The sequence below is a fragment of the Plutella xylostella genome, chromosome 11, assembly GCF_932276165.1.
Source record: "Plutella xylostella chromosome 11, ilPluXylo3.1, whole genome shotgun sequence".
Taxonomy (NCBI): domain Eukaryota; kingdom Metazoa; phylum Arthropoda; class Insecta; order Lepidoptera; family Plutellidae; genus Plutella; species Plutella xylostella.
In genome coordinates this window covers 2608658-2751061 of record NC_063991.1, presented here as the reverse complement: position 1 = coordinate 2751061, position 142404 = coordinate 2608658, and the positions used below count along the sequence as shown (strand labels likewise).

The 142404-nt window shown below is 40.4% G+C and overlaps 13 protein-coding genes and 2 long non-coding RNA genes across 20 annotated transcripts in view; 9 read left to right on the top strand and 6 right to left on the bottom strand.

Moving 5' to 3' along the window:
- LOC119693317 overlaps positions 1 to 2316 on the top strand; it is a 2324-nt gene extending 8 nt beyond the window's left edge. The window contains exons 1-5 of the mRNA XM_048624218.1: positions 1 to 403; positions 686 to 922; positions 953 to 994; positions 1145 to 1195; positions 1643 to 2316. The exon at positions 1 to 403 is cut by the window's left edge and continues 8 nt beyond it. Coding sequence (XP_048480175.1) covers positions 5 to 403; positions 686 to 922; positions 953 to 994; positions 1145 to 1195; positions 1643 to 2110 — 1197 coding nt within the window. The 5' untranslated portion in view covers positions 1 to 4 and the 3' untranslated portion in view covers positions 2111 to 2316. The remainder of the gene's footprint in view (positions 404 to 685; positions 923 to 952; positions 995 to 1144; positions 1196 to 1642) is intronic.
- On the bottom strand, positions 2215 to 4470 carry LOC125489210 (myb-like protein A). The gene is made up of 4 exons (XM_048624300.1): positions 4348 to 4470; positions 2924 to 2951; positions 2273 to 2569; positions 2215 to 2231 (listed from the first exon to the last, which is right to left on the bottom strand). The coding sequence occupies exons 1-4, from the start codon at positions 4378 to 4380 to the stop codon at positions 2215 to 2217; spliced, it is 375 nt and encodes a 124-aa protein (XP_048480257.1). The 5' UTR covers positions 4381 to 4470.
- Positions 4471 to 6809: 2339 nt separating this feature from the next.
- LOC119693339 lies at positions 6810 to 13345 on the top strand. The gene is made up of 4 exons (XM_048624217.1): positions 6810 to 6841; positions 10371 to 10439; positions 10780 to 11688; positions 12828 to 13345. Exons 3-4 carry the CDS (start codon positions 10881 to 10883, stop codon positions 13343 to 13345), a joined length of 1326 nt encoding a protein of 441 aa, XP_048480174.1. The 5' UTR covers positions 6810 to 6841; positions 10371 to 10439; positions 10780 to 10880.
- A 552-nt stretch (positions 13346 to 13897) lies between these two features.
- On the top strand, positions 13898 to 24165 carry LOC119693338 (secreted protein C). The gene is made up of 5 exons (XM_048624299.1): positions 13898 to 14026; positions 14171 to 14198; positions 14617 to 15285; positions 17158 to 17217; positions 24146 to 24165. Exons 1-5 carry the CDS (start codon positions 13994 to 13996, stop codon positions 24163 to 24165), a joined length of 810 nt encoding a protein of 269 aa, XP_048480256.1. The 5' UTR covers positions 13898 to 13993.
- Positions 24166 to 25525: 1360 nt separating this feature from the next.
- LOC119693335 (protein rtoA-like) lies at positions 25526 to 36421 on the top strand. The gene is made up of 5 exons (XM_048624298.1): positions 25526 to 25647; positions 25792 to 25819; positions 26232 to 27038; positions 36241 to 36293; positions 36389 to 36421. Exons 1-5 carry the CDS (start codon positions 25615 to 25617, stop codon positions 36419 to 36421), a joined length of 954 nt encoding a protein of 317 aa, XP_048480255.1. The 5' UTR covers positions 25526 to 25614.
- Positions 36422 to 36655: 234 nt separating this feature from the next.
- On the bottom strand, positions 36656 to 37255 carry LOC119693337 (resuscitation-promoting factor RpfA-like; the record flags this gene model as incomplete). The annotated part of the gene is made up of 1 exon (XM_038116501.2): positions 36656 to 37255. A coding segment is annotated over one exon (600 nt), but the record flags the coding sequence as incomplete, so codon positions are not given.
- Positions 37256 to 61884: 24629 nt separating this feature from the next.
- On the top strand, positions 61885 to 65990 carry LOC119693336 (uncharacterized transmembrane protein DDB_G0289901-like). The gene is made up of 7 exons (XM_048624297.1): positions 61885 to 61959; positions 62105 to 62132; positions 62541 to 63106; positions 63540 to 63547; positions 63658 to 63803; positions 64224 to 64445; positions 65115 to 65990. The coding sequence occupies exons 1-7, from the start codon at positions 61927 to 61929 to the stop codon at positions 65699 to 65701; spliced, it is 1590 nt and encodes a 529-aa protein (XP_048480254.1). The 5' UTR covers positions 61885 to 61926; the 3' UTR covers positions 65702 to 65990.
- A 5631-nt stretch (positions 65991 to 71621) lies between these two features.
- On the bottom strand, positions 71622 to 89425 carry LOC105393633 (fibroin heavy chain). Of its 5 annotated transcripts, XM_048624199.1 has the most exons (26): positions 89323 to 89425; positions 88994 to 89021; positions 88171 to 88839; positions 87790 to 88023; positions 87034 to 87495; positions 86325 to 86558; positions 85618 to 85950; positions 85122 to 85325; positions 84480 to 84827; positions 83810 to 84151; positions 83397 to 83528; positions 82815 to 83099; positions 82244 to 82531; positions 81559 to 81900; positions 81033 to 81272; positions 80392 to 80739; positions 79784 to 80002; positions 79054 to 79401; positions 77865 to 78116; positions 77255 to 77461; positions 74205 to 74366; positions 73970 to 74080; positions 73739 to 73933; positions 73201 to 73614; positions 72196 to 73107; positions 71622 to 71713 (listed from the first exon to the last, which is right to left on the bottom strand). In XM_048624199.1, exons 1-26 carry the CDS (start codon positions 89353 to 89355, stop codon positions 71634 to 71636), a joined length of 7422 nt encoding a protein of 2473 aa, XP_048480156.1. In that variant the 5' UTR covers positions 89356 to 89425; the 3' UTR covers positions 71622 to 71633. The 5 variants fall into 5 exon arrangements, with proteins under 5 accessions (XP_048480156.1, XP_048480157.1, XP_048480159.1 ...); XM_048624200.1 differs by lacking the exon at positions 77255 to 77461 and having other exon boundaries at positions 73739 to 74080; positions 74205 to 74348; positions 78081 to 78116; XM_048624202.1 differs by lacking the exon at positions 77255 to 77461 and having other exon boundaries at positions 73739 to 74084; positions 74245 to 74348; positions 78081 to 78116.
- A 3348-nt stretch (positions 89426 to 92773) lies between these two features.
- LOC105393650 lies at positions 92774 to 103167 on the bottom strand. The gene is made up of 13 exons (XM_048624295.1): positions 102896 to 103167; positions 102027 to 102173; positions 101489 to 101662; positions 100899 to 101108; positions 100364 to 100456; positions 99754 to 99848; positions 98974 to 99120; positions 98300 to 98440; positions 97012 to 97145; positions 96776 to 96925; positions 95579 to 95665; positions 94712 to 94842; positions 92774 to 94195 (listed from the first exon to the last, which is right to left on the bottom strand). The coding sequence occupies exons 1-13, from the start codon at positions 103070 to 103072 to the stop codon at positions 92840 to 92842; spliced, it is 3042 nt and encodes a 1013-aa protein (XP_048480252.1). The 5' UTR covers positions 103073 to 103167; the 3' UTR covers positions 92774 to 92839.
- A 391-nt stretch (positions 103168 to 103558) lies between these two features.
- LOC105393636 lies at positions 103559 to 105491 on the top strand. The gene is made up of 2 exons (XM_011565430.3): positions 103559 to 103814; positions 105108 to 105491. The coding sequence occupies exons 1-2, from the start codon at positions 103654 to 103656 to the stop codon at positions 105448 to 105450; spliced, it is 504 nt and encodes a 167-aa protein (XP_011563732.3). The 5' UTR covers positions 103559 to 103653; the 3' UTR covers positions 105451 to 105491.
- A 1525-nt stretch (positions 105492 to 107016) lies between these two features.
- LOC105393637 (pancreatic lipase-related protein 2) lies at positions 107017 to 115979 on the top strand. The gene is made up of 8 exons (XM_048623837.1): positions 107017 to 107173; positions 109600 to 109771; positions 109877 to 110025; positions 111526 to 111624; positions 112549 to 112695; positions 114812 to 115004; positions 115368 to 115505; positions 115782 to 115979. The coding sequence occupies exons 1-8, from the start codon at positions 107122 to 107124 to the stop codon at positions 115840 to 115842; spliced, it is 1011 nt and encodes a 336-aa protein (XP_048479794.1). The 5' UTR covers positions 107017 to 107121; the 3' UTR covers positions 115843 to 115979.
- An 8750-nt stretch (positions 115980 to 124729) lies between these two features.
- LOC105393638 (zinc finger protein 658B) lies at positions 124730 to 127553 on the bottom strand. The gene is made up of 2 exons (XM_011565432.3): positions 125756 to 127553; positions 124730 to 125182 (listed from the first exon to the last, which is right to left on the bottom strand). Exons 1-2 carry the CDS (start codon positions 127235 to 127237, stop codon positions 124742 to 124744), a joined length of 1923 nt encoding a protein of 640 aa, XP_011563734.3. The 5' UTR covers positions 127238 to 127553; the 3' UTR covers positions 124730 to 124741.
- Positions 127554 to 127685: 132 nt separating this feature from the next.
- LOC105393639 (phosphatidylserine decarboxylase proenzyme, mitochondrial) lies at positions 127686 to 129930 on the top strand. Its single transcript, XM_011565434.3, has one exon. The coding sequence runs from the start codon at positions 127822 to 127824 to the stop codon at positions 128959 to 128961; it is 1140 nt and encodes a 379-aa protein (XP_011563736.3). The 5' UTR covers positions 127686 to 127821; the 3' UTR covers positions 128962 to 129930.
- Positions 129931 to 137242: 7312 nt separating this feature from the next.
- LOC125489180 lies at positions 137243 to 138057 on the top strand. The gene is made up of 2 exons (XR_007266790.1): positions 137243 to 137580; positions 137713 to 138057. It is a non-coding gene; the product is annotated as an uncharacterized LOC125489180 (long non-coding RNA).
- Positions 138058 to 138461: 404 nt separating this feature from the next.
- LOC125489181 lies at positions 138462 to 140682 on the bottom strand. Of its 2 annotated transcripts, XR_007266792.1 has the most exons (3): positions 140219 to 140682; positions 139528 to 139683; positions 138462 to 138759 (listed from the first exon to the last, which is right to left on the bottom strand). It is a non-coding gene; the product is annotated as an uncharacterized LOC125489181 (long non-coding RNA). The 2 variants fall into 2 exon arrangements; XR_007266791.1 differs by having other exon boundaries at positions 139528 to 140682.
- Positions 140683 to 142404: the final 1722 nt, after the last annotated feature.

Here is a 142404-nt window from a genome sequence, read left to right as displayed (position 1 = left end):
CCAGATGCTGCTGATCCTGATGCTGCTGATCCTGATGCTGCTGATCCTGATGCTGATGATCCTGAACCGTTTCCGCTTGATGCAGCTCCAGATGCTGATGATCCTGAACCGTTTCCGCTTGATGCAGCTCCTGATGCTGATGATCCTGAACCGTTTCCGCTTGATGCTGCTCCTGATGCTGATGATCCTGATGCTGCTGATCCTGATGCTGCTGATCCTGATGCTGATGATCCTGAACCGTTTCCGCTTGATGCAGCTCCAGATGCTGATGATCCTGAACCGTTTCCGCTTGATGCAGCTCCTGATGCTGATGATCCTGAACCGTTTCCGCTTGATGCTGCTCCTGATGCTGATGATCCAGATGCTGCTGATCCTGATGCTGCTGATCCTGATGCTGCTGATCCTGATGCTGATGATCCTGAACCGTTTCCGCTTGATGCTGCTCCTGATGCTGATGATCCTGATGCTGATGATCCTGATGCTGCTGATCCTGATGAGCCTGATCCTGATGCTGCTGCTCCTGATGCTGATGATCCTGATGCTGCTGATCCTGATGAGCCTGATCCTGATGCTGCTGATCCTGATGCTCCTGATCCTGATGCTGCTGATCCAGATGAGCCTGATCCTGATGCTGCTGCTCCTGATGCTGATGATCCTGATGCTGCTGATCCTGATGCTGCTGATCCTGATGAGCCTGATCCTGATGCTGCTGCTCCTGATGCTGATGATCCAGATGCTGCAGATCCTGATCCTGATGCCGCTGATCCTGAACCGTTTCCGCTTGATGCAGCTCCTGATGCTGATGATCCTGAACCATTTCCGCTTGATGCAGCTCCTGATGCTGATGATCCGTTTCTGCTTGATGCTGCTCCTGATGCTGATGATCCGCGTCCGCTTGATGCTGCTCCTGATGCTGATGATCCTGATGCTGCTGATCCAGATGCTGCTGATCCTGATGCTGCTGATCCTGATCCGTTTCCGCTTGATGCTGCTCCTGATGCTGATGATCCAGATGCTGCAGATCCGGATGCTGCTGATCCAGATGCTGCTGATCCTGATGCTGCTGATCCTGATGCTGATGATCCTGATGCTGCTGATCCTGATGCTGATGATCCTGATGCTGCTGATCCTGATGCTGATGATCCTGATGATGAGCTTCCACTGCCTGATGCTGCTGATCCAGATGCTGCTGATCCTGATGAGCTTGATCCTGATGCTGCTGATCCTGATGCTGCTGATCCTGCGGAGCCTGATCCTGATGCTGCTGATCCTGATGCACCTGATCCTGATGCTGCTGATCCAGATGCTGCTGATCCTGATGAGCTTGATCCTGATGCTGCTGATCCTGATGCTGCTGATCCTGAACCGTTTCCGCTAGATGCAGCTCCTGATGCTGATGATCCTGAACCATTTCCGCTTGATGCAGCTCCTGATGCTGATGATCCGTTTCTGCTTGATGCTGCTCCTGATGCTGATGATCCTGATGCTGCTGATCCTGATGCTGCTGATCCTGATCCGTTTCCGCTTGATGCTGCTCCTGATGCTGATGATCCAGATGCTGCAGATCCTGATGCTGCTGATCCAGATGCTGCTGATCCTGATGCTGCTGATCCTGATGCTGCTGATCCTGATGCTGATGATCCTGAACCGTTTCCGCTTGATGCAGCTCCTGATGCTGATGATCCTGATGCTGCTGATCCTGATGCGGCTCCTGATGCTGATGATCCTGAACCGTTTCCGCTTGATGCAGCTCCTGATGCTGATGATCCTGATGCAGCTCCTGATGCTGCTGATCCTGAACCGTTTCCGCTTGATGCAGCTCCTGATGCTGATGATCCAGATGCTGCAGATCCTGATGAAGCAGATCCAGCTGATGATGAGCCGCTTCCGCTTGATGCTGCTCCTGATGATGAGCTTCCACTGCCTGATGCTGCTGATCCGGCTGCTGAGCCGTTTCCGCCTGATGATGAGGCTCCTGCTGCACTGCTTCCACCAGATCCTGCTGCTGCGGAACCGTTGCTTCCACCTACACCTCCGGAGGCGGCTGATGCTCCAGAAGATCCTGAACCAGATGAACCACCAGAGCTGGAGGATCCCGAAGCAGCTGTAGACCCAGACGTGGCAGATCCAGACCCTCCAGTAGCACCGGCCGATCCACCGGCAGAAGTCGAACCGGCGGTCGCTGAGCCTGATGCAGAACCGTATCCAGCCGCCTCATTCTCGAAGGCTGCCTGGTCTGTGTCATCGTTGAGACTCTCGCTCATGGTATTGCTCTGGTTGGCTGAGGAACTGCTGTTGACAGTGCTAGATGAAGAAGAAGTTCCATCGGCATTGCTGACAGAGTTCGATGTGCTGTCGGTGTAGGTTTGAGCGTCGTTGACGGATGATGATGTGATGGAGTTGCCGTTATTGTCGGCATAGGCGAACGTGTTGGCGTTGGAGACAGCCTCGTTGTCGACCTCAGCGACGCTGGATGAGGTGGTTCCGTCGCTGTTGCTTGCGACGGTCTCGTCTCGTGACACGTCCTTGTTGCTGTGTGTCGACATGGACTTTGTGATGGTTCGTGGCTCTGTGGGGACGGATTTGTGCTTTTAGTACACAGTACCTATATGCAGATGGGAAAGCATACATTGGACTTACGAATCGCCCTTTGCAATAATTATATTTATAGGTACTTCTCTATAATAATATATATTTATTGCCACGTAGGTATATCAGTTTTACATTGGTCTTAAAATATGTAGGTACATTGTCCTTAACATAGTGCTTTGTATGGCATAGCAAGTTTTCAAGTTAATATCTAAGTCATAAAGAATATAATAATATTTATAACTATTATGAAGTTTAAAAAAACATTATGTTTTTGCGGAATTATAAGTCTAATAGGTTTCGCAGTGGAGTACTGCACATACTGCAAACTTACTTGGGTAAGCCTGTACCGCCGCGAAGGCCTGTAACAAAAGAAAATATATTATTTTAACGGTTTAAGTATATTACAGCGTCTTGTTGGGGACATAATATTATGGAGCTTCAATTAAAACTCGATCTGTCCACTTTGAACAGTTTACTTAATTCAATTTTGGATACAATTTTGAATTGATAGGCCGAATACGTGGATCTAAAACAGAATTATTATTATTTATGTGAGGTAGCTAACTAAATATAATTATTTTTAAAACGCTAACTAAGCGCCTGAATTTTATAGAATAGCAATGTTGCGCCCATGCGCCTACACTATATATTATAATTATGTAGCTTGCCTTATATTTGTTTCATCCCTGGAAATCAGTAAAATAATCTAGCGTAACAATGGTACCGGGACAGGTGATAAATTATTTTATTCTCTGGACTTAGGTGTTTTTTTTGCGTGATATCTCAAACCCGGCTCCCAAGTGTAGATGTCGCAGTAAGATAGTTATAGCCGTAATATAGTTATATCCCTAGGGATATGATTATATACCGGAACATAGTTATACCTACGAAAGCGATTCATTACTATCTCACTAGGAATATACTAGTTATAAAACGGACCAAGTTTAGTGGTATTAAGTTCAGTGATATATATACATAAGGATAAATACAATAGATAAGGATATCTCAAAACTGTTGATTAACTTCAAAAGACTTTTAAAATTTTATTTAGTTTTGTTTTTATTGTTAATGCTTAAATTCCAAAAAATATGATTGTTTTAATTATAATTTAAATTGCTTTAATACGTGTTAATGACACAAAGTAACTTACTGCAGAAACACACTGTTGATTTTTTAATAAAGATAAAACCAATATACTTACTCTAGTTTTATTTAATTCTATGTGGTAGATTTATATTTCAATAAGTTTAATCAAGTAATATATTTATAACACTGAACTTAATCTAGTAATATAACTATACCACTAAACTTGGTCTGTTTTATAACTATATTCCTAGTGAAATAGTAATGAATTGCTTTCGTATAACTATGTTCCAGTATATAATCATATCCCTAGGGATATAACTATATTACGGCTATAACTATCTTACTGCGACATAGACATTATGGCATAACCCTCCAACCATGGAAGAGACCCGTGTTCTACAAAGATTTTTTACAAGCTATAGATATTAGCATGGAAGTATTTGTTTAGCTTTAAAAGGTTTGACAAATAAGGTGACTTTTGTAATTGAAGAATAATAATAAAAATCAATTCAGTAGATCCAGACCTACGAGCCCCGTTTCCTTTCCCTAATAATCTCCTACCCTTATGCCGTCCCCTCCCTACTATCCCTTATCCCTATGCCTCCCTTTCTATACCCATGATCTCTGTTTTTTTTATTCATAAAAGCCAAATAAATTACTTTTCCTTACCACGAGCACGAGAAGGCAGATGGTCGACTTCATGTTGGTTGATGCTGAACTTGCTTTGGTTGTTGCCAAGCTCAGAGCAGCTTATATACTAAACCATATATTTGTGATCAATGATCATATACCTAGTGCACGCTGCATAGAAATTTGCATCACACTGTCAATAGGAGCTTGTGTAAATTTGTTATTTTTCTGCAAACATTTCACTTCGTTATTAATGGGGCAATCATTTGTACTTAATTTTATTTTTATAACATAAAATATTTTATTTTTAATAAATAAGCACAGGTATGCAATTAATATGTTTGTTTTTTCATTACGCGTTGCTTAGTTATTGCCTTAAGCACTTCAATAATAATTATGAAAGGCTTATGTTTCGTGATTTTCAGTTTCCTTAGTACGGCACTTAGAGATTAGTCTTCTTCTTCTTCCTTGCCTTATCCTTATTTAGGGTCGGCTTTGTTGGTCATGTCACGCCATTTTACCCTATCCTCTGTCATATCCTTATTCACTCCACACTCTCTCATATTTTCTTTCACGCAATCAAGCCACGTCTTTCTTGGTCTTCCTCTCTTGCGCCTTCCTTTGGGTCTCATTTCCAACACTTTCTTTGTAACATAATCATCTTCTCTTCTCATGACATGCCCAAACCAAGAAAGACGATGGCTTTTCATCACTTAGAGATTAGTATCTAACGTTAAAAACCCCCATCATTCCACACTAAAAGTCGCATAACTTTTGAATGGCTAAGCCGATTTTGATAAAACATGGCTAAGAACACTCAAGGCAATTACCAATTACGGCACTGACATGTACGGTCAGGTGCAGAGAAACCTGACCCCCCTCTCATAGTAACAATGCTTCTGAGGGGGGTCAGGTTTATCTGCACCTTACTGTACCAATGAGTTCTTTGGAATTTTAAGTATAGTAGGTAAGTATCAGTACCATCGCTCTTATGGTGAAGGAAAACATCGTGAGGAAACCTGCATCTAGATTTCGCACATCTAGATATGTGAACCGACCAACCCGCCGTGGTCCAGCGTGGTGGGAAATGGTCCAAGCTTAGAGAGGCAGTTTAGACCTTGGAAATATGCTCATATGTTCCATTCGAGAGACCCAGGTACCTACTAACACCCCCACAGAGAATAGAATAGAATATGTAGGAGCTAGAATCACAGTTGCCGTTTACACAAAAGTATAGTTTATGTTGACTCAGTCTATTCTGCAGTAGGTGCGTAATGAGTTCGACTATAAATAAAGGAGGACATAGGTTGAAGTTAGAATAGCAAGTTCATTATCAAGCAAGATGAAGTTATATTTCGGAATTATACTGCTGGTGGTAAGCAAATATTCCTATAATTAAGTAAATTTATACATACAGGGTATTATCCACGACAGGTGTGCTATTGCTACGTTGCTATGGCCTGCGTTTGATATCCTGCGATCATGTTAATTTGGTTGTGTCCTTTCACATCATCGAGCATTCATTTATAATTTGGATATTTTGAGTTCATTTCCGGGCTTAGATATAGGTAACATGCTGCACACGTAGGTTTCGGTTTAGTACTTACTTACTTACTTACCCTTTTTGCAACGCCCTGTATATATCTAATCGTTCCATAACTAATTCATTATGAGCATAAGTACGAGAGTTTGTTTTGTGAGCATATATTATAGTACAATACGTGTAATAATATAAATAAAGCGGCAGGGCAGCTTGTGACGAGCTGTTGGGCATTAGCGACCCCACCCACCCGATGCCCGGGAGAACCCCTGTTCCTCATCTCTGGCTTGCCTTTATTGGTTGTCCAGAGTGAACACTGACGAGGAACAGGATCTCCCACCTCTTGCTTGCCTTCATTGGCTGGCTTGAGTGGTGTACCGCTAGAGCAGAAATGCTTGGAGGAAGGAAGTATATCCAGTAAGTGCTTGTAGATGTAGGGGTCTTGACCGGCATCCGCGATTGCTCTGAGAGCCTTTGCAAAATTTACCCTACCCTACCTTAGGGTAGGGACCCTTTGTCATTATGATTGCACAATTTAAAAAAAGAGCTAGTTATTTTTATTTTACCTATTTACTGATCGGTACCTGGTAAGCGTCCATCTTTCGGCATCGTACAAAACGGACGCATCGCATTCAGTAGTCTTTGTATAGAAATTCACACAAAAGTGCCTCCACTTCATCGGCATTGCCGTTTCTCCATACATTTATCAAAATCACCTACCTACCTATTATGTATACCTAAGCAAATACCGATAGGTTGACGCTTACTTTTAAGCAACACTCAAACCTCCTTAATCATAGTAAATGTATTGGACGTTTTAGCTATTGAACTGTTTTATCCCTCTCTGTCAAAGAACAATTTGTTCTTAGTTAGAGAGGGGCACAACAGTTCAATAGCTAAAACATCCTATGACTTTTCTATGAATAAGGGCATAGTTAAGTACTTCCTTAATATAAATTTTTCAGATTGTTTCTGGGGGACAGGCGCATCCAAGTTTGTATAATTTTTGTTTTAATACCTATTTTAATAAGTACACTCTCTTAACGTCTTTTAGAATAAGATAATAATAATTGTGTGGGGACATCGCCTCAGCTAGGAAAAGCCTGTAATATAGGTATCGGACTGCTTACCAAACCCAAAAGATACATATGATGTACCTAAGTGTTGATATTTATGTACCTAAGGTACCTAAGGTACACCAACACCCAAGACCCGAGTACAAAATATCTGTCTTTAAACAAACATCTAACCCGGCCGGGAATCGAACCCGAGACCTTCGGCATAGCTGTCAGGGTCACTAACTACTACACCATTCGCTCGTCTCAAAAGGCGAAAATAATAAGTCAGTTGGAATTCACTATGTAAGCAGATATAGTAATAATAATAACAACAGCTGTTTATTTTGCTTTTAAAAACATTCACAAGCTTGCATGCTAAGTTCAACAATAATAATTGTTAAATTTTAATTAATTATTATCAACTTGCATCGAGTAAACATTGATGTTCATAACATAATAGTAATTAAAATACAATATGTAATTAATGTCATTCTGTAGAACATAAATAAGTGTATAAAATACACAGTGGGTCTGATTAACCCTAAAAAGATATCAATTTAAATAAATTTTATATAAGATTACATAGGTAATAAGTATATCTAATTATCTAAGTACCTAGGTACTTACCGAAAACATACCTCAGTGTCTGAAAACAAAAGTTTTCAATCAGTGCGTGTTGCCAGTGATGACTTACGGAGCCGAGACGTGGTGCTTCACCAAAGGGCTTATCCACAAGCTCAGAGTTGCTCAGCGTGCTATGGAAAGGGCTATGTTAGGCGTGTCCCTGCGAGATAGGATTCGCAATGAAGAAATCCGCAGGAGAACTAAAGTTACCGACATAGCCAAAAGGATTAGCACGCTGAAGTGGCAATGGGCTGGCCACGTAGCCCGCAGAGCCGACGACCGCTGGAGTAGAAAGGTTCTGGAGTGGAGACCCCGTGTCGGCAAACGGCGTGTCGGTCGCCCCCCAACCCGTTGGTCTGATGATCTGCGGAAGGTAGCGGGAAGCCGCTGGATGCAGATGGCGGGTGACCGTTTGGGGTGGCGATCGTTAGGAGAGGCCTATGTCCAACAGTGGACTACAGAAGGCTGAGAGAGAGAGAGAGAGGTACTTATCCCACTTTCTTTTACTCACTAGTTTTTATAATCATTGCTCTGATGTTGCACATGATCGTATCGTAAGGTGTCGTGTTCGTAATATTGTTTATCAAAGCCAGCATTTTTAATACAAACTAGATGGAGTGCCAGTGCAAAAGAAATGCCTCAACAAACAACACCCCACTTTTATCATTAAGCTCTAATTATTTTTAATTGTTTTGGTTCTTTAGAAGATTTTTGACCTTATTCATTAGTACAATGGTTGTTATTAGGTTGAACTTAAAACAGTATGACAATAATATATATATGTTTTTTTTTCACACGTCTTGTTTTTATTTTGTTAATTTAAGTTATAAAACGATAAGTGCCATATCCTCCATAGTCGGTTATTTAACCGACAGGGATTGATTTTTAAATTAAACGTCATCTCCATATAAAATTCATGACAGATGTGTCAAAAGTCAACCACTACTCCCTGGTTATGCTCTAACTGACTATTCAAAAATAGGCATTAAATCAATTTCCATATATAAAAAAATAAATTAGTGTGTTATAAAGCGTATATGGTTAAAAATTAAAATATTGAGGGTTAACTCGTCGGTATCACTGTATGAATTGTGCAGTTAATTTAACAATTCATTTGTACAAGTGTTTTCATTTTAATTCAATTGTAAGTAGGTATTACTTATAAGTATGAATACATTTATTTATAAATAGATTATGTGGATAATCTTTATAATTATTATTAAGTATAATACTTACAGAAAAACTCCAAATTAATTATTCTGTAGGTATACCTACGTGTCGTCAACTTCATCAATCAATTATTATGAATCTATGAAAAATGCCGAGTTGCACGAACTAACTTTAAACCACAGTCTACCCTAATTTTATGACTAAGGGTGCTTACATAGAGAGACTGGGTTCCCTATATCTACCCGTACCGGTAGCCTGCTGTTTATGTTTCTGCGAGAACGCATTTCCCGGTTTTAAATCTCTCAGTTCGCATACCTAATCGTTCGTTACCGGTACGGGTAGATACAGGGAACCCGATTCTTTATGTACCTATAAGCACCCAAACTCGGCAATATTTTAAGGTTGATCTTAGTTTAAAGTTCCTTCATGGGTGCACCAGCAATAGTGTTTACTTAGTATAGTGTTAGTACATTCTAAGACATCACAATCCTTTAAGAGCGCTTTAATAACCATCAACTCTGAAAGCGCGAATAAAATAGCAGCTGTTTGAGTAGATTAGTCAGTACCTAGTTATGTAGTACTAATGTGTACTATGTAAAAGTTCAATAATACTTAACTTATACGATAGCTGTTTTTTAATGTAATAATCTTTTAACGAACCGACGACCGAATGGCGTAGTGGTTAGTGACCCTGACTACTGAGCCGATGGTCCCGGGTTCGATTCCCGGCTGGGGCAGATATTTGTTTAAACACAGATATTTGTTCTCGGGTCTTGGATGTGCCCGTAAAATGGCAATAGGCTCGCCCCCTATTACATTGGGACTAACATAACACTCTGGCGAAAAGTGGGTGCAGCAATGCACCTCTGCCTACCCCGCAAGGGAGTACATTAGTACAAGGCGTGAGTGCGTGCGTGTATACAGTATCCCGAGTACCCGGCTTTGAAGTTAGACATTATATGCACTTTAAACAGCATCACTTTCTACACACTGACCTTCCTTGACCGGTTTTTTTATAAGTCAACTTTAAAAAAAATTAGGATGTATGGCTTATAAAATAAATGAGATTATAAAAAAAAAACTTTAAAAAAATAAAAATAAGATAGGTACCTAGGTAGTTTTATAATAGTACTAGCTGATCCCGCGAACTTTCGCTTCGCCTTAAAAAGTTTTCCCGTGGGAATTCTTCTTCTTCTTTCTTCTATGTTCTTAGGTACTCAGGGTCTAGATCATTATATGTATGTACTTATACCAAATTTCATTCAAATCCGTTCAGTAGTTTTGGCGTGAAAGAATAACAGACAGAGAGACAGACATAGTTACTTTCGCATTTTGAATATTAGTTAGGAGTTAGGATTATGTATATTTATAGGTGCTCATTTAGTTTAGGTTGTTAATTAGTTTTAGAGCTTAGTATTATTTCAATTTATGGTTTACTTTAACAATAAAATTAGTCAAATGATTTAGGACCGGTTTTTTTAATCGTAGTCAACTATAACCATTACTCAAGACATGTGTCAAGCATGGACAGCTACTAATAAATGTTGGTTTTTAACCAACGGTTGCGATTTTTGACCAATGGTTGAGTTCACTACGCATAAAAAAACCGGCCCTAAGTCCCTATATTAACATTACTTTATTTTTCATGCTCCAAACGGCGCGATGGGCAGAAAGTCATCTTAAACCGGGAATACTCAAGTTCCTAGTGGCCTTAATATCCAGAGCAAGAGAAATTATAGGTTGGTATACATTATGCTATTAAATATTCCTTATTTAAAAAAATACTCAATGTGTGTGTGTGCAAATCTAATTTTTCAGTGGAAAAATGTAGTTATGTAACCGATAGAGTTAGACAACAAAAATATTGTGCCTTCAGAATCGATATAAGTAAGATCCAAATCCAATAGTTAAGTTTAGAGAACCTTTACAAATTGCTTTGAAACACAGTAGTTTAGACTCTTTTCAATCAAAAAGTCAATATTCATTAACAAAAATTATTGTGAAGCTGTTTTAAAGCGACTAAAACCTCTATAAATTTTGGGGTACATTTATTGGAATTAAACCAAACATCGTCAACAGATCCACATGAAGTTTCCACGACAACAAACACCACAAGTCATAATGATAAAGACTTTGCTAAAAATGAAACAACTAACCCCAACAGTGAAGACGAAGTCAATATGGACAATTCAACTATCACAAACACAAACAAAACCTCGCACAGTGACAATAACAGAAGCATCAATCAAAATCACTCACCACCAGAGAACGATACTTTAATTAACCAAACCAGCGGTCCAGCCACTGACGTCAATACAAATGATACAGCCAAACATCAGAACATAGATCTCACATCAAAACAGACTAATGTATCTTTGAATTTGGACACTGATAAGGCTGCGTTAGCTAAAAAAACAGCTAATTTCAGTTCAGTATCAGTTTCCACGGCTTTTAACGGCTCTTCAGTACTTAACCAACTCAGCAATCCAGAAACTGGCGTCAATACAAATGATACAGCCAAACATCAGACCATAGATAGTCTCACATTAAAACAGACTAATGAATTTTTGAATTTGGACACTGATAAGGCTGCGATAGCTAACAAAACAGCTAATTTCAGCTCAGTATCAGGCTCTTCAGTACTTAACCAACCCAACAATCCAGAAACTGATGTCAATACAAATGATACAGCACATCAGACCATAGATAGTCTCACATCAAAACAGACTAATGTATCTTTGAATTTGGACGCTGATAAGGCTGCGTCAACTAACGAAACAGCTAATTTCAGTTCAATATCAGTGTCCACGTTTTCCAACGGATCTTCAGTCCTGAATTCAGGAGATGCAAAAGAAAACACCAAATTCGCAGCATCTGAGATAGCCTCCCAATCTGTGTCTTCTGAAGCAGCCGTTCCATCATCTGATGGTGTCAAAGTTATAGAGTCATCAGATGGACCTATTGATGCTGGGGAACAAGGGGCTACAGGTATGTTAACTGTTATAATTATATTATACTTACTGTAACTATAATAATGGCTACCTGTGGGATAAAATACACGATTTCATGTCTAAAACAGACTTAGGGTCACTTTTACCAAACGCTAAACGTATTTAAAATTGTATTTAAATCAAATTTTAAATTCATTTTGTAGTAACTGACAAAGGTATGACAGGCTGCTAAATACGTTTAGGGTTTGGTGAAATTCTACCTTAATTCCAGAGAGTGACAGCATGTCTTATCTAACAGGTATCCATTATCCAGACACTGTGAAACAGGCCCTAAGTCTCTCATTTTGCTAAGTGACTCTGAGGATCATTCCAAACAAGTTTTGATCTACGTCACTTTGAAAATGAGGGAAAAAAATAATGTTCCCTATAGTAACTTTGGGATAAGACTAGTGGTTTTTACCAATTGCCAAAAGTTTTCAGATTGAAGCTTTCACACCTACCCCTTTTACTGGTTTACTTAATAATGAATAATAATAATAATAATTTAAATTTAAATATTGTATTACCCAGTAAGGTGCTTGTAGGGATCTTGACCGATAACGCGATTGTCCTGAGAGCCGTGGAATACCTCTCCATCCTTAGCACCTCATGCCATGTTGCCCCATTGTTGCTACGTCACTGTTATGTGCTAGCGACTGTTTTGGGGGGCCCATTTACTGTGTGTGCGAGTCACCCCCTGCCTTTTTATCCGTGTGTGAAACATATAGGTCCAGGCAGGGGCCATAGTCCTTCCATAGTCCCAGTTACCCAGTCCATTTAGCACCCCCTTCCATAACCCTGTATTAGTTTTCTCCATATCCTACAATAGTCCTGCACTAACCGGGGATTTTCCTTGGGTTTACTCCATAGTTTACACAGGGAAAATCTTCGGTTGGTGTCACATTTCATATAGATTAATGTTGTCAAACGGGCCTCTACATGTTGGCTTCGGCCCCATGCACGCCTTCCAAATGCCCGGGACCCCATGGTCCCGTGATGGTAACGACACAACATAATAATAATAATAATAATATAGGTATTAAAGAACAAAACCGTCAAGTTTAGGTCTTTAATAGGCCTACCTCTATAACAGGTACCTACACTAATTCAACTTATATAATTTAATATATTTTTTAGATAAATCTTCAAAAGTACAGGCTGACCACAACGTAATCACAGGATCAATATCAACAACTGCTAAGGATGCAACAGTAGTAACATCTTACCAAAATAGTACTACTGAAGAAATATCTGGAAAACATGAAAGGAACGCATCCAATGTAACCAAAACCATCGAGACATCAACAGAACCAGATATTGAACACAATACTGAATCTATTCGGACTATAGCAAAAGAACGAGCAACAAATTTGGGATCAAATAGCTCCACTGTAAAACCTCCGTCTAGTAGATCTTCAAATGCGGATGACCTTGCAGCTAAAAATGAACGCAGTCATGTCAAATCTTCGGCTAGTAAAAGCTCATCGTCAAGCCGAAAGCGATCTGATAGGGCAGATGCTGGCGGAAACAAATCAGTGAAACAAGCACCAGTCGGAAACAGTCAAGCCAAACAAGCACCAGTTGGAAACAGTCCAGCTGAAAACAGTGCCCGTGCAGCAGAATTCAGTGGAAACATGTCTGAACATAGAAAATAAGCGTCACAATTAAATGAATACAACAAAACTCTCAGCAGCAACCGTCAGTGTTTACTTTTATTTAATAAGTAAATTGTTTTTTTTAGTTACCTACTAAAAAATAAACGTTTTAACCAACGACCAATTAGTCCAATTAGTCCCTGGAATATAATTAAGTATGTTACTGATTCGTAAACTTTATCCTAAAAACTCAAAATCTAGCTTTCAAATCACAGCATTATATTTTTTTAAATAGGCTAACAAGTTTCTAAGGTTTACAGACCAAGGGTTTCGTAAAGTTCCAGATAAAATAATTTGATGCCAGGAAACAAAACTTATTTTCTGAATGATGCAGTGCTATTATCTAAGTTAGTTCTCTGATCTCTTGATCACTTTAAAAATAAGTGCTAGAAAGACAAAAGTGAAGTTACATTACATTACACTTATTATAAAACTCAATACACGTTGATCTTGGCAATGATAAAAAGACATGACCTGATAGAAAATAATTACAGATACCTACTTATTTATTTACTAAACAATTATAAACAAAGCCTATATTGACAAAAGTATGCACTTGGTTAATAGACTATTTGATCACACATGTGGTTTAGTATATAAGCTGCTCTGAGCTCGGCAATAACCAAAGCAAGTTCAGCATCAACCAACATGAAGTCGACCATCTGCCTTCTCGTGCTCGTGGTAAGTTCCCAACCAAGTTTTTCTTCTGTTTTGCTAAGTTTTCTTAGTTTTTATTTGTGCAATTTTGTTTTTTAAATTGTATTTCCATAGATTTAAATCAGAGGCCATCAGAAAATAATGATTTCATGTTTGTTTTTCTTCCAGGCCTTTGCCGCAGTCCAGGCTTATCCCAGTAAGTACCTATCACATTACGCGAAATAAACATAATATCATAGTTATTTGATCAAAATTTGACAGCACCGTATCATAAAACGGCTAAACGTCCCGTCCCGGTTGCTGTTTTGGCAGCAGTCGTTAAGACTAGGCAGAGAGAGAGCATCTTCGGGCATCTTGAAAATATCTGACGGTCGGGTTGCCCATTTACCCGATAACTCTCTCAGCACAAGCTTGCTTTTGCTGGGATCCACCAATCCGCACTAGGCCAGCGTGGTGGATTAGGACTAAAACCCTTTTTTCATTGGAAGGAGACCCGTGCCCCAGCAGTGGGGACGTGATGGGTGGTGATGTTTGATGTAATCAGAAAACAAAATACTTAAATGTATTTGGATTGGAATGCTTTTAACCTACTACAAATATTTTTGAATCCACAGAGCCACGAACGATTTCATCAAGCAGCTCGACTCATGCGCAAAAAGATGTCTCCAGGGCCGAAACTGCCTCTACCGCCAGTGACGGATCAGCAGTCAGCAATGTCTCCGAGTTAGACAATGAGGCCGTCTCCAACGACAACTCTCGCTCATACGCCGACGGTAACGGAAACGCCATCACTTCATCATCACACAACGATGCTCAAACTTACGCACAAAGCACTGGCAACACCGTTAGCAATGCTGACGGTACATCCGCTACATCCAGCACCCTGGACAGCACCTCCACGTCTAACCAGAGCAGTGACATGAGTGAATCCCTGAACGACGACGCTGACCAGGCTGCATTCGAGAGTGCAGCTGGCTATGGCTCAGCATCAGGATCAGCATCATCCGGCGCAACTGCAGCCTCTGGTTCAGCCGATGGTAGTGGAGGATCAGGATCCGCGTCATCAGGGTCTACAGCCGCATCTGGCTCCTCAGGTGGTTCTGGATCATCCGGATCAGCGACGTCAGCAGGATCAGCCGCCTCCGGAGGTGTAGGCGGAAGCAACGGCTCATCTGCAGCAGCAGGATCTGGAAGTGGAAGCAGTGCAGCAGGAGCCTCATCATCAGGCGGAAACGGCTCAGCAGCCGGATCAGCAGCATCAGGCAGTGGAAGCTCATCATCAGGAGCAGCATCAAGCGGAAATGGATCATCATCATCATCTGGAGCTGCATCAAGCGGAAACGGTTCAGGATCAGCAGCATCAGGATCAGCAGCATCAGGATCATCAGCATCAGGAGCAGCAGCATCAGGATCAGGCTCATCAGGATCAGCAGCATCTGGATCAGCAGCATCAGGATCAGGAGCATCAGGATCAGCAGCATCAGGATCAGGCTCATCAGGATCAGCAGCATCAGGATCATCAGCATCAGGAGCAGCATCAAGCGGAAACGGTTCAGGATCATCAGCATCAGGGGCTGCATCTAGCGGAAACGGTTCAGGATCAGCAGCAACAGGATCAGCAGCATCAGGATCATCAGCATCAGGAGCAGCAGCATCAGGATCAGGCTCATCAGGATCAGCAGCATCTGGATCAGCAGCATCAGGATCAGGAGCATCAGGATCAGCAGCATCAGGATCAGGCTCATCAGGATCAGCAGCATCAGGATCAGCAGCATCAGGATCAGGCTCATCAGGATCAGCAGCATCAGGATCAGCAGCATCAGGATCATCAGCATCAGGAGCAGCATCAAGCGGAAACGGTTCAGGATCAGCAGCATCAGGATCAGCAGCATCAGGATCATCAGCATCAGGAGCAGCAGCATCTGGATCAGGCTCATCTGGATCAGCAGCATCAGGATCAGGAGCATCAGGATCAGCAGCATCAGGATCAGCAGCATCAGGATCAGGCTCATCAGGATCAGCAGCATCAGGATCAGCAGCATCAGGATCAGCAGCATCAGGATTATCAGCATCAGGAGCAGCATCAAGCGGAAACGGTTCAGGATCATCAGCATCAGGAGCTGCATCAAGCGGAAACGGTTCAGGATCATCAGCATCAGGAGCAGCATCAAGCAGAAACGGATCATCAGCATCAGGAGCTGCATCTAGCGGAAACGGTTCAGGATCAGCAGCAACAGGATCAGCAGCATCAGGATCAGGCTCATCAGGATCAGCAGCATCTGGATCAGCAGCATCTGGATCAGGCTCATCAGGATCAGCAGCATCTGGATCAGCAGCATCTGGATCAGCAGCATCAGGATCAGGCTCATCAGGATCAGCAGCATCTGGATCAGCAGCATCAGGATCAGGAGCATCAGGATCAGGCTCATCAGGATCAGCAGCATCTGGATCAGCAGCATCAGGATCAGGAGCATCAGGATCAGCAGCATCAGGATCAGCAGCATCTGGATCAGCAGCATCAGGATCAGGCTCATCAGGATCAGCAACATCTGGGTCAGCAGCATCTGGATCAGCAGCATCAGGATCAGGTGCATCAGGATCAGCAGCATCAGGATCAGGCTCATCAGGATCAGCAGCATCAGGATCAGCAGCATCAGGATCAGGCTCATCAGGATCATCAGCATCAGGATCAGCAGCATCAGGATCATCAGCATCAGGAGCAGCATCAAGCGGAAACGGTTCAGGATCATCAGCATCAGGAGCTGCATCAAGCGGAAACGGTTCAGGATCAGCAGCATCAGGAGCAGCATCAAGCAGAAACGGATCATCAGCATCAGGAGCTGCATCTAGCGGAAACGGTTCAGGATCAGCAGCAGCAGGATCAGCAGCATCAGGATCAGGCTCATCAGGATCAGCAGCATCTGGATCAGCAGCATCTGGATCAGCAGCATCAGGATCAGGCTCATCAGGATCAGCAGCATCTGGATCAGCAGCATCAGGATCAGGAGCATCAGGATCAGGCTCATCAGGATCAGCAGCATCTGGATCAGCAGCATCAGGATCAGGAGCATCAGGATCAGCAGCATCAGGATCAGGATCATCAGGATCAGCAGCATCTGGATCAGCAGCATCAAGCAGTGGAAGCTCATCATCAGGAGCAGCATCAAGCGGAAATGGATCATCATCATCATCTGGAGCTGCCTCAAGCGGAAACGGTTCAGGATCAGCAGCATCAGGATCAGCAGCATCAGGATCATCAGCATCAGGAGCAGCATCAAGCGGACGCGGATCATCAGCATCAGGAGCTGCATCAAGCAGAAACGGATCATCAGCATCAGGAGCTGCATCAAGCGGAAATGGTTCGGGATCATCAGCATCAGGAGCTGCATCTAGCGGAAGCGGTTCAGGATCAGCAGCATCAGGATCAGCAGCATCAGGATCAGGCTCATCAGGATCAGCAGCATCTGGATCAGCAGCATCTGGATCAGCAGCATCAGGATCAGGTGCATCAGGATCAGCAGCATCAGGATCAGGCTCATCAGGATCAGCAGCATCTGGATCAGCAGCATCAGGATCAGCAGCATCAGGATCAGCAGCATCAGGATCAGGTGCATCAGGATCAGCAGCATCAGGATCAGGCTCATCAGGATCAGCAGCATCAGGATCAGCAGCATCAGGATCATCAGCATCAGGAGCAGCATCAAGCGGAAATGGCTCAGCCGGATCAGCATCATCAGCTGGTGGATCAGGAGCTTCTTCTGCTGCAGGAAATTCATCATCTGCCTCATCAGGAGCATCTTCCACAGCAGCTAATGGAGCATCTGCCGCATCAGCAGGAAATGGTTCAGGAGCATCGGCTGCAGCAGGAAACAGTGCATCAGCAGCATCTAATGGAGCATCAGCCGCATCAAACGGATCAGGAGCATCAGCCGCATCAAACGGATCAGGAGCATCAGCAGCATCAAACGGAGCATCAGCAGCATCAAACGGAGCATCAGCCGCATCAAACGGATCAGGAGCATCAGCCGTATCAAACGGATCAGGAGCATCTTCCGCAACAGGAAATGGATCATCTGCCTCATCAGGTAGTGGGTCATCTGCCGCATCATCAGGAAACGGCGCATCAGCCGCTGCCGGAAACGCATCAGGAGCATCTTCCGCAGCAGGAAATGGAGGATCTGCTGCATCATCAGCAGCTGGAGGAAGCAATGCCGCTGGAGCCGCCGCATCAGGTTAAAGCTTCGAAAACAATACAATAGCATACAGTATATAAATAATATACGACGAACCCCGACCTATGTGCAACGAACGGACTTCGACAAGGCTCTGAAGAATAAGGATATTCTCGTTACATCATCGGTTATGATAATGAACTTGCTTTCCAACTTAACGAATACTGAATTCCATGTCTTTACGAATCAAAGCCTTTGTTTATCGATTTTTAGTTTTAAGAATGTTAAAATTCGGCTTTGTTTTGGCTTGTATTAAATTATTGATTTATTAAAAAATAAATTTATTCGGAATCCATTCCAGTTGTCTCAATGTTTCGTAGGGTTCTACCTTTTTTGGCATAAGATTTTTTTGCCTAATCTCGTATTGCATAGTAACGTTTGGTCAAAGTCTCGTTACGCCGAAAATCGTATGGCATAAATCTCGTTTAGTAAAAAGTTATTTCGCATAGCATTGTTTAGCCTAATAATGGTATGGCCAAATCTTGAATAGGGGTTCCGCTCATCTGGCATAATCTTTATTGATCAAAACTCATTTCGCATAACTCGTATGGTCTAAACTTTTTTGGCCGAACCATCACTTTGCCAAGACTTATGTGGCATAAGGCTCGTTTCGTCTAAAACTCTTTAGGTACAATCTTTAAACACCTAAGTTTCGTTTGCTCAAATTTATGTTCGTCTATACCTATGTATAATCTTGTTTCTCCTAATTTTATCTTAATGAATAATATATTAAGTATGTAGTAAAAGTACAAATTGTGGTTTTTTTCTCCTACATCCCGAAAATCACGATATTGTATGATCAAAAAATCGAAAGTTAACGACTAATATAATTATTACAAACCCTATGAGATCGAAACCAAAAATAGGTGCGACGACGAGCAAAGCGAGGAGGAGCGTGTTAGGTGCACATGTTCATCAAAACCAAAGCGGAGCGCAGTGAAGCGGAGCGGAGCGTTTTCCAAACAGCGGAAACAATACAAGGCACCAGTTTGCGCTATGTAGGGAGACGCTCCGTCAAAGTTAAAGCCAAACGAATATTATTACTTTGTATAAACCTATGCCATAGCATTATTAGGCTATTCGAGATTTGGCCATACCATTATTAGGCTAAACAATGTTATGCGAAATAACTTTTTACTAAACGAGATTTATGCCATACGATTTTCGGCGTAACGAGACTTTGACCAAACGTTACTATGCAATACGAGATTAGGCAAAAAAATCTTATGCCAAAAAAGGTAGAACCCCTGAATAGCCTAATAATGCTATGGCATTAGTGGAGGTTAATATAACATATAGCTAAAAAACATAGCAAGTGATTTGCTCGCAACGAATAGCATTCGCTTTATGAACGCGCAAATGCTGCTATAATTATAACGCGACACGCCCTCGCGATCTTAGCTCGCAAAATTGGACAGCGTCTGCCCGCGGCCGTTGCCACGATGCTACTGCTAGAAATAGCGGAGCCCCGCGGCTCCGCTATTTCTCGCAGCCGCGAGACGTGGCGCGCGATAACCGCGCAGGCGATATTCACTTGCTTTGTAGCGTCTCGCTCTCTCAACGGTGCAACGTCGCGCGACTCGCGTGTGAGAGAGCGAGACGCTGCGAAGCTGCAAGCTTCAATACGCAATAGCGCTCCGCTATCTGCTGAAATTAGCTCCGCAGTCGCGATTTGGCAACGGCCACGGGTGGCCGCTATGCTAATTGTGCCTCGCGCAACGTTACGAATTACGATCGCGTTGTTTGTTTTGTTGCATTTGCGTGCTGTAAATAAATATTTGTAAATATACATAATAATAAATAGTAACGTATTAAAATAGGTATAGTGTTTATTTAGGTTTAGTGTAAAATTGAAAATAAATAGTGTTTGTGTAAGTGTAAATAGGTACTTTCTAACGGACAATTTGGTTCTGAGGACAATTTCGTATTTTAAATGTTTTGTGATTGTGTGTGATTGAACTTTGACTGGACAATTTACCTATCTTTACTTTACGTGTGTTTTCGTAAGTGGATGAAACATGGAAAGGATATTACGTTGTGGTTTTAAAGTGTTTTGTGTAAATAGTTATTGCAATTAAAGAACGTTTGACAATAATTCATAAAAATGAAGAGAAACAGTGATGTGCCATTATGGAAACAGTGATGTGCCAGTCCTAAGCCTGTAAAGTATGAAGGAAAGTTCATTGGTTTTTTCATCAATTTTTTTTTTCAACAATTTTTTTTTTCATCAATTTTTTTTTTTTGCTCTTCAATATCTTTATAACGTAGCGGATTAAATAACCTGCTATAAATGTGTAACATAGCGTCTGTAGCGTGTTATCAAAATGTAGCCGTTTTTCCCACCACTATATGGCATAGGTTTATACAAAGCAATAATATTAGTTTGGCTTTAACTTTAACGGAGCGTCTCCCTACATAGCGCAAACTGGTGCCTTGTATTGTTTCCGCTGTTTGGAAAACGCTCCGCTCCGATTCGCTACGCTCCGCTTTGGTTTTGATGAACATGTGCACCTAACACGCTCCTCCTCGCTTTGCTCGTCGTCGCACCTATTTATAGGTTTCGATCTCATGGGGTTTGTAATAATTATATTGGTCGTTAACTTTCGATTTTTTGATCATACAATATCGTGATTTTCGGGATGTAGGAGAAAAATACCACAATTTGTACATTTACTACATACTTAATATATTATTTATTAAGATAACATTAGGAGAAACAAGATTATACATAGGTATAGACGAACATAAATTTGAGCAAACGAAACTTAGGTGTTTAAAGATTGTGCCTAAAGAGTTTTAGACGAAACGAGCCTTATGCCACATAAGTCTTGGCAAAGTGATGGTTCGGCCAAAAAAGTTTAGACCATACGAGTTATGCGAAATGAGTTTTGGTCAATAAAGATTATGCCAGATGAGCGGAACCCGTTTCGTAGAGATAAGTAAGTAGGTATTTTAAATGGATCCCAAAACTGCCTCTCTTTTTCTTTCTGATAGTGAACAAACAATATTTAAAATAGCCAAACAAAGACACAGATCAACTTTAGACATCAAATACAACAAATACATCAAAAATAGTAAAGGCGATCTACTGACTTCAAATGATAATATAAACAATCGCTGGGAAGAGTATTACAAGGAATTATTGAATGAAGAATATCCAAGTGAAGAACTACCACCCATTCCCCCTGTCCCCATAAACATTATACACCCTGCTGAAATTAAAACAGCCATTGCAAAAATGAAAAATCATAAAAGCATGGGTCCAGACAATGTTCCTGCAGATCTCTGGAAGAAATTGGGAGATAATGCAATGCCCTGGCTCACAGAATTATTCAATAAGTTTCTCATCGAAGGCAGTATCCCCGACTCTTGGCGCTCAAGTTTTCTCTGCCCGATTTATAAAAATAAAGGTGACATAGCCCAGTGTAATAACTACAGAGAAATAAAACTTACCTCACACACTCTCAAAATTTTGGAGCGAGTCATCGGCGCCCGAATCACCACACTTACTAGCTTAACGGACAACCAATTTGGATTTGTAACAGGTAAATCCACTACAGACGCCATACAAACCATCCGCATACTTATGGAAAAGCATCGCCACAATAAAGAAAATCTGTATTTTGTTTTCATCGATCTTGAGAAAGCGTTTGACAGGGTCCCTCGAAAACTGGTCTGGCAAGCTTTGCGCGCCCAATGTATCCCAGAATCATACATCACCATAATTCAGGACATGTATAATAACGTACTCACGCAGGTCAAAAACCCAGCTGGCCTTAGCAAACATTTCCATGTCAGGGTGGGTGTACACTAACCTCTGTCTCACTAACCACTACGTCATTCGGTCGTCTAACAATACCACTTTTTAGGGTTCCGTAGCCAAAATGGCAAAAACGGAACCCTTATAGTTTCGTCATGTCCGTCTGTCCGTCTGTCCGTCTGTCCGTCTGTCACAGCCGATTTACTCGGAAACTATAAGTACTACAGTGATGAAATTTGATGGGAATATGTGTTGTATAAACCGCTACAAAAATATGACACAAAATAGTAAAAAAAAGAATTGGGGGTGGGGCCCCCCATACATGTAACTGAGGGATGAAATTTTTTTTTTCGATGTACATACCCGTGTGGGGTATCAATGGAAAGGTCTTTTAAAATGATATAAAGTTTTCTAAAAAACATTTTTCTTAAAGTGAACGGTTTTTGAGATATCAGCTCTCAAAGTCGTAAAAAGTATGTCCCCCCCCCTCTATTTTTATAACTACGGGGTATAAAATTCTAAAAAAAATAGAGGTGATGCATGCTAATTAACTCTTTCAACGATTTTTGGTTTGATCAAAGTATCTCTTATAGTTTTTGAGATAGGTTGATTTAACTGTAATTTTGCTGCTACGGAACCCTTTGTGCGCGAGCCCGACTCGCACTTGGCCGGTTTTTTCAATAAATAAATAGTACAGTGGGTATGGAGAACGGTGAGCTGACTGACTGTGCTATTCAGCTACGCTTTCAATAGAGTGGATTTCGATATTCTACTGGGGGTATTGCTTTCTCTTAATGTGTTAATCTCTTAAGGCTGACACTGATGCTAGAATAAAATCAGAATCTTGTCAAATCAGTGAGGGGAGGATGAGGTATGCGGGGCGTTCGACAGGCAATGACATGAGATTTTACCATAATACTCGAAAACTTAAAAGTGAAGACATTGCATTTTGTTAAAATTATACTATGTAGGTAATATAGTTTTATACGTATTTTAAATTGAAAGTAGGTAAGTACTTTAAATATTTAATAATCAATTATTTTAAATCGTGCCCGTGCTGCTATTTATACAGGGTGTTGCAAAAAGGATATACTAAGCCGAAACCTACATGTGCAGTAGGTCTAAATCTTTATTATAATAATATATGTAAGCCCATATGAATTTCAAAATTCGCGAAAATAATATTTTTTAGCATAAATGCAGCGGTCATGCTTGACACGTGACTTGACTAGTGGTTTAATTAAGTTGACCACAGGTAAAAAAGGCGGCCCGTAGCAACCTTGCATAGATAAATCGTAGATTGGTACATTAATATTTTTACGGTAACATTTATAGGTAGCTAATATTTAACATTTTTAGATAAGTACATTTGCAATGTGGTTTGTTTTTAAATTTTCATAGTAGGTATCTAGTTACATATATAATTAAATATACATACATAATTATAATAAATACAAGTAAGCAGCTGAATTAATTTACCAATTCATTATGAATTAAGTAGGCACTGTGTGTAGTAAAGAATAAAGCGCGAACAAATATTGACATAAACGTACCTATCAGAATGCAAGAACAGCTGCAGGTCATAAGTTCATTAACGTTTTTCATGTCTCATCATCATCATCATACCCATCATCACGTCCCCACTGCCGAGAACAGGTCTCCTTCCAATGAAGGAAGAGTTTAGGCCTAGTCCACCACGCTGGCCTAGTTCTGGTTTGTCCAAACCAAGCAAGCTTGTGATGAGAGAGTTGTCGGGGAGGTGGTCAACTCGACTGTTCTGATGCTGCCCGAAGGCATCTGCGATGACTGCGGCTAATCAAATACGTATGTATAGAATTAAGTATGTGTTATCTTCAAGGACGTTCACGAAAACCTTCGTTCCACATCGGCAGAGGAGTCCTAGGCCGCCTAGAACCCCTGTTACGTTTTTTTTCTCCGTCAGCATTCTGACGAGGGCTTGCGTATACTTAGGAACAGTTTTTGATCCGTAGTTAACTCAACTATTAAAGTTAAAATAAACCAATTTTTAATGTACTTGTCATACTTGCCACGTGATTTGACTAATGGTTAAAGTTGACTACCCTTATAACAATACAATCATTTGTCAAAAACCTCAATCATTGGTTAATAACCAACAAAATTTATATGCAGCTGTCATGCTTGACAAGTGACTTAACTAATGGTTAAACTTATCTACGGATACGAAAACCGGCCCGTAGAAGCTTTCTTGATTTATGGATTCAACAAGAGAATACGTCACCGATAGCACGGCTGCCTCAAATTTTTGTTCAACGCCGAATGATTTGCCGAAAGCATGCTTCACGAATCTAAGCAGGACAATTGGAAATCGGGATGGTACCTACGTAAGTCTAATGTAATGACTCTGATTACCTACACTCATAACCCATTGAGAGAAATTTATAAAACCGACACGACTGGAGAGAGCTAGGCGCAGAATCAACTTCATCACATGCCCATCAGACAACATGGAAAATTTAACTTTTTGGCCATGAGGTGAGCGCAGTCTTCTATTTCAGACGAAACTTAGTACCTACTTATTCAATGATACCGGCGACCGAATGGCGTAGTGGCGACCGAATGGCGTAGTGGTTAGTGACCCTGACTACTGAGCCGATGGTCCCGGGTTCGATTCCCGGCTGGGGCAGATATTTGTTTAAACACAGATGTTTGTTCTCGGGTCTTGGATGTGCCCGTAAAATGGATAGGCCCGCCCCCTATTACATTGGGACTAACATACACTCTGGCGAAAAGTGGGTGCAGCAATGCACCTCTGCCTACCCCGCAAGGGAGTACATTAGTACAAGGCGTGAGTGCGTGTTTTTTTTTATTTTTTTTATTCAATGATAAAGGTGTTCTAAATGAGGAAAAAATATTTAAAAAATCTAAACCACGTTTAAAAAAAAAACTTAGTAGGTTCATAGGTAGGGAAACATCTAGTCAGTACAAAGACTTGATCTTACAGCACTTGGAGTACCAAGCGGTCGTAGGCCAGTTGGCCGTCCCAAATATCGCTGGAGCGATGAAGGCGGCAAGGACCTGCGCCAACTACAGGCAGGCGACTGGAGAGCGACTGCGCAGGAAAGAGACCAGTGGCGATTTCTTGTGTCTGAGGCCAAGATCCACTTTTGGTCACTGAGCCAGCGGAGTAAGTAAGTAAGTAAGTATACTGTAGTCATGGGCTACACATCAGTATATGATTCATCAATGGCTGCTCTTGCGAGTCATGGTGCCATAGAGAAATGGCCATTCTCCTTTACAATTACAAATTGATTGTGCCCTCCGGGGATCGAACCATGGACCTGCCTCGGTGGCCTAGTGGTAGAAGCTCAATCATACAGATACTTCTTCAGATACAGAGCTGTGTTTACAGTAAGCGCATTGTGTAATGAAAATGCAAACAATATTATTATTTAACAAAAACATGTGTTTGTGATTGCCCCATTAATCATGAAAGCTGTTTATTGTAAAATGCAAATACACATGCTTATATTGACAGAAACATGCACTTTAATAATGCACCATTTGATCACACATAGTGGTTTAGTATATAAGCTGCTCTGAGCTCGGCAATAACCAAAGCAAGTTCAGCATCAACCAACATGAAGTCGACCATCTGCCTTCTCGTGCTCGTGGTAAGTTCCCAACCAAGTTTTTCTTCTGTTTTGCTAAGTTTTTTTAGTTTTTATTTGTGCAATTTTGTTTTTTAAATTGTATTTCCATAGATTTAAATCAGAGGCCATCAGAAAATAATAATTTCATGTTTGTTTTTCTTCCAGGCCTTTGCCGCAGTCCAGGCTTATCCCAGTAAGTACCTATCACATTATGCGAAATAAACATAAATATCAGAGTTATTTGATCAAAATTATACAGTACCGTATCATAAAACGGCTAAACGTCCCGTCCCGGTTGCTGTTTCGGCAGCAGTCGTTAAGCCTAGTCAGAGCCCTTCGGGCATCTTGAAAATATCTGACGGTCGGGTTGCCCATTTACCCGATAACTCTCTCAGCACAAGCTTGCTTTTGCTGGGATCCACCAATCCGCACGAGGCCAGCGTGGTGGATTAGGACTAAAACCCTTTCTTCATTGGAAGGAGACCCGTGCCCCAGCAGTGGGGACGTGATGGGTGGTGATGTGTGATGTAATCAGAAAACAAACTACTTAAATGTATTTGGATTGGAATGCTTTTAACCTGCAACAAATATTTTTGAATCCACAGAGCCACGAACGATTTCATCAAGCAGCTCGACTCATGCGCAAAAAGATGTCTCCAGGGCCGAAACTGCCTCTACCGCCAGTGACGGATCAGCAGTCAGCAATGTCTCCGAGTTAGACAATGAGGCCGTCTCCAACGACAACTCTCGCTCATACGCCGACGGTAACGGAAACGCCATCACTTCATCATCACACAACGATGCTCAAACTTACGCACAAAGCACTGGCAACACCGTTAGCAATGCTGACGGTACATCCGCTACATCCAGCACCCTGGACAGCACCTCCACGTCTAACCAGAGCAGTGACATGAGTGAATCCCTGAACGACGACGCTGACCAGGCTGCATTCGAGAGTGCAGCTGGCTATGGCTCAGCATCAGGATCAGCATCATCCGGCGCAACTGCAGCCTCTGGTTCAGCCGATGGTAGTGGAGGATCAGGATCCGCGTCATCAGGGTCTACAGCCGCATCTGGCTCCTCAGGTGGTTCTGGATCATCCGGATCAGCGACGTCAGCAGGATCAGCCGCCTCCGGAGGTGTAGGCGGAAGCAACGGCTCATCTGCAGCAGCAGGATCTGGAAGTGGAAGCAGTGCAGCAGGAGCCTCATCATCAGGCGGAAACGGCTCAGCAGCCGGATCAGCAGCATCAGGCAGTGGAAGCTCATCATCAGGAGCAGCATCAAGCGGAAATGGATCATCATCATCATCTGGAGCTGCATCAAGCGGAAACGGTTCAGGATCAGCAGCATCAGGATCATCAGCATCAGGAGCAGCAGCATCAGGATCAGGGTCATCAGGATCAGCAGCATCTGGATCAGCAGCATCAGGATCAGGAGCATCAGGATCAGCAGCATCAGGATCAGCAGCATCAGGATCAGCAGCATCAGGATCAGCAGCATCAGGATCAGCAGCATCAGGATCAGGAACATCAGGATCAGCAGCATCAGGATCAGGCTCATCAGGATCAGCAGCATCAGGATCAGCAGCATCAGGATCAGGCTCATCAGGATCAGCAGCATCTGGATCAGCAGCATCTGGATCAGCAGCATCTGGATCAGCAGCATCTGGATCAGCAGCATCAGGATCAGGTGCATCAGGATCAGCAGCATCAGGATCAGGCTCATCAGGATCAGCAGCATCAGGATCAGCAGCATCAGGATCATCAGCATCAGGAGCAGCATCAAGCGGAAACGGTTCAGGATCATCAGCATCAGGAGCTGCATCAAGCGGAAACGGTTCAGGATCAGCAGCATCAGGATCAGCAGCATCAGGATCATCAGCATCAGGAGCAGCATCAAGCGGAAACGGTTCAGGATCATCAGCATCAGGAGCTGCATCAAGCGGAAATGGTTCAGGATCATCAGCATCAGGAGCAGCATCAAGCAGAAACGGATCATCAGCATCAGGAGCTGCATCTAGCGGAAACGGTTCAGGATCAGCAGCAACAGGATCAGCAGCATCAGGATCAGGCTCATCAGGATCAGCAGCATCTGGATCAGCAGCATCTGGATCAGCAGCATCAGGATCAGGTGCATCAGGATCAGCAGCATCAGGATCAGGCTCATCAGGATCAGCAGCATCAGGATCAGCAGCATCAGGATCATCAGCATCAGGAGCAGCATCAAGCAGAAACGGATCATCAGCATCAGGAGCTGCATCTAGCGGAAACGGTTCAGGATCAGCAGCATCAGGATCAGCAGCATCAGGATCATCAGCATCAGGAGCAGCAGCATCAGGATCAGGCTCATCAGGATCAGCAGCATCTGGATCAGCAGCATCAGGATCAGGAGCATCAGGATCAGCAGCATCAGGATCAGGCTCATCAGGATCAGCAGCATCAGGATCAGCAGCATCAGGAGCAGCATCAAGCAGAAACGGATCATCAGCATCAGGAGCTGCATCTAGCGGAAACGCTTCAGGATCAGCAGCAACAGGATCAGCAGCATCAGGATCATCAGCATCAGGAGCAGCATCAAGCGGACGCGGATCATCAGCATCAGGAGCTGCATCAAGCGGAAATGGTTCAGGATCATCAGCATCAGGAGCTGCATCTAGCGGAAGCGGTTCAGGATCAGCAGCATCAGGATCAGCAGCATCAGGATCAGGCTCATCAGGATCAGCAGCATCTGGATCAGCAGCATCAGGATCAGGTGCATCAGGATCAGCAGCATCAGGATCAGGCTCATCAGGATCAGCAGCATCTGGATCAGCAGCATCAGGATCAGCAGCATCAGGATCAGGTGCATCAGGATCAGCAGCATCAGGATCAGGCTCATCAGGATCAGCAGCATCAGGATCAGCAGCATCAGGATCAGCAGCATCAGGATCATCAGCATCAGGAGCAGCATCAAGCGGAAATGGCTCAGCCGGATCAGCATCATCAGCTGGTGGATCAGGAGCTTCTTCTGCTGCAGGAAATTCATCATCTGCCTCATCAGGAGCATCTTCCTCAGCAGCTAATGGAGCATCTGCCGCATCAGTAGGAAATGGTTCAGGAGCATCGGCTGCAGCAGGAAACAGTGCATCAGCAGCATCTAATGGAGCATCAGCCGCATCAAACGGATCAGGAGCATCAGCCGCATCAAACGGATCAGGAGCATCAGCAGCATCAAACGGAGCATCAGCAGCATCAAACGGAGCATCAGCCGCATCAAACGGATCAGGAGCATCAGCCGTATCAAACGGATCAGGAGCATCTTCCGCAACAGGAAATGGATCATCTGCCTCATCAGGTAGTGGATCATCTGCCGCATCATCAGGAAACGGCGCATCAGCCGCTGCCGGAAACGCATCAGGAGCATCTTCCGCAGCAGGAAATGGAGGATCTGCTGCATCATCAGCAGCTGGAGGAAGCAATGCCGCTGGAGCCGCCGCATCAGGTTAAAGCTTCGGAAACGATCCAATAGCAATCAGTAGATAAATAATATACGACGAACCCCGACCTCTGTGCAACGAACGGACTTCGACAAGGCTCTGAAGAATAAGGATATTCTCGCTACATCATCGGTTATGATAATGAACTTGCTTTCCAACTTAACGAATACTGAATTCCATGTCTTTATGAATGCCTCTGTTAATCGATTTTTAGTTTTAAGAATGTTAAATTTCGGCTTTGTTTTGGCTTGTATTAAATTATTGATTTATTAAATAATAAATTTATTCGGAATCCATTCCAGTTGTCTCAATGTTTCGTAGAGATAAGTAAGTAGGTATTTTAAATGGATCCCAAAACTGCCTCTCTTTTTCTTTCTGATAGTCCACAAAGGCTAGACATAAAAGCTGATCAACATTGTCATCTTTGGTCATGTAATAATTTATTGACATCAATAGATGCAAGTAATACACACACCACATGGCTAATTGTGCTCAAACTGTTTTGGAACCCGCCCAGCTCTCTGTGTGCATTTAATGAGGTTTTTTCGTAAAAGAACTCAAGAGACTAGCCAACTAAGCTGCTAGTTGAAGAAGCCCTCTAGGACTAGGCCATATACGTACGCCGAATTTCTGATAACCAGCGGATTAAAGGACTTCTGACCTTGAACACAGGTCAGAGAATCCTGGCTATGAATCGTGGGGTATTAACCCCTTTGTTCAGAGTGAAGAGTTACTTCACCCCATTTCGGCTAACAATACTTTTTAAAACAAATAGTACAGTGGGAATGGAGAACGGTGAGCTGAAGCTATCACCATGGAAGTACTTATTACTTACGTACAACGTTGGTACTTATTACTTCCATGGCTATCACTACTTGACTTCAGCAACTTTCAACACAGTGGATTTCGATATTCTATTTGGAGTATTGGGGTAGTGTGTTCTCTTAATGTAAGTATATCCTACGGTAATTGACTAGTTTCAGTTATTTGCATGGCCGCCGGCAACGAATCCGTATCGAAGAATCTAACTCTGTGGTAGAGCACCACATCTGGTGTCCCGTAAGGTGGCGTGTTGTCTCCTCTTCTATTTGCTATATTCATTAATATATCAAGTAGGGTCAGTGTACTAAATAAATCTAAATAAATAACACAAAATATAAAAAAAACATCATTATAAAAGAATATATCTACTTATATTATAATAAGAAATGAACATAATAACAATGAGTTCAAGTGAGAGCTAGAATTTATTGCTGTTTGAAGATGTAAGTTCAAGGATAGCAAATTTCAGAATAAAACTACTCTCAGGGACCTTCAACATTACGCAGGGCGTTAACAAAGGTAAATAGTAAGAGCTAGAGTTTAAGTAAGTTCTAGGTTTCGCATAGAAACTTTGTTGATCACGAGACTTTTTACTTCCTTGTGGGTAGGGTATCCAATTCGTCTGTCGTCCGTCGTCGTATCAAAGTCCCCATAATATAAAAGTCACGTGGCCAACAAATTTTGTATAAAAGCTAAATATTTTTCCCGTATTTTTAAAAGTGGTAAGTAAGTAACTCATTAATAGAACAACAACTTATTCAGAATGACCTCAAGAGACCTTTTGGCTTAGGGCCAGATTTTTAGATCCGTACTTGACTCAACAAACTAGTTAAAAACCAACAATGTTTATACTAATATTATTATGTACAGTGAAACCTGGATAAGTAGGACCTGGATAAGTGGGAAACCTCCATATCTGGGTCTCGAGCTGAGGTCCCGGCACTTTAGCCTCTATCTATCGAAAGCGTTTGATTGTGTGGATCATGCCACTCTACTTATGAAACTTAAATATTATGGGCTAACTGGCAAAGCTCTTACATTGTTGGAATCATACTTAACAAACAGAACTCAACAAGTCGACATAAATGGAGTGCGTTCGGCTGGCTGTCCTGTCAGTATGGGTGTTCCCCAAGGCTCGATTTTAGGACCATTTTTATTTCTTGTATATTTTAACGATTTACCGTTTTTGGTAGATAAATTATGTGAGATAGTACTGTTTGCTGATGATACTTCACTTACATTTAAGTTGAAGCGACAAGAAGTCAATTTTGACAATGCAAACAGTGTTCTTTCCATAGTTGCTAATTGGTTCACTGTAAATAATTATTATTTAGATCTTAACTCCAAGAAAACGAAATGTATTAAATTCACTTTGCCTAATGTAAGACAAGTAGAGACAAATTTGACATTAAATAACGATAAGCTACAGTTACTTGACTTAAAGTTGCAATGGGGACCCCACATTGAGAGGATAGCCGGCAGATTGAGTTCTGCAGCTTATGCTGTTAGATCCATTAGACAGTTAACAGATGTAGCTACAGCCAGGCTTGTGTATTTTAGTTATTTCCATAGTGTTATGTCTTACGGAATTCTATTGTGGGGACGGGCGGCTGATATTAATCAAATTTTTGTTCTGCAAAAACGAGCAATTCGAGCCATTTATGTATTAGGATCTAGAATTTCATTAAGAGACAGGTTTAAGGAAATAGGTATACTAACCGTTCCATGTCAATATATTTATGAAAATATTATGTATGTTCGTAAAAACTTAAATTCATTTAGTAAAGTAGGAGCCATTCACGGTATTGAGACCAGAAACAAAAATAAGTTGCTCTTCCCCACTCTCAGACTTTCGAAAACAAACACATCATTCATGGGGAACTGTATACGCTTTTATAATAAGTTATCAAATGAAACACTCAGCCTAACTGAGACTAAATTTAAGAATTTTGTAAAAACAACATTATCTATAAAGCTTATTATAGTATACTTAAATGATTATCTAAACGACAAAAACGCGTGGTCTTGTCCAACTCAGCTAAGGCATTTGGAAAAATGAAATGGATATGCTTGAGTAAAATGTATTAACTAGATATAAGTAAAATTGTATTAGTTATAAGAAAAAGTTGAAAAGATGCTCGAGGAGTTTCTTTCGCCATTTCTTTCCTCCTTAATGACGGGGCCTTTGTGAAATGGTGGTAGATTATGACTTTTGACAAGTAATTCTAAGATTCTAGGTACGTCAAAAAAATAAACGATTTCATTTCATTAGCACTTGATTACCTCTGTTACTGTTAGTGAGACAAAGCAAACCTCTTTCAATGGGATTCTTATGATAATATTTGAATGGTAATGTTACCTCTATAATTGAGAAAGCTAGTGTATTTACCTCTATAACTGAGACAATAACTATGTTTTAATGAACTCTTGTAAATTATTAAAATCGAACTTTAAAATAAATTTACCTCTGTAACTGAGATACATACATTCATAACCTCTATAACTGGGACTACATGTAATATTCCTGTTTGTGTAATTGCATTTAGTATGAGACCCTCTGTAAATGAAATTTATATTATTAAAACCTGGATAACTGAGACACTGTCTTAGTGGAATGCCTCTATAAGTGGGACAAAAATGTTGGTCCATTGGAATCTTACTTATCCAGGTTTCACTGTACTTACCTAGCTGTCATGCTTGACACGTGACTTGATTAATGGTTTAAGTCTCGTTTAAGTTGACCACGGATAAAACAGGCGGCCCGTAGCAAAACCCTGCATTAAATCGTAGACATTTGCGATGTGTTTTTTTTTTAAATTGCCATAGTTATGATGAATGCAACTACCTTAAGCAGCTGAATTAATTTACCAATTAATTATGAATTAAGTAGGCACTATGTGTAGTACAGAATAAAGCGCGAACAAATATTGACATAAACGTACCTCTCAGAAAACAGCTGCAGGTCACAAGTTCATTAACGTTTTTCACTCATGTCTCATCATCATCACATACCCATCATCACGTCCCTACTGCTGAGAACAGGTCTCCTTCCAATGAAGGAAGGGTTTAGGCCTAGTCCACCACACTGGCCTAGTTCTGGTTTGTGGACTTCTAGTGCGGGTTGGTGGACCCAAACCAAGCAAGCTTGTGCTGAGAGAGTTGTCGGGGAAGTGGTCAACTCGACTGTTTTGATGCTGCCCGAAGGCATCTGCGATGACTGCGGCTAATCAAATAGGTATCGTATCGTATCCGCAGTTAAGTTTTAACTGCGGATACGAAAACCGGCCCTTAGAAGGTATCTTGATTGATGGATTCAAGAAAAGAATACGTCACCGATAGCACGACTGCCTCAAATTTTTGTTCAACGCCGAATGATTGAAAGCATGCTTCAAGAATCTTAGAAGAACAATTTGGAAATCGGGATGCTTCGTAGTAGAATAGAATAGAATAGAATAGAATAGAATAGAATCATTTATTTGTGATGTAGATGTGATGTAGTATAATGTAATGACTCTGATTACCTACACTCATAACCCATTGGGATGGATTTATAAAACCGACACGACTGGAGAGAGCTAGGCACAGAATCAACTGCATCACATGCCCATCCGACAACATGGAACATTAAATTTAATTTTTTGGCCATGAGGAGACCAGTCTTCTATGTCCAACGAAACTTAGAGCAACAATTTACAATCACAAATTGATTGTGCCCATTCGGTGATCGAACCAGGGACCTGCCTCGGTGGCCTAGTGGTAGAAGCTCAATCATACAGATACTTCTTCAGATACAGAGCTGTGTACTTACAGTAAGCGCATTGTGTAATGAAAATGCAAACAATATTATTATTTAACAAAAACATGTGTTTGTGATTGCCCCATTAATCATGAAAGCTGTTTATTGTAAAATGCAAATACTCAAGCTTATATTGACAGAAACATGCACTTTAATAATGCACCATTTGATCACACACAGTGGTTTAGTATATAAGCTGCTCTGAGCTCGGCAATAACCAAAGCAAGTTCAGCATCAACCAACATGAAGTCGACCATCTGCCTTCTCGTGCTCGTGGTAAGTTCCCAACCAAGTTTTTCTTCTGTTTTGCAAAGTTTTCTTAGTTTTTATTTGTGCAATTTTGTTTTTTAAATTGTATTTCCATAGATTTAAATCAGCGGCTATCAGAAAATAATGATTTCATGTTTGTTTTTCTTCCAGGCCTTTGCCGCAGTCCAGGCTTATCCCAGTAAGTACCTATCACATTACGCGAAATAAACATATAGTTATTTGATCAAAATTTGACAGCACCGTATCATAAAACGGCTAAACGTCCCGTCCCGGTTGCTGTTTTGGCAGCAGTCGTTAAGACTAGTCAGAGCCCAGAGCCCTTCGGGCATCTTGAAAATATCTGACGGTCGGGTTGCCCATTTACCCGATAACTCTCTCAGCACAAGCTTGCTTTTGCTGGGATCCACCAATCCGCACTAGGCCAGCGTGGTGAATTAGGACTAAAACCCTTTTTTCATTGGAAGGAGACCCGTGCCCCAGCAGTGGGGACGTGATGGGTGGTGATGTGTGATGTAATCAGAAAACAAAATACTTAAATGTATTTGGATTGGAATGCTTTTAACCTGCAACAAATATTTTTGAATCCACAGAGCCACGAACGATTTCATCAAGCAGCTCGACTCATGCGCAAAAAGATGTCTCCAGGGCCGAAACTGCCTCTACCGCCAGTGACGGATCAGCAGTCAGCAATGTCTCCGAGTTAGACAATGAGGCCGTCTCCAACGACAACTCTCGCTCATACGCCGACGGTAACGGAAACGCCATCACTTCATCATCACACAACGATGCTCAAACTTACGCACAAAGCACTGGCAACACCGTTAGCAATGCTGACGGTACATCCGCTACATCCAGCACCCTGGACAGCACCTCCACGTCTAACCAGAGCAGTGACATGAGTGAATCCCTGAACGACGACGCTGACCAGGCTGCATTCGAGAGTGCAGCTGGCTATGGCTCAGCATCAGGATCAGCATCATCCGGCGCAACTGCAGCCTCTGGTTCAGCCGATGGTAGTGGAGGATCAGGATCCGCGTCATCAGGGTCTACAGCCGCATCTGGCTCCTCAGGTGGTTCTGGATCATCCGGATCAGCGACGTCAGCAGGATCAGCCGCCTCCGGAGGTGTAGGCGGAAGCAACGGCTCATCTGCAGCAGCAGGATCTGGAAGTGGAAGCAGTGCAGCAGGAGCCTCATCATCAGGCGGAAACGGCTCAGCAGCCGGATCAGCAGCATCAGGCAGTGGAAGCTCATCATCAGGAGCAGCATCAAGCGGAAATGGATCATCATCATCATCTGGAGCTGCATCAAGCGGAAACGGTTCAGGATCAGCAGCATCAGGATCAGCAGCATCAGGATCATCAGCATCAGGAGCAGCAGCATCAGGATCAGGCTCATCAGGATCAGCAGCATCTGGATCAGCAGCATCAGGATCAGGAGCATCGGGATCAGCAGCATCAGGATCAGGCTCATCAGGATCAGCAGCATCAGGATCAGCAGCATCAGGATCATCAGCATTAGGAGCTGCATCAAGCGGAAATGGTTCAGGATCATCAGCATCAGGAGCAGCATCAAGCAGAAACGGATCATCAGCATCAGGAGCTGCATCTAGCGGAAACGGTTCAGGATCAGCAGCAACAGGATCAGCAGCATCAGGATCAGGCTCATCAGGATCAGCAGCATCTGGATCAGCAGCATCAGGATCAGCAGCATCAGGATCAGGCTCATCTGGATCAGCAGCATCAGGATCAGCAGCATCAGGATCATCAGCATCAGGAGCAGCAGCATCAGGATCAGGCTCATCAGGATCAGCAGCATCTGGATCAGCAGCATCAGGATCAGCAGCATCAGGATCAGGCTCATCAGGATCAGCAGCATCAGGATCAGCAGCATCAGGATCATCAGCATCAGGAGCAGCATCAAGCGGAAACGGTTCAGGATCATCAGCATCAGGAGCTGCATCAAGCGGAAACGGTTCAGGATCATCAGCATCAGGAGCAGCATCAAGCAGAAACGGATCATCAGCATCAGGAGCTGCATCTAGCGGAAACGGTTCAGGATCAGCAGCAACAGGATCAGCAGCATCAGGATCAGGCTCATCAGGATCAGCAGCATCTGGATCAGCAGCATCTGGATCAGCAGCATCTGGATCAGCAGCATCAGGATCAGGTGCATCAGGATCAGCAGCATCAGGATCAGGCTCATCAGGATCAGCAGCATCAGGATCAGCAGCATCAGGATCAGCAGCATCAGGATCATCAGCATCAGGAGCAGCATCAAGCGGAAACAGTTCAGGATCAGCAGCATCAGGATCAGCAGCATCAGGCAGTGGAAGCTCATCATCAGGAGCAGCATCAAGCGGACGCGGATCATCAGCATCAGGAGCTGCATCAAGCAGAAACGGATCATCAGCATCAGGAGCTGCATCTAGCGGAAGCGGTTCAGGATCAGCAGCATCAGGATCAGCAGCATCAGGATCAGGCTCATCAGGATCAGCAGGATCTGGATCAGCAGCATCAGGATCAGGTGCATCAGGATCAGCAGCATCAGGATCAGGCTCATCAGGATCAGCAGCATCTGGATCAGCAGCATCAGGATCAGCAGCATCAGGATCAGGTGCATCAGGATCAGCAGCATCAGGATCAGGCTCATCAGGATCAGCAGCATCAGGATCAGCAGCATCAGGCAGTGGAAGCTCATCATCAGGATCAGCAGCATCAGGAGCATCAGGATCATCAGCATCAGGAGCAGCATCAAGCGGAAATGGCTCAGCCGGATCAGCATCATCAGCTGGTGGATCAGGAGCATCTTCTGCTGCAGGAAATTCATCATCTGCCTCATCAGGAGCATCTTCCGCAGCAGCTAATGGAGCATCTGCCGCATCAGCAGGAAATGGTTCAGGAGCATCGGCTGTAGCAGGAAACAGTGCATCAGCAGCTTCTAATGGAGCATCAGCCGCATCAAACGGATCAGGAGCATCAGCCGCATCAAACGGATCAGGAGCATCAGCAGCATCAAACGGAGCATCAGCCGCATCAAACGGATCAGGAGCATCAGCCGTATCAAACGGATCAGGAGCATCTTCCGCAACAGGAAATGGATCATCTGCCTCATCAGGTAGTGGATCATCTGCCGCATCATCAGGAAACGGCGCATCAGCCGCTGCCGGAAACGCATCAGGAGCATCTTCCGCAGCAGGAAATGGAGGATCTGCTGCATCATCAGCAGCTGGAGGAAGCAATGCCGCTGGAGCCGCCGCATCAGGTTAAAGCTTCGAAAACGATCCAATAGCAATCAGTAGATAAATAATATACGACGAACCCCGACCTCTGTGCAACGAACGGACTTCGACAAGGCTCTGAAGAATAAAGATATTCTCGTTACATCATCGGTTATGATAATGAACTTGCTTTCCAACTTAACGAATACTGAATTCCATGTCTTTATGAATCAAAGCCTTTGTTTATCGATTTTTAGTTTTAAGAATGTTAAAATTCGGCTTTGTTTTGGCTTGTATTAAATTATTGATTTATTAAAAAATAAATTTATTCGGAATCCATTCCAGTTGTCTCAATGTTTCGTAGAGATAAGTAAGTAGGTATTTTAAATGGATCCCAAAACTGCCTCTCTTTTTCTTCCTGATAGTCCACAAATCCTAGACACAAAAAAAAGGTGATTGTCATACTTCTTTGGTCATCTGCACGAATCTTACGACATAAGGTCAACCAGGGCCATTGCGCCACAATACTTTGACTTTATTATTCATTTGATCATAACAAACAGATTATACGCCCTATTAAGCTATAACTTGTGATACATATTATTTTTGGGGCTATGGCGCCTACATAGCCTAATTTCTTGTAGTGGCATTTACCCCATCCAAGATTCCAGGGGTGCTCAACATTTTATTTATGAAAACTTTATTGGACTTAAAAAAGTATAAATACTTTCGTGACAAATTAAAATACAGTATAAAAGCATACAAGGGCATATTTTTTAGAATTTGCAATCAAACAACAACTTTAAATTAGTAAGTATACCATTTTTAGAGTCTGACGGAATTTTAATCATTACAAAACTATTTAGAGTTTTAAAAACAAGTGTGATCATTCTGTTAATATGACTATTTTTTATTTATTATATGATTATTTTCTATATACCGTGTTAACAACATTATAATGTCGTCACCAAATGACGTCAATTTTTTAAAATATTTAGTTTATTATATATTAATATTATTTACATTTTAGTGGGATTATCAATCTAAGAATGTTAATTCTGATACGCCGTTAAATGTTCTTCAATATTGCAGAAGGCGTCATTAACCTAGTATTTTTCGTTTAGGAGTAATTTGGTGCTAATGTCACTGGAACTTTTTCATTGCTCGTGAGTGTATTAAATACATTTATCATAACATAAAATGTTTAGAACCTCTGAAAATGGGGCTACTGCGCCGCAATAGAGGCAATAACCCCATCAGCCCAGAGGCATTTACCCCAAAATAAAAGCTAAACCTACAATTTTGTAATTACATATTGTGTCCGAATCTTACGTTATTTCAATAAAATAATCAAAACAATATGTAAAGCAACAAAACAATAACAGTATTTACAGTTAGGAAACATAGATTCTTTTTAAATAAACACACATTTGGAACGATTAAAAAAAACGTGTCAGAAAACCTGAGGAGGCCGAAAGAGGTGAAAAAAGACGTCTGGTGAAGTCGACCCTTCGTCCCACACTGCACCAAATTAGAGCTGGCAACACCAGCTTCCAGAGAGAACTACAGAGCCGATTCGAATCGCTGGAAACCACTACGGATATTGACGCGGATACAATCCAAATAGTGAAGGCTCTTCGTGAGGTGGGCCACAGACATTTTAGCGTGAGAAGCAAAAGCAAGGAGTCTAAATGATGGCGAAGGCTCGAAGTCGAAGAGGGTCGATGAGCGTGACGGTGATGATTAAGACGATGTGTAGAGATTTGCGTAATAATAGTAAGTATATTGAATAGTATTTTACAAGATATGAGATATAAGAATTATGTATTAGAATTAGTAATTAATAAAATGTGGTATGAATTTTCTTCGTGTTGTTATTTTGTATGTGATTGACATAAGTAAATGATGGCGAAGGCTCGAAGTCGAAGAGGGTCGATGAGCGTGACGGTGATGATTAAGACGATGTGTAGAGATTTGCGTAATAATAGTAAGTATATTGAATAGTATTTTACGAGATATGAGATATAAGAATTATGTATTAGAATTAGTAATTAATAAAATGTGGTATGAATTTTCTTCGTGTTGTTATTTTGTATGTGATTGACATAAGTATTTCTTCTTCAGCTGAAGCGCCGGGCATAGAGCCCGACGCTCGTAATAATGTCTGTCTTCAACATGGTCCCCCCCTTGGAACGGTCTGTTCCAAGAGTGGAAGAGGGCACAACCGGTTGTACGCTCTTCTGAGCGTCCCGGCCCTCGTGATCACATCTGCCACTCTATTGACCCCGTCCGTGCCGGGGTATACTGCCGTGACTCTGCCTAGCAGCCATCGATTTGGGGATAATCGATCGTCCTTCACTAGCACAAGTTCCCCTGTTTGTGGCTGCTCTCCAATTGTGCGCCATTTGTTCCTCTGCTGGAGCTCGGATATGTATTCCTTGTAGAAACGGTTCCAAAAATGTGCCTTGAGTTGTTCGATCCTCTTGAATCTTGTTAGTGATGAAATTGGCTTGTCTTCCACCGGGGCAGCCGGTAGCATCGTGCATGTCCGTCCGATTAAGAAGTGGGAAGGAGTGAGAGGGATGAGATCAGAGGGATCCGAAGATAAGGGGGTGATAGGCCTTGAGTTTAGGATTCCTTCTATTTGGACCAACACAGTATACATTTCCTCGAAGTCTAAGTGTGCTAGGCCAAGCACTCGTTTCAAATGATATTTTATGGACTTTACCGAACCCTCCGCCATGCCGTTGAAATGAGGACTGTATGCTGGACTGAAGTGAAACTTTATCTCAGTTTCTGCTGAATAGGATATTACATCCTTTCTACATTGTTTCAAAAAGGCTCTTAATTCGTGATTAGCTCCTACAAAGTTCGTGCCGTTGTCGGAATATATGTTGGAAGGCTTACCTCGCCGGGCCACAAACCTGTTTAATGCTGAAATGAAACATTTAGCAGACAAATCTGTGACAAGTTCCAGATGCACTGCCTTGACTGTGAGACATACAAATACACAGATGTAAGCCTTAATGAGCTTACACCCTCTACCTTTCCTGTTTGCTATCATTATCGGTCCAGCGTAATCTACCGCCGTGTGGCAGAATGGATGATTTGCCTCGAGTCTTGCCTTAGGAAGATTCCCCATAATGGGCTGAAATGTTTTTTCTGAGAACCTACAGCAAGTAATACACTCATGAACTGTTTTTCTTGCAAGATTTCGGCCGTTGATGATCCAATATTTATGACGCAAGGTTGACAATAACAGCTGAGGTCCTGCATGTAATAAAAGTCGATGATAATTTTTAAAGATTAATTTAGTGATGGGATGAGACCCGTCTAGCAGAATTGGATGTTTAAGGTAAATGTCCCAGTAGTTGACACAATAGTGGCAATAACAAAAGCGTTGTTAGGGAAAAACTTTTATTACGAAATCAGGCGGTAACCAAGTAACAAAATTTGGTAAATCAGTCTTCTATCTAAATTATCTCCTTACAATCATGTATCTAATTAAACGTTTTTTACTATTTTCTGAGAAAATTCAAACAGTCTCGAAATGTACCTATAATTGATAGGAAATTTTTCACTTCGCCCAGTAATTGACAAAGAAGTTTTACATTCTGTGTTCCAGTAATTGATAATAGGTATATGAAGTCATCAACAAAAAAAAATAAAAAAATACAAAGTATTAAAAATCTGTCATAGCAAAAGTAAAGTAATTTTCATACATCACAAAAACACTGAACATTTTACACGTCTTCGCAACATATTTTACGCATTAACGTTGTTATTATAATGAGACCTTATGAAATTCACCATTCAAAATAAGCATTATACAACAGTATAAATCTTTAATAGGAAAAAACAATCATTCAAACTTCTTATACAAATCAAAAAATTCTAGAAAATATATTATATAGTCATCACTCTCGAGATCATCCGTACTATCATGAGGAGGCACCCACTTTTCGGCTTCACTTTCACTTGTAGAATATAATTAAACTTTTTTCTTATTTCCGAAAATATCTGTTTTCTTTTTCATTGTAGTTTCCTTGGATTTAAATTTATCCATTTCTTGTTTCTTCTTTCGTCTTAATCGTTCTTATTCGTCCGTCTTTCTCCATTATCATTCTCATTATTTTCTTCCTGTATTTCCACATCATCTTCGCTTGAAGAATCAAACAATACTTTTTTGTTATTGCAAGGCGTCTAGATTATGTTGTGCTGCAGTTTTATTTGCTAAATTCTTTTCTTGTTTAATCTTCATGGCTTCACCTTCTTCTCTTTTTTCTTTGTCTTTCTTCAGCTCGTTTTTCTTTCGGTTCAATTTTTTTTTCTTTTTCCTTTGCCATGCTTAATATCTCCTTAACTATGGTGTTTTCTTGCGCTGGCGATAAAAAAATTTTGGACCCATACGCCAGTCAAGTGGAGTCTTACCGTTCACTTTATAAGCATAATATAAAGTACATTGTATTTAAGAGCTGCAGCAGCTATTGTTAAACCAGATTTTACCTCTTCATAAGCTCGTAGCATTGAATCCTCACTATAAGCAAGCATTTTAACTTTAATTGGTGACATCTTATCAAATTATAGTACCAGCAACGAAAATTTTATTGTAATTAATAATGTGTATAACCAATAGTTGATAGCTAGATGACCAGTACTTGATACCCTATCAAGTACTCGACCCGTGCAATATTTTCAACCCAGAAATAAACAAAGACAAATTTTATTGTAGTGTGACCCTTACACCTTTGATATTACGAGCAAATTAAAAAAATAGTTTTGACCTATTACTTGATAGGGGGTATCAATTACTAGGTATTTGGGTTTTTCTTGTTCTAGTAGATGATACTCGTCACAAACAAGTAAATATAATAAAAATTGGTAAAATAAGCATGAACCAGCGAAGTTACTTTACATGCAAAGGTAATAAAAACAATACTTACCCGTAAAACGCTATAAATCAACTGCAATATCGTACCGGCGAACACTCCTAGCTTAGTTATTCAATTAACAAAACACAAGTAAACGCGTTGATGCAAACGGCTGCACGGGAAAAAAGTTGTAACTTGAAATTGAATCGATGCAGAATACTCACACTTTGGTTGTCAATTTAACAGACTTCAAAGTTCAAATATTGATAGGAGTGCGTTTAAAAACTGAATTAGTTTTCTTATTGTTCAACCATAAAGTTGAAACTATCAATTACTGGGACCCTATCAACTACAGGGACATTTACCTTAGTGTCGTAATCATAATTCGCATTGCACAACCTGCCTCCTACTCGAATTAGGCCAGAATCATCGAGAAATGGATTCAGATGCAACAGTTTATTCTTAGATGGCAGAGACCCTTTATTTTTTAAGACACGAAATTCCTTGAGGAAGCATGTTTTTTGTGACATTGCGCATAGTGTTTTTGTTGCCAAATCAAGCTCAGACAATTGCAGAGCTCCGATTGATTTGTTCCCTGGAAGTCGGCAATTATGGATGAATCTTTTAAGGTAGCCAACAATGCGTTGCAACTTAGGAAAATCCGAATACTTATTTGTAATTTCGTCGGTTTGCTCGGTCGTGACATTACATTGGACCTTGATTTCAGGTAGTTCTTCAAGTTTCATGCCTTGCGGTTGCATGGGCCACTGGATATCCACTTGATTTAAGAAATGCGGACCTCGCCACCATAAGGTAGAGCCCTTTAGTTGTGTAGCGTTGAGCCCACGAGAGCCTATGTCTGCTGGATTAAGTTCTGTTGGAACATGATGCCAATCGTTAGGCTCTGAGATGTTGGTAATTTCAGTGATTCTATTACACACGAATTGTTTTAAAGTTTGCTTGCATGTCTTAATCCAGCTCAAAACGATCGTTGAATCACACCAAAAATGCTGAACATCGATTTTCAAGCGAAGTGATTCCTTCGCCTTCTTTGCTAACCTTGTAGCTAGCAGGGCACCACAGAGCTCGAGCCTCGGTATGGTTAGCCGCTGTTTGAGAGGGGCAACCCTACTCTTTGCCAATAGTAGATTAACAGTGACGTCTCCATCTATTGTAACAGATCGAAGGTAAACACAGGCTGAATATGCCTTGATAGATGCATCACTGAATGCATGCATCTCTAACCTGACGTAGGAGTCACATAAGACCCTGCGCGGGATTTCAATTGAGATTAAGTCGGATATGTAATTCGTAAAATTATTCCATTGTGATTCGACTTCGGTTGGCAATTCGGCGTCCCAAGGTATGTTGTTAGCCCAAAGTGTTTGTAATATGAGTTTTGCCTTAAGTGTACACGGGTTTATCAACCCTAGGGGGTCAAAGATTTGTGCAAGCATTGATAGCACTATGCGTTTGCTTGACTTAGCTGAACGAATGTTCGTTTTCATTGTGGAAGAGAATAGCAATGTGTCCCTTCTCCAGGCCCACTGTAATCCTAAAATTTTTGCATATTCGTCCTTATCCAAAATTTGTAATTCGTCTTGACTTGTTTCACCCACAATATTTTTTAACAATTCTGGCTTGTTACATCGCCATTTTCGTAAATTCATTTGGGCACCGCGTAGCTGCTCTAAAACACCCTTACAATTGTCGATTAGCGTTTTTTCATTATCTGAGCCAGTATTTAAATCATCTACGTAGAAGTCGTGTATAATCACCTCTCTTACACCCTCATTAGTGCTTTCAAGACCCAATTGTTTCAAGCATCTAGTTGCAAGGTAAGGGGCAGATGCTGTGCCATACGTTATGGTGTTTAGTTTGTACTGCTTGAGTTCTAGACTTGGATCTGATCGCCAGAATATCTGTTGTAAACTTCTTTGTGATTCATTCACTAAGATTTGTCTGTACATTTTTTCTACGTCGGCAGTGACCACATATTTGTGCTGTCGGAATCGGATTAAAATACTCAATAAGTCATCTTGTACAGGAGGACCTATGAGTTGGATGTCATTGAATGACTTACCAGTGCTTGTTACTGCAGAGGCATCGAATACTGTTCTTAGTTTAGTTGTTAGACTGTCTTCTCGCAAGACACCATGATGCGGCAAAAAGTAGGAGGATTCATTGTCATCTTGGGGTGTTTTGTTTTCCGACATATGACCTAGCTCTATGTATTCTTCCATAAAATGTATGTATTTTGTTTTAAATGCTTCATTTTTGCTGAATTTACGTTCTAATGAATTGAATCTAATCAGTGCTTGTTGCCTTGAATCGCCGAGACATTGAGGGTTCTCCTTAAGGGGTATTGTCACAACCATCCTACCATCTGGGTTACGGACTGTAGTTTTCAAGAAGAGCTTCTCACAATCAGCTTCATCCCTCGATTGGGATTGTTGAGCGGGTAAGGACTCCAATTCAAAATATTTGTTGATTTTTTCTTCTAGTTCGATTTTGTTTATCAAGTTGCAGTGGACTGTATCATGTTGACCTAGTGTGTTGTATGATGTCGGTATAGAGCCCACAACTAACCACCCTAATTTTGTTTCTACAAGGGTTGGTTTCGCCTTGCCTAGGCTGACACGATTGTTACAGAGTATGTCCCAGAAGATGTCAGCTCCCAACAGCATTTGCACCTCCGATGGGATGGCAAAGGTAGGATCGGCAAGGTAGATGTGTGGGGGTATGTTTAGATTACCGCAGTTTATTTTATTCATGGGTATTACTTGCGTGATTTGTGGCACAACAAAACAATTAACGTCTGTCGTGTAACCACTGGCAGAGAGTGATGCTATTGATACATCACACCTTTTTGATATTTTAGAAGTTTGATTATTTAATCCTTGGACTGAAACAGAGGTATGATAACAAGGTGTTTGAAGTTGTGTGAGTAAATCATTTGTTAAGAAACTTGCTGTGCTGCCTTGATCTAACAGTGCACGCACTTTGTGGTGTTTACCATTTTTATCCGCTACACTGACAATTACTGTGCTTAACAATACCTGGGCTTGGCTTGGATGCGTCACTGATAAGGATATTGTGTTCGACGATTGGTTAGTTGTTTGCTTCGGCTCTGTGTTGTTCGTCAGATTTTCTACATTCGGTAAGACGACACATTGGTCAATTTTTGTATTCGAATCTAGATTTGGCTCTCCATGGTTTAGATGTATCATGCTGTTGTGTCTCTGGTTGCAAATTTTGCACGAACCTCTCCAACAATGTGTTTCATGGTGACCCTTACGCAGACAATTCTGGCAAAGGTTTAATTGTTTTACCTTATCCATCCTCCCTTCTATGGTCATGGATCTGAATTTTGTGCATTCATATATGCTATGTGATTGTTTACAAATTGGGCAGAAATAGGAATTTTGTGAAGGATTAGAGCCACTCGCATGCGCGGAGTTCGAATAATTTGCCACAAAGGTTTTGGCGCGAACGGGTGGAGTATCGCTATATCTACGCAGTTTTTGGTGATTTTCTTCGATGGATTCCAGCCATGCAGCGCGGTTTTTTATAAATGAATTAAATTCCGAAAATGTTGGAATTGCGTTGTTGGGTCCGCGCTGCATCTCCCAATCCTTTAGTGTTGCGTGGTCTAATTTTGTGCAGATAACGTAAATTATTATCGCATCCCAATGCTCCGTGGGCAGATGTAGTGTTTTTAAAGCTCTAATGTTTTTATTTACCGAATCAATGATATTACGAAGGCCCGTGGACGATTCCTTGAACATGGGTTCAAGATTGAAGAGAGCCTTCAAATGATTGTTTACTAATAACTTGGTGTTGTTGTAGCGCTCACATAGTAAATCCCAGGCTAAATCGTAATTGTCACCTGATAGGTCTAATGATTGGATCAACAAGGCTGCATTATCCCTTAGTGATGATCGTAAGTAATGATATTTTTGAATTTTTGGAATTGAATCATTTAGATGAATGAGACTCATGTACGTGTCGTGGAATTCTAGCCAATCTTGATAGCCACCAGCAAATGTAGGTAGATGTATCGTAGGTAACTTAAGTGTTGGAAGAAATGCACCTGAATCATTGGCAGTGCTGGATCCTGCCACGGCCAGGTCGTGGCCCGCAGGGGCCGGGCGCTCCACACTCCGGTCCAGCAGCTCCTGCGCGGCAGCGACCGTGCTGAAATATCCAGCCTCGAACTCCTGTCGTTCTTTAAACTCGTCTTCTGGAGTGTCCGATAAAGTTTCCAAATTATTTTGAATAGAGTCAAATTCTTTATACAATTCATTAATGCGGTTGAGGCGTGCGGATAGTTCACGAAACTGCAAGGTGTTTAATTTGGTGCAAGGTGTCAGTTGTTCGAGATGGCCCTTAAATATTGTCAATTTGGCCTTTACAGAACCTCTATTCTTTTTTAATGTTTTTGCATCCATGATTAGGAAATGTTTTAAAACGTTAAATTCTTGTGGTAATCAAACAAATGACATATGAGAAGACGATAAGTACGTGAATAAATCGGTAGAAATTAATAACTAAGGAAAATTAACGAGAATCGAAACTAATTGGGAATTAGATAGATCGGAACGGACTCACTCAGCCGAAGGCGCCCTTCCTGGTTTGTATGATAGTTGAGTCTTGACACTATGGTGCTCTTGTGCATCTACTCGGCGACCTTGATGAGGATCTTCATGCGTTAGCTTGACTCTCCAATGATGAGTGATGACCGAACTCCGATGACCTTCTCCTTCCTTGTGAATGAATGTTGACGGGTTGTTCTCAATCGCGTCCCTCGACTTGGTCTCGCCGATCTGGTTGTATAGCCAGATCCGGCTCGAAAATGATGGCGAAGGCTCGAAGTCGAAGAGGGTCGATGAGCGTGACGGTGATGATTAAGACGATGTGTAGAGATTTGCGTAATAATAGTAAGTATATTGAATAGTATTTTACAAGATATGAGATATAAGAATTATGTATTAGAATTAGTAATTAATAAAATGTGGTATGAATTTTCTTCGTGTTGTTATTTTGTATGTGATTGACATAAGTATTTCTTCTTCAGCTGAAGCGCCGGGCATAGAGCCCGACGCTCGTAATAATGTCTGTCTTCAACACTAAACTTTCAAGCGAGACACTCGAGCTTATGAGGCAGAGACGCGAATTTCCGTCGGCAGGTGACAGTTTGTCAGAACTACGGGTACTCAACAAGCGTATAAAGAAGCTGATACGAAGAGATCTCCGTCGCTCCAACACACGCGCCATAGAAGCAGCAATTGAGCAAAATCGGGGGTCAAAAGTCTTCGTTCAGCAACTTGGGAGAAGCCACTTGACGAAGTTGAGGTCTGCAGATGGTAATATCGTTGCCTCTAAGCCGGAGGTTCTTGCCGAAATCGAAGGTTCTATTCTATTCTATTCTATTCTCATAGGGGGTGAAGTTCCTGTACGTGGCTCTCTCGAGTGGAACCTTTGTACATATCCCCTTGATTTCAGCTCAGCCAGCCTAGCTCCCGAGTAAACTGGAGTAGCAGGCCTGGGTGTTGTAATAGCTGAGGTAGGCGCTCTGTTGGTCCAAGAATAGATAATCTTGTTTCTGTAGTAGGTGGACAAGCTAACAGAATATGTTCAACCGTCTCATCTACTTCCTTACATGTCCTACATAAGGGACTAGTTGAGTTACCTATGGTATATAAGTGTTTATTCACGCAACAATGTCCTGTTATTAATCCTACCATTAATGATATATTACTACGGGACAGGTTGAGTAAGTAGCGTGTAAGTTTATGGTTGTGTGATACAATAAACGCTTTAGTTTGTCTGCAATCTACACGATTTTTCCACTCCTGATTGTGTTCAGATAGTGTTTTATCGGTGAGAACTTGCCTTATTGCCTTTGATGACAAACTAATAAATGGTTCTGGCCCTATTGGTAGGGTATTTGATCCCATTCTTGCTAGTCGGTCAGCCTCGCAATTTCCTATGTTGTCGTTATGACTTTTAATCCACTGTACTGTTACATTATTTGAAATGCTTAGGTTTTCCAGTGTTCTGTGACATTCTAAAATTAATTTAGATTTTGTTACAGTTCTGCCTAAGGCACCTAAAATAGCCATACTGTCTGTGTAGAAGCAGATATTGCTATTTTTTGTGTCTTTTATTTGTGTAGCTCCGTCAAGTAGGCTGGCAGCTTCTGCCTGAAAAACAGTAGCTTTGTTCCCGAAGCTGACAGAGTATTGTAAATTAAGTTCCGGGCAGAAGACACCTCCACCGCTGCCCTTCTTGTTCTTGGCTCCGTCAATGTAGATATTGATGTCGTAATTGTTTTCGTCTGATGTGCCACACTGATCTCGCTGGATAGTGTAGCTTCTGTTGAAGATAAACGTCTTTATAGTAGTGTCGCTGCATTCAGTGGACCCGGGAGCCGACAACTTGGCAATGTCAAGTATGCGACTGTGTCCCTGTGCAGTAGTATTCGTTGACCATAGTCCCATGTTACTTAGCCTTATCGCCGCCGCTTTAGCTTCCTGCTTGATGATAATATCGAGTGGTGGAAGTCCTAGAATTATTTCTAGGGCGGCTGTTGGGGTTGACTTCATACATCCAGTGATTGAAACGCATGCAAGCCTTTGAAACTGTCGTAGTTTGTTTTTCACAGTAATGAGGTTCAATCTTTGCCACCAAACCACTGCTCCATATGTTATTATAGGTCTGACCACCGCTGTGTACAACCATTTACACAGCTTTGGCTTGAGTCCCCATTTGGATCCAACAAGTTTCCTAGTTTGGTATAGGGATATTGTTGCTTTACTTAGGGTTTTCTCCACATGTTTAGACCAGCTTAGGCGGTGGTCTAGCCATATGCCGAGATACTTTACCTCATTTGTTAACTTTAAGGTTGTATTAAAAAGTTTAGGTAGCTTTAAATTACCTATCTTAGTCTTTTTGGTAAATAGAACCATTTCCGTTTTGGTTGGGTTCACTGACAATTCATGTTTGTGACACCATTCCTCTATGATGTTCAGTGCAAGTTGCATCCTTTCACATAAGGTATTTATTTAAGGTATGAAATCGAAGGTTTTTACGGACAACTTTATGCTTCACACGCGCAGAAGTGTGTGGCTCAGCTCACCGATTCCAGAGCGCCACTAATACGCCACTACACTGACGACATCCCTGACGTCGACATAGGTGAGATTAGGATAGCCTTTGAGCAGCTTAAAAACAACAAGGCTCCGGGTGAAGACGGAATTACTACAGAGCTTCTGAAAGCTGGAGGTATTGCAATCCTCGAACAGCTCCAGAGGCTCTTCAATTCGGTTCTTCACAATGGCATTACACCGGAGGCATGGTCTGAGAGCGTCGTGGTATTGTTCTTTAAGAAGGGTGACAAAACCCTTCTGAAGAACTATAGACCGATCTCGCTTTTAAGCCATGTATACAAGCTGTTCTCAAGGGTTATCACGAACCATCTTGCCAAAAGTTAGACGAGTTTCAGCCCCCAGAGCAGGCTGGGTTTCGAAAAGGCTTTAGTACAATAGACCACATCCACACAGTAAGGCAGATTATACAGAAGACCGAAGAGTATAATCAGCCTCTGTGTCTAGCCTTTGTGGACTACGAAAAAGCCTTCGACTCCATCGAGACCTGGGCAGTTTTGGAATCCTTGCAGAGATGCCAAATCGATTGGCGCTATATCGAGGTGTTGAGATGTCTGTACAATGCCGCTACTATGACTGTCCAAGTACAGGACCACAAGACAAGACCTATCCAACGGCAACGTGGAGTGAGACAGGGGGATGTAATATCTCCGAAACTGTTCACCAATGCATTGGAAGATGTCTTTAAGACGTTGGACTGGAAAGGACATGGCATATGTATAAATGGCGAGTACATGTCACACCTCCGCTTCGCGGACGACATCGTTATTATGGCAGAATCTCTGCAGGAACTCAGCTGGATGCTAAGTGGCCTAAATGCTGCTTCCCGACGTGTAGGCCTCGGAATGAACTTGGACAAGACGAAAGTCATGTACAATGCTCACATCAAACCGGAGCTGGTCGCCGTTGGTGAGGAAACACTCGAAGTTGTGCAAGAATATGTCTACCTCGGGCAGACTATTCGGCTAGGCAGAAGCAACTTCGACAAGGAGGCTGCAAGGCGCATCCAACTGGGTTGGGCTGCATTCGGGAAACTTCGTCACATATTCTCCTCGGCCATTCCTCAGAGCCTGAAGACAAAAGTCTTCAACCAGTGCGTCCTGCCAGTGATGACGTATGGTGCAGAGACGTGGACACTGACGGTAGGACTGGTCCACCGATTTAAAGTCGCTCAGCGTGCTATGGAGAGAGCTATGCTTGGGGTTTCTCTGATGGATCGTATCAGAAATGAGGTTATCCGCCAGAGGACTAAGGTTACCGACATAGCTGTCAAAATATGCAAGCTGAAGTGGCAGTGGGCTGGTCATATCTGCCGAAGAACCGATAACCGTTGGGGTAGACGAGTTCTCGAGTGGAGACCACGAACAGGCAAACGCAGCGTGGGACGCCCTCCTGCCCGCTGGACTGACGACCTTAGGCGGGTGGCGGGTAGTGGTTGGATGAGGAAGGCCGAGGACCGAGTGTTGTGGCGCTCCTTGGGAGAGGCCTATGTCCAGCAGTGGATGATTATTGGCTGATGATGATGATGATGACGTATTTTAAATTATAATAATAAAAACGTTTATTTATGAAAAGTTACAATTGGCCTTATAATATTACATTGTAAAATATTTTATTTGAAATAGGTTTAGTGAGGAAGAAGGACATCGTTATCCAAACTAGGGTAACCTGTATTTTGGGCACAATATCCTGTATACCCTACTTTTGGGAGTATCAGATTATTATAAGGCTAGTGAGCACTTGTTCCCAGACTAGATCAAATCTGTCTTCTGGGAGAAAGATAGGTAAGATGCTTAACTATGATGTTTTACACAAATTAATTAATTGAAAGTACTTTAAGTATTTAATAATATGTAAGCCCATATGAATTTCACAAATCGCGAAAATAATACCTATTTTTTAGCATAAATGCAGCTGTCATGCTTGACACGTGACTTGACTAATTGGTTTAAGTTTAAGTTGACCACGGGTAAAAAAGGCGGCCCGTAGCAACACCTAGCATAGATAAATCGTAGATTGGTAACATTTATAGGTAGCTAATATTTTACATTTTTAGGTACATTTGCAATGTGGTTTGTTTTTAAATTTTCATAGCAGGTACCTAGTTACATATATAATTAAATATACATACATAATTATAATAAATACAAGTAAGCAGCTGAATTAATTTACCAATTCATTATGAATTAAGTAGGCACAGTGTGTAGTAAAGAATAAAGCGCGAACAAATATTGACATAAACGTACCTGGGCAGTTCTTCTTTTTAACCTACATAATGGATAAAAAATTATCCCGAATTTGAAAAAAATAACTTTAGCTTTTTGGTGAACTCTTATAATTTTTATGATTGCTACATTTCTATTCTATCGAAAAAGGTGGTTGGCCGCGAAGTTTAAGTATTTTTTCAAGATTTTCAGAACATAACACGTGGATAAGGCAAAGAAAATTACACCTTCGTCACAGAATCTTTTATTTTATTTTAACGAAATAGTCTTCGTCGATTAAAATGAAACTTTTTTGATACGTTAATAAACAAAATACCATTTTAGAAAACATATGAAGGAATGGATTTTTAGTAATAACAAAATATTTATTAAGTAGTTATTACCACTCTGTCACAATTTCAGCTAAAATGAAGCTTGTTTTTGCTATAAATATTTTTCCGCTACTAATTACACTCAAAAATTAACAGCATAGACATTAACATCAATGACTAAATTTAATATGATTTTTCCAAAGTTGCACTATTTATAATATGTAAACGACCAAAAATAAGTTGACTACCAGGAGACACCAATCGTTACAGAGTGGTAAACGATGTGACAGAGTTGTTATTCTATTAAATATGCAGCAGCGTTTTGGAATAAAACAGTTTTATTTAAAAATAATAATTTAGTAACTTACATATAAATCATTATGGTTTCAAGTAAGTCAAAAAATTACCTGGAGATATCTTTATTATTAGTATAACTAATGAAATCACACTTGAGAACCTCTGGAGAGTGAAATATCCGTATTTCAGGAACTTAAACGACAAATTTGTTCCAAATACATAAAATAATGTTTATCTGCACAAATAATATTTTTGATAACATAAAATTTAAGTAAAATTATGAAAAATTACGTAATTTGTTAAAGTTTTAATCAGCAATATTTCGAAAATACAACAGTGGCCCTTAGAACTTGAAAAAAATACTTTTTCCTTTTTTAATTACCTTAGAAGCTGAAAGGACTTTAATCTTATCATCAAACATCCGAAAAATCATTCTCCACCATATTAAACAGTCTACCACATTCATCGCCTGTTCTTGAGAACAATAGCACGAAATTACCCTTTTCACTAACGAAACTTTTTATTACTGCAGCGCAAGTGTATTGGACGTTCCTTTCGCTTCGTACCTTAACCAAAACGTGTAGTTTCTCTTTAATTTTTCTTTGATGAATATCTTCAGGTTAGAGTGTTTGGTAAGAATGTGACAGATTTGTCGTGTGACAGAGGAGTAAAATGTGTTGCAAAGTCGATTAGCATTTAAACAGTAACATAAAGTGTAATATTCACATGTTGATTGCAAAGTAATTGTTATTACCAATGAGTAAATAACAAAATAATAATTTAATTGTATTTTATTTTAACATTTACCTACGTGACGAAGCTGTCGCCGAATAAACACACGCACCTCCTGTCACACTTTGCGGGTGGCCGATACGCGGCGTCTGGATCTCAAAGGGGAAATCTTACCAAGGGTAAAAGTAGACCTTAAACTCTGATCGATGGCAATAAGGACGAGTGGCTCAAACAAATATTTTAAATGGCAACCTATGTGACAGAATGTAACTACTAAAACATTAGGTAGTAAGAGACAAATTTTCAACAATTTTTTTAAATATTTCAGAAATAATTTAAAAATATATATTTTGTTTTACTAAATAGGTAATATCTTCTGGAGTTTAAATATTTTTTTATATTTTATGTCGTCATATATATTTTTTGTAACATTATGGAATATACGCAGGATGAAGTGACGGGAGACAGCCAAGATTTGTATGAAATACACCTCTGTCACGCGGAATTACCACTCTGTAACGTAATTTTAAATACAAAAATATAAATTTATATTTTTGTAAACGTGCACAGCCGTTGTGTTTTTAGTACAATGCACGTTGAAATATAAATAAATAAATAAATATTTGTAAAACTCATGATTTTTTTCTTCACAACTGATGGAGACACCTTTATGTAGGTTAAAAAGAAGAACTGCCCACCTATCAGAAAACAGCTGCGGTCATAAGTTCATTAACGTTTTTCATGTCTCATCATCATCATCATACCCATCATCACGTCCCCACTGCCGAGAACAGGTCTCCTTCCAATGAAGGAAGGGTTTAGGCCTAGTCCACCACGCTGGCCTAGTTCTGGTTTGTCCAAACCAAGCAAGCTTGTGCTGAGAGAGATGTCGGGGAGGTGGTCAACTCGACTGTTCTGATGCTGCCCGAAGGCATCTGCGATGACTGCGGCTAATCAAATACGCATATGTATAGAATTAAGTATGTGTTATCTTCAAGGACGTTCACGAAAACCTTCGTTCCACATCGGCAGAGGAGTCCTAGGCCGCCTAGAACCCCTGTTACGTTTTTTTTCTCCGTCAGCATTCTGACGAGGGCTTGCGTATACTTAGGAACAGTTTTTGATCCGTAGTTAACTCAACTATTAAAATTAAAATAAACCAATTTTTTATGTACTTGTCATACTTGCCACGTGATTTGACTAATGGTTAAAGTTGACTACCCTTATAACAATACAATCATTGGTCAAAAATCTCAATCATTGGTTAATAACCAACAAAATTTATATGCAGCTGTCATGCTTGACAAGTGACTTAACTAATGGTTAAACTTATCTACGGATACGAAAACCGGCCCGTAGAAGCTTTCTTGATTTATGGATTCAACAAGAGAATACGTCACCGATAGCACGGCTGCCTCAAATTTTTGTTCAACGCCGAATGATTTGCCGAAAGCATGCTTCACGAATCTAAGCAGAACAATTTGGAAATCGGGATGGTACCTACGTAGTCTAATGTAATGACTCTGATTACCTACACTGATAATCCATTGAGAGAAATTTATAAAACCGACACGACTGGAGAGAGCTAGGCGCAAAATCAACTTCATCACATGCCCATCAGACAACATGGAAAATTTAACTTTTTGGCCATGAGGTGAGCAGTCTTCTATTTCAGACGAAACTTAGTACTTATTCAATGATAAAGGTGTTCTAAATGAGGGAAAAATATTTAAAAAATCTAAACCACGTTTAAAAAGAAAACTTAGTAGGTTCATAGGTAGGGAAACATCTAGTCAGTACAAAGACTTGATCTTGCAGCACTTGGAGTACCAAGCGGTCGTAGGCCAGTTGGCCGTCGCAAATATCGCTGGAGCGATGAAGTCGGCAAGGACCTGCGCCAACTACAGGCAGGCGACTGGAGAGCGACTGCGCAGGATAGAGACCAGTGGCGACTTCTTGTGTCTGAGGCCAAGATCCACTTTTGGTCGCTGAGCCAGCGGAGTAAGTAAGTAAATAAGTATACTTTAGTCATGGGCTACACATCAGTATATGATTCATAAATGGCTGCTCTGGCGGGTCATGGTGCCATAGAGAAATGGCCATTCTCCTTTAAAATGACAAATTGATTGTGCCCTCCGGGGATCGAACCATGGACCTGCCTCGGTGGCCTTAGTGGTAGAAGCTCAATCATACCGATACTTCTTCAGATACAGAGCCGTGTTTACAGTAAGCGCATTGTGTAATGAAACTGCAAACATTATTATTATTTAACAAAAACATGTGTTTGTGATTGCACCATTAATCATGAAAGCTGTTTATTGAAAAATGCAAATACACAAGCTTATATTGACAGAAACATGCACTTTAGTAATGCACCATTTGATCACACATAGTGGTTTAGTATATAAGCTGCTCTGAGCTCGGCAATAACCAAAGCAAGTTCAGCATCAACCAACATGAAGTCGACCATCTGCCTTCTCGTGCTCGTGGTAAGTTCCCAACCAAGTTTTTATTCTGTTTTGCTAAGTTTTCTTTGTTTTTATTTGTGCAATTTTGTTTTTTAAATTGTATTTCCATACATTTAAGTCAGAGGCCATCAGAAGTAAATAATTTCATTTTGGTTTTTCTTCCAGGCCTTTGCCGCAGTCCAGGCCTATCCCAGTAAGTACCCATCACATTATGTACACCTAACACATGTTTATCATAGTTATTTGATCAAAATTATATAGTACCGTATCATAAAACGGCCAAACCTCCTGTCCCGGTTGCTGTTTCGGCAGCAGTCGTTAAGTCAGAGCCCTTCAGGAATCTTGAAAATATCTGACGGTCGGGTTGCCCATTTGCCCGATAACTCTCTCAGCAAAAGCATGCTTTTGCTGGGATCCACCAATCCGCACTAGGCCAGCGTGGTGGACTAGGCCTAAAACCCTTCCTTCATTGGTAGGAGACCCGTGGCCTATGGCGATGGAATCATAAAATAAAATACTTAAATATTTGGATTGGAATGCTTTAACCTGAAACGAATATTTTTGAATCCACAGAGCCACGAACGATTTCATCAAGCAGCTCGACTCATGCGCAAAAAGATGTCTCCAGGGCCGAAACTGCCTCTACCGCCAGTGACGGATCAGCAGTCAGCAATGTCTCCGAGTTAGACAATGAGGCCGTCTCCAACGACAACTCTCGCTCATACGCCGACGGTAACGGAAACGCCATCACTTCATCATCACACAACGATGCTCAAACTTACGCACAAAGCACTGGCAACACCGTTAGCAATGCTGACGGTACATCCGCTACATCCAGCACCCTGGACAGCACCTCCACGTCTAACCAGAGCAGTGACATGAGTGAATCCCTGAACGACGACGCTGACCAGGCTGCATTCGAGAGTGCAGCTGGCTATGGCTCAGCATCAGGATCAGCATCATCCGGCGCAACTGCAGCCTCTGGTTCAGCCGATGGTAGTGGAGGATCAGGATCCGCGTCATCAGGGTCTACAGCCGCATCTGGCTCCTCAGGTGGTTCTGGATCATCCGGATCAGCGACGTCAGCAGGATCAGCCGCCTCCGGAGGTGTAGGCGGAAGCAACGGCTCATCTGCAGCAGCAGGATCTGGAAGTGGAAGCAGTGCAGCAGGAGCCTCATCATCAGGCGGAAACGGCTCAGCAGCCGGATCAGCAGCATCAGGCAGTGGAAGCTCATCATCAGGAGCAGCATCAAGCGGAAATGGATCATCATCATCATCTGGAGCTGCATCAAGCGGAAACGGTTCAGGATCAGCAGCATCAGGATCAGCAGCATCAGGATCATCAGCATCAGGAGCAGCAGCATCAGGATCAGGCTCATCAGGATCAGCAGCATCTGGATCAGCAGCATCAGGATCAGGAGCATCAGGATCAGCAGCATCAGGATCAGGCTCATCAGGATCAGCAGCATCAGGATCAGCAGCATCAGGATCATCAGCATCAGGAGCAGCATCAAGCGGAAACGGTTCAGGATCATCAGCATCAGGAGCTGCATCAAGCGGAAACGGTTCAGGATCATCAGCATCAGGAGCAGCATCAAGCAGAAACGGATCATCAGCATCAGGAGCTGCATCTAGCGGAAACGGTTCAGGATCAGCAGCAACAGGATCAGCAGCATCAGGATCAGGCTCATCAGGATCAGCAGCATCTGGATCAGCAGCATCTGGATCAGCAGCATCTGGATCAGCAGCATCAGGATCAGGTGCATCAGGATCAGGCTCATCAGGATCAGCAGCATCAGGATCAGCAGCATCAGGATCAGCAGCATCAGGATCATCAGCATCAGGAGCTGCATCAAGCGGAAACGGTTCAGGATCAGCAGCATCAGGATCAGCAGCATCAGGCAGTGGAAGCTCATCATCAGGAGCAGCATCAAGCGGACGCGGATCATCAGCATCAGGAGCTGCATCAAGCAGAAACGGATCATCAGCATCAGGAGCTGCATCTAGCGGAAGCGGTTCAGGATCAGCAGCATCAGGATCAGCAGCATCAGGATCAGGCTCATCAGGATCAGCAGCATCTGGATCAGCAGCATCAGGATCAGGTGCATCAGGATCAGCAGCATCAGGATCAGGCTCATCAGGATCAGCAGCATCTGGATCAGCAGCATCAGGATCAGCAGCATCAGGATCAGGTGCATCAGGATCAGCAGCATCAGGATCAGGCTCATCAGGATCAGCAGCATCAGGATCAGCAGCATCAGGCAGTGGAAGCTCATCATCGGGATCAGCAGCATCAGGATCAGCAGCATCAGGTTCATCAGCATCAGGAGCAGCATCAAGCGGAAATGGCTCAGCCGGATCAGCATCATCAGCTGGTGGATCAGGAGCTTCTTCTGCTGCAGGAAATTCATCATCTGCCTCATCAGGAGCATCTTCCGCAGCAGCTAATGGAGCATCTGCCGCATCAGCAGGAAATGGTTCAGGAGCATCGGCTGCAGCAGGAAACAGTGCATCAGCAGCATCTAATGGAGCATCAGCCGCATCAAACGGATCAGGAGCATCAGCCGCATCAAACGGATCAGGAGCATCAGCAGCATCAAACGGAGCATCAGCAGCATCAAACGGAGCATCAGCCGCATCAAACGGATCAGGAGCATCAGCCGTATCAAACGGATCAGGAGCATCTTCCGCAACAGGAAATGGATCATCTGCCTCATCAGGTAGTGGATCATCTGCCGCATCATCAGGAAACGGCGCATCAGCCGCTGCCGGAAACGCATCAGGAGCATCTTCCGCAGCAGGAAATGGAGGATCTGCTGCATCATCAGCAGCTGGAGGAAGCAATGCCGCTGGAGCCGCCGCATCAGGTTAAAGCTTCGAAAACGATCCAATAGCAATCAGTAGATAAATAATATACGACGAACCCCGACCTCTGTGCAACGAACGGACTTCGACAAGGCTCTGAAGAATAAAGATATTCTCGTTACATCATCGGTTATGATAATGAACTTGCTTTCCAACTTAACGAATACTGAATTCCATGTCTTTATGAATCAAAGCCTTTGTTTATCGATTTTTAGTTTTAAGAATGTTAAAATTCGGCTTTGTTTTGGCTTGTATTAAATTATTGATTTATTAAAAAATAAATTTATTCGGAATCCATTCCAGTTGTCTCAATGTTTCGTAGAGATAAGTAAGTAGGTATTTTAAATGGATCCCAAAACTGCCTCTCTTTTTCTTCCTGATAGTCCACAAATCCTAGACACAAAAAAAAGGTGATTGTCATACTTCTTTGGTCATCTGCACGAATCTTACGACATAAGGTCAACCAGGGCCATTGCGCCACAATACTTTGACTTTATTATTCATTTGATCATAACAAACAGATTATACGCCCTATTAAGCTATAACTTGTGATACATATTATTTTTGGGGCTATGGCGCCTACATAGCCTAATTTCTTGTAGTGGCATTTACCCCATCCAAGATTCCAGGGGTGCTCAACATTTTATTTATGAAAACTTGATTGGACTTAAAAAAGTATAAATACTTTCGTGACAAATTAAAATACAGTATAAAAGCATACAAGGGCATATTTTTTAGAATTTGCAATCAAACAACAACTTTAAATTAGTAAGTATACCATTTTTAGAGTCTGACGGAATTTTAATCATTACAAAACTATTTAGAGTTTTAAAAACAAGTGTGATCATTCTGTTAATATGACTATTTTTTATTTATTATATGATTATTTTCTATATACCGTGTTAACAACATTATAATGTCGTCACCAAATGACGCCAATTTTTTAAAATATTTAGTTTATTATATATTAATATTATTTACATTTTAGTGGGATTACCAATCTAAGAATGTTAAATCTGATACGCCGTTAAATGTTCTTCAATATTGCAGAAGGCGTCATTAACCTATTATTTTTCGTTTAGGAGTAATTTGGTGCTAATGTCACTGGAACTTTTTCATTGCTCGTGAGTGTATTAAATACATTTATCATAACATAAAATGTTTAGAACCTCTGAAAATGGGGCTATTGCGCCGCAATAGAGGCAATAACCCCATCAGCCCAGAGGCATTTACCCCAAAATAAAAGCTAAAGCTACAATTTTGTAATTACATATTGTGTCCGAATCTTACGTTACTTCAATAAAATAATCAAAACAATATGTAAAGCAACAAAACAGTAACAGTATTTACAGTTAGGAAACATAGATTATTTTAAACAAACACACATTTGGAACGATTCAAAAAAACATGTCAGGAAACCTGAGGTGGCCAAAAGAGGTGAAAAAATTAAAATGGCAGATTTGTTAAGAAAATTAACCCGGATACGACATCTATTGGTCAGAGGTAAAAGTTTCAGTTACAAAGATAGATAGCAGATGACTCCAGTAGTACTAACTAAAGTATGTGGTTCGGAAGATAAATGGATTCGAGGCATTAGCCCCGTAGGCGACTTGGCCCCGGTTGACCTTACATAATTATAATAAAAAGGTACAAGTAAGCAGCTGAATTAATTTACCAATTCATTATGAATTAAGTAGGCACTGTGTGTAGTAAAGAATAAAGCGCGAACAAATATTGACATAAACGTACCTATCAGAAAACAGCTGCAGGTCATAGGTTCATTAACGTTTTTCATGTCTCATCATCATCATCATACCCATCATCACGTCCCCACTGCCGAGAACAGGTCTCCTTCCAATGAAGGAAGGGTTTAGGCCTAGTCCACCACGCTGGCCTAGTTCTGGGTTGTCCAAACCAAGCAAGCTTGTGATGAGAGAGTTGTCGGGGAGGTGGTCAACTCGACTGTTCTGATGCTGCCCGAAGGCATCTGCGATGACTGCGGCTAATCAAATACGCATATGTATAGAGTTAAGTATGTGTTATCTTCAAGGACGTTCACGAAAACCTTCGTTCCACATCGGCAGAGGAGTCCTAGGCCGCCTAGAACCCCTGTTACGTTTTTTTTCTCCGTCAGCATTCTGACGAGGGCTTGCGTATACTTAGGAACAGTTTTTGATCCGTAGTTAACTCAACTATTAAAGTTAAAATAAACCAGGTCTTAAATGCGCCACGTACTAGCCCTTCAGAAGGGCTAGTACGGGGCGCATTTAAGACGTGACAAAAGTTTTGCATTGCCGTCACTCACATGGCGCAGCTTCAAGAGTGAGTGCGACGGAGAACTTTTGTCACGTCTTATTAGCGCCCTGTGCTACAGGGTCTGGTCCTCATAGCACAGGGAATCCTAGTTTGAGGACCAAGGTTTCAACAATTTGTATGTCTTTGTTGGTTTCAAATAAACGAATTTTTATTTTTATTATTATTACCAATTTTTAATGTACTTGTCATACTTGCCACGTGATTTGACTAATGGTTAAAGTTGACTACCCTTATAACAATACAATCATTGGTCAAAAATCTCAATCATTGGCAAATATCCAACAAAATTTATATGCAGCTGTCATGCTTGACAGGTGACTTAACTAATGGTTAAACTTATCTACGGATACGAAAACCGGCCCGTAGAAGCTTTCTTGATTTATGGATTCAACAAGAGAATACGTCATATAGCACGGCTGCCTCAAATTTTTGTTCAACGCCGAATGATTTGCCGAAAGCATGCTTCACGAATCTAAGCAGAACAATTTGGAAATCGGGATGGTACCTACGTAGTCTAATGGAATGACTCTGATTACCTACACTCATAACCCATTGAGAGAAATTTATAAAACCGACACGACTGGAGAGAGCTAGGCGCAAAATCAACTTCATCACATGCCCATCAGACAACATGGAAAATTTAACTTTTTGGCCATGAGGTGAGCGCAGTCTTCTATTTCAGACGAAACTTAGTACTTATTCAATGATAAAGGTGTTCTAAATGAGGGAAAAATATTTAAAAAATCTAAACCACATTTAAAAAAAAACTTTGTAGGTTCATAGGTAGGGAAACATCTAGTCAGTACAAAGACTTGATCTTACAGCACTTGGAGTACCAAGCGGTCGTAGGCCAGTTGGCCGTCCCAAATATCGCTGGAGCGATGAAGTCGGCAAGGACCTGCGCCAACTACAGGCAGGCGACTGGAGAGCGACTGCGCAGGATAGAGACCAGTGGCGACTTCTTGTGTCTGAGGCCAAGATCCACTTTTGGTCGCTGAGCCAGCGGAGTAAGTAAGTAAGTAAGTATACCGTAGTCATGGGCTACACATCAGTATATGATTCATCAATGGCTGCTCTGGCGGGTCATGGTGCCATAGAGAAATGGCCATTCTCCTTTACAATGACAAATTGATTGTGCCCTCCGGGGATCGAACCATGGACCTGCCTCGGTGGCCTAGTGGTAGAAGCTCAATCATACAGATACTTCTTCAGATACAGAGCTGTGTTTACAGTAAGCGCATTGTGTAATGAAAATGCAAACAATATTATTATTTAACAAAAACATGTGTTTGTGATTGCACCATTAATCATGAAAGCTGTTTATTGAAAAATGCAAATACACAAGCTTATATTGACAGAAACATGCACTTTAATAATGCACCATTTGATCACACACAGTGGTTTAGTATATAAGCTGCTCTCAGCTCGGCAATAACCAAAGCAAGTTCAGCATCAACCAACATGAAGTCGACCATCTGCCTTCTCGTGCTCGTGGTAAGTTCCCAGCCAAGTTTTTCTTCTGTTTTGCTAAGTTTTCTTATTTTTTTTTTTGTGCAATTTTGTTTTTTAAATTGTATTTCCATAGATTTAAGTCAGAGGCCATCAGAAATAAATAGTTTCATTTATGTTTTTCTTCCAGGCCTTTGCCGCAGTCCAGGCCTATCCCAGTAAGTACCTATCACATTATGCGAAATAATGTTTATCATAGTTATTTCATCAAAATTATATAGTACCGTATCATAAAACGGCCAAACCTCCTATCCCGGTTGCTGTTTCGGCAGCAGTCGTTAAGCCTAGTCAGAGCCTTCGGGCATCTTGAAAATATTTGACGGTCGGGTTGCCCATTTACCCGATAACTCTCTCAGCACAAGCTTGCTTTTGCTGGGATCCACCAATCCGCACTAGGCCAGCGTGGTGGACTAGGCCTAAAACCCTTTCTTCATTGGAAGGAGACCCGTGCCCCAGCAGTGGTGACGTGATGGGTGGTGATGTGTGATGTAATCAGAAAACAAAATACTTAAATGTATTTGGATTGGAATGCTTTTAACCTGCAACAAATATTTTTGAATCCACAGAGCCACGAACGATTTCATCAAGCAGCTCGACTCATGCGCAAAAAGATGTCTCCAGGGCCGAAACTGCCTCTACCGCCAGTGACGGATCAGCAGTCAGCAATGTCTCCGAGTTAGACAATGAGGCCGTCTCCAACGACAACTCTCGCTCATACGCCGACGGTAACGGAAACGCCATCACTTCATCATCACACAACGATGCTCAAACTTACGCACAAAGCACTGGCAACACCGTTAGCAATGCTGACGGTACATCCGCTACATCCAGCACCCTGGACAGCACCTCCACGTCTAACCAGAGCAGTGACATGAGTGAATCCCTGAACGACGACGCTGACCAGGCTGCATTCGAGAGTGCAGCTGGCTATGGCTCAGCATCAGGATCAGCATCATCCGGCGCAACTGCAGCCTCTGGTTCAGCCGATGGTAGTGGAGGATCAGGATCCGCGTCATCAGGGTCTACAGCCGCATCTGGCTCCTCAGGTGGTTCTGGATCATCCGGATCAGCGACGTCAGCAGGATCAGCCGCCTCCGGAGGTGTAGGCGGAAGCCACGGCTCATCTGCAGCAGCAGGATCTGGAAGTGGAAGCAGTGCAGCAGGAGCCTCATCATCAGGCGGAAACGGCTCAGCAGCCGGATCAGCAGCATCAGGCAGTGGAAGCTCATCATCAGGAGCAGCATCAAGCGGAAATGGATCATCATCATCATCTGGAGCTGCATCAAGCGGAAACGGTTCAGGATCAGCAGCATCTGGATCAGCAGCATCAGGATCATCAGCATCAGGAGCAGCAGCATCAGGATCAGGCTCATCAGGATCAGCAGCATCTGGATCAGCAGCATCAGGATCAGGAGCATCAGGATCAGCAGCATCAGGATCAGGCTCATCAGGATCAGCAGCATCAGGATCAGCAGCATCAGGATCATCAGCATCAGGAGCAGCATCAAGCGGAAACGGTTCAGGATCATCAGCATCAGGAGCTGCATCTAGCGGAAACGGTTCAGGATCAGCAGCAACAGGATCAGCAGCATCAGGATCAGGCTCATCAGGATCAGCAGCATCTGGATCAGCAGCATCTGGATCAGCAGCATCTGGATCAGCAGCATCAGGATCAGGTGCATCAGGATCAGCAGCATCAGGATCAGGCTCATCAGGGTCAGCAGCATCAGGATCAGCAGCATCAGGATCATCAGCATCAGGAGCAGCATCAAGCGGAAACGGTTCAGGATCATCAGCATCAGGAGCTGCATCAAGCGGAAACGGTTCAGGATCAGCAGCATCAGGATCATCAGCATCAGGAGCAGCATTAAGCAGAAACGGATCATCAGCATCAGGAGCTGCATCTAGCGGAAACGGTTCAGGATCAGCAGCATCAGGATCAGCAGCATCAGGATCATCAGCATCAGGAGCAGCAGCATCAGGATCAGGCTCATCAGGATCAGCAGCATCTGGATCAGCAGCATCAGGATCAGGAGCATCAGGATCGGCAGCATCAGGATCAGGCTCATCAGGATCAGCAGCATCTGGATCAGCAGCATCAGGATCAGCAGCATCAGGATCAGCAGCATCAGGATCAGGTGCATCAGGATCAGCAGCATCAGGATCAGGCTCATCAGGATCAGCAGCATCAGGATCAGCAGCATCAGGATCATCAGCATCAGGAGCAGCATCAAGCGGAAACGGTTCAGGATCAGCAGCATCAGGATCAGCAGCATCAGGATCATCAGCATCAGGAGCAGCATCAAGCGGACGCGGATCATCAGCATCAGGAGCTGCATCAAGCAGAAACGGATCATCAGCATCAGGAGCTGCATCAAGCGGAAATGGTTCAGGATCATCAGCATCAGGAGCTGCATCTAGCGGAAGCGGTTCAGGATCAGCAGCATCAGGATCAGCAGCATCAGGATCAGGCTCATCAGGATCAGCAGCATCTGGATCAGCCGCATCAGGATCAGGTGCATCAGGATCAGCAGCATCAGGATCAGGCTCATCAGGATCAGCAGCATCTGGATCAGCAGCATCAGGATCAGCAGCATCAGGATCAGGTGCATCAGGATCAGCAGCATCAGGATCAGGCTCATCAGGATCAGCAGCATCAGGATCAGCAGCATCAGGCATTGAAAGCTCATCATCAGGATCAGCAGCATCAGGATCAGCAGCATCTGGATCAGCAGCATCTGGATCAGCAGCAACTGGATCAGCAGCATCAGGATCAGGTGCATCAGGATCAGCAGCATCAGGATCAGGCTCATCAGGATCAGCAGCATCAGGATCAGCAGCATCAGGCAGTGGAAGCTCATCATCAGGAGCAGCATCAAGCGGAAATGGATCATCATCATCATCTGGAGCTGCATCAAGCGGAAACGGTTCAGGATCAGCAGCATCAGGATCAGCAGCATCAGGATCATCAGCATCAGGAGCAGCATCAAGCGGACGCGGATCATCAGCATCAGGAGCTGCATCAAGCAGAAACGGATCATCAGCATCAGGAGCTGCATCAAGCGGAAATGGTTCAGGATCATCAGCATCAGGAGCTGCATCTAGCGGAAGCGGTTCAGGATCAGCAGCATCAGGATCAGGCTCATCAGGATCAGCAGCATCTGGATCAGCAGCATCAGGATCAGGTGCATCAAGCGGAAATGGCTCAGCCGGATCAGCATCATCAGCTGGTGGATCAGGAGCTTCTTCTGCTGCAGGAAATTCATCATCTGCCTCATCAGGAGCATCTTCCGCAGCAGCTAATGGAGCATCTGCCGCATCAGCAGGAAATGGTTCAGGAGCATCGGCTGCAGCAGGAAACAGTGCATCAGCAGCATCTAATGGAGCATCAGCCGCATCAAACGGATCAGGAGCATCAGCCGCATCAAACGGATCAGGAGCATCAGCAGCATCAAACGGAGCATCAGCAGCATCAAACGGAGCATCAGCCGCATCAAACGGATCAGGAGCATCAGCCGTATCAAACGGATCAGGAGCATCTTCCGCAACAGGAAATGGATCATCTGCCTCATCAGGTAGTGGATCATCTGCGGCATCATCAGGAAACGGCGCATCAGCCGCTGCCGGAAACGCATCAGGAGCATCTTCCGCAGCAGGAAATGGAGGATCTGCTGCATCATCAGCAGCTGGAGGAAGCAATGCCGCTGGAGCCGCCGCATCAGGTTAAAGCTTCGAAAACGATCCAATAGCAATCAGTAGATAAATAATATACGACAAACCCCGACCTCTGTGCAACGAACGGACTTCGACAAGGCTCTGAAGAATAAGGATATTCTCGTTACATCATCGGTTATGATAATGAACTTGCTTTCCAACTTAACGAATACTGAATTCCATGTCTTTATGAATCAAAGCCTTTGTTAATCGTTTTTTAGTTTAAGAATATAAAATTTCGGCATTGTTTTGGCTTGTACTAAATTATTGATTTATTAAAAAATAAATTTATTCGAACTTCATTATACTTGTCTCATTGTTTCCTTCTACTAAATAGGGTAGACGAGCTCTCGAGTGGAGACCAAGAACAGGCAAACGCACGCGGGACGCCCTCCTGCCCGCTGGACTGACGACCTTAGGCGGGTGGCGGGTAGTGGTTGGATGAGGAAGGATTAGGACCGAGTGTTGTGGCGCTCCTTGGGAGAGGCCTATGTCCAGCAGTAAATGATTATTGGCTGATGATGTTTCCAAAGTTTAAAATTAAATATTAGATACAAAAAAGGTCAATGAATGTCAAAATAAAACAGAATAATAATATATAATTTTGATATATATTGAATAGAATATATAGTGTTTATTATAAAACATAAATAAGAAATCTTGGGTTCTTCTTAATTAACCTTACACATTTTAATATAGTTTTACATCTTCCAATGCATTGGTGAACAGGTTCGGAGATATATCACATCTCCACGTTGCAGTTGGATAGGTCTTGTCTTGTGGTCCTGTACTTGGACAGTCATAGTAGCGGCATTGTGCATACACCTCAACACCTCGATATAGCGCCAGTCGATTTGGTATCTCTGCAAGGATTCCAAAACTGTCCAGGTCTCGATGGAGTCGAAGGCTTTTTCATAGTCCACAAAGGAGAGACACAGAGGCTGAATATACATATGTACTCTTTTGTCTTATGTATAATCTGCCTTACTGTGTGGTTGTGGTCTATTGTACTAAAGCCTTTTCGAAACCCAGCCTGCTCTGGGGGCTGAGGGGGTTCGTGAAAACCCTTGAGAATAGCCTGTATATCGGTCTATAGTTCTTTAGAAGGGTTACCAGCTTTCAGAAGCTCTGTAGTAATTGAGTCTTCATCCGGAGCCTTACTGTTTTTAAGCTGTTCAAGGGCTATCCTAATCTCGCCTATGTCGACGTCAGGGATATCGTCAGTGTAGTGGCGTATTAGTGGCGCTCTGGAATCGGTGAGCTGAGCCACAGACTTCTGAGCGTGTGAAGCATAAAGTTGTCCGTAAAAACCGTAGATTTCGGCAAGAACCTCCGGCTTAGAGGCAACGATATTACCATCTATAGACCTCACGGTAGCACAGCCTAGCTACGCTAACCGGCTAAGTCTGATGGACTCGCTGACCAACGACGGGTGTGGCCCTCCAGCATTATGGGGGTTGTGCGGCGGGTTAACGCCCCGCCCACGCAAAAAACCATTGTTACGAAACAGACACAAGAAGAAATACGATCCGATCCCAATAACGACGACCAACGGCATGGAACAACGGACCTCCGATTAGCCTCATGGAATGTGCGAAGCTTGAACAAAGATGGTGCCCTGTATCAACTCACCAATGAACTCACAAGGCATAAAATCAACATAGCCGCGCTACAAGAAGTGAGATGGCCGGGACAAGGAGAATGTGAGTTAGAAAACGGAGCCGTGCTATTTTATAGTGGTAACAGCAGCGGCCACCACATTAATGGTACTGGTTTTATCGCAAATAAAGATGCCACTAAAAACATTATTAGATTCGACGCAATATCTGAGAGACTATGTGTTCTAAGGGTAAAGAGCAGATTTAGCAATATCACAATAGTAAACGCGTACGCACCGACAGAATCAGCAAGCGAAGAGGCCAAAGACATTTTCTACGACGAACTAGAATCTGTCTATGATCAGATCCCCGAATATGACACAAAAGTTGTTTTGGGCGATATGAACGCGATGATTGGCAAAGAAGAGGCGTTTGTACCCACAATTGGCAAACATAGTAAACATGACCAGTCAAACGACAATGGCATCAGATTGATCAATTTTGCGTCTTCTAAATCCATGGTAGTGAAGAGTACAATGTTCCCACACAAGGATATACACAAAGGAACGTGGAAATCACCAGATGGAAGAACAGTCAATCAAATTGATCATATCCTAGTTGACTTAAGGCACAAGAGTGTGGTAGAGGATGTCAGAGCATATAGGGAACCAGACTGTGGTAGTGACCACTATATGCTAGGTGTCAAAATGAGGGCGAAGATAAAACTTGCAAAGAAGCATAGGAAACCAACTGAAGAACCATTTGATACAGAAGCTCTTAAGGATCTAAACATGAGAACAACTTTTAAAATAGAACTCGGCAACAGGTTTAAACACTTGCAGGTAGAGGAAAACATCGACAGTGAATGGGCTGTAATCAAAGCCACGATCAAAGACACTGCTCTGAAAGTTCTAGGCAAAAGGAAGAAGAGAAAGCGAAGGAAGTGGTGGACGGACAAATGTGATAGAGCAAGTGAAGAAAAGCGGCATTATAGATTACTAGCAGAACAAGACGAAGTATGGAAGGCGAAGTATGAAGAAGTGAAAAAGGCAACGAGAAACACCATACGAAAGGCTAAGAAAGAACACCTAGAGAACTTAGTAAAAGACATGGAAGCACTAATGAACGCCAATGCCACACCTAAGTTCTATCAAGAGCTAAGGTCTGTGAAAAAAGGCTATCAACCAACCTCACAGTTCCTTGAAGACTCGGAAGGGAACCTGGTAACGGATGAAGACAATCGCAAGGACATGTGGCTTAAATATTTCCAGGAGCTACTGAATTGTCCTCCGGTTGACGTTCAAAGCCTTGGCATAGCTGAAGATAGTGAGAACCAAGCAGAAGTACAACCACCAAGCATTGATGAAGTAGTAAGCGCCATCACTAGGCTAAAGAACAATAAATGTCCGGGTATTGATAATATCACCGCCGAAGTCTGGAAGCATTGTGGTAATGAGGTACAGGCACGAATACACAAGCTGATTCTGAAGATCTGGGAAACAGAAAGACAGCCGGACGAATGGAATGTTGGCGTTATCTGCCCCATCCACAAAAAGGGATCTAGGAAAAGATGCTCAAACTACCGGGGTATTGCATTGCTGCCGACTGCTTATAAGATCCTCTCCTACATACTGCTACGTAGACTGGAACCGTATGCAGAAGAGACTCTGGGAGACTACCAGTGTGGATTCCGACGCAATCGTAGCACCGTTGACCAGATTTTCCTGCTTAAACAGCTAATGGAGAAGAAGTGGGAATACGCGCAAGACATTCACGCACTTTTTGTGGACTTCACGAAGGCATACGACAGTGTAGACAGGGAAATACTGTTCAAAATACTGCTAGTATTTAAAATGCCGAGAAAACTAGTGTCCATGATAAAAGTGGCTACGGGCATAAGTAGGATGCGCGTAAAGGTGGACGGTGACCTGACTGACACCTTTTCCGTGGTAACCGGGCTCAAGCAAGGAGACGCCTTGTCACCCGCGCTGTTCAATCTGGTGTTGGAGTATGTCATCCAAAAAGTGTTGACACATGATGGCGGAGTACAACTGAATGGACAGCACAAGGTGATCGGGTACGCCGACGACTTAGCTCTGTTGGGGGAGAGTGAACGCGAGGTCCAAGAAGCTGCCAAGATACTGGAAGAGGAAACAGGGTCGGGCTCAGAATCAGCACGGAAAAGACCGAATACCTCCACATGACACGACACCGAGGCAACCATGAGGTACGAAAAAACCTGCAAGTGGGAGAGACAGCCTATAAGGGAGTGGCCAAATTCAAATACTTAGGTTGTACGATCACTGACACAAACATAAGGGAGCAGGAGATCGACATCCGAGTACAAAACGCCCTCCGATGCAGCGCTGCTCTTCATAAAGTGCTAGTGTCAAAGCTTCTCAGCAGGAAAACCAAGATCCGAATTTATAAAACCGTAATCCGGCCGATCTTGATGTATGGCTCTGAGGCTTGGACACTCACTCTCAAGGAAGAGAATAAACTTCTGGTTGCGGAAAGAAAGGTGATGAGGAAAATGCTCGGACCAACTAGGAGGGAAGATGGTAGCTGGAGAGTACGGAAGAACCAGGAAATCGAAGACCTGATTTCCGAGCCAAACATCATTGGTCACATTAAATCCCAGCGACTCCGTTGGCTTGGTCATCTGCAAAGGATGGGGGAGGATCGCGCTGCCAAGAGGGCCTACCTTGGAGTACCAAGCGGTCGTAGACCAGTTGGCCGTCCCAAATATCGCTGGAGCGATGAAGTCGGCAAGGACCTGCGCCAACTACAGGCAGGCGACTGGAGAGCGACTGCGCAGGATAGAGACCAGTGGCGACTTCTTGTGTCTGAGGCCAAGATCCACTTCGGGTCGCTGAGCCAGCGGAGTAAGTAAGTAAGTAAGACCTGAACTTCGTCAAGTGGCTTCTCCCAAGTTGCTGAACGAAGACTTTTGACCCCCGATTTTGCTCAATAACTGCTTCTGTGGCGCCGGTGTTGGAGCGACGGAGATCTCTTCGTATCAGCTTCTTTATATTATGCTTGTTGAGTGCCCGTAGTTCTGACGAAGTAGTGTCATCTGCCGATGGCAATTCGTGTCTCAATTTTTGGTATAGATTGCTAATCTGGATTCTCCGCATAATAGGTAGGTATATTGTCTCAATAAGTAAAGTAGTAGGTACATATACAAATTACATTACAGACGAATTGAGAACCTCCTCCTTTTTTCGAAGTCGGTTAAAAAATTTGTTTGGGCCGATAAATACCTACCTTCGATACCCATGGGTGTAGGAGTAGGTTTAAAAGGAGACAGGTAAAATGAGTTGAAAAATAACAAATAAATGTGTAAAAAAATCATTTTATTAGGATTATATATCAAACTTTCTATAGAGTAGCAGAATTTTGAAAAAGTCGGACAACAAAAGATTCTGAGAATGACCCTCAGCATTGCGATTCTATAAAGCTAATTGTCAAAACTCGATTCTGAAACCGGAGTGAGTTTTCAAATTGGCATTCTGTAATTTAAGTAGACACATCGAATTTCGAGATTTTGACAAATAATGTATGAGATGACATATAATGTTCGAACGTGAAGTGAAAGGTGAAGGGAGAATGAAGATCGAAGTGAGATGTCTGATTTAACAGAATCGCAATGCTGTGCCACTATAATTTTTTTGTAACACTCTGTCTTGGTATGGTCTAGGTATAGTGCCACAAACTTATCTGTTCCGGTGACAGCTCTGCTCACGTAAATGTGTAATATTTCTTGATTCTATAAGATTTTAAGTTTGCCAGTAGTGTTAATTACGCTCTTGTGGTTTTAATAAACCCATCCAATCTATATCAATATTAATATCTATATAATTAGTAAGTAATGAGATATGGATCAATATAATTCGCTCTCACCGGAACAGATAAGTTTGTGGCACTGTACTGTAAAGTTGTACCATATCAAAATAAATGTAGCTAGTTTTTCTGTCTATGTGTTACCCCAAAAAACTCAACAAAAACAAAATATGCACTTAGATATATTATGTCTGATATTTTTCCCCACCATAGTTACTTATTATTTAGGTAAAAGAAACGAATTTATTAGAAACCACACTAGGGTAAATTTTATAGGGTAACTACTCAATATTATTATTATAAATTCTTTATTGCACAAAAATAAAAATATGTACATCGGCGAACTTAATGCTAACAGCATTCTCTTACAGCTAACCTTGGGTGTTGTGGAGAAAGTGATAGGTAGACAGACTGAGAGGAAAAAGATAAATATTTAAGATAAAGTTAAATATATGTATAGAGATGATAGATTGGGTTAACCGGTTTTTTCTATTCTATTCTATTCTAACTGGAGGCTGCGGCGGTAGATCCGATGTTTCTGCCGTTGTAGCCACTGGTTGCTGCCGTGGCTGAAGAGCCGTTTGCTGAAAAATTAACATTATATTTACTAATGGGAGTTCTTGAAAGTATCATGAGGAAGCTTAGTGCTTAGTGCAAAGACAAACTTTTTTTTTCACAAATTACGTTGTTCAGAAAATTTTATATTAACTAATAACTAACTAACTTTTGTAACGCAGATATTTTTTAAATGATCCGTATCCATAATATAAATGGCATTGTGCTCTATCCTTAGCTATGTTATAATATACACAAATATTCAAGTTTATCTTCTACAGGGTGTTGCAAAAAGGGTGTACTAAGCCGAAAGCTACATGTGCAGCATGGTATATCTAAGCCCGAAACTGAAATCAGAATTTCAAAATTTGTGAAATAAATATACATTTTCCATAGTAAAAAGTCACGTGACCGACATGGTTTCTATGGAATTATTTTTTTTCACGAATTTGGAAATTTTCGAAGCTTTCGGCTTAGTATACCCTTCAACACCATGTAGAATTAAAATTACCTGCAGATCCGGATTCCCTGTTTCGATTGACAACAGTGGAAGTGGCGGCGCCATTCCCAGCCGCTGACGCCGTGGAGGCCGAAGACCCTGGAGGTGCACCTCGACTGGACGCAGCAGCACCTGACCCGCTCCCTGATGATGAAGACGACGACCCACGGTTCGCAGCAGACGCAGATCCGCTGTTTCCACCAGATGCTGTTGAAGATCCCGCGTTTCTACCGTTAGTAGTTGAAGCTGATGATGATCCGTCGTTTGAAGTGGCGGCTGATGATGATCCTGAGCTTCCACTTGAAGCAGAGCCGTTGCTTCCGCCTGAAGCAGCTGAAGTAGCTCCACCGTTTTCTGAGGTTGATGCTGCTGATCCATTGTTTCCACTTGACGCTACTGTTGAGGCACTGTTGTTTCCATTGGATGAGGCTGAACTTGCTCCACCGTTTCCTGATGAGGATGCTGCTGAAGATCCATTGTTTCCACTTGACGCTACTCCTGATGCACTGTCTCCATTGGATGAGGCTGAACTTGCGCTACTGTTTCCTGATGTGGATGCTGCTGATCCTGTATTTCCTCCTGATGCGGCTGAACTAGCCCCACTATTTCCACTTGATGAGGCTGCAGAAGATCCATTGTTCCCATTTGATGCGGCTGAGCCAGCTCCATCATTATCAGAGGCCGAGGCTCCTGATCCAGAGTTTCCACTGTATTCTACTATAGGATAGGTATAATATCCACTGGTGCAATGGAAGACGGGTTCACCACGGTTTTGACTGGTTGATGATGCTGAGCCACCACCGTTACCAAAGTATGATGCTCCGTTGTAACCGCCTGGGCCGGATGACGCTGTGGATCCAGCACTTCGACCCTTGAAGTAGCCAGATGACGCAGATCTTGGCCTATAGTATCTTGGACCAATTCCTGCCGAAATTATAAAAAAAATATAAATAAAATATCATGTAATTTTTTGGGTATTATGTGAATAAATAGGCAAACCAATGCAAATAAATTTACCTGATGATGCTGCTGACGCTACCGGTCCACCGTATCCTCCAGCTGATGATGCTGAGGAACCATTACTTCCCCCTGATGCGGCTGAACCTGCTGCACCAGATGCAGAGGCTGCTGAACCGCCGTTTCCATTAGTGGATGATGCTGATCCAACGTTTCCACTAGCGGATGACGCTGATCCACCGTTTCCATTAGCGGAAGATGCTGATGCACCGTTTCCATTTGAGGATGATGCTGATCCACCGTTTTCGTTTGAGGATGATGCAGATCCAGAATTTCCACCAGAGGACGCTCCTGCAGCAGTTCCACCGTTTCCAGCAGAGGCAGCTCCACTAGCTGAGTTTCCGTTTCCACCAGAAGATGCTGCCGAGACTGATCCAGGCCCTCCAGATGCTGCTGATGATGCTGATCCGTTTCCTGATGATTGTTTTACAAACATACATATACAGGTACCTATCTCAGTCCAAGAAACAAATAACAAGTATCAGAAAAGTATAACTTGTCAGGTAAGATTAAATATTTAAACTATATCAGTGTATACCTGATGACGCAGCTCCTGATGACCCACCAGGTCCCGATGATGTAGCAGCTCCTGAGGCTGAGTTTTCGTTTCCATCAGAAGCTGTTCCAGCTGATGAGCCTCCGTTTCCACTAGAAACAGCTCCTGATGATGCTCCAGGTCCTGATGATGCCGCGGCTACTGATCCACCATTCACACCAGCTGATGATGCTGAGCTACCGTTTCCACCAGAAGATGTTCCTGCAGCAGTTCCACCGTTTCCACCAGAGGCAGCTCCACTAGCTGAGTTTCCGTTTCCACTAGAAGATGCTCCCGCGGTTGATCCAGGTCCTCCAGATGCTGCTGATGATCCTGAGCTGTTTCCTGATAACATTTTTACAAGCATACATATTCAGGTGCCTATCTCATTCCAAGAATCAAATAAAATTAAGTAAAAAAAAAAAATATAGCTTGTAACCATAAATATTTAAACTATATGTATGTTTACCTGACGATGCTGCTCCTGATGATGAAGATTCGTTTCCACTCGAGGCAGCTCCTGATGATGCACCAGGTCCTGATGATGCCGCGGCTGCTGTTTCTGGTCTTCCGTTTCCAGATGACGTGGCTGCTGATCCACCGTTTCCACCAGCTGATGATGCTGAGTCATTTATTTATTTATTTATATACACTTTATTGCACACAAAAAAACAATTTTTACACAGAAGCATTTTAAAAAACATAGCTTATAATTTGCGCACAAAGGCGGACTTATTGCTAAAAAGCAATTTCTACCAGCCAACCTTTGATTGGTGGTTATCGAAAGTATGTAATGTAAGCTCTTAAAATGTACAATAATAAATTTAGGTATGTAAACAATAACAAAAATAACAACTTTAATTTAAACTAACAAAATGGGATATCTACCTATAATTTAATTAATGCCTAAACCTTAAACAACTACCTATATTACAATAAATAGAATAATTACTAATATACTTAAATTATAATACATACCTATACCTACAATATATAATATAATATAATACATAAATATATACTTAATACATAAACATAATAATACATAAATATATAATAATATCTACCAACCTAGGGTTTGATAATAATGATTCCTCACACTCTTCTTAAAAGTTGCAATTGATGGTGACATCCTCACGCTCACAGGTAAGCTGTTCCACAGGCACGCCGCCTTCATAGCAAAGCAATCGCCATAAGAGGCAGCGTTATGTTCAGGTATACTGAGCATCTTGTTCTCATTAGATCTCAACGCACGTCCATGCGAACTTAGGAAAGAAAATTTTGACTTCAGATATTCAGGGGAAGCTGGATTATTCAATACATTGAATAGCAAATTGAGAATGTGAGTATTCCGGCGAAGACGAATTGGGAGCCACTTTAATTGAGCACGATACTCTGAAATATGATCATACTTACGTAAACCGAATATAAATCGGATACATAAGTTCTGAAGACGTTCGAGTTTGTTGAGTAGCTCTTCAGTGAGGTCAAGATAGCTTACGTCAGCGTAATCGAGAATCGGGAGCAGTAAAGACTGTGCCAGCGTAATTTTGGTGTTAAACGGTAGAAAGTACTGCAAGCGTCTTAGACTGTGGAAAGATGCAAATACTTTCCTGCTCACTGCGTCGACCTGTGGGATCCAAGAGAGGGTTATGTCCATGATCACGCCTAAATTTTTTACGGATGATACGTAAGGTATGTCTGTTTGATCATACCTGACCTTTCTAGCAGCTGTGAAATCTATCTTGCTCAACATGCGAGGGCTGCCGATTACAATTGCCTGAGACTTAGTAGGGTTTAGTAACAGCCCAAATGACTTAACCCACCTAGAGATAATCTCCAAGTTATCATTGATGAGGGTTACAGCTGCATCCAAGTTTTCAGGTGGTACACCAGTATAGAGCTGGAGATCGTCTGCATAAAGGTGGTAGAGAGAGGTAAGTTTACTAGCTAAGATGTTGATAAACAAAGAGAAAAGCAAAGGAGAGAGAACGCCACCTTGGGGAACGCCAGCAAGCACAGGACACCAGGAAGAACAATCGGTGTCAGTACGTACACGCTGCTGACGCCCCTTGAGATAAGACTCGAACCAACTAGTGACTGCCGGAGATACGTTAAGAGAGCGAAGAATCCCAATGAGTAAATCAAAGTCGACCGTGTTAAATGCGTTGCTGAAATCCAGCAATGTAAGGACAGTAACATTTCGGTTGTCTATATTAGCTCGGATATCATCGGTAACTTTGATAAGAGCGGTTACTGTGCTGTGGCCAGGACGAAAGCCAGACTGGAAGGGATTAAGGAGACTGTTATCGGAAAGGAAACTGGAAAACTGTTCAAAGACAAGGCGTTCAAGGACTTTTGAGAGAAAAGGTAAAATTGAAATAGGTCGGAATTGGGACAGGGACGTTGGATTAGGTACTTTTGGCAAAGGAAGAATGAAAGCATTCTTCCATATCTTGGGAAACGAACTGGAAAGGAGGGAAAGGTTCATCAAATTTGTGATATGCGGTAAAATGACGTCCAATATAGGGTTGACCATGTGAGCACTAATATTATCAATGCCGACAGCTTTACTGGTGATCTCCGATATGCATCTCTTAACGTCACGGTCAGAAACAAGTTTGAAATTGAAAGAAGGGCAATCGGGGACCGGCTTGGTAGAAAGGTGATTGAGAGTTTCGGCCTTAATTTGATCATTGAGAATCAGAGGTGGAGTAGAGAAATGCTTGTTGAGAGCAGTGAGGTCAAAGTCGATGTTACAGGATGCCTTAGTCTTCCCAATGCCCAAAGTTTTAAGAAAGTTCCATAACTGTGAATTGTCACAATTTTCAATAGAGGAATGGATGTGTCGGCGTTTTGCATCCCTACACACCCTATTACAGCGATTTCTCAGCTCTTTGTACAGTCTCTCATGCTCCTCGGTTGGCTGCTTCTTATAGCGGAATTTGGCGTGATCACGTTTGGACATGAGGCATTTAATTTTGTCAGTCAGCCAGGGGGCTGGCAGCTGTTTCACACGGACTGGACGGAGGGGTGCGTGTTTATCAAAAAGGTCGGTGAGTAAAGAGTTAAACAAAGCAACCCTCTCGTCAATGTTGTCAAGATCATTAAGCTGTCCCCAATTAATGGCTTTTGCATCTTCACACAGCTGCTGCATGTCATTGTTACCTAAACCATCAAATAGTTACGAAAATTCAATTCAATTGAAGTATTTATTTTAGAATTTAGTAAGTAATTGAATAAATCAACGAACAGAACACGTTTTATCTCTGAACTCAAGACAATTAAGGTTGTAGTTTATTTAAAACCTCGCAAATGTTATATTTAAATAATCTAAATGTTAAAGAATTGGCTTTGAAATTAAAGCAAATATTTTTATAGCCATCAAGTGTTGTTTTGGTCTCGTAAAAAATGTGTAAAGTGGATAGGTTCACAATATGATATACTTCACAATGTAGCCGTCTATTTCCATTCAAATCTTAAAATATTAGGAAGTAAATCTTCTAATATTAATTGCAATATTACCTGATGACGCTGCTCCTGATGCTCCGTTTCCTCCAATAGCAGCTCCTGAGGCTGAGTTTCCGTCTCCACCAGAGGCAGCTGCTACTGATGATGCTCCAGGTCCTGATGATGCTGCAACTGCTGTTCCTGGTCTTCCGTTTCCAGATGACGCGGCTGCTGATCCACCGTTTCCACCAGCTGATGATGCTGACCCATTGTTGCCTAAATCATTTAAAATTAATTATTCAATTACTGTTTAAATAATTAATCCATCAATTTATGATATGTAGGTAAAGCGTTGTCTGGTAGAGATTGCTAAAAGCAGTAAGTTGTACTTTTTACTGTTAAAAGTAAGTAATTTTTGTTCTTGTTGCAATGTAAGTTGTATTATGTCACTTAATTTAACACGTATCCTTTTCATAAATTTTAGAAGCCATTCGCACAAGTAATGGAAGAAATGTTATTCCATTCAAAATTAATTAGGTATTTAGAATGTAGACAGAACAAAACCGGGGTTGGTTGGTTGAAAATAATTGTGTATGAATCCTTGCCGTCCGATTCCATCTCATGTTAGGTAGGTATACTGATTCAGAAGTAAGTGTACTCATATTTTATTCATTATTACCTGATGAGGCTGCTGATGCCCCTGATCCTCCGTTTCCTCCAGCAGCAGCTCCTGAGGCTGAGTTTCCGTTTCGAACAGAAGAAGATGCAGCAGACGAGCCTCCGTTTCCTCCGAAAGCAGATCCTACTGATGACGATCCGTTTCCACTCGAGGCAGTTCCTGATGATGCGCCAGGTCCTGATGATGCTGCTGCAGCTGATCCACTGTTCCCACCACCTGATGATGCTGAGCCATTGTTACCTATACCATTACCTAAAATAAATAAAACGTATAAATTATAGGATTTTTTACATAATAATTGAATAAGTCAACAAACAGAAGACGTTTTATATCTCAGTCTTAACTGAACACACCGTTTTATGTTTACAGTTCAATTAAAAGCTGAGAAATAACGTGAAAACATATCAAATATTTTTATTGCCATCAAAATGTAGTTTTGGTTTGTATTTTTTTTTGTGGATAAATTTACATCATTATGTATTTAAAATCAATGACGATGACTTAAATTCTAAAACCTTCTTTGTTGTGTAGGATTCCCTTTATTGTACGTTCCCAGGGCCTCTTACGGTCACTTCGTTCTCTTCCTAATAGAAACAAGTTATTTGTACTTCCAAACTATAACAAAAATTACACACGTAACAGCTTTATGTACCGAACCCTAAATATGTATAATGCTGAATTATCTTCCACTGATGTTGACCCTTTTAATGACAGTACAGTTTCATTTAAAAGAAAAATACTTAAACACTATGATTTAAAATGTTGATGTTGGACACTCCTTGAATTGTATACCTAACCTATGATATATAAAACACTATGATTTAAAATGTTGATGTTGGACACTCCTTGAATTGTATACCTAACCTATGATATATACTTTTTTTTTTCCTTCTTTCTTTTTCCCTTGAATTTTGTCAATGATTTTCGCAGTTTACACACCTACTAAAATTGTAACTTACACACAATGAATTAAAAATTTTGCAATGTTACTATAACTAGTTAATGAAGTTTTCTCCTGTTATTTACTTTATGTTTAACTTTTCGGCCCTCCAAGTCTATAAGTTTAGATTTAAGATAGCATGTATATTTTGTTTCCATATGACTGTTTGAAGCCAAAATAAAAAAAAATAAAAAAAATAAAAAAATTGTTGCCGTCCATTTCCATTCAATTTCTATTATGCATTGTAACCTGATGAGGTTGATGCTCCTGATCCTCCGTTTCCACCCGAGGCTGCTCCGGCTGATGAAGATCCGTTTCCACTAGAGGCAGCTCCTGATGATGAAGATCCATTCACACCCGGGGCAGCGCCTACTGATGATACTCCGTTTCCGCCAGTAGAAGAAGCTACAGCAGATGGGCCTGCATTTCCTCCAGCAGAAGTCCCAGCTGACGATCCTCCGTTTCCTCCGGAAGCAGCTGCTGATGATGCTCCAGGTCCTGAAGATGCTGCTGCAGCTGATCCTGGCCTTCCGTTTCCAGATGTAGAGGCTGCGGATCCACCGTTTCCACCAGCTGATGATGCTGAGCCATTGTTGCCTGAACCAGTTAAAATTATTATTGAATTACTGTTTGAATTAATCAATCACTTTATGATATGTAAAAGGTTGTCTAGTAGAGATTGCTATAAGCAATAAGTTGTACTTTGTATAGTGTTTATTTTAAAGTTATTGTTGTTTTATTTTTTGTTCTAGGTTTGTTCAAGTAAACTTTATCCATTATATTAATATTTAAGAAGCCATTTGAATAATTCATGTAACAAACTAATGTTATTCCATTTAAAATTTGGTGCTTAGAATGTAGATAGAATAAATCCGGGTTTGGTCAATTGAAAATTACTGTCGTAGGTATATCGTTGCCGTCCGATTTCATCTGACCTAATACTATTCAGAAGTCAGTCTACTGATATTTGATGCATTACCTGATGTAGCTGCTGATGCTCCTGATCCTCCGTTTCCTTCAGCAGCAGCTCCTGAGGCTGAGTTTCCGTTTCCACCAGTATAAGATGCAGCAGACGTGCCTCCGTTTCCTTCGGAAGCAGATCCTACTGATGAAGATCCGTTTCCACTCGAGGCAGCTCCTGATGATGCTGGAGCTGATCCAATGTTTCCAGTAGCTGATGATGCTGACCCATTGTTGCCTAAATCATTTAAATTAATTAAGTATTCAATTACTTATTAAATTAATCCATCAATTTATGATATGTAAAAGGTTGTCTGGTAGAGATTGCTAAAAGCCGTACTTTGTACTGTTTTAAGTAAGTAATTTTTGTTCTTGGTGCAATTTAAGGTGTATGTATTATGTCACTTAATTTAACACGTATCCATTTCATAAATTTTAGAAGCCATTCGCATAAGTAATGTAATAGATGTTATTCTTTTCAAAATTAATTAGGTATTTAGAATGTAGATAGAAAAAAACCGGGGTTGGTCGGTTGAAAATAATTCTGTATTAATGATATCGTTGCCGTCCGATTTCATCTCATGTTATACTGTTCAGAAGTCAGTCTACTAATATTTAATGCATTACCTGATGAGGCTGCTGATGCTCCTGATCCTCCGTTTCCTCCAGCAGCAGCTCCTGAGTCTGCGTTTCCGTTTCCACCAGAAGAAGCCGCAGAAGCTGAGCCGCCGTTTCCACTAGAGGCTGATGATGAAGTTCCATTTCCACCTCCAGAGGAAGCAGCAGTAGATGATCCTTCATTTCCTCCGGAAGCAGCTCCTGAAGATGCTGAAGGTCGTGATGATGCTGCAGGTCGTGATAATGCTTCAGGTCGTGATGATGCTGCTGAGGCTGATCCTGGTCCAGATGACGAGGCTGCTGATCCACTGTTCCCATCAGCTGATGATGCTGAGACATTGTTACCTAGACCATTACCTATAGAATAAATTAAAAAAAAATTATAGAATTTTGTACATAATTGAATAAGTCAACAAACAGAAGACATCTATATCAGATATCTCAGTCTTAACTGAACACACCGTTGTATGTGTACAGTTAAATTGAAAGCTAAGAAATAACGTGAAATTAAATAAAAATATTTTTACTGCCATCAAAATGTAGTTTTGGTTTGTATTTTTTTTGTGGATAGGTTTTCATCATTATGTCTTTAATCAATGACGATGACTTGTTGCCATCCATTTCCATTCTCATCTATTATGCATTGTTACCTGATGAGGCTGCTGATGCTCCTGATCCTCCGTTTCCACCCGAGGCAGCTCCCGATGATGAAGATCCATTTCCACCCGAGGCAGCGCCTGATGATGAAGATTCATTTCCACCCGAGGCAGCGCCTGATGATGAAGATCCGTTTCCACCCGAGGCAGCGCCTGATGATGCTCCAGGTCCTGATGATGCCGCGGCTGCTGATCCACCGTTTCCACCAGCTGATGATGCTGAGCCATTGTTGCCTGAACCATTTAAATTATTCTTTTACAAGTTATGTCTCTAAATTTCAAACGCATTTGGCATAAGTAGTACACCATTTCACTAATTAAAGTTGGCATTCGCATAAGAAACGAAGTAGGTACATCTAACGTTATTCAATAAAATAATAGGTACCTAGTTATTTAGAATGTAGACTGAAAATCCGGGGTTAGCTAGTTGGAAATATGTATCATGATATCTTTGCCGTCCATTTCCATTTCATCTTATACTATTCAGAAGTTATCCAACCAATATTTCATGAATTATAACCTGATGAGGCTGCTGATGCTCCTGATCCTCCGTTTTCTCCAGAAGCAGCTCCTGAGGCTGAGTTTCCGTTTCCACTAGAAGAAACCGCAGAAGGTGAGCCACCATTTCCACTAGAGGCAGCTCCTGATGATGAAGATCCATTTCCACCTCCAGAGGAAGCAGCAGTAGATGATCCTTCATTTCCTCCGGAAGCAGCTCCTGAAGATGCTGAAGGTCGTGATGATGCTGCAGGTCGTGATAATGCTGCAGGTCGTGATGATGCTGCTGAGGCTGATCCTGGTCCAGATGACGAGGCTGCCGATCCACTGTTCCCATCAGCTGATGATGCTGAGCCATTGTTGCCTGAACCATTTAAAATTAATTATTGAATTACTGTTTGAATTAATCAATCACTTTATGATATGTAAAAGGTTGTCTGGTAGAGATTGCTGTTGATGTAGTGTTTATTTTTAAATTATTGTTTATTTTTTGTTCTTGGTTCGTTCAAGTAAACTTTATTATCCATTATTTTAATTTAAGAAGCCATTCGATCAAGTAATGTAAGAAATTATTAATGTTATTCCATTTAAAATTTGGTTTTTAGAATGTGGACAGAAAAAATCCGGGGTTGGTCAATTGAAAATTATTGTGACTTATCAATGATATCGTTTCCGCCTGTTTCTACTGATAATCAATGCATTATTACCTGATGAAGCAGCTGATGATCCTGAGCCTCCGTTTCCTCCAGCAGCAGCTCCTGAGGCTGAGTTTCCGTTTCCACCAGAAGAAGCTACAGAAGATGAGCCACCGTTGACTCCGGAAGCAGATCCTACAGATGAAGATCCGTTTTCACTAGTGGCAGCTCCTGATGATGCACCAGGTACTGATGATGCTGCAGCTGTTGATCCTGGTCTTCCGTTTCCAGATGATGCGGCTGCTGATCCACCGTTTCCAGTAGCTGATGATGCTGAGCCATTGTTGCCTAAAACATTACCTATGAAAGTAAATAGTGAATTTAGTAAGTACATAAGTAATGAAATAATTCAACAAACAGAAGATGTTTTCTACCGTATTAATTTTGCAGTTTTTTTTTTTTAATGCTAGCAATAACGTTAACAAAATCAGTAAGAATCAGCTTGACTTTGAAATGAAATCAAATATTTTATTCAGTTTAGTTTTTCAAGTTAAAATGTTTTAAGTAGATAGTTTCACAATACTATGACTGTATAAGACTAATGACGATGACTAAATCTTTTTGCCGTCCATTTCCATCTCACCTTCACCAGAAGAAGCTGCAGAAGCTGAGCCGCCGTTTCCACTAGAGGCAGCTCCTGATGATGAAGATCCATTTCCATCTCCAGAGGAAGCAGCAGTAGATGATCCTTCATTTCCTCCGGAAGCAGCTCCTGAAGATGCTGAAGGTCTTGATGATGCTGCAGGTCGTGATAATGCTGCAGGTCGTGATGATGCTGCTGAGGCTGATCCTGGTCCAGATGACGAGGCTGCTGATCCACTGTTCCCATCAGCTGATGATGCTGAGACATTGTTACCTAGACCATTACCTATAGAATAAATTAAAAATAAATTAAAGAATTTTGTACATAATTGAATAAGTCAACAAACAGAAGACATCTATATCAGATATCTCAGTCTTAACTGAACACACCGTTTTATGTGTACAGTTCAATTGAAAGCTAAGAAATAACGTGAAATTAAATCAAAAATATTTTTATTGCCATCAAAATGTAGTTTTGGGTTGTATTTTTTTTTCTGGATAGGTTTACATAATTATGTCTTTAATCAATGACGATGACTTGTTGCCATCCATTTCCATTCTCATCTATTATGTGCATTGTTACCTGATGAGGCTGCTGATGCTCCTGATCCTCCGTTTCCACCCGAGGCAGCGCCTGATGATGCTCCAGGTCCTGATGATGCCGCGGCTGATGATCCACCGTTTCCACCAGCTGATGATGCTGAGCCATTGTTGCCTGAACCATTTAAATTACAAGTTATGTCTCTAAATTTCACGCATTTGGCATAAGTAGTACACCATTTCACTAATTTAAGTTGGCTTTCGCATAAGAAACGAAGTAGGTACATCTAACGTTATTCAATAAAATAATAGGTACAACCTAGTTATTTAGAATGTAGACTAAAAAATCCGGGGTTAGCTAGTTGAAAATATGTATCAATGATATCTTTACCGTCCATTTCCATCTCATCTTATACTATTCAGAAGTTATCCAACCAATATTACTTGAATTATAACCTGATGAGGCTGCTGATGCTCCTGATCCTCCGTTTTCTCCAGAAGCAGCTCCTGAGGCTGAGTTTCCGTTTCCACTAGAAGAAACTGCAGAAGCTGAGCCACCATTTCCACTAGAGGCAGCTCCTGATGATGAAGATCCATTTCCATCTCCAGAGGAAGCAGCAGTAGATGATCCTTCATTTCCTCCGGAAGCAGCTCCTGAAGATGCTGAAGGTCGTGATGATGCTGCAGGTCGTGATAATGCTGCAGGTCGTGATGATGCTGCTGAGGCTGATCCTGGTCTTCCGTTTCCAGATGACGAGGCTGATGATCCACTGATCCCATCAGCTGATGATGCTGAGCCTGGGGCAGATATTTGTTTAAAGACAGATATTTGTACTCGGGTCTTGGATGTTGATATTTATGTTTAGTATCTATGTATCTATGTATTTGTGTAGATATATCAGCTGTCCGACACCCATAACACAGGTTCTGCCTAGCTTGGGGTCGGATGGCTGTGTGTGAGATGTCCCCACATATTTATTTATATTAGTCCTTACATATTTAATGTAGACAGAATAAATCCGGGGTTGGTCAATCGAAAATTACTGTCGTAGGTATATCGTTGCCGTCCGATTTCATCTGACCTAATACTATTCAGAAGTCAGTCTACTAATATTTAATGCATTACCTGATGTAGCTGCTGATGCTCCTGATCCTCCGTTTCCTCCAGCAGCAGCTCCTGAGTCTGAGTTTCCGTTTCCACCAGAAGAAGCCGCAGAAGCTGAGCCGCCGTTTCCACTAGAGGCTGATGATGAAGCTCCATTTCCACCTCCAGAGGAAGCAGCAGTAGATGATCCTTCATTTCCTCCGGAAGCAGCTCCTGAAGATGCTTTAGGTCGTGATGATGCTGCAGGTCGTGATAATGCTGCAGGTCGTGATGATGCTGCTGAGGCTGATCCTGGTCCAGATGACGAGGCTGCTGATCCACTGTTCCCATCAGCTGATGATGCTGAGACATTGTTACCTAGACCATTACCTATAGAATAAATTAAAAATAAATTATAGCATTTTGTACATAATTGAATAAGTCAACAAACAGAAGACATCTATATCAGATATCTCAGTCTTAACTGAACACACCGTTTTATGAGTACAGTTCAATTGAAAGCTAAGAAATAACGTGAAATTAAATCAAAAATATTTTTATTGCCATCAAAATGTAGTTTTGGTTTGTATTTTTTTTGTGGATAGGTTTACATCATAATGTCTTTAATCAATGACGATGACTTGTTGCCATCCATTTCCATTCTCATCTATTATGCATTGTTACCTGATGAGGCTGCTGATGCTCCTGATCCTCCGTTTCCACTCGAGGCAGCTCCCGATGATGAAGATCCATTTCCACCCGAGGCAGCGCCTGATGATGAAGATCCGTTTCCACCCGAGGCAGCGCCTGATGATGCTCCAGGTCCTGATGATGCCGCGGCTGCTGATCCACCGTTTTCACCAGCTGATGATGCTGAGCCATTGTTGCCTGAACCGTTTTAAATTATTCTATTACAAGTTATGTCTCTAAATTTTACACGTATTAGGCATAAGTAGTACACCATTTCACTAATTAAAGTTGGCATTCGCATAAGAAAAGAAGTAGGTACATCTAACGTTTTTCAATAAAAAATAGGTACCTAGTTATTTAGAATGTAGACTGAAAAAATCCGGGGTTAGATAGTTGAAAATATGTATCAATGATATTATCTTTGCCGTCCATTTCCATCTCATCTTATACTATTCAGAAGTTATCCAACCAATATTTCATGAATTATAACCTGATGAGGCTGCTGATGCTCCTGATCCTCCGTTTTCTCCAGAAGCAACTCCTGAGGCTGAGTTTCCGTTTCCACTAGAAGAAACCGCAGAAGGTGAGCCACCATTTCCACTAGAGGCAGCTCCTGATGATGAAGATCCATTTCCACCTCCAGAGGAAGCAGCAGTAGATGATCCTTCATTTCCTCCGGAAGCAGCTCCTGAAGATGCTGAAGGTCGTGATGATGCTGCAGGTCGTGATAATGCTGCAGGTCGTGATGATGCTGCTGAGGCTGATCCTGGTCCAGATGACGAGGCCGCTGATCCACTGTTCCCATCAGCTGATGATGCTGAGCCTGGGGCAGATATTTGTTTCAAGACAGATATTTGTACTCGGGTCTTGGATGTTGATATTTATGTTTAGTATCTATGTATCTATGTATTTGTGTAGATATATCAGCTGTCCGACACCCATAAACAGGTTCTGCCTAGCTTGGGGTCGGATGGCCGTGTGTGAGATGTCCCCACATATTTATTTATATTAGTCCTTACATATAAATATGTAAGGACTAATGTAGACAGAATAAATCCGGGGTTGGTCAATTGAAAATTACTGTCGTAGGTATATCGTTGCCGTCCGATTTCATCTGACCTAATACTATTCAGAAGTAACTGAACTAAACAAATAAATAAATAAAATAAGTCAGTCTACTAATATTTAATGCATTACCTGATGAAGCTGCTGATGCTCCTGTTCCTCCGTTTCCTCCAGCAGCAGCTCCTGAGGCTGAGTTTCCGTTTCCACCAGAAGAAGATGCAGCAGACGATCCTCCGTTTCCTCCGGAAGCAGATCCTACTGATGAAAATCCGTTTCCACTAGAAGCAGCTCCTGATGATGCAGCGGCTGTTGATCCACTGTTCCCACCAGCTGATGATGTTGAGCCATTGTTACCTAGACCATTACCTAAAATAAATAAAACGTATAAATTATGGAGACCCCGTGTCGGCAAACGGCGTGTCGGTCGCCCCCCAACCCGTTGGTCTGATGATCTGCGGAAGGTAGCGGGAAGCCGCTGGATGCAGATGGCGGGTGACCGTTTGGGGTGGCGATCGTTAGGAGAGGCCTATGTCCAACAGTGGACTACGGAAGGCTGAGAGAGAGAGAGAGATAAATTATAGAATTTTTTACACAATTGAATAAGTCAACAAACAGAAGACGTTTTATATCTCAGTTTAACTGAAAACACCGTTTTATGTTTACAGTTCCATTAAAAGCTGAGAAATAACGTGAAATCAAATCATATATTTTTATCGCCATCGAAATGTAGTTTTGGTTTGTATTTTTTTGTGCATAGGTTTACATCATTATGTATTTAATCAATAACGATGACTTAACTTGTTGCAGTCCATTTCCATTCTGATCTATTATGTATTGTTACCTGATGAAACTGCGGATGCTCCTGATCCTCCATTTCCACCAGAAGCAGCTCCTGAGGCTGAGTTTCCGTTTCCACTAGAAGAAGCTGCAGAAGATGAGCCTCCGTTTCCTCCGGAATCAGCTGAACTAGCTGATCCTGGTCTTCCGTTTCCAGATGACGCGGCTGTTGATCCACCGTTTCCAGCAGCTGATGATGACGAGTTTCCGTTTCCACTAGTAGCTGTTCCAGCTGACGATCCTCCGTTTCCACCAGATGAAGCTGCAGAAGATGAGCCTCCGTTTCCTCCGGATGCCGCTCCAGCTGATGATCCACCGTTTCCACTAGAGGCAGCTCCTGTAGCTGAGTTTCCGTTTCCACCAACTGATGATGCTGACCCAGCGTTGCCGCCAGATGCTGATGATGCTGATCCTCCATTTCCTGCAGAGGCAGCCCCAGCAGCCGAGCCTGGTCCTCCTGAAGCCGCTGAAGATGCACAGATGTAATATAAAATAATATTTATTTTGTCGTATTCTAGTTAGGTAACAACAATATTTTATTTGAACAACATAACGTTAAACGAGTTTTTAAGGGGACACTACGGACAAAGTCTAGCATGGGATAACATGGGAGCATCGACCTTAGGCAGGAAGCCAGTAGTGGCTGGATTATGAATGCCGTGCAAACAGTGTTGTATCGCTCCTCAGGAGAGGACAACGTCTAGTAGTGGATGATAACGGGCTGATGATGATGTTGACAATGATAATGAAACACACTCACCTACTGATGATGTAGAGCCAGCACTTCCACCATTTGAACCAGCCGCTGCAGACCCAGGTCCTGTAGAGGACGTGGCAGATCCTGTTCCTCCGTTACCAGATGCAGATGCTACAGATGCGCCATTTCCTCCACTTGAGGCTGCTGCACCATTTCCACCTGATGCGGATCCTGATGATGCACCGTTTCCGCTTGAAGCAGCTCCTGATGATGATCCGTTTCCACTTGATGCTGCTCCTGAAGCAGCACCGTTTCCGCTTGATGCTGCTCCTGATGATGATCCGTTTCCGCTTGACGATGCTCCTGATGATGATCCGTTTCCGCTTGATGCAGCTCCTGATGCTGATCCGTTTCCGCGTGATGCTGCTCCTGATGATGATGATCCTGATGATGAGCTTCCACTGCCTGATGCTGCTGATCCGGCTGCTGAGCCGTTTCCGCCTGATGATGAGGCTCCTGCTGCACTGCTTCCACTTCCAGATCCTGCTGCTGCAGATGAGCCGTTGCTTCCGCCTACACCTCCGGAGGCGGCTGATCCTGCTGACGTCGCTGATCCGGATGATCCAGAACCACCTGAGGAGCCAGATGCGGCTGTAGACCCTGATGACGCGGATCCTGATCCTCCACTACCATCGGCTGAACCAGAGGCTGCAGTTGCGCCGGATGATGCTGATCCTGATGCTGAGCCATAGCCAGCTGCACTCTCGAATGCAGCCTGGTCAGCGTCGTCGTTCAGGGATTCACTCATGTCACTGCTCTGGTTAGACGTGGAGGTGCTGTCCAGGGTGCTGGATGTAGCGGATGTACCGTCAGCATTGCTAACGGTGTTGCCAGTGCTTTGTGCGTAAGTTTGAGCATCGTTGTGTGATGATGAAGTGATGGCGTTTCCGTTACCGTCGGCGTATGAGCGAGAGTTGTCGTTGGAGACGGCCTCATTGTCTAACTCGGAGACATTGCTGACTGCTGATCCGTCACTGGCGGTAGAGGCAGTTTCGGCCCTGGAGACATCTTTTTGCGCGTGAGTGGCGCTGCTTGATGTGATCACTCGTGGTTCTGAGGGGTAAAAATAGATTAAAATTTTAACAACATAAACAATGACAGCTAAATATTTTCGAAAGCTTTGTCTGGCGAAGTGGGTAGGTAATCAAAACTTAGGTAATTATTAGGTAAATACATTAATTATTTTAAAACTTTATAGGTAACTTACTTGGATAAGCTTGAACCGCAGCGAAGGCCTGAAAAAGCAATGCCTTTATTATAAGTTGATATACCTAATTAAGTTAGATGGCTTTGTTAAACTACACTTAAGCTGCTACATCTTTGTAACACGGTAACAAACCCTAGTAGACGGCAGTAGTTTTTTAATTAACTTCTACAGGGTGTTGCAAAAAGGGTATACTACTAATTTTGAAATTCTGACTTCAGTTTCGACTTAGATATAACATGCTGCACATGTAGGTTTCGGCTTAGTATAGGTACTTACCCTTTTTGCAACACCCTGTAGATTACTTAGCAACGCCCTTAAAGATAACTTACCACAATCGCAAGAATGCAAAAGGTCGACTTCATCTTGACTGCACTTGCACTTGCTAATTGCCTTTCTAACTGCCTCTTATAAAAACATGTTGTATGCTCAAATGGTGTAAAATACATAGGTTTAAACAAAAGCTTTGTATTTGGTTAAGTTTTATTGTAAACAGGTTTTTGATTAATGTTGCAATTATTATCGCATTTGTTTTCCAAAGGCAAATGCACTATTAGTTATTTGTTTTATTGCAAGTTTTTTCACAATAAACAGTATTGAATTTCAGGGAGGCATAGCTAATTAATTTACTTTAGCTGCTTGTAGACTTATTAACGTATTGTGGCTAAATTACATACAAAGTTTAACTAGGCAGGTAGGTACGTCTAGGTACCTAGGGTTTTTGTATAACATCGAATGCTATATAAATTGTTTACGTAAGTACCTAAGTTTAGTGTTCATAAATTATGATCGTTGAGACCTTTGTAGATTAAATTACCTACCTAAATTAACTTCAATGTTGCAGAAGGCGTCATTGTGCTAGTTTTTTACCGTTTAGGAGTAATTTTGGGCTATTCTATTCTATAGCTTGGACCATTTTCTGCCACGCTGGTCCACTGCGGGTCGGTGGGTTCATATAAATAGATGTGCTAAATCTGCATATGCAGGTTTCCTCACGGTGTTTTCCTTCACCGAAAGAGCGATGGTATACATTGTACAAGTTAAAAGAACTCATTGGTACATGTCAGCGCCGGGATTCGAACCCTTGCGTGAGAAGCGGGCGCTTACCCGACTGAGCTACCACCGCTCTTTGGTGCTAAGTTACTAGAACTTTTTCATTGCTTGCGAGTGTAAATAGTCTTTACTTAACTAACTAGTAGGGTATTACAATATTCAAGGAAATCAATAAATCGTAAGGATATTAATACCTTCATATCCTGCTCTAGAGGTAGATATAAGTACCTACTTATATACTGACAAAGTAAACATAGAAACAAATATAATAGACACAATACTTACAGTGAAAAGCAGTCAGCTCGTTTGCTAGTCACCTCTGACTACCCCTTAGGAGATTGCAGTCGTGAGTAAATTTATACAAAATTATTCAGGTGTTTTTGCTAATTTAAATATTGTATCACGCACTTACTTATAATTTATCTATAACACTAATTATAAAGCGACTAACTATGACTTGACTACCCCATCGGAGATTAGGTACAGTCGTCAGTAACTTAGGTAAGTAACTAAATGCAAGCGTCATCGTGGTAATACCCTAAGTTCGACCCTTTGTGTTAGCGAGTAAGGGTGCTTACATAGAGACAGGGTTCCATATAATATCTAGCCATACCGGTAACCTGCTGTTTATCTTTTTGCGAGTGCGCTAGAGGATTTCTCGGTTTTAAATCTCTCAGTGTACCTAATCAAGTTACCGGTACGGGTAGATAAAGGGAACCCGATTCTTTATGTAAGCACCCTTAGTCCACACTCCCTTACCGTTCTTGTTCCAGGTAAAGGTATCCATCGGCTTCTGCCCCTTGATCTCCTGAGCCTGTCGAGCCTGGCGGGCACCCGCACCGGATGCAAGTCTCTTATAAAGGTAACAAGGTAAGCGTCTACCTTTCGTCATCGTACGAAACGGACGCATCGGATTCATTATTATTTGTATAGAAATTCACGCAAGTGTGTCCACTTCATCGGCATTGCCGACGCCGTTTTAAGACAATCCATTTGATACCTACGTAAGATACCGATAGGTTACCTTAGTGCCAATTTCGCCATAGTCAGTAAGAGCATAACCAGGTAATCCTTGAAAGAGATTGACTTTTGACATATCTGTCAAGAATTTAATATGGAGATAACGTAGCTATAATAATTGGTAACCAATCCCTGGTCTGTTAGATAACCGACTATGGAGAAATTGGGGCTTAAACAGACAGTTCGTCCTATGAATTCGGGGAAAAGAGTCTACACTACAACGTCTACAATCATTTTTCCCAGAGGCTCGGTCACTGAGAAGAAATAGGTACCTAATCCTCGAGTATATTTTTCGTTAGGTCAATAAAACGGTTCTACCTTTTTTGGCATAAGATTTATTTGCCTAATCTCGTATTGCATAGTAACGTTTGGTCAAAGTCTCGTTACGCCGAAAATCGTATGGCATAAATCTCGTTTAGTAAAAAGTTATTTCGCATAACATTGTTTAGCCTAATAATGGTATGGCCAAATCTTGAATAGCCTAATAATGCTATGGCATAGGTTTATACAAAGTAATAATATTCGTTTGGCTTTAACTTTGACGGTGCGTCTCCCTACATAGCGCAAACTGGTGCCTAGTATTGTTTCCGCTGTTTGGAAAACGCTCCGCTCCGCTTCGCTTCGCTCCGCTTTGGTTTTGATGAACATGTGCACCTAACACGCTCCTCCTCGCTTTGCTCGTCGTCGCACCTATTTTTAGGTTTCGATCTCATGGGGTTTGTAATAATAATTATATTGGTCGTTAACTTTCGATTTTTTGATCATACAATATCGTGATTTTCGGGATGTAGGAGAAAAATACCACAATTTGTACATTTACTACATACTTAATATATTATTTATTAAGATAACATTAGGAGAAACAAGATTATATATAGGTATAGACGAACATAAATTTGAGCAAACGAAACTTAGGTGTTTAAATATTGTGCCTAAAGAGTTTTAGACGAAACGAGCCTTATGCCACATAAGTCTTGGCAAAGTGATGGTTCGGCCAAAAAAGTTTAGACCATACGAGTTATGCGAAATGAGTTTTGGTCAATAAAGATTATGCAAGATGAGCGGAACCCCAATAAAACACATCAATATTTTTATCTTTCATTATATTTTTATCTTGTTCTTTCTTAAGTAGGTACTTACGAAATTGTTGTACTTAATAGAAAAAAACATAATCATTAACAATATTAGTCACTTACCAGTTCAACAAAAAATTATATTCTCCGTTTTTACAAACTAAATGATATTTTTACTTAAGCTTATACAGATCTCTTAATAAAATAAACAAAATATCAACCATGCACGTAAAAAACGTAGTGATTTTTTCTGTGATGCAAGTTTATAAATTAACGAACATTCACGAATATCATGGGAGCGAAAAGACGTCTACAAAATGTATTAAATTTAACACTACTTCATAAATGTAATTTGGTTTTGACTTCGCGATAGGCCCCCTACATGTGCATGTACATGAGTACATGTCCTATATTCGAATCATCATTTCGTAATTATGTTATTTCGTATCTTTTTTAAATAGAAATAGATTTGTTTAAGATTTTGATGTAGGTATGTCTTTGAATTTACCTCTTAATTTGTACTCTGAACTACTTGATGATTAAAACCATATTTACTAGTAATTTTAATAATTTTCGCATAAAATAGAATTAGTAATATACTTATCGACAGTATGGGAAGTAATTCAAAGACATGCCATATTAATATTATAATAAACATCTTTATTCTATGTTTGTAACCTATCACCTGACAATTCTAAACTACCTAATCAAAATTAAACTCTTCATCAGATACAGCGTCTAAATCCATAGATTTCATATCTGGGTTACTTTCTAACGTCTTAGCTTTAACATTACATAATTCTGTGTTTTCTTTCCTAACATTATCGTCATCATGATTATCATTCGCTGATATTTGCTCATCAAGAGCTTCCATTAGTTCTCTATCTTTCCTTTCTGTTGTAGACTCGATCTTATCGCTATGTGTATTTTTAGTATTTACACCATTTTCTTGCACTTTTTCTTCATTACTAGCATTTACATTATTACTGTCATTCGTGATATCACTAGAAACTATTTTGGCTGCTTCTACTATATTTGCTTCGGTAGCTGCTTCTTGTTTGTCGTTATTTATTTCACTTGAAACATCAATGTTGCATTCTTCGTTTACTCCAGCTATGTTATTTTCAAATTTCGCTTCTGATGTATGCGTTTCAGTAGATTTTTTTGCATTATCAGTTATACTATCTTGGTTTTTTTCACTAAACAACTCATTTTCTCCCACATCGTCATCTTTTTGAGTTTCGGTTTCAGCACTCCCGTCAAATTGTTGAGTAAATGTTGGACTGTCCTGTTGTGTGAACGTTTGACTTTCAATGTAATCTTTATTTACTTCACTCGAAGAATTATCATTTGAGGCATCCAAACTATCTTTATGACTACCATTAGTATTATCTTGAGAATCACCTTTCTCATCTGTGTCAGATCCTTTCATTTCTACGTCTTTGTTTTCACTAACAGCATCATCATGATTCTTATTATTATCAGTGGTATTTTGCAGCGATTCCCTTGTATCATCATCATTCAAATTATTATCCTTGGTGCCACCACCGTCTTTGATTTCCGTATCCCCTTCACTACTAAGACCAAAATCTATATTACAGATATTCTCAGTTTCCTTACCGACGTCTTTCTCATCGCTTTCATTGAGAATAGACTCACTCCCCGGCCTATCAACCTCACCGAAATCATCATCATCATCCCACGCCTTATCCAAACCACTTATTATATCATCTATATCCTTCTTAATATCCCTATCAGCATCCGTAGTGTTCAAAATCGAATCAAACCCAATCTCCTCTTTGAAATGCTTCTTTCTCCGTTTCCTGGGAATTTTTCCCAAACATTTCTTAGAGAACAACACTTTTAGCGTCATCGTGGACAGGCTATCAACTTTCCTCGTCTTGCTTCTGGGTTCAAAGTCGTCAGTGTCGTCGCTGGAGTAGTCAGAGTCCCAGTGCACGAAGTCTAGCGCGTCGTAGCTGATGTTGACCATCCCGTCGGAGGGCTCCCGCTTGATGCGGAGGTAGGGGTACACGCTGTTGGGGTCCAAACCGTAAACCTGGCAACAAAGAAACACGTTGTTTGAGTAAAATTTTACAAATACAAAAGGTTACGTAGCTGGTAAGGGGGGTTATAGGGATCGTCACATAGGTAAGCTTAGTGACTCGCGAGGCGCTAAGCAAGCCTCCTGCCTATGACTAGGGAGTATTAGACTACTAACCTTAGGCACCCCGGCGGCGTCATAGTGCCGACTCGGACTACTGACCTTAGGCAAGGTAATGCGTGATAATACGTCCTCTTACTGTCAGTTTCAATAACTATCTATCGATAACTGACAGTTACTTTCATACGATTTTGACAGAATGCAACTTTTTATGTGTCAAAGTCGTATGATAGTACCTGTCAGCTATCGATAGATAGAGTATTGACACTGGCAGTTAGACAACTAACCTTAGGCACCCCGGCGGCGTCATAGTGCCGACTTGGACTACTCACTGAAGGCACAATAATAGTTTCTTATCCTTATTAAGTACCTTGGGTAATGCATCATAATACGTCCTCTTAGTCTACTAACCTTAGGCACCCCGGCGGCGTCATAATGCCCCCCAGCGCTGCTCCGTAGCAGCGGGTCGCAGCGCGCCACGCGCACACTGCAGCGCCTCAGACGCCGCTTGACTTCCGGATCGATGATCGGCTCTCGCTGTCCTGGGGAAGTGAAGGGAAATTACAATTTAATCCTTTATTACACTAATACGTACCACGTACGAGCACATGCCAGGAACTGACAAGGTGTCGCCGTCGACGGACACGTCGTGGAGGACATCATCATCATCATCATCATCATCATAGGGTGGACTTAAGGTTAACAGCATTTTCTACCAGTCAACCCACAGGAAGTACACGTAACCCGTTTTCTAAATTACTTGATATAATTATAGTGACCTGTAGCTGTTGACAACTCGATCTTAAACTACAGGCACTATACCTTCAGACGGCAGTCTGACATCAAAATGCTCCATGGATCCTACAGGAAGTATAGGAGAAACTTATTAGTTGCTATTGTTAATAGAGCGGTGATAGCTCAGTCGGTTAAGCGCCCGCTTCTCACGCCAGAGAATCAGATGCGGGTTCGAATCCCGGCGCTGACATGATAAATGATGAGTTCTTTGGAATTTAAGTACAATGTATACTATCGCTATTTCGGTGAAAGAAAACCACGTGAGGCAACCTGCATATCTAGATTTGACACATTTAGGTATGTGATGTGAACCCACCAACCAGCAGTGCACCAGCGTTGTGGCAAATGTTCCTAGCTTAGGGAGGCTGTTTAGACCTTTGGGGATATGCACAAAGGTTCCACTCGAGAGAGCCAGGTGCAGGTACGGACACCGCCAAAGAGAATATAATAGAGCTTATATTGTTAACAGAGAAACATAGATACCTTTCTTTCTGCCATAGTTGCAGACCGCCTCATGTTTCATTTGGTTCTTGAGCAGCGCGTAACTACGGCTGCATTTGCTGCACTTTCCTGAAAACAATACATAAGTATATATATTATTATGTATTACATACTGAATAAAATGAATGAAAGTTTTCTTCCGGTGAAGGAAATCATCGTGAGGAAACCTGCACATCTAAATTCTAGATTCTAAAGTGCATTGTACCTACTCAAATACAAAAACGGCGATACGGCTCGCGACCTATCACGGGAGTACCTATATGAGTACTACAGTAGTGGGTGGCTCACTTGCGAGTCTATTTTTAGACTTTCATCATTCATTTTACGAAGAATATAAAAATTTTCTCTTTCTTTCAATAAACGCTTACTAAATGATAATGGTGACGATCACATCACATCACATTGCAGGTTCTACCTTTTTTGGCATAAGATTTATTTGCCTAATCTCGTATTGCATAGTAACGTTTGGTCAAAGTCTCGTTACGCCGAAAATCGTATGGCATAAATCTCGTTTAGTAAAAAGTTATTTCGCATAACATTGTTTAGCCTAATAATGGTATGGCCAAATCTTGAATAGCCTAATAATGCTATGGCATAGGTTTATTAGGTTTATACAAAGTAATAATATTCGTTTGGCTTTAACTTTGACGAAGCGTCTCCATACATAGCGCAAACTGGTGCCTTGTATTGTTTCCGCTGTTTGGAAAACGCTCCGCTCCGCTTCGCTGCGCTCCGCTTTGGTTTTGATGAACATGTGCACCTAACACGCTCCTCCTCGCTTTGCTCGTCGTCGCACCTATTTTTAGGTTTCGATCTCATGGGGTTTGTCATAATTATAACGACCAATTAACTTTCGATTTTTTGATCATACAATATCGTGATGTAGGAGAAAAATACCACTATTTGTACATTTATTAAGATAACATTACGAGAAACAAGATTATACATAGGTATAGACGAACATAAATTTGAGCAAACGAAACTTAGGTGTTTAAAGATTGTGCCTAAAGAGTTTTAGCTTGGCAAAATGATGGTTCGGCCAAAAAAGTTTAGACCATACGATTTATGCGAAATGAGTTTTGGTCAATAAAGACTATGCGGAACCCCACATTGCATGCCTTACACCCATAAAATCTAATTTCCACTACAATCCTCAACATTCCTCAGACTTCCTCTCACCTCCTCTCCGTCCGTCCTCTCCGGGACACTTATGCTCCTCGTATAGGTGGCCTGTGGGAAACGTGAACCAGCAGTCGTCACACCACACGCCTAGCGAATAATTTCCTCTACTTTCCTCAAAGTTCCTCAAGTGTCTTCTTACTAAGAATCATACCCAGCGCATCTCTAACATACAAAAGAGTTATATTTTGTATTTTTTCTCCAATTTCCTCATCTATCCTCAAGTTTCCTCTTACCTCCTCTCCGTCCGTCCTCCCCGGGACACTTATGCTCCTCGTAAAGGTGGCCTGTGGGAAACGTGAACCAGCAGTCGTCGCAGCGCATGTCCGGTACTTCCATGAACATTAGGCACGGGTCTTTGACGTAGTGGCTGTGGAGAAAATGGATTATTAGATAAGCCAGAACTTGCTAGAAGCTACACTGAAAGATTATGTTTGCAATGGTAAAGTTTTGTATGAATGTACTTTTGCGTTAGGTAGGATTACTTTTAGACTTAACGACGCAAACGATACACATAGGTCCGAGAACAAATATAATACCAAAAACTTTGTTCGGTGAGGTATAGAAGTTCTTTGTAGTAGTAGAGTGACCATTACGTAACAGACAAACTTAGCATGTGGCAGCCTTGAGCTTGACTCACAATCTGGCAGGTGGTGGTTGAATCTTCTTAGCGTATTGGTCACAATAAAGCTGCACTATGGTTTATCACCTGGTGGAAAGGTAGCCCAGGGTTCGCCGGACGTATATTTATAAGATACAGTTATACATCGCTTTGGGGTTCCGTTCACCCACCCCAGTGGTTGAATGAGGAAGGTTTACTTCTCAACTTTACGTCCAGAAAAAACAGCTTTGGCTTTTTAACCTCAAATAATTAAGAAAAACCATACTAACTCTTTAAACTCCTCATACTCTTGGAACCGGCCGTAGCACACGCGGCACTTGTACGGGTTTGTGAAGGAACCGTGACCCTCGTGGTGGGAGGATGCCTCGTCTGTAGTGGCGAACCACTCGCCACACACATTACAAGCTATTCTGACCCCTTCTTATTCTGATCCTCAAGTTTCCTCTACTTTCCTCAAGTATCCTCTATGTTCCTCAAGTGTCCTCTACGTGCAAAAGTTACATTTTTGCGTTTTGAAACCTCACAAATTACAAGCTATTCTTACACAAATCCTCAAGTTTCCTCTACCTTCCTCAAGTGTTCTCTTTGTACAAAACCACTCTTCTGTCTATAGTCTATACAGGATGTTGCAAAAGGGTATACTAAGCCGAAACCTACATGTGCAGCACGTTATATCTAAGCCCGAAAATGAAAACAGAATTTCAAAATTCGCAAAAAAAAACCTTCCGGGTGGTTAGGTCTGAATGTCAAAATGTACTAATCTACATAACGTACGTACTTCAAAAAGAACTTTTCCAGAAATGACTGATTTTCATTTGGCCTTCTTCCTCAAGTGTCCTCTACGTGCAAAAATCATTGTTTTGCATTTCCAGCTCTAAATAAGTAAGAAAAACAATACTAACTCTTTAAACTCCTCATACTCTTGGAACCGGCCGTAGCACACTCGGCACTTGTACGGGTTCGTGAAGGAACCGTGACCCTCGTGGTGGGAGGACGCCTCGTCTGTAGTGGCGAACCACTCGCCACACGCGTTGCAGGCTAGGCTGGAATGAGGGAATACATTGTTTATTAATAAACAAAATGTTTCACTTGGAGACGCTAGCTTTGTAACATCTTTTTAGGGTTCCCTGAGGGCCTATGAGCCTATGAGTTCCATACAAATACATTAAAAGACTGGATGGGAAGCAGTTCCATAAAAATAATGTTATTTGTTCATATTATTATGGAACTGCTTCCAAAGACGGCCGAAACGCTTAAAAATCAGGTGATAACACTCAGGGATAATGTATTTTTGTAATGTTGAAAGATGGAATCAAATCATTCCTCTGTATGGATAAGCAAACATAATAATTATGGTATAATCTAGAAAGGGAGTGCCAGTCGAAAATCTAGAGGTCCCTATAGTAAGCAATTATGAAAATTGACCACCAATGACGTTTTACCCGTGGAAATTTCGGGATAAAAATTGATTAAATCGGTTCTTACTGGAACTTTCGAGTTTTTTTGTAACAAACTGGGATACCCCCAAAACTGTCCTCTTCATAGCATTAATTACTATGATAAACATTGTACTCACTCTTCACTAGTATAAGTAGGTGTGTGCGTCCGTATGTGACCACTCATGGACATGGCCGACTTGAGCTGCACGTTGCATATCTTGCACGTCACCGGTTTAGGCGCCGGCGGGGGCGGCGGCGGGGTTATCCTGCGAATAATAATTAAATTAAATTAAAGCATTTAATATGCCGTCGACAGACAGAGATGGAGAACCGTTGTGTCTGCCCTTTGCCCCACGGGGGGTCATAGGACGCCAAGAAGAAGAAGAAAGCATTTAATGCTACCACAACACTAAACTTGGTTATTTGTATTTGCCGAAAGTGCCGTGTGTGATCAGTATATTCGGCAAAATTATTGCAGAATTTGCTTTAATTTTTGGTATTTGGAAAATAAGGCAAACATCCAATAACAAATCGTCGCCTTGGAGGTCAACAAGTCTAACCCACAAATATGTGAAAAAATAGTTAAGTATACTAAACGATTCAGAATCGATTAAAGTCTACAGTAGACAATCATTCTAAGCCTCAAAAAAAATGTGTTTGTTTGGACTAATTGACCTCCAAGGCGACGAAATACGAATGTAGGTAATAGACTAATAGCCAAGTGTGGTGCCAAAATAAGAGCGAGCTTTCTCGAACTTCGCATGTTTTCCCGTGGGAATTCCGGGACAAACATGTTATTCTGATGGAATAATTAGTATTAAGTTTCATTCCTAAATTCATTCAAATTGTAGATCACAATAATGTAATCAAAATAATAACGTCACCACACCACAAATGCATAGAAACACTGTACTCACTTCACTTTCTTGCTCACAGGTTTTGAGCTTTCCTTCTCGGCAACTCTCTTCTTTGGGTTGGGCCGAACCACCAGCAGCTTGTGAGGGTCTTCTACCTGCAATTTACAGACCTTTTTTGAATTTTCTAAAACTGGTAAAAGGGTCAGTTCACAGAGAGAGAGAGAGAGAGAGAGAGAGAGAGAGAGAGAGAGAGAGAGGGGGAGGAGGAGAGATAGCGGGAGAGGGTAGAGAAAGGGGAAGGAAGAGAGATAGCGAGAGAGGGGAGAGAGAGAGAGAGAGAGAGAGAAAGAGCGGAGAGCAGAATTTAATTACATTGGAAATAGAACCATTAACACTAATTGAAAAATAGATGTTGTTTAGATTGAAACAAACGTTATAAACCCTCATCATATTATGTATACGCGCTCATTTATACAGGATATTAAACCCTTCCTTCATTGGAAAGGAGAACTTTGCCCCAAGCAGTGGGACGTGATGGATTGTGACGATACAGGGGAAGTTAAAAAATTGTACCTATAGTAATCCGAAAGAGAGTGACTCAATGGAAAAAATCTTTAGTTCTACAACTTTTCAAATCTCTGTATAAGTACTTAGAACGACTTTGACTTACCTTAACTTCTTTTTTCTTCAGTATGCTCTTCGGTGGCGGAATCGGAGATTCAGAAATGGACGATATGGATGACGAGCGACTTGATCTGTCCAGCTGAAAAAATATCAGTAAGGTACCAATAATATAATTTGTTAACGCTACATTTTGTATGTAAGTAGAGAACACTGAACAACGTATCACAATTTCTTTTACACTTCTCGATAAAAAATTCTATAAGCGGTGCACCGGAACATGTATACATGCGTTTTACTAGTTTCGAACACAATGAATGGGGAGAAAAATGCAAAGCTAATTCCACATGTCGCCACTGTCGAGTAGGCCCGATTCTCCAGTTCTAATTGGTTGGTTCAGTCGCCATTTTTTCTCCCCAATAATGTAATAGGTCAGAACCTGAAAGGCCCACTAGATAGTGCTGCCAAAGTTTCACTTAGTTTTTTCCCCATTAGCTATCAACAAGGTGTCCAAAGCCATCTTTTCTCTACATACAAAAACCTCTAGGGATTGTCACCAATATACTATGAAGAATATAACGTACCGTGCGTCTTTTCCCACCATCACTCTCCTGCATGTTCCTAGTAATCCTCTTCTCTGGCGGCGGCGACGGCGACCGAAGCCTCCGTCTGCTGTTGTCCGTGTGTCTATCTGTCTGTTTGTCAGAGGGGTACGTCTTCAGTGCCGCCTTGCTCTTAGTCTGTTTGCTGGTTAGACTCGGCGGGGGCTTTTTGTCTTTTTGCACGTTTTCAATCTGGTAGTTGGAATAATTTTGATGTTAGTGCCGATTTCTCCATAGTCGGTTAAAGTATAACCAGGTATTAGTGGTTGACTTTTGACACATCTGTCAAGAATTTTATATGGAGATGACGTATAATCGATATCCAATCCCTGGTCGGTTAGAGAAATTGGGGCTAAAGTTTGTTAAGCACTTTATAAGATTAGGGTTACAGGGCTGATGTCGATTGAAGACACTACTTCTAATAAGTGCTGTCTATAGCTTATTTAGTTTTGTATGTATGGGGTTTCTATTATCTCAGTATATTGTCACAGGAAAATTCATCAAAAACTAATCATGATAATTTTATATGTATTGAATTTTCTAAGTTGTTATACTTGTTAAAAATCTAATACCTTTACATTACACTTCTTAATTGTAAGACTTGGGGCCTTCTTGGATGATACTTTCTGGTTTTGAGTCTTAGGTTTGATGGCAGTTTGGTTGACCAAGGGCTCATCTTCGGAATCATCGTCATCTTTGTGATACAGGGGTTCTGTTACACCCAAAATACAGTTGTCTTCGTCTGGCTGTAAATAGAATAGATAGATCAGAAGGCTTGGTAATAAATAAAATATTTTTGAACAGTTTAAATATTTATCATAAACCTTGGTCCTCTAACTAGTATACCCTGTGCCATGAGGACCAGACCAAAAATCAAACAAGAATTGTCATACAAATTGGCTTTATACAATGAGAGAGTGGTGGTTAGCACTGCAGTTGCTTGGCTTTGAAGCACTGTGCTAAGCATGGCTCCATCTATCTCTCCTACTGTTCTTATACCTGTGTCTAATGGTGTCAATAAATATGATTTGATTTGATTTGATCTCATTATCGCTGCCCTTAAACAGTAACATAAAAATTTGGTGTCTTCAATTTACAATATTTACGTACCACTTCAAGAGTTTGTGGCGGCAGGCCGAGTTTCTGCCGCGTCTTGCTGTTAGTTATGCGACACATCTCCAGGAACTCGTAGAAGTCGTTTATCTTGTCTATGCACAGCTCGCAGATCAGCGGAGGCATCTTGTCTTCGGGGTGGACCTAGAATTATCATATTTTCTGACTTTAGTAACTTTCTTTCTTTAGTGATTATTTTGAAACTCTGCTGTTGGATAAAGGACTTGTATGTGGGAATGTAGATTGCTTTGGAAGCACAGTAAATTTACGTCTTTTTTTGTGACTTTCATCAATAAAAATCACTCTCAAGCTGGTTCAAACCAGCTCCAGATATTTTATATAGTTAGCCATCAGGACAAGCTACTAAACGTAAGAAACATGTGCTTGGGTTTGTATTTTAGGATGTTTTTTTAAGGTCCAGGGGAAACACCAAATCAATGAAGATAATTATGAATGAGTTAGCTCTGCAGTTTTGTCTGTATGAAGCATTGAAGCACTGAGCTAACCTTGGCTCCATCTTGTTGTATTAAGTGTGACAATTATTATTAATTTGTTGGGAAGTGAATCCCCTGATTCCTAACCTACATTATGAATATGACTGACTATTTAAAAGGCACCATCAGGTTTGACCGATAACTATCTATAGGAGACCCGAGACCCCATCAATGTAACCATCTATGTATTAATTGTAAACACATTGTTGGCATATTGAACAGACAGCAAACATAAGCAAATTTTGTGTTTTGTTTAGATACAAAAATGTCTCTGTAGACAGGATCTTATCTTATGCATACAAGTTTTGCTATATAGAAAAATGCTAAATAAAAATATTTGATTCGTTCTAAATGGTAATTAAAGTAGTTTACCTCGATCTGAACACATTCTTTGATCTTTTGCTTCAGTTCCACATCGGTATCGTCCAAGTCAACAACATTTTGGATGATCGGCATTTTGTAGCCTCCGCCCGCGCCGCACAGCCGACATGCCCGGAATATTTCATAAATTGTCTGTTTCTCGAAACTGCTATTCGTAAAGCGATCCATGGTGGTTTATTTTCATAATTTAAGAGAAAACTTGATAAATGCAAAGCAAATACGGCGTTTTCCACGGCGGCCTGACTAGAGATGGGAATAACAATCTTTATCGAAAATATCGATCGATAATCGAGTTTTTTTTTTTCATTCCTGTAGTAGTTAATTGAAATTATATTTATAGGTATATCATGCAAAAACATAACATAAATTCTCCGTAATTAATTTGTTTAGCATGTCCGCAAACAATAGTGTTCGATATTAATTTAACGACATTGCAAATCGATCAAATAATATCGATACTTTTTAGGTTTAGTGAAGATTATTCTCACCTCTATTACCGCCATTTTGAATCTTTTTCAAAAAAAAAAACTATAAATGTTGCCAGCATAGAAAAACTTTTTAGCCAAGAACACAGAGTATAGGTATTTGACATATTTGATTTGAGTTATTTGACATGCACCTTACTCTGTTAACCACTGTATTTTTTATGTGTTTGTTAACTTTTGTAAATTGGTATACATCGCTGATTTTATTTGAAAATTATAACTTGTAGCTACTCCGATAGTTAAATCTATCTTATTCATTTTATTATGTCAGATTTACCAGTAGCAGAACTGGAAAATATCCACCTAAAACCTTTAGAAGACCCAATTTTCCAACTTACTTTGATCGATAAGTATGTGACTTTAGAAACAATAAAAAATGGAACCTACAGTGGATTTGTACATTCAATTGATCCGATGTCTAAAAGGTTGGTATTGAGAAACTACTATTTATATGTAACAAAGAAATACATAGGTACTTTGTTTATAACCTTAAAATTATTAAATATTATCATTAGTATCATCATCATCATTTATTTATTTATTTATTTATTATGGTTCACCAACATTTGTTACATCAAAACTATTACAATTCTATAATTAAATACAAACTAGATGCACAAACAATTATAGGTAAACACTGCATGCACAAAATTAAAAAAAAAATCGTCAATTTAGTGGCTACTTAAAATAAATTTAACTACTTATACCTACTAATTATAAAAATAAAATTATAATTGATTAAATTGAATTGAATTAAAATTGAATTAAAAATTTAGATTAATATATTAATTGATTGAGAAATTAATTGTATTTTTAAATTTAAACAAAGAGTCAGCATGAATATCAATTGATCCAGAACATTTATTTAATAATCTGCTTAACCTAGGAATGGCAGAGTTAAAACCGAGAACTGTATTACGGTGAGGCGGACACAAAGGTTTTATTGGTTGTCTGGGAAGTCTTCGAGGCACCAAAAAATTAAACTTGGACAAAATTTGTGGACAATCAATTCTATTTCTAATTATTTTAAACAGAAAACTTAGGTCTAGTAGATCTCTTCATTTGTCTAAGGAAGTAATTTTCAAAAAATCTAATCGATCAACGTATTGTTTTTTTTTATTTAAAATTCCTGCAAAATATGATAAGTGTCCCACGAAACGCTTTTGGATACGCTCAATTCTGGCAATATGGGTTGAGTAGTGGGGACGCCATACTACACTACAATACTCTAACACACTCCGAACAAATGCATTATAGAGTAAGATTTTTGTGTTCGGGTTCCGGAAGGCTTTGCTATTTCGAAGGACAAAACCAAGAGCTTTATTTGATTTTTTTACAATGTGGTCAATATGCGGCACAAAAGTTAATTTTTTATCCAGTGTAACGCCAAGATCTCTTACTGTTGTGACTTCTAGCAAAGTATTTGACTGAATATTATATGAAGACAATATTTCGTTAATATTACGATCATCATCAGGTCCTGGGATCCCTAATCAGGAACATAGTGCTCGAAGTGTAGATTTCCACTCTGACCGGTCCTGTGCCATGCCTTTGACTTTGTGTTATCAGTATATTTGTATAGCACCCGTGAATAAAGAAACAATATAAAAATGGCCACTGTTTCAAAAGTGACTCGGTTATAGAAGGAATAGTCTTATAATAGGTTTGCCAAAGTAATGCACTAATAGACAAATTTCACTATTTTTTATTCTTTTCAGTGTAATCCTTTCGGTACCTTCAGAAGACACCTTCAAAGTCCACCTCATACTCGGCCATTCCATACTAAACATTGCAGAGACTCTTCCGCCCAATGAGAACAGACCTCAAAAACAAAAGACTGTCAGCCTCACAGAAGAAGAAATACTGGTACGAAAGAATCAAGTTTTTTCGTGGTTAAAAAAGAATTTACTGCCTGTGGTTGAAAAAGAAAACTCAATAGATATAGGAAATGTATCTTTACTGCCACCTTATGGTGTTAGTGATTTGTGTACGGACAATGCAGTGGTTGCCGTTGAAATAAGGAAAATATTGGATAATATGCCTGTGGACTTTGTAGCTTAGTTGGTTAAGAAGATTGTGAAATTAAATGTTTATTGTAAGTACTTTTTGATTTTATTTTTTTACTAGCTGTTCCCGCGCGCTTCGCTTCGCCTTAAAAACTTTTCCTGTGAGAATTCCGGGATAAAAAGTAGTCTATGTTCTTTCCCAGGGTATAGACCGTATGTATACCAAATTTCATTCAAATCCGTTCAGTAGTTTTGGCGTGAAAGAGTAACAGACAGACAGACAGACAGACAGACAGACACAGTTACTTTCGCATTTATAATATTAGTTAGGATGCATTTATAATATAATTTGCCTAATAGGGATACTTAATCACTGTCTCTTCTGCCTTGTTAGTGAGTCAACACCAAACTAAAAAAGTTGTTCCATGAAATGGGCAACCAATACTGAAATAAGAAGTTGTCCTACATATTCTGGGATTATGGGCATGATAAGATACAAAGCAGGATATATATACCTACCCACATCTGGTTGATGACCTTTATGGAAAGTTGTTGAATCATTTCTGTATCTAAATACCTACCATGTCCGTTGAAATACCCAGTTGTAATCAAAGTTATATAAATAAAGTAGTAAGCTGATAGGTATGATAAAATATTAATAGGCCTTGAATTTTTATTCATTAAAATTTGTTAAGTAGGTAAATACAGGTCTACCTCTTATGATTAACATTTGTAGTGTAGGTATAAGTGGCTCAACCAATTTTGATAAATCATATTTGTGACTAACAGGCAAGTTTAGCGTGGGACGCCGTCCGGCCTGCTGGACTGATGACCTTCAATAGGTGGCCGGTGGTGGCTGGATGAGGAAGGCCATGGATAGGTGTTGTGGCGCTGCTTGGGAGAGGCAGTCAGTTGAACAGGAAGCTGTATCATCTGCTACCTTACCACCACCGACACATTAGGGGTGACTTGCACAACAAAGTTAATCAAAATTAAATAGTTTGTCTCTTGCTCTGACAGTACAATGTCAGAGCAGGAGGTCATAGATTTAATTTTGACTAATTTTGTTGTGCAAGCCACCCTAGCAATAAAGGATGCATGAGCAGCGGCAGCTGTCAAACATCGGTCAGACAGAACCATACAGGTAAGCGAGCGACGCTTAGTTATAACTTAGTCGACGCCATACAAGTAAGGATTGTTAATTGCTAATTCATCCATTATGTTCGGTGGTGGTAACCCCACTGGTCTCGGATGGGAGGATCTGGAAGCTGCCGCGCAGGATCGGGAGAAGTGGAAATCCTTTCTTCGAGCCCTATGTCCCTGATGAGGGATTACAGGAATTCATCATTATCATCCTCTTTTTATTTATTCCGACATTCTGATCAACTGGTAGGTATGTGTGGGGTGACCAAAAGCCGGTAGTAGGAAGGCCGAAGACATAGTGTTGTCGGGATCCTTTGAAAAGGCCTAACTATGTCCAGCAGTGGCCTGGTGATGATTATACCTAATCATTTTCCATAGGGAGTTCAAAAGCTTTCACCAGTCTACCATTTATCAGTTGACCATTTTCCCGTGGATCCCCAAATAGGACTTACCCAAAATGAATTGTTTATGATTGATTTATCTGAATCATAATTATTAAAGAAGCTTATAGATAAAATACCCGTGTAATACGTTATTTAATTAATACGTTTACTGAATCTGATATCAGATTCCCTCAGTAGCCATGGCTAGGTTAACGTTTGTGTGTTTTGTGGCCGTTTTTGGGATTGCTGCAGGTAAATACTTATTTTCTTCTTAGCTAGCTATAGACCAGGTTTTGACAACAGGTGACCCTGACTGCTATGCCGGAAGTCCCGGGTTCGATCCCCGGCAGGGCTATTAAGTACAATAGATATTGGTTTGGTAGGTACTCTGGTCTTGAGTGTATGCAGTGTATGCTTGTGTGTGTGCTATCTCCAACCCTTAGGTTTTGGAGGAAGCCTATTTCTGCAGTAGATGAACTATAATGCTACTGAGAGGGGTCAGGTTTCTCAATCCCAGACTGTAAAATATCTATATAGGTAGTTATAAGTATATTTTCTATACAGGGTGGCCCAAAGAGTGACGTCCAAAGGAAAATGTTTGATTCCTTAGGTCAAGGGGTAGCCAAATCACCCCCATGTATGTTCAGCAATTTTTAGTAGTTTAGGAGTTATGATTTTTTTTCCAATTTTTCTACGAAAATCGACCTCAGTGGATTAATTATGTTTTATTATTTTTTGGATAACTTTTTTAAAGCATTTTTTATTTTTGTGTCATCCTCTTAAGTTGCTCTTTTAACCATAAAAGTTTCAGCTTCCTAGCTGTAATGTAAGTTAGTTATTTTTTATCGAAAGTTCGAATTATATCATCGAGCTAGACTGCTCTGAATTTTCTACTTGAAATTAAAAATTGAAAAAGATATTCTCATGGTGCCTTATTAATTTTAAAAACTCCGCAAGGTTCCAAAATTACATAAAAATAAAAATAAACTATTGCTTAATAGGGTATTATTTGCAGAAAACAGCCTTCAAAGGTACTTGGGTGGAAATTACCTAATTAGTAAATTGTTTCAGAAAGTTGAAATATTCCTGTTATGTCATTACTAAGGACTAATTAAGTTAGAAAATGTATCAAATTAAAGGGAAAATTAAATTATTTACTTTTTTTTAAATTTAAGTTACATTTTTGACGTAAATTCTTAGAAAAAGTTTTAGTCTGAGTAGTAAGATTTATGAGATAATTTTATTATTAATAATAAGTAAATAAACTCTAATAATTATTTTACACATTTACTCACAATAAATTTTCAAAATGGCGACCTCCCATAGCAATACACAACCTACATCTACGCAAGAAATTTTCTTTAAGTCGCCTATACGCTTCTCTGTTTCATTCAGATGTAACTTTTTGACAGATGTCACATTTTTGAGAAAAGGTACTTTTTTTACACCTTTTGAAAAATGTCATATTTTTTACATTTGTCACTTTTTTTACTTAAAGAAAATTTCTTGCGTAGATGTCGGTTGTGTATTGCTATGGGAGGTCGCCATTTTGAAAATTTATTGTGAGTTAATGTGTAAAATAATTATTAGAGTTTATTTACTTATTATTAATAAAAAACTTATCTCATAAATCTTACTACTCAGACTAAAACATTTTTCTAAGAATTTACATTCATAAATGTAACGTAAATTTAAAAAAAAGTAAATAATTTAATTTTCCCTTTAATTTGATACATTTTCTAACTTAATTAGTCCTTAGTAATGACATAACAGGAATATTTCAACTTTCTGAAACAATTTACTAATTAGGTAATTTCCACCCAAGTACCTTTGAAGGCTGTTTTCTGCAAATAATACCCTATTAAGCAATAGTTTATTTTTATTTTTATGTAATTTTGGAACCTTGCGGAGTTTTTAAAATTAATAAGGCACCATGAGAATATCTTTTTCAATTTTTAATTTCAAGTAGAAAATTCAGAGTTAATTTGATACATTTTCTAACTTAATTAGTCCTTAGTAATGACATAACAGGAATATTTCAACTTTCTGAAACAATTTACTAATTAGGTAATTTCCACCCAGGTACCTTTGAAGGCTTTTTTCTGCAAATAATACCCTATTAAGCAATAGTTTATTTTTATTTTTATGTAATTTTGGAACCTTGCGGAGTTTTTAAAATTAATAAGGCACCATGAGAATATCTTTTTCAATTTTTAATTTCAAGTAGAAAATTCAGAGCAGTCTAGCTCGATGATATAATTCGAACTTTCGATAAAAAATAACTAACTTACATTACAGCTAGGAAGCTGAAACTTTTATGGTTACAATAACAACTTAAGAGGATGACACAAAAATAAAAAATGCTTTAAAAAAGTTATCCAAAAAATAATAAAACATAATTAATCCACTGAGGTCAATTTACGTAGAAAAATTGGAAAAAACATCATAACTCCTAAACTACTAAAAATTGCTGAACATACATGGGGGTGATTTGGCTACCCCTTGACCTAAGGAATCAAACATTTTCCTTTGGACGTCACTCTTTGGGCCACCCTGTATATACCTACTTACAAAGTTAGTTACCAATTCTCCTTACGCAACAAGGACGCATATATTTCATTAAAGAAATTTTTGCACCAAATAAAATGTATCATATTGTATTTTCCATCTATCCACAGCTCTCCCATGGAACCCAGTCATCAGCAAGCTGGAGCCAGGGCTACGCTACCAGTACGTGCGCGCGTCAGACGGCGCCCCACGCTTGGAGGACATGTGGCGGACCGTGGGAGACCTCCGCGATGAGCCCGAGTACCGCCCCGATGTGGAGAATGTGTACCATTTGTTTACCAGGTGGGTATCATCCTCAGCTTATACTTACCTAATCAGACATGTTTTAAGGAGTGGACTACAGCACTCAAACATGAAACATCTTTGACACGCATTCTTTTTCTCCAGAGAGAACCCGACGCGAAGCCAGCCCCTACTCCTGGGTTCCGTGAACGCGCTTCGAGAGAGCAACTTCGACGCGTCCCGCAAGACCGTCGTGCTGGTCCACGGGTTCCAGGGCGATGTGGTGGACCCCTCCAACCTGGTTATACTGCCAGGTATGCTAACCACAGAATAATAGAATAGAATAGAATATTTTTTATTACAGACAATTAATTATAAGTACCTACATATAGTTAAGTCTATATTCTGTCCGCCATTTTGATATTTGTTCTTTATGTGCGTGTCGTATAGCTCATTTAAATGTGAACTAGTTCTCTAACTATTAAGTAGCTACCTAGTAGGTATATAGTTAGGTACAATAGGCTTGAATGTACCCTGACCCCCTCTCAGTAGGTAGTAACTAGTTATAAATGTCACTAAAAGGGGGGTCAGGTTTATGTGCAGGCCACTGTACCTACCTATAGGTAGGTATTTCATAGACTGCACGTAGATTACGTTCTATAATCATTATTATTATAAATACTTAACGATATATATATAGTTTTATCTTAAATCCGTTTTCATTCAATGGCAGATTACTTATAGGTACAGTCAGCAAAAAAGTTACGTAAGGTAAAAGATAAGTACTTAAGTACCTATCTGACTTATAAGGAATCATACACACTTATCTCAATAAATTAATAAGTATTGTTGATTGTACCAAACTTAATGGAATTTTAATCTTACACCAAATGAATCCATTTTATCCATTGATATATAGTTTATCGATACGTGTTTACTGTTTTATCGTTGTTTGTAAATATACTTACCTAGGTAATAAGTGCGTCACACAGTGCAATGCAATCAATCATCCAGTATTTTGAAAAAATCTTGAGTAGGTACTTACCTAACTATATTATCAGTAAGTCTAAGCTCATTAGGTAAGTACTTAGGTACTTATGTCGTGTTTTTGAGTTAACTTGTTTCGCTCCCTTCTTTAATAAGTACTTACATACCTATTTATACATACCTATATACCTATATATCTATCTATGAGCTCGATCGTCATCAGTTTCAAAAACCCTTCAATACTCTTTAAGTCTTAAGTAAAGGGTCACCCTCAGAATAAGGCTTCAAAGTAACACTTCCTTCCAGCGGTGCTCTAGGCAGCTGACGTGAACAGGCTCACCTTACTTACTTATAGTCCTGTTACTCCCCTGTGGAGCTTAGGGCTTTAGATATTCTTCACCACGCTTCCCTATCTTGAGCCGCCTCCTTCACTTCAAAGGACGGTCGAATGGTGTAGTGGTTAGTGGCCCTGACTGCTATGCCACCGAAGGTCCCGGGTTCGATTCCCGGCTGGGGCAGATATTTGTTTAAAGACAGATAGATTTTTACTCGGGTCTTGGGTGTTGATATTTATATTTAATAAGTATCTATGTATGTACATATTTGTGTAGATATAACAGCTGTCCGACACCCATATCACAGGTTCTGCCTAGCGTGGAGTCGGATGGCCTGGATGGATGGATATTTATACTATTTCATCATCATCATCATTATCAGCCCGTATCTGCCCACTGCTGGGTATAAGCCTCTTCCCTATCACGCCATCTCTTCCATACTATTTATTTATTATAAAGGGTCACCAGCAATAAAGTAATGTTTCCTTCCAGCGGTGCTCCAGGCGGCTGATGTGAACGTGTTCCTGGTGGACTGGAGCGCGGGCGCCGCCGGGTCGTACCGCAGTGCTGTCGCCAACGTGTTTGTGTCAGGTGAGCTCGAAGAGAGTCACTCTATAGTGGCGAAAAACTAACGAACGAGAACTATAACTTTAATATTGTGACATTGTGACATGATTGTCATATAGGTATGTAGAACAGTTACCCCCTGGGCCGTACGATGGCATTTGTGATTAAAACTCCCTAAAATTCTATTGCGCGTTAGTGGAAGTAACGAGAACTGAGTTGTGTACTCGTTATTTTATGGTCGAAGTGATACGTGCATTCTACCTATGACATCAAGACTTATATCATTACAAGTCATTAATGCTTGTACAAGTCATTTATTATAAGCGTAATTGATAAATCAGATCCGACCACGAGCTTCTCTTCTCTTTAAAAAAATAATCAGTAGTAATTCTGGGTTAAAAAGTAGCATTTGCCTATGTGAATTCAAGTTGTGAGCTTCCACTTCCACCGCTTATCTCTAGACAGCGTACCACCGCTTCTAAAATTCCTTAAAACTTACCATCCCCACCTACCTCCTCAGGCGAGAGCGTAGGCCGCTTCCTCAACTGGCTCTCCGCCGAGACCGGCGCCTCCGCCGCGGACCTGACGCTCGTGGGGCACAGCCTCTATCTATCTATCTATCTCGGCCAGCGAAATCTGTCCAAAGAAAACCGCGACAAATTTCAAAATCTACGAAGCCACATAGACTATTTGACTTTACACAGACTTGATACTTTTATGTCATAAAAAACATGAGGGTTGTTACTAAAAAAACATAAAAGTATCAAGTCTGTGTATAGCCAATGTGGCCACAGCTAAATTTTTAAATTTGTCGCCGTTTTGTTTAGACACCTTTCACTTAACTATTTATTATTTAATTTACTTGATTTTAATTTACTTGATACGTTTATGTCATAAAAACCATGATGGCAGACTTTAAAGCATAAAAAACATAATGAACCTTCACAGGCGAGAGCGTCGGCCGCTTCCTCAACTGGCTCTCCGCCGAGACCGGCGCCTCCGCCGCGGACCTGACGCTCGTGGGGCACAGCCTCGGCGGCCAGCAGGTCGGCGTCATCGGGAGAAGTGTGGACGGAGATGTGGGGCATATTGCTAGTGAGTGTGTTCAGTGCCAACAGAGGGCGATCCTAGTTATTAAGTTACGATTACTACCAACAGATGGCTCTGAAGCGGGGTAGGCTGATGGCATAACGTACTATATAGTAGTTACAGATGGCACTGAAATGGCCCGCAAATGTTCAACTTCAAGTAAACCTACAACATGCAGCACGATAACTATATTACTACATACAGGGTGTCCCAAAAGTCAACGTCATCCCTTAAAGGGCTGATAGGTCAGCTCATGAGAGGCCAGAATATCACAATATGACCTTAGTAAAAACTCGATAATTTTCGAGATATTGACACTTTTATAAATTTGCTGAAAATCGACACCTTGGATCAGTTTTTTGCGTGCCGCCGGTACAAAAATCCATATTGTTAGAATTTGTTTGGTGTTGCATCACCCTGTATAGCCCTGCTATTGATCGCAGTCAAAAAAAATATCGAGTAATGCTGTATGTTTAAAAAACACGGTTTTCAAAGTCATAAAAGGTAATCGTATTTTTTTATAAACAACTTTGACTCTACATACTGTAAAAAAAATATACCACGCAAACCTGGCACCTTATTTGAAAAGATTGCTCATTTAATGCAGTTTCCAAAATGGTATGAAACGTTGCTATTGTTTCAATTAACAAAAAAGTTATTGCTATTTTAGTACAAAACGACCTCGGTGTAAAATTGTTTGAAGGAAATTTATCTGACTGAATTTATCAAGGGTAAGTCATGTTGGAATGAGTAAAAGTAAAATAGGTGGTGTGGCCGGGAGTGGGAAAGGAGACAACGTTGTCACAGTTAATAAAAAAACGCATTTTGAGTATCTTTCTCGAAAAAAGTGGACTATAGCAACTCCACATTCCCCATAAATGTAGCGCATGGCAACGTACATTCCTGAGTAGTGCTAATGTGTGATATTGTACAAGTAAAACGCTTACACATGTACATTGTACACCCACAGTATCCAATAAAGGGACAGATCAGTTTGTCATTAACATTACCTCTAATTACTTGGTATTTATTTTAAAGTTATTGTTAAACAAAACCAAACTCTCAAAATTATGATTATGACCATTAATGAGTATTAGTTTTTTGCTGGTTATGTACTTAATATAATAATGTGGTGTTATTATTTTGAGAAATAAAAATAAAAGTCAATAAATGTTTGTTTTTTTTCAATAAGGTGTAAAAAACGGAAAATATGTTTTATAAGAGTTTGGTAAGTTTTTTCTTAGCTATTTTTGCGTCATCTATGTTGCCACGGCTGACCCCACCACTTATTTTACTTTTACTCATTCCAACATGACTTACCCTTAATAAATTCAGTCAGATAAATTTCCTTCAAACAATTTTACTCCGAGGTCGTTTTGTACTAAAATAGCAATAACTTTTTTGTTAATTGAAACAATAGCAACGTTTCATACCATTTTGGAAACTGCATTAAATGAGCAATCTTTTCAAATAAGGTGCCAGGTTTGCGTAGTATATTTTTTTTACAGTATGTAGAGTCAAAGTTGTTTATAAAAAAATACGATTACCTTTTATGACTTTGAAAACCGTGCTTTTTTTAAACATACAGCATTACTCGATATTTTTTTTGACTGCGATCAATAGCAGGGCTATACAGGGTGATGCAACACCAAACAAATTCTAACAATATGGATTTTTGTACCGGCGGCACGCAAAAAAGTGATCCAAGGTGTCGATTTTCAGCAAATTTATAAAAGTGTTAATATCTCGAAAATTATCGAGTTTTTACTAAGGTCATATTGTGATATTCTGGCCTCTCATGAGCTGACCTATCAGCCCTTTAAGGGATGACGTTGACTTTTGGGACACCCTGTATATTGGTCGGAACGTACTCGCACATGGCGACATCATCATCAGCCCGCAATCATTCACTGCTGAAAATAGGCCTATCCAATGACTTCCACAAAACTTCTTCCTTGATTGGCCTTCCTCTTCAGTTACTACGTCTTACCTATCCAAAGTTTACAAGTGCAGTAGTGTTCTAATCATTTTTTAACCAGAAAATCCCTGTTCCAAAATACAAGGCCTGAATGTCTATAGTAAAATTATTATTATAACTACCTATCCCCCTTTTTACCCCCAGGTCTCGACCCCGCTTACCCCGGCTTCGTCCGCAACACGGAGCGTCTGAAACCGACCGACGCTCTCTACACCGAGGTCATCCACACCGACGTCGGCCTTCGGGGGTACCCGGAGCCGCTTGGAGATGTGGACTTTTACCCCAACGGGGGTAACAAGATGCCCGGCTGTCCTGGTGCTGAGTGCAGTCATGATAGGTGAGTGTGTGATTGTGAGAAGAGAGTCAACCATGAGAGAAAACGAAGAAATCATTGTTTTAAACAATAATTTCTTCGTTTTCTCTCATGGTAGAACAAATTATATTTTGTTTCCCCAGGTTCGATTCCCGACCGGGAAAATGATATTTTGTCTAGTAACGTCATCTACTTAACATTATACTGTTTTCGTCAACCTCATTGCGTGTCGTGTGGTAAAATCATGCTTCAATCATAAAAAATATGCTTGCCCGATAGGTACCCAAAATTAACACTGTTTTTTTTGTAGCAAATTAAAAAATTCAAATTTTCCCGCCATTTTAACTGTCAAACTTATTTTATCGCCTCCCGCCATCTTGTCCACAGAGCATACTACTACTACGCGGAGTCTGTGGTGAGCGGAGGGTTCACCGGCACACTCTGTCGCTCGCACATCTTCGCTATTTCTGGCCAGTGCGACTCTGACGTCACTCTGGACATGGGAGGCCTTGATGCTAAGACCGGGTAAGATTCTATTAATATTCTGATGGAACCATTGTTGTGCACAAGTACAAGGTCTAAACTCCCTTCCTAAGCTTGCACCGGTAAGGAGACGTTTTCTTGTACGTCATGTGCAGAGAAACCTGACCCCCCTCTCATAGTAACATTGCTTCTTAGAGGGGTCAGATTTATCTGCCTTATATTGTACAACAAACAAATAAGATTATTTTTACTTTACTTGCACCATCCAGTCGTTATGCAATAAAAGCAGAAACTTAAAGCAATGCTTTTTCATTTCAGATTCACCCCTGGAAGCTACTACTTGGAAACCAATGCCGGTCAGCCTTTCTCCAAGAATTAATAATACTGATGTAGGAGTTCGGAGATTTGCCGTAAGATGGCGCTAACGTGGATTATGTGAACGTTTGGATTTGATTTCCAAAACTAATTTGGAGTTGAGAGTCTATTTTAAATTAAAAATAAATTTATAACTTAAAACTTTGTATTTTTATTAAATAGCTAATGACCCCAGTGTATTTAGGATTTAGAGTGAATAAAAAATATTTTAATATTTACAAACATAATTTTAATATGAAAACGTGGCGAAAAATAACAATATACTCATAAATTTAGTTATTGTAACGCTATCAAAATGGCGGACAGAGTCATGCATCTCGCCATATTCGGTCTGTCTATACTCCCCCATGTTTATTATCTGCTTGAGATAAGACTTTTCTGGCCATAGCTGGTTATAATAATGTGCAATTGACAAGATTTTTATGGCTATCTATAAACGTTAGAAATGAGCTTTAAATATACTATGTACTCACATTTTTATATGTACCTTAACTCTTATGTAAAAGGCTATAAGTAATACAGAGTAGATAAAAAAAATATAGATAGGGCAGCAATTTCTTACACACTATAAATAGAAAATGCATACCTGTTTAAAATAAAACTTAGCTATCTTTTCCACTCTGTATTATACTTATGTAGAATTTATATTATATGTAAGTACAACTTTTTTTACGGAAGAATGCTTATTGTAGGAACCTATTTTATGAAAAAAAAATTACAATCCTAAGTAAAATTTTATGTGCGTTTTTTGAAAACAAAACAACAATATGACTGTACATTTACATTGCATATTATATGACGGGATCTTAATGGCAGTGCATATAATATATTAAGATTCATCCATGATACTGAAAACGTGGATATTAACACCCCCATAAACTCAAAGAACATACATTTAACATGTAAAACTAACGCGGAAATAATATGTATAAAGGAACAATAATGTAAAATAAACATATCTGCATTTTTTCATACTTTTCAGATTGTATGGAAATATATCGTATCATTCGCCGTGAGCGCTTACTCGAGTAGGACGTATACACTTGCTGCGGAGCTTGTTCAGTGGTTGTCAACCTTCTTTTCTCAAGTCTCTAAAATGCGGTGCGCTGACTGTGATCACGATTTCACGGATGGAGCTCAATGTGGAGCTTGCAAGAAGCATTATGACTTCAAGTGTGCCGGCGTTGCAGAATCCAGCTATCGTAAGATGAAGAGGCTTTCCTGGCGATGCATAGCATGCAGTCGCGGCCACTCTTCGCCTACGGTGCAGAGGGTGCAACCGTCGCTCGAAGACATAATGGATAAGCTGAACAAATTGACCGATCAGCTCGCCCCCTTGTCGGCCCTGATCGAGGACATGAAGTGCGTCAAGCAGGAGATTCAAGAGGTGAAATCTTCTTGTTCGTTCATGAGCTCTCAATTAGATGACTTCGTGAATAAATTGAAGCTCATTGATGGCCGCGTTAAAGACCTGGAAGCAACTAAGGTGGAGCTTGCAACTACCAAAGAGCAGCTCCTATCAATCCAGCGTAGTCTCCTAGCAAAAGACCAGTGGTCTAGAGCCAATAACGTCGAGATCAAGGGAGTACCTATGAAGAAGACCGAGAATCTCTTCAAGCTGGTTGAAGCCATTAGTACCCACGTGAATTACGATTTCCCGAAGTCGCAAATTAACTACGTGTCCCGGCTCCCGACTTACAACTCGAAGGAGAAGTCCATTCTCATCAGCTTCGTGAACCGGTACGTCAAGGAGGACTTCGTGGCCGCCGCGCGAGGTATGAAATCTATACAGGCTAGTGATATTGGTTTCAATGACTCGAACAATCGTATTTTTGTGAACGACCACCTTTCGTCTGAGCAAAAGAAACTATTGAATGAAACAAAAACGGCTGCTAAAATTAAACAGTATCTGTATGTTTGGGTAAAGTTTGGCAAAATCCATGTCAGAAAAAATGACACATCACATGTTTTTGTAGTCAATTCCTCAAGCGATTTAAACAAGATTGTATAATTTGTTTACCAATACGCTATTCACTTAAGTTATCTTTATCGCTTATCTTCCAAATTGATTCTCTGCTTGTATGTAAAAGGTTTGTCTCCCCTGCTCTCATTGTGCTATTTTTTGCTATGATTTGTTTTCGCTATCGCCTCGCCCGCTTTTGCTACCTGCCCCGGTGTCCGACCGGTTATAGTCCAGCCTGCTCGCGCCCATCTGCAGTCCGCTATGAATGCTATCCCTCTCACTCTCTCACTACCGTATCACTGTACTTGTTAACGATCACTTGGTCATTTTATTATATTTTAATATTCGTTCCGTCTATGAGTTATTATAAAGTAACCCGTATAAACATTAATTTACATAAATGTGGACTAATCTTTGAATATGTAATGTATGTTTTTGGATATGTTAATTTAATGAGTATGGTGTTATTTAAATCTACACTTTGTTCGTATATGCTAGGTTTGTATCATACAATAACTATTAATATTGTAAAAATAACGGTGTGGGTGTGCCGTTTTTGTGAGATGGAAGTGAGAATGTCTGTTTTTGCAATACAAATATCAAACTGGTGTGTTGTTGTATATATAGACTGTGTATATTGTCTTATTATGCATTTACACAGATCAACAAATGTTTTAAAAATATGTAGTTTTAGTGTTTAATTACTATTTATTTGTAAAGATTGCTGCAGTTATTGGTCGATTATCAGAGTTGAGTGTTGTTACGCCTTTCACCGGCGATTTTGTGCCGTATTGCTATTCTAATTTCGGGTTATTATGCTTTAATGGCTAATTTAAGTATTTACCACCAGAACGTACGAGGACTAAGAACTAAAACTGAGGAGTGTCTTCGCAACGTGCTACTCAATAACTATGATATAATTACTTTTACGGAATCTTGGCTCCTCGGTGGTATTGCGGACTCAGAGATCCTAGACAGTAGGTATGTGGTATACCGCCGGGATCGCGACTACGCGGCGACTGGACAAACCCTTGGGGGTGGTGTCTTGATTGCGGTTAAGCGTACTTTACATTCAGCTTGCTGTTATGAGTGGAAATCCTCGGCAGAAGACATATGGGTGACTGTTTCCTATCAAGATAGGCGTTCCAAATTAAACTGTAAATTACACATTTGCTGTCTGTATCTATGTAAACAAAATTTAGGCAACAGTTTTATCCAACAACTTAATATTTTTTCTGATAAAATGACATCATTAATAAATCTTAACTGTAATGACAAGTTTCTTATCGTAGGTGATTTTAATATGAGTGATATAACTTGGCTGGTAAGCGGAACGGACTCAACGGACGTAATGACCCCTCTTGTTCCGTCCCGTGATCACTTGCTTGACTTTGTTGACATTCTTAATTTGTGCAATCTTCGGCAATATAATTGTATTTTTAATGGCTATGGCCGTATATTGGATTTAGTGCTTTCTAATTTTGATGTCAAGGTCATAGAATGTCCCGATCCACTAGTGTCGGAAGATAAGTATCATAAGGCTATTTCTATTCAATTGGCACTTTTTATTAACAAGTCACTCCCAATTAAACCTCGCAATGTATTTTCATATTCTCGTGCTAATTATGCTAGACTTTCTGAGGATATTGCGCAAATCAACTGGGCCGAGAAACTCTTAGAAGGTGATGTTGATACGGCCGTTGACATGTTCTATAGCTTAATATACGATCTCAGACAAAAACATGTACCTACGCGTCAATCGCTCAATAAATCTTACCCTTCTTGGTATAACTCAGCACTCGTAAAAATTTTGAAAGAGAAGCATAAATACTGGATAAAATTCAAGACATATGGCAATATTTCAGATAACCTTTCTTTGAAAATTCTAAGAGATAGAGCCAAAAAAGTTGAAAAAGATTGTTATACAAATTATATAGCGGGTATAGAGTCTGCCATTGAAAAAAACTCTAAAGCTTTTTGGTCATACATGAAAGATAAACGCGGTAGTGGAGCCTTTCCCTCAAGTATGACATATGCAGGTACTGTAAGTGATTCTGGTCATGGTATAAGTGAGTTTTTTTCGGCCTACTTTCATTCTACTTTTAATAATAATAGTAACACCCATTTTAACTCGTATCATCCCAACCATAGTAAAACCAGTTCAATTTTTATGAAACTCATATCAGAACAGGCTTATAGGTGTATAATGAGACCTGCATACCAAAAAAAAATATATCTTTTTTAGATTTTTAGTTTTGTAACCGTTCCAATAATGGAACAGTAGGAATATACATACATGTAAGATACTGTTAGTGGCTATGGATTTCGTTGGGAAATAAAACGATTGTATTCACTTTTTTATTCATTGTACGAAGTTAAAAAATAGATAGAGAAAAGAAATAAACAAACATATTATTTAAATCTTATAATTATTACGTAAAAATACATAATTGGATGTGTTATTGAGTATGAAAAAGAAAAGAGCATTTGGTAATGTAAAGCAACATTACATTTGATGCACTGGGTTTTCCAGGAAATCTGGTTCACGGTACTCCTTCTCAGCTTTTTCTGGAATATCTAGAAACCTCCACTCTCTTGTGAGTTCTACTTTTTCTTTTTGGAGGGGGCTGGCGCTGAGCCTGTGTTACCGTCGACGAGGATATAGGCTGTGGAGGCTGCGTCACTGACGATGTGGAAGGTGTTGGTTCCACTTGTTCTTCATTTTCTACAAGCTTCTTCGATACCCTAGACTATTCTATTCTCTGTGGGGGTGTTAGTACCAAAGTAGCACCTGGCTCTCTCGAGTGGAACCATTGTGCATATCCCCAAGGTCTAAAGTGCCTTCTCAAGCTTGAACCATTTCCCACCACGTCCATCCATCGGTCTCCGGTCCGGTCCACTGTGGGTTGGTGCTGGAGTGCATATCTAGATGTGCTAAATCTACATCACTATGCCGGTTTCCTCACGATGTTTTCCATCACCGTAAGAGCGATGGTATCCATTGTACAATTCAAAGAAGTCATTGGTACATGTCAGCGCCGGGATTCCAGACCCGCATCTCTGGAGTTAGAAGCGGGCGCTTACCCGACTGAGTTGCCACCGCTCCCACCGCTATCCTAGACTCAGATTGAGACGATCTGGTGACCCAGAGTTCAGCTTTTGCCAGTAACTGATGTCTAGAGAAATTATTTACACTTGCAAACTCTTCGTAACCGCTGTCTTTGTCACTATTTTGACAGTTGTCAGGAGGTGTGATGAAAATATCAGCCGCGAACAAGTCGTCATTTTATTCCAACTGAGAGATTATCTAATTCACATTCAATCTGCTATAAAATAATATCATAATTAAAAGGAAATACTGTTGAAGTAAAAATCCTAATGTATAAAGATTACGACTTGTATGTTCCTACTGCTCCAATAATGGAACGGTACATAAAAACTTACATAAAGCCACAATTTTTCATTTTTTTTCTAAATATGTATTATGACATGATATAACAATATTATAGCATGTGTATAAAACCTAAATTATCACTAGTCTAATGTAAACATCATAATTACTTACGTTTTTATTTTTGCTATAATTTTCACTTAAAACTTCAAAATAAATTTAGGTTTTACAGCGTTTTCAATCGCGCGAAGTGAAATGTATTTTATTCAAAGAACAGCTAGTAATGCCAGTAATACCAATATAAAAGCATTAATTTAAAGATACGTTAAAAAATTCGAGAAAAAAATTAACAAAGTAACCGTTTGAAAAATGGAACACTAGGAAGATACGGGTTAATAGCATCGATCATGATCTTTATGATAAAGTTTCTGTGAGTGACATTGAGTCAATTGAAATAAATCTCAGTGAAATTGAAAAGCTCCTAAAATCGCTTGATTTATCTAAAGCCGCTGGACCAGATGACCTACCGGCCATATTAATCACAAAGTGTGCTACAGAATTATCAATTCCTCTCGCAATTCTTTTCCATAGATCAATAAAAGAAGGAGTCGTACCTCGGAAATGGAAATCGGCTTTTATCTCACCAATCCATAAATCAGGTCCAAAGGATCGAGTTGAAAACTATAGACCGATCTCGAAACTGTGCTTAGTCGCTAAGGTATTTGAGCGCATAGTTTACAGGCAACTGTACAATCAACTTAGTGCTTCTTTCAGTCCGGCTCAGCACGGGTTCCTTAAGGGTCGGTCTACGGTTTCCAACCTTGTCCTTTTCAATGATTTCGTTACTGTACAGATGGATTCCGACAATCAAGTAGCTACTATTTATACTGATTACAGCAAAGCTTTTGATAGAATTGATCATGCACTACTAATTCAAAAGTTGCGAAACTTAGGTGTTAGAGGCAGCTTGCTGAGGTGGTTTATTTCGTATGTTCAGAATCGGAGTCAGGCGGTTGTACTCAATGGGTTTTCCTCGTCTTGGATGAGCATTCCATCGGGAGTCCCGCAAGGTTCTTTATTAGGGCCTTTGCTTTTTATAATATTTGTTTATGATATTGAACGGTGTTTTGTCAATTCTGAGTATCTTTTATTTGCCGATGATATGAAGGTATTTAGAATTGTCAACAACCCTTCTGATGAGATGCTCCTCCAAGATGACCTCCACAGGTTGGATCAATACTGTTACACCAACAAGCTCGAATTAAACGTGGACAAATGTTTTTTTATAATTTTCACCCGTAAACGCATCCCTTTTAATAGCACGTTTATTTTAAGAAATCAGGTACTGAAACGTGGTTCACACACTAAAGACCTCGGTGTCATTCATGATAGCAAGCTGTTGTTTGATCTGCATATAAGCAATATTATAGGTAAGGCTTGTAAAGCTATGGGTTTTATAATGAGGGTATCTAAACCGTTCAAAACTATGAAATCCCTTAAAATATTATACTGTGCTTATGTCCGTAGTCACCTGGAATACGCCAGTCAAATTTGGAATCCCCAATACGGTATATATATTGATAGGTTGGAGAGAGTGCAGCGGAGATTTACTAGGTTCCTGGGTTTCAAATTTAAATTGCCACGCATGAAATACGCACAGAGATGCATAAAGTTTCATCTTTTGCCTCTATATCTGCGTCGTGATATCTCCGATGTCCTCTTTCTTGCCAAAGTTTTAAGGGGTTCTATTGATAGTCCTGATCTATTACGTAAAATAGGATTAAGAGTTCCTCATCACAGGACTCGTAAAAGGCCATTATTGCATATACCGACGTCTAATAGTAATTACCGGCAGAATAGTTTTTTGGTACGGGCAAGTAATACATATAATAGGGTTCTCTCAGATTCTGAAGTTGATTTGTTCTGCAGTAGTCTACCTAAAATAAAAGACGTTCTTATTAAGGCGTCGTCGGCATCTACTTAGTGGGTAGCTCCTAATTAACTATCTAATCTAATATTCCTAAGTTCCTAGCATCTTAAGTGTTTTTCTTACTTTACGTTTTCGCTTGTAAGTTTTGAGTAGGCTCATTAACAATAAACAGTGTACTTAGACGTGGCGCTTGCTGCTATTATTATTATGTAATAATTATAGTTTATTTTTATTTTTGATTATAACTACATAAGTCATTACTTTTTGTCACTATAGGTGGGAACCTATTAATGGCATTTCCGTGTTTTGTAGAATTTTATAATTTTGTTACCATATAAGTTGACGCAAATGCTGTTGGTTCTCCATGAACAATATAAACAATATAAACAATAAACAATCTCAGAAGCTGCATTTTTCATTAAAAAAAACACTCACGCCTTGTACTCCCTTGCAGGGTAGGCAGAGGTGTATTGCTGCACCCACTTTTCGCCAGTGTAATGTTAGTCCCAACGCAATAGGGGGCGGCCTATTGCCATTTTACGGGCACATCCAAGACCCGAGAACAAATATCTGTGTTCAAACAAATATCTGCCCCAGCCGGGAATCGAACCCGGGACCTTCGGCTCAGTAGTCAGGATCACTAACCACTCTCTCCGTAAAATACTGCGTGGCAAAATTAAATAGTAAAAAAATATTTAACTTTAAAATATATGTAACTCAACACTAAAGGTAGAAAGATATTGGAGGCGGGGCAAGTTCATTGAGACAATATCTAACGAAACCAATGTAATAAGGTAATTAATTACTATGACACAACGCAAAGCAACGAAAATTGGTCATCTCAATCATTTCAAATCTTAAAGTGAGTGCCTTTGACTCGAATAATACCTAAATGTATTGCTTATTTTATATAAAATATCTATGTCACGACATGTACCCAAGTCAACATTATTTAAACTATTTACATAAAACAAAATAATGATTTTCCGTTTCAAAACATACCTACCATTTATTACATCTATACTGTATAAATATGTACAGTACATATATGATGGTAAGTATAATTATATAGGAAGTACATTATGTATATATATAATAACATAACATAATCATAAGAAAACTATAAACATAAACGTCAACCTTCTCTTGTATACAAAGTGGCGCCTCTATCGGAGACCATCATAAAACATTCTTACTATGATATAAAATGTAGGCCATGAAAACAAATGATTTTTTTTTCGTTTAAGTAAAAAATAACCTATACTAAGACTGGGCTGACCCTAGACAAGCTATAGTACTTGTCACCAAAACGCAAAAAATTTAAACTATATCGTACGTAAATATTACGCATAAATGATTAACCATCGTTTGGCTGTCATCGATGTTAACAACGCCATCTATCGGCTAAACTTTCATGCACATAACTTGAGTTTTCGATCTCTAACGCCATCTAGACGCACAGCTGGGAACTAATATCTGCTGGTATTTGTGTTTATTACGTGTTAAACAAAATCTATCCTTTTCAAAAAACAGTGGCATATCAACCCTCGAGATGAAAATATGTATGCTGTCACTTTAAAAGCAAGACAGCAATATTTTTTGATGCAATTTAAGCTACTCTAAAACTCTATCGGTACTTCCTGCATAACAACCTTATACCCATTCTTTAGTGCATCCATTTTGCCATCAAACAACACCCCCGACTGACAACTCCCATTAGCCACAAAACTGCCTTCAGTCAACTCCACTATAGGAGCTGGTATCTCAAAGTCTATACAGTCACTGTAATCACCATCTAGGGCTGTCAAATCTTCCATTTGGCTAATCTCTTCTGGTTGCATCAAGCTGTTGATGTAGAAGTTATCGAAGTGGATCTCAGGGCGTGCGTCATCAAACGGCATCTCTGGTTGGTGGGTTCGGAGGCAGTTGTGTCGGTGTAGTAATGATGGCCAGAAGAAGGTTTCTTCGCAGTCGGGGCACTGGAGGTTTTCGTGTGTGTTGTGGACCGCTTGCAAATGGCGACGTAAGCAGTAACCCGAGGAGAAGTATTTGAAGCATTGCTGCAATGTTTCGGAATAACTAGGTTAGAAAGAAAGACAAAAACTTTATTTGACACAGTCAGCAACATTGTTAAAGATAGTAAACATAATCTAATTTATTCTAGGTTAGGAGGTTTTTATAAATATGCAAAATGGCATAAAAATAAGTATTACAGATGTGGATGCGAACAGTTATGTGGTCTGATGAGAAAGGCCAATGGTAACAGGGAGGTGCAGCAAGTCCTGCCCGCTGAACGCTGAATTGATGACCTTAGGCAGTGGTTGGATGAGGAAGGCCGAGGGCCGAGTGTTGTGGCACTCCTTGGGAGAGGCCTATGTCCAGCAGTGGATGATTATTGGCTGATGATGATGATGATGGTGATGAACAGGATGGTGCATAAAAGCAGCATGAGAGATATTATTTACTGATTATTTGGTAGGTATTTAACGTAATCTTTACTGCGATGTGTTGGAAGTGTTACACTAAACTTGCACCAAACACCTGCTTGCTTTGGCAGTATAGTGTCAGAGCAAGACAGCAATAGATTTCAATGTTTGGTGCAATTCACCTTAAGAAGAAGAATGTATACTAACCTCACACTGGTGTTTAGACAATAGTGTTTTCTTTGATTTGGGATCTACTATTGCTTTGCCAGGTTTCTGGGTGAATACTGACTTCAAGATTGTTTCATCATCCATACTTTTATTAACACCATTATCTAAACCCACTTCTGGGTTTAATACTTTTGGTGGTTCATTCGGGATTGGTATGGTAACCTTTTTTAGGACAACCTTTGGCAGCATATACTCTGGTATTTTATCTGTCACCTTCACAGTAGAAGGTAATTTTATCTTTTTGTTTCTATCTAATAGCTCATCAGATTCTCTTCTTCTCTTGCCCACGTTTTTACTGTCATCAGTTTTTTCTTGGTCACTTTTGAGAAAGTGAGTCCATTTATGTTGCAACATTTCATTCTCTTTATCAAACTTACGCAGACATTGGTCACAGAAATAGTAATCTTTATACCCAGTCATGGCTTTATTTGACAAGTCTGGCAACATTTCTACATGTTTCTCTAAAGCATCCTTTTCTACCGATGTTTCTTCGCAAAAATTACACAGATACAATTTCTCGTTGCCAAGACTTCTGCATTCATACATAGATGTTGGCCTCTGCTCCGAATGCAGGCAAGCTATATGATGCGAAACTGCACACTTTGTTGGCAATTGATCTTTACATATATCACATATGTAATAAACGCCAAAATGGTCATAGCTATGGTCTTTCAAGTCCATGAAATGGAAGAAAGATTCCTTACATGTTTTACATTTATACTTTTTAAGGACTCTACACACATTACGTCTATGGTCAGTGTACGTAGCCTTGTTCGGCATGAGTTCTCCGCAAACATCACAGTGCAGTTTTATGTGTACTTTAAATATGCTTCGGTCGACAAAGCTTTTCTGGCAATAGTGGCATATGTAGCATTTGCGTTTCTTATGATCTTTCTTCATGTGTGCCTTCAAACATCTGTAGTTTTCAAATATTTTGGCACACTTACGGCACTTGTGGTACTCTTTGAGCTCATGGACTATAACATGGTCAGAAAACGACACCCGCTTTTGTGGCTTCTGCTCATAAACTATCATGTGTTTCAACGCCTGGTGGTTACGAAGTTTCCTCATATCCGGGTAGTTTTTCTTGCAAATGCGACATGTTACGAAAGCGTATTTCTCAGACATCATCACTGATTCCTTTAGCTGTTCCAGGTCATCCCTAGCCAGTTTTACAGAGCATAGGAAAAACTTATCCGTGTGTTTTTTTAATGTATCAATCAGATTGGTGTCAGGTTTAGCAGGCTTGGTAGAACTTACTGGCGCTGTCTTTAAGAAAGGAGTGATGTCAGTACGGTCTAAGACGACCACTGGAATCTTCAGGATGCCTTTGAAAAGTATTTCAGGCGGGAAATGTTTCTCATCAGCATCGGCACTGGTAGGACAGCTTTCGCAGCCTTCAACTTCGGTTTCCGCCTTCTTCCTGGCTTTTCTTTTAGACCCATTGCCATTTTTGGGCATAGAGTTTTAAAGTAAAATTAAATTTAACCAAAAAATTAAAGGGAAAACCCCAAAAACTTTAATTTCGTACACAATTTGTGAATTTCTGCGATCACAAATAAAATAATTGACGTGTTTGACGTTTTTTACAAATTATTCTGTGGTGACGTTTGACAGATGGTTGGAGTGTTGCCAAGATTGAAAATAATAAATTTACGATTTTGAGCTCAGAATAATAACGGACAAAAAAGAACAAAATGTCTCTGCTTCTTGTGCGTTCCGAACATATTATTGATTACATGCTTTCCTATAGACATTTTATTTTATTTTGTTTCTCACGTCCTTTCGTTTTACAAAATAACACGGATTTGTTTATGATTGATGTTCAATCTTTAGACAACAGTTTTGACTATCGATTTGTGAATTTATTATTTCAGTCTATCCGTCATCCGTCTGACTTTTGACACTCCAGTGTTCGGAACGCATGTTGTTGGCCTTGGCACGGGTTATCGTACTTTTCGATTTGGTCGCAAATTGATTGATATAACGAGAAAAATCTGATTAACAGTGTATTTTTGGCTCCACGGAAGGCGGCCGAGTGCACAATGTTCCCGGCTACGCGCATCCGCAGCTGCCTTCCAGTCATAAACCCCATTATCAAACAAAGGCTGCGTCCACACAGACCGTTCCGACAAACGACTGCGACGCTGACTCAAACAAAGAATCCCGTTCAAACCCAGCTCCAGAGGACAAAATGGATGAATTTCCGAGCGATCTTCACGCGCTGGATGCCGCTGGGCAGCGTCATGTACGTGAGCTGGTGCTACATCCGAGCGAGCATCAACTACGAAATATCGAAAGTGGAAATCAAATTTTACGAAATGTTTCCGTTCCGAATAACGAGTAGGATTTGGGGGAAACTGGCGGCGTGTGAGCTGCCGGTGTCTCTGCGCGGCCTCGTCTACGGGACTTACATAAGGATGTTCAATGTTAACCTCAACGACGCTGCCATCACCGATTTAACATCTTACAAGAGTTTGTCTGCGTTTTTCACGCGACCACTCCGCGACGGCGCTCGCTACATATCGCCAGTCCCCTGCGTGTCCCCCTGTGACGGAGTAGTGCTGAACTGCGGTCCGGCAGACACGGAGAAGATCGAGCAAGTCAAAGGAGTAACATACAGTTTAGAAGAGTTCCTCGGAGAAAACAAGTGGTCTGAAACAAATGGTAGCTACTACAACTCTTTACTGAAGAACAAGGATAATATCTTACACCAGTGTATAATATATTTGGCACCAGGAGACTACCACAGGTTCCATTCTCCATGTGATTGGAAGGCATCATTCAGGAGGCATTTCTGCGGTAAACTCCTGTCAGTCAACCCATGGATGGCGAGACTCATTCCTGGATTGTTTGCGATCAACGAAAGAGCTGTGTATGTGGGTGAGTGGCAGCACGGCTTCTTCAGCATGACAGCGGTTGGCGCAACAAACGTCGGATCCATTGAGATTTACTCAGACCCAGAATTGAGAACGAATACTAAAGGTAAGCGAACAAGAATAAATGAGACAGACCTCAGCAATGTTAGTTATAAAAAAGGAGAGCTTTTCGGTCAGTTCAACATGGGTAGTACGATAATACTGCTGTTTGAGGCACCGAAAGATTTTAAGTTTGAGTTTGCTTCTGGTGAGCGAGTGCTCGTAGGGCAGGCCCTCAGCGCCGCAGCCAAAGAGTTTGCAAGATGACCGGTGTACGATGATTTGTTTCAAGTAGTGCAGGTTGCGCTGGTCCTATGCATAGCTTCGATTGTGCTTTGAGTGTAGTAGTCTGAGACACTTCATGCAAATATCTTCTGGAAATTGTGTTGTAAATATGTGAAATTTATAAAAAAATATGCAATATGTTAGCTCCAAGCAAACTGTTAACACGTTCTTATACATTTTGTGATTGTGTCTGATATAGTTTCATAGGCAGGGTATATTTGCATAAGCTTAATATTATGAAAGGTAAAATTATCACAATTTGGGTTCTTTCAAGTCCAATATATTGGAATAGGTACTGTTTTTGAGGCTATAATTCCTTAAATGCCAGTTTCAAAATACCTTCAGTATTTAAGGAAAATATTGGAATGAAAAACGTGTTGTATTTAAAATGTTCGAATTTTTTAATACATTTTATAAAAGAGAAGTCTAAAACTAATATAATATAATTATGTATTTTGTACAAATCCATAAAATTATGACTAAAATCTCTATAATCTTCAATACTTTTAAATATGCCTACTAGGTCTTAATATTACAACTATGACTCCATTTTACTGTTTATAACAGGATGATTTTATTTCATTTTTGGTCATCCTACTAGTCAGCCATTATTTCATATTTTACACTGCTTATCCTACTTTAATAATCTTAGATGTATGGGTTATGTACTGAGCTAATTAAATATAGATGGTAGAGGTTGCAATTTTTTATATTTTGTTTGACTGTACTTTGTATAAATTGTAGAATTACCTATGTACAGGCTTGCAAATAAGTTTAGGAAATAAAAAGGATGATTTTGCAAAGGCACTTAATTATTACTTACCTGTGGTAAAAGGCAAAATAAAATAACAATACCTTTTGATAGTGTTTACTAATAAAGTTATTATCAATGTAATACTAACTAAAATAGTTAATAATTACCTTTTTCTGAACTTATTTGCAACCTGTAATCAGTTAAAAATGTAGAAAATATTACTTGCCAGTAAAAGTAGGTATATTTTTTCCTTTTGTTTGTTAGTTGATCAAATGGGCCCAAAGTGCCACACCTAAAATGCTTCTTGTATTATGTAAGTAAGTAGGGTTAGGATTTTTTATGACATGGCTATGTTGAGTGCAATAATTCCTAGCCTAGTAACAAACCACTTGTAAGATAAAACTTAAAAAGCTAAAATGATATCTCAAAAATAGTATTGATTACCACTAAAAGCTCATTTTTCTAGGAATTACCTATAGAAACATCTTTTATATCCAATGTCCTATAGGTAAGTGTCGTTGTTTTAATTTTAGAACTTTTTAATTGTAATAAATTATTGCAATTTTTAACAGTAAAAAAGTAATAATTATGTATTAAAATACTCCCATACTCGAAGCGAGAGGTCGTTATTATTCTAAGACCCTCTAACTATTTGTTCTTATACTTTAATATCTTCATATCTTTAGATCCGTATTTTAACCAATATTTCATAAGTATGTCTTCTAAATGTAAGCGTCTACCTATCGGTATCTTACGTATCGCACTAAACGGATTTTCGGACGCACTCGTGTGAATTTCTACACAAAGAATACTGAATGCGATGCGTCCGTTGTGTACGATGCCAAAAAGTGGACGCTTACCTTAAGTTTCTCCTATTAGATAGACAGTGGATAGTTTCTGTTAGCTTTACTATAAAACTATGTGCTACATTTCACTGTTATGTCGTATCGTAGAAAGGCAACCGAATAGCTAAAAGAGCTATTTCTTATTTCATCAAAAATGTTGTGCTTATCTAGGATGTCATTGCTTTACTTACGACTCTTATGATATGTCAATGTTCATCTTTTAAGTCCCAAACTTTTAAACTAAATGCAATTTTACAATACTTACCTTCTATGAGATGATTAAACTGAACACAATTTTACAATAATATTTTGTTTATACCTTGTCAAACTAAGAAACCGACATTGTATGAAGGCGGTCTTAGGCGGTTTGTGAGTTTGACTAGGTACCTAGGTATAAAACTGTATGCTATGTAAAGCTCATAAAGTACAAAAAAAAATTAAAAATGTCGGTAAAATTTACGGGTGGAACAGATAAAAAATACCACCCTGTATGTATGTTTTAACTAATACCACACGGGTATTACAATATAATGTTATAGGTATGTCGATAGAGTTTTTGTATACGTATTACCTACTTTAGTAAATGTGTATTTTTGTAAAAGATAAAGCGAGAAAGCGGAAATACATCCAGTGTGAATATGAATTGATGTTTTCTTTTAAATCTTAAGACTAGCTCTTCATATATAAAGCACTCAGGGATAATGTTAGGATTGTATTTAAACACCAACAAAATACAGGGTGATTGGTAAGTCGATGTATTCCTTTAAATAGGTTATAGACGAAGGCATTTCCAGTCGATTGAACCCCATAATGCATTATCCGAAAGTCAAGTTTTAGTTTTAAGTTTTTTTTAGGTTTTTGCCAAAATTTTTGTTTTAAAACAATTTTTTTATAAGAATAAGTCTTTTTTTAATACTTTTTTTATTGTTTTGGATTAATGACACCTTAGCTAACTAATAATAATCATTAAATGCGCAAAATTTTACTTAATTTAGACACAATGCTTCAAAATAGGTGAAACATTAAGAAAATGTTACAAAAGGTGAAAACAAAAATGCTGAATTAAAAAAGAATTTTATCTGAAAAATTTTCAGGCACTACAACTTAAAAACATAGTCAATTTATAAGCTTTAAAATGACATATGCCAATCTAAAATCGATTAAGGTATGGCCAAGATATAGCCAAAACAACCACATAAGCGGACAAATCTCAGTATGGAAACGAACAAGATTTGTTTCAATTTTAAGGTAAAAACTCCTATAACTATACTTTGTAGAGCTCTGAACCTACTGAAAAGTACTTTCGGCTAACCGTGTTATCGGACAAGCAATATTTCGGTGAAGCAACCTTATCGTCGATCTGTGCTTTTGAGGAACCGTCATCATCATCATCATCGACCCATCACATCCCCACTGCTGGGGCACGGGTCTCCTTCCAATGAAGGAAGCGTTTAGGCCTAGTCCACCACGCTGGCCTAGTGTGGGTTGGTGGACCCCAACACAAGCAAGCTTGTGTTGAGAGAGTTGTCGGGTAAGTGGGCAACCCGACTATCAGAAGTTTTCGAGCCGCTGAAGGCCTCTAACTAGGCTTAACGACTGCTGCCGTAACGTTGGTGGAAAATTAGCATTGTTGGACACTATCTAGAAGCTGCACGGAAAGTTATTGGTCTCCTTGATTTAAGTTCTCATTAATCATCAATTATGGCGTGTGGAAATAACAATTAGCTATCTATATCTGCAGTAGGAAAGTTTAATATGCGTAGAACGTAGGTAGGTACTTTTCCTACCACGATAAAATTGTGAAGATGAAGTCCAAAATTGAAGCAGTCATCCCAGCCAGTCCAGGCTGCTTATTGAAGGCTACAAACTTTATTGTATACAAAAACATACCATACAATAGTACAAAGTCACGTGACCAACAAAGTTTCTACGGAAAAGGTTTTTTTTCGTGAATTTCCAAAACTCGTAGAACAAAATCGACTGTAGCAATTAACAATGTCGTAACTGACTTTTGGCCATTTTTCAGTTTATTGCACTAGAAGGTCATAATATCAATAAGGAAGGTGTTAGGAAAGTTTCAGCTCTTAATTATGAATATTTCCCGATTTTTCTTGTGGAAAAAAGTCGGATCTGTTCATGGCGACCGCTTAACACTGTCGGTAAGTATGTTGCGACACTGTTCCCGGGGCGGGCGAGCGGGGCGGCCGGTCGTATCTACCACTTCCCGCCATGTTAGCGGGAGGAGCCCAAGTTGCGTTATACAATTTTATTATGTGGTCTTTAAGATCAATTCATTTATAAAAATAATGAAACTATAAAATCTTGCTCTAAATAATGGTAGACTTAGTGTATCAAGGAACGGGTAAAGATCTCAAGACAATGTATGGCAGAATTTGAAGATTTGTGTACAAACATGTTCCATTAAAATGGATACAATTAAACAAATATATTATATATTTATAGCATCTCACATTAACATGCTTGCCCAATACAATGTATTTTTTTTAACAATTAATATTTTATTAAATTTTCGTATGGAAGTTGTATAAACAGTACTGAACAGGTAACATTGTAGCAAACGGCACATCCAACAGTATTAACTGCGCATTATTTTAATTTTGAGTCGGATGTACCACATCCCACATTGTTACTTGCTTGCGTTTCAAGTACTACTGTTGTATATGGTATTACCGACTTTATTATTTGTTCTTCTTTCCCTTGTGATTGTCGGATATGGAAGAACCGACCTTGTTATTTGTACATAATGTTAAACTATTGAGTTGGATGTGGTACAATGTACCATTATTTTCTGTAAACGTTGTAAAATCTCGACCGGCTCTCTATAAAAGTTAGAGCCCAGCCTCACTAGAACCTCATTGACCGCGTTACCAGCAACGTGTCCAAGCTGTAGGTATTGAAATTAATGGTACCTAACTCACTTGGCGACGACGGTGTGGCATCGTCGCTAATACCATACATTTCAATATACCTACTGCTTGGATACGTAGTTGCTGATGTGACCATGGCCTAGTAAGGAAGGCCTCTTACTGTAAATTTATTAAGGGCAGAATTTTCAAAAACAGTTAAAAGCTCTGGTATCTACAAAAATAGATTACTTTAATTTAACACTCACATATTTAGAAATCCCATACATACTCGTAATATTCCAGAGTAGGTAATTCTGTATGGTAAACTGAAAAAAATGATAATTTGCGTAGGTATTTATATATTTTAGTTGGACTGAAGGAGCACGTGGTTCATGATTTCAGGAGCATTGCTTTTACATTCTGTATGTTTATAGGTACCGATATTTTATTATTTATTTGTTGTTTTTTGGATAACAACCGTCAGTAAAATTCCTATTGGATTTGAAGATGAACTAGTGCAGTCACGTGCACTGTAACCTGCAGGTTTCTCGGCCTCTTACTGTACAGCTGCAAGGATACGAGTATGCTAGATCTTTAGTGATAACAATAATAAATGACATCAGCGTAGGGAACAACACTCTCATGAACATCCAAACGAGCTTTTTGAGACACTTTCTGACTCCTCATTACAGAGTTCCAGGCTCCAATAAATTTATCTGATTTCCCACTTTCACTTTCAATAACCCTTACATCTCTCGTTAACAGGATACCCAAACAATACAGACTCATTCTCTTGCTGTAATCTTTAATTCTCTATCGTGATCTTACACTCAGTCACCGTTTCATCTCTTTCAAACATCATTATTTTCGCCTTTCATTCCCTTCATTTTTAAACATCATACCGGAAAGTTACTTATTTTTGCAGCTGTTCTACCGACGATGATAGTAAGACTTAATTGTCAGCGTACAGCATGCACTTAAGAAGTAACTTTTCGATTCGCAATCCTTTTTATCATCTTTTATATCCCTAACATAACTTTCTTTAAATAAATGAAACACCCAAGGCGAAGCACACATTAAGCAGGGCTTAACACCCCTGTGAATGCTAAACCAGTCAGTTTAGGCTCTATTTATCCTAACGCAAGCCAAAGTCCCTAAAGGGATCCCAGTGGTCGCGTCAATTGGCTGTCCACTCCATAAACGGACATTGTGTCCCACAAATCATTCCTCCTTACTATAAAAGCATTTCCTAAATCTAAGAAGGCACAGAACTCTGTTAAACCAGGACCTATCTGTGACATTATACGTAGTGATAAGATCGTAATCCACAAATCCCATTCCCTTTCTTCAAATACCATGCCAACACATCCAAGATTTTTTATTCTCTGTCTCCCTATATACCCTTTCAATCAATATTTTTGCATACAGAATCAACGATACTTAAGAGGCTGATGCCACGGTGAATGTTGCGGACCTGGAGAGACCCTTTGTCTTTATGCAAAGGAACTATGACCGCTCCGTTCCAGTTACCTGGCACTGTACCGCAACACCAGCACTCATTGAGGAGTTGGTAAATCTCAGTTGCAGCCTCTCCCAATGAGCGCCACAACACTCGGTTCTCGGACTTCCTCCTCCAACCGGCTACCCGCCTACGGTCCAGCGGGCAGGAGGGCGCCCCACCCTGCGTCTGTGTGTTCGTGGTCTCCACTCGAGAACTCGTCTACCCCAACTGTTATCGATTCTTCGGCAGATATGACCAGCCCACTGCCACTTCAGCTTGCATATTTTGACAGCTATGTCGGTAACCTTAGTCCTCTGACGGATAACCTAATTTCTGATACGATCTATCAAAGAAACCGCATAGCTCTCTCCATAGCACGCTGAGCGATTTGAAATCGGTGGACCAGTCCTACCGTCAGTGTCCAGGTCTCTGCAACATACGTCCTCACTAGCAGGACTCACTGGCTGAAGAATTTTGTCTTCAGGCTCTGAAGAATGGCCGAGGAGAATATGTGACGAAGTTTCCCGAATTTCCCGTTCTTAGCATGCCTTAAGAAACTGCGACATTCAGTTTTGTGTCTAGAACTATTAGCAGATTATCGTTGCATTATTATAATTGATAACTAAAATTTATCTTAGAAAATAGAAACTAAATAATGGAAAACTACAATTTTCATGGAAAAATGATTCAGGAAAGCATAAATCCGACATCGTAAAGAATATAAAGTCCACTTAAAATAGCAGGATTTCCCACTTCCGACAAAATTTTGAGTACTAAGTTCAGTGAACATTGTTGAATCTCCCACTACCAACAAAATTTATAATACCAAGTCCAGTTAACATTGTTGGATCTAACTCTTCCGACAAAGTTAATCTGGGATTTGACGGTTAATAATGTCACATGTGCCTTTTTTCACCTTTCCTATCAAAAATACTAACTTTTTATCTTACTACCTTGTAGCACATTTAAAACTAAGTCACCATACCGAATTTGGTTAAGATAGATAGAGTAATGTAAATTTTAGAACTATTTTAGTCATATTTAAAACTTAAAACGGCTCTACTGAAAAGTAGCGGTTTTTCACTTACGACATTGTTAATTGCTACAGTCGATAATGTTATTCAGAATGACCCCCTGAGTCACCGTCCCCGTCTGGTTTAGTATACTCTTTTTGCAACATCCTATAGAAAGTGTTGCGGTCTTATAGTAAGCCAAAAGCCTTTAGTTACTGTAACTTTAAAGAGAGGTGTTTGGAAAGTTAAGTTACCTAACTATGTAGGTAGGTAGGTACCCTATAGAACTATAACAAAGGATATTGTTTCATGATGCTTTAGTTAGTACGAAACTCATATTTTCAGCCTTACCTACCTGAAATATTTTATGAATCACCGCTAGCATAGTAAAGTATGTATTTACAGCAGCCTTACTCCCAGCGATTAATAGTCGCTATCCAAAAAAGCCAATTAAAACTCAGTTGAAAAATTTAGGCCGATTCAGTTGGTACCACCACCTCGGTTTTGACTGAGCCGCGGACCAGGGACAACGTAGAAAATATATCAAGAAACGACTAGTGATTATTTTTGAAACAGTAGCCGAAGTAAGCCGATATCAGGCCGATGTTGCGTTCCGTATTTCAATAGAGGTGAAAGAAAGAGATGTCGCTCTATAAAATTGTATAAGATCTTGTGTTTTTTCTCGCTCTGACAAGGAAAAAATTGGTGTGCGTTCGAAGTACTAGCGAAGCTTGAAATAAGAAATCCGGTAATCATCAGTCCATATTATGTTTTTATTTTTTCAATGTTAGTAAAATATTAATTAAAATACTTATTAAACACTAGGTTAAAGTCATCACTCATGCCATTTTTTACTTATTATTCACAAAAACTTAACTTTGTAAACGTTAAAATATGAAATTAGGGGCTTTTGAACGCATTCAAACTAAAAATCAAAATACTCTGTGAACCTGTGAAAACACTCCCTCAGTGTTGCCATTAGCGTACATTTTACACATTTGACGTACTATTTTAGCCTCCCATGTGTAATGTGTATATAATTGGTCCATGTAATGTACCATTTAAACTTAACTTCCAATATCATGATTATCATGTGTAAAATCTTTGTTTATGGACTATTTTACGTATTTTTTTTGGAATCGCAGCAAAAAAATTATTAACCACAATTAGTTACGATTTTGATTTTCTTGTATGATTATTTTCTCAACCAATATGATTATTACATGATTACAATGAGTATAAGTATATCATACATAAAACTGCGGGGTACCTACTCAGGTTTTAGGACATTGTAACACTTTTTAAAATGCTATAATAAATATAGGTACGTTTCTCACGACTAAAATCTATTAAAATATAGTACTTCTGCTGACGAGCAGGTGCGAAAGAGCTGGAAAAGCTAAATTGAGTGATTTTAGTAAAAAAACAGCTCATGTATGGTTTTAACCCTAAATGTACGTTTTCAGCGCAGGATATGTGCGTTTTGAGAACTCCGTTGCGGCAACACTGCACTCCCTCCACTTCATTCATACAACATACAATAACAATGATAAAACAAAATTACAAATGGAATTTCCTTATTTAAATAGATATTTGTGCACTAAATACATAATAATATGACGTAAGTATAGTATTCTGATGGAGTGGTTAAGTTGCAGACTCAGATCGACTCGATTTATAAAATAGACCGATAAAATATTACGATAATTTGTTACAAAGTTATAGATATTAAACTATCAATCATTGTTTACAGAAAGAAGAAGAAGACGTTGCGTGTCACCGTATAGCCAAGGAAATATCTTGTGAAAGTTTTAACTCAAGGCGGAAATTTATTGAAAAAATACTCAACATAACCTACAATTACAGTGAAATACTGAAAATATCTTGTACCGTGATAATATTTCTGAATAATAAGTGCAAACCCATACTCTAAGATCGTGCTTTCAACCACATACTTAATACAATTCCATAATCATATCGAAATCCAAAAGTTCGTAAGTCGTAAGTGATCATAGTTTAGGTGTGTACTTATTAGACTCATGCATTGTAAACTCTATAAACGATTACTCGTAATGTATTAATCATATTAAAAGTTGAATGCGGCTGTTTTATTTTTTTTCTTTATGTTTAAAGCAGTTCTAAGAAAAAGCAGTAATAACTAGTAATAAGAGTTGTAACATTATGCATGGACCAAGTGTCTGCTTATGTTAAAAACACAATGTTATCATGTAAGTAAACCCTGCTTTAAACATAAAAAATGTATCTACCTAATCTTCATAAAGCAGATAATGCTAACACCCTGATTACACCACCAAGTAGAGCGGCCCGAGACAGTGTCCTCCGCTGAGCACTCTGTTATTGTGATCCACGGAATGGTTTAAAATCAGCCAAGAGTACTGTCTTGCCACTCTACTCAGTAGGTGATTACATTGCAACAGGTAAAAGTTAGTATACAGGGCCTCAAGTCTGCTAACGAATGGGAGGATATGGTAGGTATCCATATATTAAAAGTACAACTTACAATGTTACTTATACAATTTCTTCCATGTTGCAATGTTATCATTGCCGGACTCTTAAGAAGGAATACTTCCTATCAAGCCTTTATAAAGCAATAGTATCATGAATGACCTCTTAGTCAAGTGCAACATCAACAGGTAAATAATGAAATGAAACATGGTTTTTGCTGTATTTTGTGTTTATTAAGTATCATATATTAAATCACATCACAATTATTATCAGTGTTCTGAAATATCAAGCATAAGCTTCTCTTCTATTAGCTAAAAAACTGCTCTCTGATTATCTGAAATAAGATAGAAATATAGATTAATAGTAATTCTATAGGTTAGGATATAATAATAATATATTGTACAGTCAGCCAAAGAGATATGTATGCCACCCCAACGCAAGCCCTTAGATATTAAGACAATTGATAGGTAATATTTATGTAACATGAAAAATAAGGATAACTAATATTAAGGTAAGTAATACTTAAGTTAGTAAGTATTGATAAAATATTATTATTCCACCCATGAGGATAAAATTTTTGTTGCTGTGGTGGCATAAATATCTATTGCTGACTGTACTATCAAGGTATTGATACAACTTTATTTAGTAGATTTTCTATTCTATTCTATTCTGAGAGGTGGCGAAGCTCCTGTACGTGGCTCTCTTGAGTGGAACCTTTGTACATATCTCCTTAATTTTAGCTCAGCCAGCCTAGCTCTCGAGTAAAATGGAGCAGCAAGCCTGGGTGTTCCAATAGCTGAGATAGGCGTTCTGTTGGTCCAAGAATAGATAGTCTTGTTTCTGTAGTAGGTGGAGATTGAGCCAGCATAGGTATATTTTTTTAACTACAAAAGATACCCACCGCAGCACTACAGTTTAATCCTAAGGTACTTAGAAAACAGATGAATCAAATAATATTTTATAGATATAGAATCTAGATAAGCAAGCCAAGTAAATTATTTTTCATACTGTCAGTGCATCATAAAATTAAAGTGTTTGTGCTAGGGTAGTATTTCATATATTTTTTGCTACAAATAAATTGAAATCAGCTTAAGTGACTTACTCAGTAGCAGAATGATATGCCAATTTAGTTTCTTATGTAGGTATTAACTTCATAAGATCTTAATACAACTTGTTGTTAAGTACTTCACATAGGCACTTGAATATTTAGTCTTGGTTATAAATTCCAGTCTGGAGCCAGTTGCAACGCAGTAAAAACCTACAAATACCAAAAATTCTGGTTAGTAGGTATCATGGGGTTTAGGTTACAGACATTATGATAGTATAGGAAGGTTTATCTTATTATTATTAGTAGGTATATATTGTTAGCCACTGGACTTAGCTGGAGCGAGACCAAACATAGGTGGTTTAAACAAAGATAGGTGGCAGATTTTATGACACCTCTGGGGTGCCATAGGACTACAACAATGGTAAAAGAAGGTTTGTCTTTGTTTTGAAGGATATTTTCTTTAAGGCTTCTTCTTCATGCCTTAAGAACATGAGAGTTAAGGCGGTCATCCATTGGCGAGGCGACGGTATAGATTGTTGGCTTGTCGAATCTCGTTGGTGATCCATTAGCGAACCAAACAGTCTACTTTCATCATTGGCAAAGTCGTGGCGTGCTTTTTGTAACATCGTTGGAGGTTTTTAGACCGCGGACTTAGAGGTTATTGGAGGTTTTGCTCGCGAATGGATCATCGCCTTTAGTTGAAGAAACTTTTACATGTACCTCTATTATGTTCGTGGATACTCACCTTATTTGTTACGCTCAAATCAGCTAGTTTCATTAAGCTAAAGTCTTCAATCAAATTGTCCGTCAACTCCTTTAAATATGCTTTAAAATATCCAGGGAGACTGGTTTGCAATCCTCACGTATCCTCAGTAACTACTTTCACATCACTTTGTAGGTGTAATTACAGGCTCTTTTTCTTACAAAAATAGGAAAAATTAGCCATTGTAATGGCTTTGCGTTGCAAGAATAGGAACTTTTTTCAAAGAGGCGTTGAGTCGCAACTTTGACATATAATCTACTCTGTGTGATGAGCTCATGATGAGCTCGTGGTGCGAATTTCTAGCTTAGTAACGCTATAATTTTCACTGAACGGTTTGCGTGACGTCATAACACAATGAGCCGCAAAAATGTGCGGTGGGAGTACGATATTAGCGATTTTGTTGAAATCGATTCAGCCACTCATCGCTGGGAGTAAGGCAGCAGAACAGTGAACAAGGAGCAGTAGCTAGTTACCTACATACGTACAGGTAGCTATTATGTAGTTTTAAGCGCGTGTTTCCCATGATTTACGTAAGTATAAACATTAAACATTCCTGCCCTAGGCTCTTAAAATACGTACCTAACTAGTTAACTACATTTAGATTTGATGAATGACGTTGTGTGTGGCTACTGTAGTGTATAAGTATTTATGTATTGTTATGTTTTTTAATACTTAAGTACCTACCTATATATAGGTGCCAGTGGTGGAACGAAGGTCTAGTCTCAAGGGTGGTGGTAGGACATCAGATGATGATGATGAGGACATGCCTAACTATATGGAGTCGAATGTGCCAATAATATGTGTAGGGACAGGGACATGTCACACACAGCCATCTGACCCCAAACTAGGCAGAGCCTGTAATATGGGCATAGGATAGTTGATAATGTTGATATATCTACAGATACATAGTTTACATACATCCATATCCATACATACAATACATCCGAGTCCGCGTTGTTCTATGGAGACATAACTAATATGGAGCATACTTATGTACTTACATATTTTATACCCGATAATATTAACTATGTAGTTAAGTAGGTAGTTACCGGCCGGGAATCCAACCCGGGTCTTTTCGCATAGCAATGAGGCCCATTAACCATTCCACCATTCGGTCAGCAAAATGAGAGTTGCTATGTGACCACAACAACAACTAAATTGATGATATCCTTGCGAATTCGGGCGTAATTAATCGACGAAACTACGATTCTAAACTTACTGCGTCGAATATAAGGTTGTTTTTTGACTAGCGTGTGGTCATTTGATGAAATTTGGGAAATGTTTGAATCAATTTAAGATCTAACATGGGGTCAGGGGGTCACTTTAGCTTAGCAAATACGGTTTTTCAGAGCCCCACGACTATGCTCTATGCTACTGTATTGAACGTAGGTACTTACTAACGGATTGCGGGCGGTGGTGGCGTAGTGGATAAGGCCTCGTCCTCTCAATCGAGAGGTCGTGGGTTCGAATCCTGGCCTGTACCAATGAATTCTTTCAATTGTGTTTTCAATTAAGGAGTTTAACTTAGTTTAAGTACAATAATACCACGTGCTCTTACGGTGATGGAAGACATCGTGAGGAAACCTGCACATCTAGATTCTAGATGTGTATCCTAAGTGCATTGTACCTACCTACTTAACTATTCCAAAACGGCGATATATGGTTCGCAACCTATCACGTGAGTACAAATGTGCTGCGAAAAGTGGGTGGCTCGCTTGTGAGCCACCTCTGACTTCTCCTTCGGGGATTACAGTTGTGAGTGCATAATTATGTAAGTATGTATGTATGTACTTACGGATTATTATTCGGTAAACCTTTTGCTGACTGAGTCATTTCTTATTGGAAGATAAACTAAGCTAAATCAAGGTGGCGATACCTACTAGATATATTTAACAACCTATCTAAGTACTACTTACTTATAAGTAGCAAAACCGGCAGTTTCATTCGTTCAAACGAACTTGTTTTTGAATGTCGTGTTAGAAGTTAAAATTTCCTCTAAGTATTATAATAAAAATAATAATAAAAAGAAACTTTATTGCACAAAAAACAGTTTAGGTAAGTACATACATTTTCCGTTAGGTACACTAATATTACATTATAATTTGCACTTGTCTTACTTAAGTTAAAGTGGTCCCCAAACTAGGCTTTGCCCGTATCTTTGGGTACCA

Excerpts from the sequence above, each read along its gene's own strand:
- LOC119693336 (XM_048624297.1), top strand. The coding sequence starts at position 61,927 with ATGAAGTCGACCATCTGCCTTCTCGTGCTCGTG. Across the intron at positions 62,133-62,540 it reads CGCAGTCCAGGCCTATCCCA|AGCCACGAACGATTTCATCA; the intron begins GTAAGTACCTAT and ends TTGAATCCACAG. Across the intron at positions 64,446-65,114 it reads ATCAGCAGCATCAGGATCAG|GCTCATCAGGATCAGCAGCA; the intron begins GCTCATCAGGAT and ends CATCAGGATCAG.
- LOC119693339 (XM_048624217.1), top strand. The coding sequence starts at position 10,881 with ATGGACAATTCAACTATCACAAACACAAACAAAACCTCGCACAGTGAC. Across the intron at positions 11,689-12,827 it reads TGGGGAACAAGGGGCTACAG|ATAAATCTTCAAAAGTACAG; the intron begins GTATGTTAACTG and ends TATATTTTTTAG.
- LOC105393638 (XM_011565432.3), bottom strand. The coding sequence starts at position 127,237 with ATGCCCAAAAATGGCAATGGGTCTAAAAGAAAAGCCAGGAAGAAGGCG. Across the intron at positions 125,183-125,755 it reads TGTCTAAACACCAGTGTGAG|CAATGCTTCAAATACTTCTC; the intron begins GTTAGTATACAT and ends GAAACATTGCAG.
- LOC105393650 (XM_048624295.1), bottom strand. The coding sequence starts at position 103,072 with ATGGATCGCTTTACGAATAGCAGTTTCGAGAAACAGACAATTTATGAA. Across the intron at positions 96,926-97,011 it reads GGAGGACGGACGGAGAGGAG|GATTCTTAGTAAGAAGACAC; the intron begins GTAAGAGGAAAC and ends TGCGCTGGGTAT. Across the intron at positions 94,843-95,578 it reads CAACTATGGCAGAAAGAAAG|GACAGCGAGAGCCGATCATC; the intron begins GTATCTATGTTT and ends TCACTTCCCCAG.
- LOC119693338 (XM_048624299.1), top strand. The coding sequence starts at position 13,994 with ATGAAGTCGACCATCTGCCTTCTCGTGCTCGTG. Across the intron at positions 14,199-14,616 it reads CGCAGTCCAGGCTTATCCCA|AGCCACGAACGATTTCATCA; the intron begins GTAAGTACCTAT and ends TTGAATCCACAG. Across the intron at positions 17,218-24,145 it reads AGCTGCCTCAAGCGGAAACG|CTGTCATGCTTGACAAGTGA; the intron begins GTTCAGGATCAG and ends ATTTATATGCAG.
- LOC125489210 (XM_048624300.1), bottom strand. The coding sequence starts at position 4,380 with ATGAAGTCGACCATCTGCCTTCTCGTGCTCGTG. Across the intron at positions 2,952-4,347 it reads TCTGCCTTCTCGTGCTCGTG|GCCTTCGCGGCGGTACAGGC; the intron begins GTAAGGAAAAGT and ends CTTTTGTTACAG. Across the intron at positions 2,570-2,923 it reads GGCGGTACAGGCTTACCCAA|AGCCACGAACCATCACAAAG; the intron begins GTAAGTTTGCAG and ends CCGTCCCCACAG.
- LOC119693335 (XM_048624298.1), top strand. The coding sequence starts at position 25,615 with ATGAAGTCGACCATCTGCCTTCTCGTGCTCGTG. Across the intron at positions 25,648-25,791 it reads TCTGCCTTCTCGTGCTCGTG|GCCTTTGCCGCAGTCCAGGC; the intron begins GTAAGTTCCCAA and ends TTTTTCTTCCAG. Across the intron at positions 27,039-36,240 it reads GTCATCAGGATCAGCAGCAT|CAGGATCATCAGCATCAGGA; the intron begins CTGGATCAGCAG and ends GATCAGCAGCAT.
- LOC105393639 (XM_011565434.3), top strand. The coding sequence starts at position 127,822 with ATGTTCCCGGCTACGCGCATCCGCAGCTGCCTTCCAGTCATAAACCCC.
- LOC105393636 (XM_011565430.3), top strand. The coding sequence starts at position 103,654 with ATGTCAGATTTACCAGTAGCAGAACTGGAAAATATCCACCTAAAACCT. Across the intron at positions 103,815-105,107 it reads ATTGATCCGATGTCTAAAAG|TGTAATCCTTTCGGTACCTT; the intron begins GTTGGTATTGAG and ends TATTCTTTTCAG.
- LOC105393633 (XM_048624199.1), bottom strand. The coding sequence starts at position 89,355 with ATGAAGTCGACCTTTTGCATTCTTGCGATTGTG. Across the intron at positions 89,022-89,322 it reads TTTGCATTCTTGCGATTGTG|GCCTTCGCTGCGGTTCAAGC; the intron begins GTAAGTTATCTT and ends TTGCTTTTTCAG. Across the intron at positions 71,714-72,195 it reads CAGGGAATCCGGATCTGCAG|CAAACGGCTCTTCAGCCACG; the intron begins GTAATTTTAATT and ends TTAATTTTTCAG.
- LOC105393637 (XM_048623837.1), top strand. The coding sequence starts at position 107,122 with ATGGCTAGGTTAACGTTTGTGTGTTTTGTGGCCGTTTTTGGGATTGCT. Across the intron at positions 109,772-109,876 it reads GTGTACCATTTGTTTACCAG|AGAGAACCCGACGCGAAGCC; the intron begins GTGGGTATCATC and ends CTTTTTCTCCAG. Across the intron at positions 115,506-115,781 it reads GGCCTTGATGCTAAGACCGG|ATTCACCCCTGGAAGCTACT; the intron begins GTAAGATTCTAT and ends TTTTCATTTCAG.